The 121,896-nt window shown below is 46.4% G+C and overlaps 1 protein-coding gene across 6 annotated transcripts; it reads left to right on the plus strand.

The window, feature by feature from the left end:
• Nucleotides 1–24,336: 24,336 nt before the first annotated feature.
• On the plus strand, nt 24,337–120,927 carry SLC4A11 (solute carrier family 4 member 11). 6 transcript variants are annotated; one of them, XM_085577460.1, is made up of 21 exons: nt 24,337–24,706; nt 41,872–41,922; nt 52,619–52,762; nt 61,803–61,849; nt 67,419–67,650; nt 68,252–68,314; nt 68,855–68,936; nt 77,982–78,105; nt 81,758–81,964; nt 86,571–86,655; nt 94,019–94,144; nt 94,854–94,967; nt 95,991–96,123; nt 96,418–96,491; nt 101,136–101,361; nt 102,591–102,697; nt 103,809–103,977; nt 107,494–107,667; nt 112,179–112,374; nt 114,080–114,249; nt 117,445–120,927. In XM_085577460.1, exons 1-21 carry the CDS (start codon nt 24,655–24,657, stop codon nt 117,503–117,505), a joined length of 2,637 nt encoding a protein of 878 aa, XP_085433586.1. In that variant the 5' UTR covers nt 24,337–24,654; the 3' UTR covers nt 117,506–120,927. The 6 variants fall into 6 exon arrangements, with proteins under 6 accessions (XP_085433586.1, XP_085433588.1, XP_021382489.1 ...); XM_021526814.4 differs by lacking the exon at nt 24,337–24,706 and adding an exon at nt 28,844–29,210; XM_085577461.1 differs by lacking the exon at nt 24,337–24,706 and adding an exon at nt 29,433–29,580.
• Nucleotides 120,928–121,896: the final 969 nt, after the last annotated feature.

Raw genomic sequence — 121,896 nt, forward strand, 5'->3', positions numbered from 1 at the left:
CATTTAATCGTCCCAGTTGTTCCTGACTCCACCACAACAGCACAAAGGAGGGATGGAAGCCATTCTGTGCCTTTCAGGGGTCATGGGCCATGTGGCCCTGCCTCAGCTCCACAATCAGAGTTTGAGAGAACATTGTCTGCTGGAGAACTTCCTCTGCCACGCCACCCTGCTGAACCAGCACGACAGAGCCCCGGCTCAGCCTCCAAAGCGCTGCCCTCAGCCAACTCTGTAATTAGGACAATGAGGAATACGTATCTCTAAAGCAGCGTGCCTCTTAAAAGTCCATTTATTCTTAATTATGGGTGTGATTCAACAGCTTTTTCAAGACTTCATCCCCTACTGTCTGTATGGTAAGGAATAAGCCTGGTGTTGATCTGGTGGTTCTTTCAGTGTGAGGCCGGAGTTGGCCGAGTTCAGTGTTTGGATGAGGTTTTATCAATGCTGCACCAGTGGCTGGGATCTCAAGACTTGCTCCTTGGCCTCTCTGTCACCAGCAAAGTGTCACCAGCCACTCAAAGTGTCCCTCTGACCCATTGCAGTGAGTGCCTTGCCATGGAGATGTTTCCTGTGAGAGGTTAGTGGTGATTTCCAGTCTGGCCAGGGGCGTGTGAGCTCTGGGACAGCCAGCACAAGTGCTTGAGTGTGAATTAACCTGTTGGAAGACGGCTGTGTTCTCCCAGTTTTGGGGGTTTGGAGCAGAAAAAGAGATGCAGAAAAGATTATTGTTATCCAATTATTATTTTTATTATTTTTTTTTCATTTTTATATATTTTAGTATTATTTATTATTAGTTATGTTATTATTTTATCAAATTTGTTATTTATTATCAGATTATGGGATTTTTTTTTTCTGCCTGGCAGCTCAGGTTATGAACTGTTGCTTGAGGCTCCACAGTGGGTTTTGGTAGTTTTTCAAGGGTTCCACAAGATGTTAGCAGCCTCCGAGAGGGCTGGGGAGAGACTTTTACAATGGCATGGAGTGACAGGATGAGGGGGAATGGCTTGAACTGAAGGAAAATAGGTTTGGATTGGATATGAGGAGAAATTCTTTGCTCTGGGGCCCTGGCACAGGTTGCCCTGAGGGGTTGTGGACTCCCCATCCCTGGAAGTGTTCAAGCCCAGGCTGGATGGGGTGACCTGGGCAGGTGAGAGGTGTCCCTGCCTGTGGCAGGGGGTTGGAACTAGACAGTCTTCAAGGTCCCTTCCCACCCAAACCATCCTGTGACTTGTTTTTTTTTTTGGTTTTTTGGGGGTTTTTTTGCATGGGTTTGGCTGTGATTTGTGTACGGGCTGTAGGATTTTTGTAGTTTCTGCAGTCCAAAAGCCCCACAAGCACTGGAGGATCCTTGCCATCCTTCATCCTGGATGGGAAAGAAGGACAAAATAATAATTGTGATGCTCCACCACGAGTTCATCTTCTTCCCTTGCTCCTTTTTTAATGCTACATCTCTGATATTGGAATATGAGAAGCCCCTGCTCAGGTTTCTCTTCTGTGCCAGGGTTTCTGCCTTCCTGTTTCCGCACTGAAGGTGCTGCCCTGTGAACAATCCTTTCTGAACAACACCTCTGGATAACTTTTCCTGAATTACGCTGGCTGATCATAGAACTACAGAATATTCTGAGTTGGAAGGGCCCCAAAAGGATCATCCAGTGACTCCTGGCCCTGTACAGGGCACCATTAATTATTTTGCCTTCCTCTACTGTCCAAATTCCTCATTCTCTGAGCCTTAAAAAGCAGCTGAGTGTTTAATATTCAGCCTGGGATGAAACCATTTGGCCACCAGCTTCCTTCCCCTCTTTCCACCCCATGAGTGGTCACTTCAAGTTACTCTGGTTGCTGGAAACTTTAAACTGGCATTTTGGGTGGGCTGAATTATCTTCCTGAGAAGTCCTTGAAGGGTCTTGCCTGTAATAATGTTCCTCAGTGCCTGGCGTGGGTGAGCAGCTCTGAACTCCCCGCAGAGCTCCATGGTAACCAGAAATGGTATTAATAAGGAAAAAATCACCAGTTCTGCTCAGTCACTCTTATAAAATAGCCCTGCAGCTGGAGGAGCATGAGCCTGGCTCAGGTGTGACAGGTTCAGGCTGGAGCAGCCACTTCCACCACCTTGGTGTTCCCCAAATCCCAGGGCTTGGTGTTCCCCCAATCCCAGCCCTTGGTCTTCTCCCAGATCCCAACCCTTGGTCTTCTCCCAAATCCCAACCCTTGGTCTTCTCCCAAATCCCAACTCTTGGTGTTCCCCAAATCCCAACTCTTGGTGTTCCCCAAATCCCAACCCTTGGTCTTCTCCCAAATCCCAACTCTTGGTGTTCCCCAAATCCCAACCCTTGGTCTTCTCCCAGATCCCAACCCTTGGTCTTCTCCCAGATCCCAACCCTTGGTCTTCTCCCAAATCCCAACCCTTGGTCTTCTCCCAAATCCCAACCCTTGGTCTTCTCCCAAATCCCAACTCTTGGTGTTCCCCAAATCCCAACCCTCAGTCTTCTCCCAGATCCCAACCCTTGGTCTTCCCCCAGATCCCAACTCTTGGTCTTCCCCAAATCCCAACCCTTGGTCTTCTCCCAATTCCCAGCTCTTGGTGTTCCCCAAATCCCAACCCTCGGTCTTCCCCAAATCCCAATTATTGGTCTTCCCAAATCCCTGCTGAATGAGATCTCCTCTGCAGGGCTTCCAAAGTGAGTTTGGAAAGGCAGGAAGGGCAGGAATGAGCACATCCATGCCGTGGCTGCTCCAGGTATCCCTCACACATTTGGGACTGGAATTTCTTTAAAAAAAAAAAACAAAAAACCCACAAAAAACCCCAAACCCACTCTTTGATTTGGATTTCATCATCAGCATCTCTCAAGGGGCTGCTGTTAGTGTGGGATGGAGGAGCCAGAAGGACAAAAGACAAGAAAATGGTATTTCCTCAAAGCCCCTGTATTTCCATTTATCATTAGAGGCTGGTGATAACTGGCAAGAGTTGGTCAGATTTCTTTTTAATTTATTATTTTTAATCTGCTCTGACTTTTGAAGGCTGACAGAACATCCTGTACTCTTGAAGCTGGTTGGTTTTCCAGGTTTTTTTTTTTCCTGTTACCAGTAAAAACCAAGAAAGGCTTCAACTTCTGTGCTGGAAGAGTTGAGTATTTCCCTTACAGACTCCATATGAAAGGGAGGAGACGAATTCTTGTCTACTGTAAATGCTCTTCAGTGCCTAAAAGCTGACCAGACGGTGCAAGAATTATCTTTAAATCACAGATTTCAGAGACGTTTTGAGCACTGAATTTCTGTCAGCAACAGCAGAATTCAGTTGCTGATTTTTATTTAATAATTTTGTTCATGCAGAGCAGAGAAACAGTGAACCTGAAAGATGGTAACTCTGAAGCAATATATACTTGTTCCTGACTATTTAAGGTATTTTTGGGTTTGTTTCTGGTAATGATGATGATCTAGGTTCCCTGAAGAGCTCTGACAAGCCATAGTAGTGCTCCCCACCATATCTTATTTAAATGTGTGTGTGACTCTCATCTTGATGATGAAAACAACCCAGAGAAGGAATCTCTGCTGGAAAAGCATTTGGAAGTGAGATCCTTTATGAAAAGCTTAAATTATTTTCCCTGCTGAATTATCTTTGATTTTTTTTTTTTTTTTACGCTGGCTTTTTTCCATGAGTACTTTATGATGACACTTAAATAACACTTTATTTCTCAAAAGCACTAAGTGTGCATTAAATCCTGCTGTAACTATTAGGAAATAAGACTTCTGGCTGCTGGCCAAAAAAAAAAATAATGTGATGCTTTTTGGTATTTGAATCATTTATTTACCTAAAATAGTACAAGATGGAGGTCTGGCAGGGAGTTATGCAGCCCAAGTGTGACACAGATATCCAGGAAGGAGACCAATCCAGGCAGGCACAGGAAGGTTGGGATGATGAGCACGAATTCCCCCAGGCACGTTTCTATTAACACCACTGTTCCTTGAGTAATTTTCAGCTGGAGCTTTTGCCTCCCTCATCTCTCTGGGTATATTAAATAGTACATGATGTACCAGAGGCTGAGAGATGTTTTGTAGGGAAGGGATGTGTGGATCCTTTCTCAGCAGATCAGAGTTTGTAGCCAGAATTAGCAAAAATACAAAGATAAATCCAAGTTCTGTGAGGGTGATATCGGTCTTGTTCAAGCTGGTTTTAAATAATCAAAGGGTGATTTTTTTTTTTTTTAAGTAAACCTGCTTTGGTAGAGGGGAAAAAGAGATTTCCTTAAATTCCATCCTCAGCATTGGGCATTTGTGGGTGACAGCTCCTTTCTCTTGAAGGAAGGAAAGTCCGAGTATTAATTCTGTGATTGCACATTTTGAGTTTGTTTTGTCTTCACTGCCATGACTTTACCCTGTTTCCTCAGCTGGCACTGATGACTTGTTAGCTTGGTTAATCCCTTACCCTCTTTGAAAACACTGGATTTTCCAGCTGCTCTACCAAGCTGAGAACCAGGTCCATCATTAATTCTTCCTGTGGATGCTTTACCCATCTCAAGTGCTCCTTATTCCCACAAATTATTTTTGAGGAGGCTCTTTAGTCCTGTGAGTCCTTCTGCTTTTTTCCTCCAGTTGCTATTACCTGGAAGTAGGATTTCAGCTCTTTTCGTGCTGACAGACACATCAGGAAATTGTTACTTCCCTGCAGAGCTAAAAATCTGCCTCTGAAGTGTGGAGCTGACTTTCAACCTGAGCTTGGTGTGGTTTCATCTTGACTCTGCATCACCAAATGCTCCCCAACCTTCCTATTCAGTTCTTCCAGGGTGGCCTGTGGGCCATGAATGTCCCAGATTTTGCTCCCTAAGAGATTCTTTTGCCCTTTCCAGTTTCTACTGTGTAGGGGGTGGATTTATTTATCTAGATTTTTCTTCTTCTTTTTTTTTAATATACAGGCATTTTTTAATGGTGTCTTCTTCTGGCTGTACAAACACCTCACCTGTGAGGGTTTTTAATTATGATGCCCTTGATGTATTCCAGCTGCTTTAGGAGCTGGGATGGTGTTTAACTGCCCCTGAAAACAGAGCAGTTGAAAGCTGAGGCTCTTAGGAAACCCCAATTGATTAGAAATAGGAGTAACTTTGCTTTCACCTGAAAAAATGCAATAGGTGAGGGTTCTGCAAATCCATTACTCTGTGCATGGAGCAGCAGGAAACCAAATCTTATCACAGAACCATGGAATGGCTTGGGTTGGAAAGGACCTTAAAAATCACACAGTGCCATTCCCTTACCATGGATAGGGACATCTTCCACTGTCCCAGGTGGCTCCAAGCCCTGTCCAACCTGGCCTTGGACACTTCCAGGGATCCAGGGCAGCCACAGCTTCTCTGGCACCCTGTGCCAGGGCTCAGCACCCTCACAGGGAAGAATTCCTTCCCCATATCCCATCTAAACCTTTCTTCCTTCAATATGAAGCCACTCCTCCTTGTCCTGTCATTCCAGTTCCTTGTCCCCAGTCCCTCTCCAGCTCTCCTGGAGCCCTTCTAGGTCCTGGAAGGCTGCAGTGAGTTCTCCCTGGAGCCTCTCTAGGTCCTGGAAGGCTGCAGTGAGCTCTCCCTGGAGCCTCCTCAGCGCTGTGGTTGTCATCCCATGCCCCATGAGCAGCTTGGTGTGTGGAATCCTCTGAATCCTTCCCCCTCAGGGAAATTCCCTTGGATTTCTGGAAGGCTGCAGTGAGCTCTCCCTGGAGCCTCCTCAGCGCTGTGGCTGTCATCCCATGCCCCATGAGCAGCTTGGTGTGTGGAATCCTCTGAATCCTTCCCCTTCAGGGAAATTCCCTTGGATTTCTGGAAGGCTGCAGTGAGCTCTCCCTGGAGCCTCCTCCAGTGCTGTGGTTGCCATTCCATGCCCCATGAGCAGCTTGGTGGACCCTGCTGTTGAGGCTGGAGCTCTGCCTCCTGTCCGGGATGCTGGAGCTCTGCCTTTAGGTCCTGGAAGGCTGCAGTGAGTTCTCCCTGGAGCCTCTCTAGGTCCTGGAAGGCTGCAGTGAGCTCTCCCTGGAGCGTGGCTGTCATCCCATGCCCCTTGAGCAGCTTGGTGGACCCTGCTGTTGATGCTGGAGCTCTGCCTCCTGTCAGGGATGGGGGAAGGTGTGATGCAGGCAGTGCCTGGAGCAGAGCAGAGGTGCTTTGAGGAGAAAAGGTCTGCGAGGGCAGCCCTGACCTTGACCCCAAGTTCCCGGGCAGATAAAAGCGAGCTGGAGCGCGCTGCGGCGTCGCGGGCGCGCCCAGGGTCGCCGGGTCCCTGCAGATGAGGGAACGTGCCAGTGACGAGTTCCTGGAGGAGTCTGAAAGGACAAGGCTGGTTGGATATTTCGGGCTGCATCCGGGGAGGCAGCAGAGTTGTGTGTCTTGGAGGAGAGTGTGAGCTTTATTTGCTTGGATGAGTGCTCAGCCGCCCCTTGTAGCATGAAATGTGAATTTGGAGAGCAGCTCTCCGGGGGCAGATGTGGGGTGGGGTTGATGCTTGTTTAATGAGCTTTGAGTTTAAATGTTCAAATATAGGAGCCCAGCTCTGCATGCACACCCCCTGTGATGCCCCCGCAGGGATTTTGGCTGCTGAACTCCTGTTTTGTTGCAGTTTTTGCTTGTACTCACAAGGTTGGTGTGGAAGAACTGGGGGGAATCTTGAAAAAGGCGTCCTGGAGAGCAGCGCTGAGAGTTTGGCCTTGCTTTTCACTTCTGAGGGATAAAGGATCTCACTTCCAAATGCTTTTCTAAAACTGTAACGTCAAAACTGTAACTAAAACCTAAGATCACTGGTTTTTATTTTCCCTCCACACTGTGAGAAGGAGCAACATTGTAGGAGTCACTCAGCAGCGACACAAGGCTGGACAGGGCAGCTTCAAATATATCTGCAACACGATTTTAGATAAAAAATTCTATATACATGTGATTTTTTAGCTGCACCTAAAATCCAACCAAGAGCCAGTCTGGCACTGGGAGCTTCAAAATTAATCTGTAGTGGTTTTGTTTCGTTTTCTGTTTGTGTGTGTGCTGTCTTACTATGAATAAATATAAACAGTCTTCTCCATCCAAGTGTTAGCAAAAGCAGAGCAGGGGATTAAAAAAAGATAACACCCACCCTGTTTTGCCTGAAAACCTCTTGGAAAATATACAGTGCTGCATGAACTATTTACAAGTCTACTTTCACCACTGATGAGAGTGGATGAGAAGGAAAAAAAACATGTTTAATGCCTCTGGTGTCTTGTTGACTTCTGCACAAACTGTGGAGAACTTGAAGCACTCAGGTGCAGGTCTGTGGCCTTAAAAAATGAAAATATTGATGCCTACCAGCTCTTCTGTCTGCCTAAAACAAGCTCTGTGATCCCTGGTGGTCTCTCCAAGCTCTCCATGAGGTTGGGTTTAGGAGTGTGAAGGTAAAATCATTGCTCTGGTCACTCATAGCTGAGGTAATGCTTCCAAAATCTGGAATGAAGTCTGCTCCTGAGGTTCAGTTATTAGGGAAGGGGGTTTAAATAAGGCTCTCCAGGGGGAACCCAGGGGGGTTCCAGTGGTCCCACTTGCCCAGTGTCCCTGTGTCCTTACCCCAGCAGTGCCTGAGGGTCTCTCGTGCCCAGGGTGACAGGATAATGGATATTTTCACTAATAAAGTGAGGGAGCAGAGCAGGCTGAGTGTTGGTTCCTACCACTACAAAAAAAAAACAACAACAACAATTTGGGTTGCCCAAGAGCCTTCTGGTTTCTCTTGGAGGACCACACCAAGAGGAAAACACCCAGCTGGTTCAGGTGGCTCCATCTGGAGAAGTGAAATTCCAGGGCAGCTGGGTGAGGACCCTCCCAGAGCTGAGGCTGTTTTTAGGGGTGCTGCTGTGGCCCTCACTCTTCAGGATAAGAAGGAAAGGCCTGCACTGGGGTTGGGTGATGGTTTTGGGATGGTTGAGGGCTACAGGGGTGGCTTCCATGAGAAACTGCTGGAATTTTCCCCATGTCCCACGGAAGCGATGCCAGCTGGCTCCAAGGTGGGCCCAGCTGAGCGCAGGAAGAAGGGAGAAGGTGTTTCTAAAATTTGGGTTTACTTCTCCTTGCCCTGCTCCGATTTGATTGGCAATGAATGAAACAAACTGTCCTAAAATAAGTCTGGTTTTCTCTTGATTTAACCAGTGAGGGATCTCTGCCTGCCCTGGTCTCGACCTTGAGCCTTTTGTTGTGTTTTCTCTGCCTTGTCCAGCTGGGGGAGGGCGGTGACAGATCTGCTTTGGCACCCAGTCAGGGTCAGCCCCACCACCAGCCCAAATACCTCCTCCAAGGCCAGCTCAGAGCTGGGACCTGGGACTAAAGGCTGCAGAAATTGGGGGAAACGTGGAGAGTGATTGTGAACTGAAGATGAAATAGCTGCAGAGATTTTTCTGCAGAGTGCTTTTTTTTTCTGTCTACACCTGCTTACATTTCTTTGGATCTGGGAAACACTTGGGGGAAATTTGCTCAGATTGCTTTCTTAGGCACCTTAAAGTCTATTCTAGCTAGAGAGTCTTTCTGCAAGAGAACAGAAATTTGAAAAAAAATTGGCTGTGAGGGTGGGGAGGCCCTGGCAGAGGGTGCCCAGAGAAGCTGTGGCTGACCCTGGGAGTGCACAAGGCCAGGTTGGACAGTGCTTGGAGCAACCTGGGATGGTGGAAGGTGTCCCTGGGTGGCAGTGGATGATCTCTAAGGTCCCTTCCAACCCAATTAATTCCATGATCCTGGAATATCTGTGTTTAAAAGCAGCAGATGCATTTATTTTGTGCCTGGGGCTCACCTCAGCCCAAAGCCTCGAGAGCAGGCTCTGAGGACCTGCTGCCTGCTCCCCCTGCCAGCTCCTTGGTTATATCCAAGAATTACACATGAGCAGAATGTGTTTGTGCTGGGGATATTGTGCCACTCCAAACTGACACCCTTAATTGGGATCTGCCTCATAGACAATCTTGCTTTGTGATAAATGACAGCATTTCTTGTGCACGCTTCTTAACTTCTTTTTAGTTTTATTATTCCTCTTTCCCCTCCATCCCCACGAGCCAGGAAGATTAATGGGAATTTGCTGTTCTCAGCTGTAGGTTTCTTCCCTGATGCTCCTGGTAGGGATAGCCCCTGTCTGTGGGCAATAAAGGAATGGGATTGCGGGTTTTTGGGGTTATCCAAGCAAGGAAGGAGCCACAGGCCATTGGGAAGAGGAGGAAGAATCATCCAAATGCATTGGTGGGCATGCAGAGAATTAAGTTTTGCTCCTGTTGTTCTATTTTCTTCTTGAACTTGGCTTTATCTTTGTCTTAATCTCCTCCAACTCTTTTTTTCTTTGATGCTGGGGAGCTGGGGGAAGCCCTGGGGTGTCTCCTCAGGAGATGCAGCAGGGATGAGCTGCTTTTGGGATGCTCCCAGGTGCCCTTTTAGCTTCGTTCCTGCTGCTCACACCTGCTGGGATGTGGGGAACTGCCCCAGGCTGGGATGGAGTGCAGGGGTGTCCCCAGGTGGGGCTGCCAGCACCAGGAAGCTGCTGAGTTCCCCTTGGAGCTCCTTCCAGAGGCTGGAGACCTTCCTGCACAGGGATGGGGGCCCTTTCCTGGATATTTTTTGGAGGATCTCTGCATCACAGCCCTGTCAAACTCCTGGAGATCAACCCAGCCTTGGGCTGCTGTAGTGGAGAAGGGATAAAACACCTCTGGATTAGGATAAGGTGGTGGAATGTCCCATGGCCATGGCCAGGCTCTCCCAGGGGAGGTGGTGAGGGCAGGGCTGGTCACAAGCACCCATTTGGGGTGGTGAGGCTGGAGAATGGGGAATCTGCTCAGCTGGTCCTTCTCTGCTTCCCCTTGGGATGGGAAAGTCTCAGGAGCCGATGGAGGGCTTGTCCCAACTCTTGAAAAATCTTGAAAAGTCATGGCTGATCCCCAAAAGATGGGGATGCATCTCATTTTCTATTTTTCTGAGTGGCGAGTGCCCTGTGGGTCAGGTGCAGGCTGTGGGGTGGGGAGGGCAGCTGGGGTTGAGGTTTCTGCCCTGCAGAGCTCCAGGGTGGCTGAAGGAGGAGGTGGAGGGATTTTGGGGTACTCTGGATAACTCCAGAGCTCCTCCATGCTCCTGGTTCAGGTACACAGGCAAGCTGACCATGCCTGGGATCCCCAGCCCTCAGAAGTTTGGACTGGCTGGGAGCTGTTCATGAAAAGCACTTGGAACCCACCTGTCAGAATCCGAGGTATTGATGATTCCGAGATTGTAGAAAGTCTCTGTCTGTCTGCCCCGCTGCCAAAGCAGAAGCCATAATTGGTCTGTGCTGGTTTCCAGGTTGTTTATTCTGTTGATCTCTCACATGTTCTGCTGCCCTGCCCAGCTCTGTCCTGCAGGGCAGCGTGTGGGGCTCTGCCCTCAGTGGGATGTGACAAACATTAAATACCAGAAACTCCCTGGGCTGGATTTACAATAACGTGCCAATATCTGTCACCTACGTTGGACAGTGTGTCCCCAGCCTGAACCAACAGAAAAATGCCAACACCACAGTGAGACATGGAGGGCATGAAGAAGGAGAAAAAGGACAAGGCACACCCAATTTCCTCCATCTTGTCCCCTTTGGACCCCTTATCCAGAATCCTAAAATTTTACTTTTGCACCTGTGCCACACTTAATTATTGCTTATATCAAACACTCAGAGCTGGTAATTGATCCTGTAAGATTGAAAACTCTTTTCCATCACAGCCAGTGTCTCTGGGGGCTCTGTCCAGGGGGGTTCCTGACCCCTGCCAGGGTCCCAGACCTTCCAGGGCAGCCAGAGGGAAGCCCTGAATTCTCACACTCACCCAAAAAATGCTGGTCTTGAACTTCTGGAGAGTTTCCAGCTCTGAGGGATGTTGCTAGAGGGGGTTTGCTTCCCCCTCTTCCTGTGCCAACAAACCCTGTTCCAGGATTGTAGCATTGCTAAGAGGGGGGTTCTGGCAGCTTTGGGGTCTCTTGGATCTTGGGGGCTGCCTGGTGACCCCAGCTGTGGTGTCCCCATCCCATTCCCAGGACCCCCATCCCATACTGGGAAGGGAAATGCCACCTTGAGGACACTGTCTGCTCAGGGCACATGGAAGTCCTGGCTGGAAAGTGTAGGAATTGTACAGCCTGCAGGAGATTTTTGTTTTTCCTGCCCTGATCCCAGCCCACATCAGCCTGTTCTCAGGGATGGTTTATTGGAATTATGCCTGTGTTTCTCTCCCTTTGACAGGGAAGGCTTCACCTGCTTCAAAGCACCTCAGCTGCTTCCCCCAGAGCTCCCTGTTCTGTTCTTCTGGGCTGCTCTGCTTTGTGCCTCCTGAAAAAACTCTTCCAGATGGTTGAAATCATTGCAAATCACCTCTCTTTGGAGCAGAGGTGCTGTTGCTTCATCGAGCACCAAACTTGGGGAATTTTATTTTATTTTTTTTTTTTGTGCGTGTTAGCCACAAGTATTCTGATGGGATAATGACTGGATAATTATTTAACCTCTTTTGAGTTGTGTGGTGCTAATCAACCCTGTTTTCTTTAATCTGTGCTCCAGTGGTGTGAATGGGGCATGATTTACAGGGAGGAGAGGGGCATAAACTTGTGTTATTGAGCCAAATTTGCTTAACCTCCCTGAAATAGCCTGTGAAGGTTGTGTTGCTCCAGGCCACAGCTGATCCTGTTTGTGCTGCTGGACATCTGAAGGGCTTTGTCTGATCTGATCTCCCTTTGATTTAGGGTTCTCTTGGTTACTGGGAGTGCAGGGAGAAGTTTCTGCCTTACAAATCATGAAATAATAAAAATCTCCAAGGGTACAAGGGAGGAGACTGAAGAGCGTGGTCAAAGGTGGGGAAAAAAAAAAAGAAATATTATGAAGATTTTTCCCTTAAAGATGGAACAGAAGGTAACTGTTCTGGTGACACAATGCAGAGCTGTAGGTCTCCCTGCTGCAGGATTTTTGGAGATGCTGAAATGACCTCGGAGGATGACTGAGCCCTCCTGTGAGGGGCACATGTGCTGTTAGAGACCTTTAACTTGGAATCCAGACTTGGAGGACACCTTAGGAAGCCTCTCCATAGGCTGGGAAGCTGCAAAAGCTCTTTAATATACATTTATTGGTAGTTTATATCCAATTCTGGGCTGGAGCAGTGGAAGGAGCAGTTTTTAGGCTCTGGAGATGCCCTTTTTCCCTCTCCATACCCATCACCAGTAACTCCCACTGTGCTCAAAGGCTGGCAGCAACACTGCTGCAGGCTTTTGCTTTCTCTGTGGAAGCAAAACCTTAATGGGATGTTTGTTTGGGAATTGTGGCCAGGAACACTCACCCTGGGTGGATGTTGCAAGGAGAGGGGCTGAGCCTTTAGCTGTCTGCATCCTGCTCCTGATGGTTTTCACAGGGCTTGCTCAACTCTTCCCTCCCAGTTTCTACTTCTTGTTGCTGATCACGACGGAGGAAACGTGCCAGGTGAACCTTTTTTAGTCTTTCAGAAAGGCAGATAATGAGCTTGAATCCAGCCAGGATGGTGCTGTCAGCACCTCAGGGTGTTTTGTGTGATGGGGACACTGCCACTCAGTGATTTCAACCTTTTTAATGAGAGAGGCTGGATGCAGCCTGGTGTCCCAACCCACACCAGATCCGGGCAGGGATGAGCTGGAGATGGGCTGGAATCAACCACAAATTGGGCCAGACTTTCCTGAGCTGCAGGATGTTCCTTGGGCAAGAAGGAGTAAGAATTTGGAGTTCTCTAGAGCTGTCAGATCTCACCTAACTCAGGGTTGAATTTAAATAATTGAATTGTAGAATATTCTGAGCTGGAAGGATCATCAAAATCCAACTCCTGGCCCAAGAATCCCACCCTGTGCCTGAGAACTTTGTCCAAACACTTCTGGAACTCTGTCAGGCTGTGCCTGAATTGGTTTTGGCCTTGGGACAGAACCAGATTATCTCTGATAGGACAGAATTCCCTTCTCCTTCTTCCTGCTGGGGAAAAGAAACCAGGGGTGTGATGTCTGGGGAGAGCTGCTTGGGGTGAAACCACACAAAGCTGGGTCACAAACTCAGCTCAAACCCTCAGTGAGGATTTCTTGCTAAAACTACCAGGAGCACCTGATTTATCAGTGTGGGCCAGGATGGAATATCCCCATCCCAATGAATGCCTGATCCCAAGGAGGTGAGAGGAGCCCTGGGGGGATTTGTATCACTCCCCCAATATGACCACAACGAACTTTTGGTGCTTAGTGGTGTTTGGAGCATCATTTCAGAGTGCAGGGGACACTCTGACTGTGAGAATTCAGGTGTAGCAAGCATGAAAACAGTCAGGAGTGATAGATTAGTGATGTCTCACAATTAAAAGGTAAATATCATGTATATATGTTAGGAGAAGTTTTATAGACTTATAACTTTGTTTTACCCCCCTTTTATTTGTTATCGGGGGTGGCCTGGGTTTGGGATATTTGGGAGGGTGGGATTGTTACTAGGGCAGCACCTGACCTCCAATCAAGATTTAAGGATGTGATCACCACTGGACAGCAAAGAAGTCGATGGACAGAACTTTGGGAGGAGCTAAAGGGTTAAAAGGCAAAACCTCCATTGTGTGGATGAGCACATGGTGGGAAAAATCCTCTGCTCCTGGCACTGTAAAATTTTCTCTGTTCAGTCTTCTGCTGTATTTTTGATAAGGTTTTAATAAAGCATTTAAATTTTTGAAAGTGAGTAGCATTTCTCACAACCACAGTGAACTTTTGGTGGTGTTTGTAGCATCGTTTCAGAGTTCAGGGGACACTCTGACTGTGAGAATTCAGGTGTAGCAAGCATGAAAACAGCCTGGCTAAGCTGGAGGGGAGTCCTGGAGCCAGAAGGTGGCTGGCAAGGAACTGCTGTGATGTTTAGTCTCTAATCAATAAATACTTGTAATGGCAGGCAAACTCTCTATTAAAAAGCTTGGAGAGTGTCTGCTTTGTGTCTCCAGGCTGAAAACCACCGTGCCAGGGCAGCAGCCTCCCTGATTTGCTCCTTCCAAACGCTGCCTTTGTTTGCTGCCCTGTTTCTGGCAGCAGCTCAGGGGGTGCCTCAGTGGGGTGGGCAGGGAAGGAGCTGAAGGGATGGAGTTCATGTCCCCCCACGAGCTGGGAGAGGAGGGGGTCTCCAACCAGCCTGAAGGGATGTGCATGGACAAGGAGATGAGGTAGATGTGAATGCAGCTTCTCACCTCAGTGTTTTTATGTTTTATTAGGCAAGATCGCTGTAGGTGCTGAATGAAGTTTGGCATAAAGACAAAAATATCATGAGTTCCAGGCTAGCTTGGATGGGACTTGGAGAAATCTGGGATAGTGGGATGAGCTTTACCATCCCTTCCAACCCAAACCACGATTCCCTGATACCTGTAGGGGTTTTTGGCAAGGTGGGTCAGTGTGTTTGGTCCTGGGAGGGGATGAAGGTCAGTTTTGGCTGCTCTGGAAAAGGCATCCTTGAACCTCTCCTTCCCAAAGCTGAGAGCTGTGTGGGGTGACAGCAAACTCAGTCACTTAAGGATCCTCGCATTAATTGGTGGAATAACATCAACTCTGACCCTAATTTTGGCTGCTTATCTGGTTCCCAGCAGGCTTCAGTGCTCAGAGACAAAATCATCTGAGGCTGGTGCTGTCTTGGGGGAAGCAAAAGCTGCAAAGAGAGGAGTTGTTTCTCATCCTGAAACAAAAACATTTCCGAAATCAAACTGCTGCCCAGCTTATCAGGGTGTAAACACCTTCTCCTGTGGGAACAGGAGCTGCAGGCCAGTCTGAGCTGAATCTTGCTGCCTCTCTTCATATCAGCCTGCTGGAGTTTCTCACACGCTGGAGGGCTGCAGAGGGTTTGAATTGCATTCTTTTTCTCATCTGTTTTCTTCATGGGGGAGGCAGCAAAGACCTTGGACTACCAAGGATGTTTGGTTTCATTCAGAGCTGCTCTGTGGTGGGTGTTACACCACTGCTTTTATTCCCTTCCTCAGAAAACCCCTTGTTTTGGTGATTCTGGTGCTGAAAGCTCAGAAATCACACCGAGGCTCAGTCCACAAACCCATCCTTGGGGATATTTCAACCTGGTTGAGCTCTTGGGGGTGTGGGCCACCCCCCAAAAAAAGGAAGGACAGGATGTTGTGATAAAAGAATTGCACTCCTGACGTGTTTTATTCTGTCCTTGGGTGTAATCTCTTGCCACATCCTGGGACTTGAGGCTGGTGAAAGGGCAGGGCATGTGGGAGCTCCCCAGAGGAGGAGATGACTCTCAAGTTACTCTCTGCTTTAATTCCAGTAATTTCTATCTATTTTCTCAGGATTTCCAGCCAGGAGCCAGCCTGTCTGTAAGAGAAGCATCCCAATGGATGAGAAGGTGCCAGCACTGTTGTAGGTGGCTGTTTGAAGTCTGCTCATTCTCTTCAGCCAGGACACCCCAAAATACAGCCTGGAAAAGAAGGACAGGGAGCAGGAGCTGTAATTGCAGCTGAATTCTGCAGAAACAGGAGCTGCAGCCTAGCAGGTGGTGGACAGCTCTGAACTGCAGCTCTCAAAGTGGCAAATAATGGTTGGGGTTGGTCATTTTGGAGTGTAAAAGTTGTTTCTGCTCACTGGGGTAAGAGGCAGCAACAGGATTAAAAGATACTTCCTACAGTTCTGCAGCCTCAGGTGGAGAATGAGGAAAGGGGAGTATGGATGGGCTGTCTACGAAATAAATACAACATAATTATTCTGGAGTCTTGCATTTCTTTGCATGTAGAGATCTTTCCTGTAGTAAGGAAATAATTTTCTATTCTGGCACAGGACTGATAATGAAACACTGAATTCAGAGATAAGAATCACTTGTTTTTCTTCCAGCTCTCCTCTATTAAAAAGGAGTAAAACTCATCAAACCCCCTTTGTTTTTTACATGACAATCTTTGGGGTTTTCTGGTTTGTGCAGGAAGAGAAATCTCCTAGGAGATGATGACCAGACTGGTGTTGAACTGGCTTAATGTTGGAAAACTTCCCTGCTAGTGAGTCAAAATTACCTTGCACTGGTCCTTTCCTGTTCCTCTGCCTCATGGCAGTAAAACACAGCAAAAACTCGCGGTCTGCTTGGAATTTTTTCATGGAATGGTTTTCTTTGTAAACCTGCAGGTGATTTCAGGCTTCTTACTTTGAGTATCAAATGCTTCAAAGTTTTCTTTTCTGCCTTGTAAAGGGTGAAAAGGAAGCTACAAACCTCCGGGTGCCTCTGGGACAGTTTTTCTTGTCCAGAAAGGGTTGCAGAAGGCAGATCTAATCTCTCAGCTGGACTATGTGATCACTGTAGGTCCCTTTTGGCTGGAAATACTCTACCTCAGGAATGGCTTGTCCAGCTGGTTATTCTTTCTTCCCTCCCATGGAAAAGGGAGGTGTTTGGCTGGGGGGAAAAATCCTTTGTTTTCAGACTCTTTTCTTTGTCACTGTTCAGTGGGAGTCACTAAATCCCCGCTGCCATCAATGGTCTGTGGCATTTAATGCAAAAATATCATCATAAAGATATTGAGCTGCTTCCTAAAGGCATCGAGGGCTTCATTTATCCCCTCCTCCAGGTGGTGGGAATGCTGCTGATCCAGATTAATTTGAAGAACATGTGCTGGGCTGTTGGCATTAAAAGAGCTGGGTTTTGGTTAATGTGGCAGTAGGGAGAGTAACTCAGCCCCACTGTTGGGTTGTGCTGCTGCATTGCTTTTCATTAATTGTTGCTTTACTCGTTGCAGAGTAAAAAACTCCTTTAAATTGCTGTTGGTTTGAAGGGATGGGCTCTCAAACCTGAGGCTCTGTGGGGATTCTGTGCTGTTGGTGACCCTGTGGAGGACACGGTGAATTCTCCTTCTCCACAAGGACCTGATGGGGCTGCTGCACGTTTCTCTTCTTGAAATGCCTCTTCTGCCACATCCTCTCACCAAATATCCCATCCTGGTCCAGGCTGTTGTGTGGAAGCTGTAAAGGCTTTATTGGGGTGCTCTGTGCATCCCTGCCACTCATCCCCCTTGTCCCACTGCTGGGGGAGGGTGGCACCTCAAGGAGAGAGAAGCAGGAGGTTTCTTCCTGCAGCCCAACTTGAGTTCCATGAGCACAATGAGCTCTGAATTCCCTTTAGCAGCGAGGAAAACCCCGTTGGGCTTTGAAGCTGCTTGTGGAACTTGAAGGGCTTTTTATTTGTTTTGTTTTTTTTTTTTTTTCTTTTCTCTTTTTATGAGTTTGCTGCCAGCAATTGTATGTGCTCAGGGAGATGAAAGTCACCATGCCCAAGTGTGAAGAATCTTCACAACCACATCCCAGAATCTGATCCATTTTTGTGTTAAAAGTGGGAGTTTTCGCTTGTCTGGAAGCTGTTCCAGTTGCTCATGACTTTTCTGTGCTACAAGTCCTCATGAACCTGCTGCTGAGTCAGTTAAAATCTACATTTTTGCCTGGAAAATGATCTTCGTTAGGCTTGTTTTTGTTTCTGCTGCTTCCTGTGCGTTTTTGGCTGGTGTGAAGCTGCACTGCTGCCTGGTGCCCTCCTCTTCCTCGTCATGAAGGTTTCAGGTAAATATTTATGCCTGTGGATAGGTGTGATTTAACTGGACTAATTAGTCAAGGGGCTCTGCATAGCTGGGATTTAAGGTTATTCCTCATTACATCTCGGGAAGCTGCTGATTGTCCCTGTTTTTTATCTGCTGCTTTCGTTGTGTAATTCTTTATTCACTCTTACATGACATCATCTGGAGCTGCTGCTCTGTGCTTTGGGCTCCAGAACATGTTCAGCTGAGTCTTGGGCAAGGAGCAGAATTTATTACTAAATCCATTAGAGTTCTGGAAATAAATAACCACCATGCTGAATTCCTTATCACCAGCCCGTTGCCTCCAGCGGCAGTGAAAATATTCACATCGAGTCGCCGCTGACTGCCCGAGAGGGGCTGAGGTTGCCAGTGCCTGGAGTCACTGAGGTTTTTTTCCTTTAAATTATGCTCTTACACACACACACACACACACACACAAATAAAAAAAGGTTGGCAAGTGTGTTCTCTACTGGAATCAACAATCTCTTAATGCTCTGAGGCTAAACTAAGGCTGAAGTCAGCTATTCAGCTGTGGCTCTGTGCAAATCTATTGTGTTTATCTCTGCCCAAGATGTAGTAATTAGGCAGCAGGACTCTTTGTGTAGCTGTAACATCATTTTAAGGGGAGGATTTTCCCAAGATTTTTATCCACAAAGAAAGCAGAGCAGTGGAAAACTGTCTTCTGCTGAATGTCCCCTCTTCTTCAGTGGCACAGCTGAGCCTCAGCAATCCCCCTGTGCTGGAGAGGAGGGGCAGCTCTGATCTCTGCTTTGGGACAGGGACAGCACCCAGGGCATGGCTGGAGCTGGGGCAGGGCAGGTTTAGGTTGGAAATTGGGGAAATGTTCCTTATCCAGAGGGTGCTGGGCACTGCCCAGGCTCCCCAGGGAATGGGCACAGCCCCAAATCTGCCAGAGCTCCAGGAGAGTTTGGACAACATTCCCAGGGATGCACAGGGTGGGATTGTTGGGGTGTCTGTGCAGGGCCAGGAGCTGGACTGGATGATCCTGTGGGTCCTTTCCAGCTCAGGATATTCCACATTCTACCAGGGTTTGCTGTAAGGATGTGTTGGGTCTCTGGCAGCAGGGGAGGCAGCCTGGACCTGCAGGGTCCAGGCACGTGTGTGACAGCCCCTGTGTGACACAGAGACCTGAGTGCTGCTGTTAACCAGCCATGAAATGGGGATGTGCTCTGACAAGCTCCATGGAGACATCTCTGATTGCCACAGGAGGCAAAACTCACACCCAGGTACTGAAGGGCCAGAGCAGAGCTCTAGCTGCTGCTTGGGAGGTGGAATTTCAATCCCACACTCCTTAGGAAATAACTTTTTCTTTTATACCAAAATTGACCACAATCATTTCTGGTTCAAATTGTGTCCTGGGATGGACTGGCTGTGTTCAGGAGCCTGAGGACAGACCGTGGCTGTAAGAGCAACCACATCCATGTGCTGCTGCTCCTCTCTCCCCCAGCATCACAAGGACCTGGAGCTGCTGGAGAGTCCAGAGGAGGCCATGGAGCTGCTCCAAGGGCTGGAGCCAGGCTGGGAGAGCTGGGAATGCTCACCTGGAGAAGAGAAGGCTCCAGGAAGAGCTCAGAGCCTCTTGCACTGCCTAAAGGGGCTCCAGGAGAGCTGGAGAGGGACTGGGGACAAGGGATGCAGTGACAGGACACAGGGAATGGCTTCCACTGCCAGAGGACAGGGATGGATGGATGGAAGAGACATTGGGAATGAATTGTTCCCTGTGAGGATGGGAGGCCCTAGAATGGATTTCCCAGGGAAGCTGTGGCTGCCTCTGGATCCCTGGGAGTGCCCAAGGCCAGGCTGGACAGGGCTTGGAGCAACCTGGGCTAGTGAAAAGTGTCCCTGCCCATGGATGGAGGTGGCACTGGATGGGCTTTAAGGTCCTTTCCAGCCCAAACCATTCCATGATCCTCCCCACGCTGCAGGTCCCTCCTGGGGCTCCTTTCTGGGAAGGCGACAGTCAGGTGGGAGCTGCTCTCTTTTGGTCTCCTTAAACACCTCCTGGAGGTGGGAGATCTTTACAGTGAAATGTTTTGGGGCAGGAGAAGGGGCTGTGCTCAGGGCAGAGGCTGTGCAGTGAGCACAGAGGTGATGGCTGAGCTCTCAGTCCTGCTCTCATCCCCCCGTTCTAGCCGGGGGTAGCACGAGTTGGCTGCGGGGTCCGGCCTAATAAGATCTGCATGTTGGCATGGCTTTGGCCAGGGAGTTTCTGCCTCCAGCTCTGGCACAGCCTGCTGGAGCCTGGCTGCCTTCCCCAGCTGCTGCCACTGCCAGGAGGAAATCACCATCTGGGTGCAATCTGCAGCTGAAGGAGCCTGACCTTCCCAGCACCAGCTCTGGCCCTCGCCGGGCTCCTTCCCTTGCTAGGGAAAAAGAATTGTACAGGAGGGAGACAAAGGAATGAGTGTTTATGGACATCTTCATCAAATAGAACTGATGTTTTCTTTTCTTTTTTTTTCTTCACCTTCGAGTTTGGAGCATGAGAAAGGAGTGGCAGAATGTTGCCTTTACCTTGAAGCTTCAGATTTCTGGGTCTGCTCTTGTGCAGCTGCCTCCTAAACTCTCCTCCTAACTCTCCTAATCCCCCTTGTGCTGAAGGGACTGTTGGGCTTTTTCCTGGAGTTGTTTTGGGAATTGCATGGTCTTCTCTCTCTTATTTGGATGAGTTTCTCAGGTGGGAGCAACCTTAAAATATTTGACTCTTAAAGGAGGACTTGACGTGCTCCCTTTCACCTGGGTGAGCTGTTGCTGTTCAGTGTGATATTTATTAGTGCCTTTGTGAGCTGAAAAGGCACCAAATAGGAGATGGAAGTTGCTAAACTCACCTCAAAGTCTCAAAACCTGCTCAAAATGCAGGTCACTGCCTCCCTCGGCCTCTAAACTTCATTTCTGTGATTCCTGAAAGCAAATCTGGTGCCTGAAACCAGCCTGGGTCTCCTCAGAGCAGCCCGAAATGTGTGTCCTGAAATGGGATCCCCAGAGCTGCTCTTGTGGGATTCAGCTCCAGGGCTGAAGCCAGAGAGGGCTGAAGGGAACAGTGGTGGGATGAATACTTAAACCCCATCCCAAATGACAAGGACTCCAAGGCAGGAGTTACCTGGGAGTTCCCAGCAGGTCGCTGCTCCCTCTGCTGTGCTTTTTTTATTGCAGTGTCCTGCAGGTGATGGCACGAACAGGATGTGCAGCAGGAGCTTGGAAGAGAACTGGGGTTTCTCTTGGGCTGCAATCAAAACAGCAGGAGGTAGGGTGGGATTTAAGGAGTTCATGATGCAAACAGAATGAAACAACCCAGACTTCAGGTGTGGTGGTACCTAAGTTTTTAATTCGGATCCCCTAAGCAACTTCTTTGCTTTTGTTTCAAGTCTTGGCTCTGTCACAGCTTTGGGAATCCCAGTGCTGCTTCATGAGGATGGGATAAGGGTTTCTCTGCAATGCTTGGGTCCACCTAGTGTTACTTTCTGTGTCCAGGCTCTTGCAGCCTCCAATGCGAGGCCACCAGAAAGGCAAAAAAAAAAAAAAAAAAAAAAAATCAATCAGGGTCTTGGAAAAGCATCCTGCAAAAAAGCAAATACACCTGGCATCTGTCCCTGGCTTGGAGGGAACCCAAGTATCTTCTGCTGGGATACTTGACTGATCCTGCTGGACCAGGCAAGCAGGTCCTGTATGATCTGGTTGTGAAGCAAAAATCCACTTCCCGCTGGTTTCCAGCCACAAACCAGCCTGGCTACAAAGAGCTGCTTAATGCCAACCAGTCAGTCAATAAGAGAGGAAAATGAACTTCTGCCTGGGAGGGAGGTTGGCTTTGTACATAAAGTTAAGAACCTGCTGGAGGGGAATGTTGGGATGAGGCTCCTCAGCAGCTGATGGGCTCGGGGAAGGGTGTAGCTGCTGCTCCTTGGATCCAGCTGCCCCTGGCTGGCTGTGCTTGGCTGTGACAGTGGAGAATGTCTGCAGAGATCAGGTCTGGAGACGCTGGGATAGACCGGAGAGCGCCAGACACTGAAGTATCTGATGTCCCCTCTGGTGCCTGGCATCCTGTCAGATAAGCTGATACCCTCCAGAATATGTTACTGATGGGGGGGGCTAAGATTTCTAGCATGGGGCAGGCACTGCTTTAATGATAATTTAGCATTATGGGGAAATATGGTTTGAGGTATTAAAAGGGAGTTAATACAGGGCTAAGTTTTCTACCATGAGCTGAGAGCCCATAGGATGTAGGATGGATCTCAAAACTCCTGGAAGAGAATTCGTGGCCCTGAGAAGTTGTCCCTGCATGCTGTCATGTGTTCCATAGTCCTTGCTGGTTATCTTCTTCCAGGAGGAGCTGGCAAGGTGACCCCTGGGGACACTGGGCTCCCACTCACCTGCTGCAGCTCGATGTGGGCACACAGTTAAATGTTGTATTCAACATGTCCAGTTTAAGCTGCTCAAACAAGGATTCACTTCTTCAATAAATGCATCTTCCAAGCCAACATAATTGGATTAAAAAGAAATCCCCCCACTTTTTTTTCCTCTTTTTGGTGATGTCCTTGTTTTGGCTGGGATAGAGGTGGTTTTTTTCCTTCCTCGGGAGCTGTAAAAGTGCTGTGTTTTGGAATTAGTATGAGAATAATGTTGGAATAATAGCTTTAACCTTCAACTTTTGACAGGGAGTTTCCCACCTCAGTTCAAATGATGTCAAATGCTTTCCTGGGTGATTTGGGATTTTTTCCTCTGGATATAGTTTGTTGATTTAGAGGATGGTGAAGTTTCACTCAGGATATGCTGCCTCTACACCAAGATCTGTAGCAATCAAAAGCCAAGATGTCAATAAGATTTCTTTAAACCTTCTTCACCCCTCATATCCAAATACCCAAATTTTGCAGCTGCTCCTGGATCCCTGGAAGTGTCCAAGGCCGGTTGGACACTGGGGCTTGGAGCAACCTGGGCTAGTGGAAGGTGTCCCTGCCCATGTCAGGTGGAGTGGGACTGGATTGTCTTTAAGGACCCTTCCAACCCAAACCATTCCAGGATTCCCAAATTGCTGTAGCTGGATCAGCTGAGACCCTTCTGGAGGAGAGAAAATCAGAAAATGAAGAAACAAAACAGTCCTAGTCCAATCTTTATGGTATAAGAAGTTAAATGTGCCTGTTTTTTCCTACAGCAAAGGCTGCAGGTTGCTTTTTTCTGCACCTGCTTTTCAAACTTTTTTGTTGCTGCTTGGTTTGGTAAAGAACCTCAAGCTCCCTCACTGTGCTGTGCCCCAGGGATTTATTTTTACCCCCCAGCTGGTTGGTTTTGACTCAAAAGTGCCTGTGCCAGGTTATTTCACAGGAATTTTGAAGTGGCAGAGAAAACCAGTCTGGATGATGGCACCCCACGGTGCCCATGAGCACACCTGATGGGAGAAGCAAGATTTGTCAGCGCTGTGCTTTTCCCCCGAAGTTTTGAACATCATCTCCCCTGCTCATGCTTCCAGCAGTCTGCACCCCAGGAAAAGTGAATACAGATTTAATTTTGCATTGAAGGGAAGAGCCTCAATCCGGGGCCTGTTGTGCTGGAACACGGGGAGGTGGTTTTAACCTGAAGGATATGTGTCTGTATAGATATGAATTAGTGTTAGGAAGGATTTTTTCAGTCAGAAAGAAGGTGGTGAGGCCGTGGCAGAAAGAAGGTGGTGAGGTCCTGGCAGAAAGAAGGTGGTGAAACCATGGTAAAAGGAAGGTGGTGAGGCCGTGGCAGAAGGAAGGTGGTGAGGTCCTGACAGAAAGAAGGTGGTGAGGTCCTGGCAGAAAGAAGGTGGTGAGGTCCTGGCAGAAAGAAGGTGGTGAGGTCCTGGCAGAAAGAAGGTGGTGAGGTCCTGGCAGAGAGAAGGTGGTGAGGCCGTGGCAGAGAGAAGGTGGTGAGGTCCTGGCAGAAAGAAGGTGGTGAAACCATGGTAAAAGGAAGGTGGTGAGGCCGTGGCAGAAAGAAGGTGGTGAGGTCCTGACAGAAAGAAGGTGGTGAGGTCCTGGCAGAAAGAAGGTGGTGAGGTCCTGGCAGAAAGAAGGTGGTGAAACCATGGTAGCAGGAAGGTGGGGAGACCCTGGCAGAAAGAAGGTGGTGAGACCCTTCCTGGCAGAAAGAAGGTGGTGAGACCCTTCCTGGCAGAAAGAAGGTGGGGAGGTCCTGGCAGAAAGAAGGTGGTGGGGAGGTCCTGGCAGAAAGAAGGTGGGGAGACCCTGGCAGAAAGAAGGTGGTGAAACCATGGTAGAAGGAAGGTGGGGAGGTCATGGCAGAAAGAAGGTGGTGAAACCATGGTAGAAGGAAGGTGGGGAGGTCATGGCAGAAAGAAGGTGGTGAAACCATGGTAGAAGGAAGGTGGGGAGACCCTGGCAGAAAGAAGGTGGTGAAGACCCTTCCTGGCAGAGAGAAGGTGGTGAGACCCTGGCAGAAAGAAGGTGGTGAGACCCTTCCTGGCAGAAAGAAGGTGGTGAGACCCTTCCTGGCAGAAAGAAGGTGATGAAACCATGGTAGAGGGAAGGTGGTGTAACCATGGTAGAAGGAAGGTGGTGTAACCATGGTAGAGGGAAGGTGGTGTAACCATGGTAGAAGGAAGGTGGTGAAACCATGGTAGAAGGAAGGTGGGGAGGCAGCTGTGGCTGCCCCTGGATCCCTGGAAGTGCCCAAGGCCAGGCTGGATGAGGCTTGGAGCAGCCTGGGATGGTGGAAGGTGTCCCTGGCACGGCAGGGGGTGGCACGGGATGATCCCTGAGGTGCCTTCCAAGGCAATGTCTTCTATAGAAATGCCCACCGCCCTGCAGGCTCCCCGAGGGGGCTGGAGCAGCCTCGGCGCTGTCGCTGTCCCCGGGCGGGCTTTAGGACCCGGCCGGGTGTGACACCGCCTGTCCCTTCCCCTTCCAGCCGCGCTCCTCACTCGGGACTTTCTCCAGCTTATTATTATTATTATTATTATTTTTTATACATTGGCGCGGGGGAGGGTTGAAAGCTCTCTCTCTCTCTTTTTTTTTTTTTTTAATTATTTATTTATTTTCGGCGGGGGAAAATAAATAAAGAACTCTGCCCCCCCAGCCCGGTCGGCGGCGGGCGCGGGGAGGCGAAGGCGCGGCGATGGTGCGGACGGGATGAGCGGCGCGGCCATGGCAGCCCGGCGGCTCTTCCACCTCCAGCCCTGCGGTGAGGGACGAGGGCTCGGGGGGTTCAGGGGCACCGGGGTGTCCCCGTGTCCCCCACTTTGCCACCCCGCCTTTTGCCTGCGGGCAGCAGCGCAGGGGTCGCGGCGGGATGCGGTGGGCTCGGAGGGGGATGTTGTCCTGGTTTTCCCTCTTGGGATCGGGGGAGGGAAATCTCACCTTTGCATCGCTTCTTGAAGCTTTTGTTAGGTTTCTTTTTGTTTTGTTTTGTTTTGTTATTTGCTTTTTTTTTTTTTCTCTCTGTTGGTGACACCCCTAAAGTTGAGCTGCTTGGGCAGAGCGGGATGATGTTCCAGCCCCGGGAATGCGGTGGGAGAAGAGGACCGAGGGGAAAAAGCAATGATGGAAATTTGGGGTCTCGGCTGTTTTGGGGGTGTTTCATGCCCCATTTTTACTTCTGCTTGTTTGCACCAGCGTGGGGCGGAGGGCACGGTGTGGTGCTCAGCTCTGCTGAGCGGATGAGGTTGCCTGACTTGGTGTTGGTGTAAAAACCGCAATAAAAAAGGACGGGGTAGGGAGGAGGGGGGGAAAGAAGTAGAAAAAGCGAAACTTTAATGTGAAGAGTTGGGGCAGCTCTGCGTGCGGAGAAATACCCCCTGCACCGAGTTTATTTGAAACGCGGGGAGGGGTTTCAGTGCACTTGGGAATTCGCTTTCTGCTTTCGGGCGAACTTGGGGAGTTATTTTGTGCCCGCTGCCTTGCAGAGGAAGCGCTTCCTTCACCGGCATGGCCGCGGCAGCGCTGGGCGACCCTGGCTGAAGGGACAGGGACAGCCACTTCTGTGCCGGACCAGAAGTGACTGTAGGTGGCACAGCAGCTTTGTCACCCGTGCTGTGCCCGGACCTCTCCCGTGGATCGGTGCTCCGGTGCCTCCGGAGCTTTTCCCGCTCGGGTTTGATGGGAAAGTTTTCATCTGGGAGCTGATGTTCTGCCTTAGAGCTCGGCTCTGCCGCTTTTTCACGTCCGGGTTGTCATCCTTGAGACCTGGCGGTGCCGCGGGCTGTCCTGCAGGAATAGAAAATCATGGAAAAGTTTGGGTTGGAAAGACCTTAAAGTCCATCTCATCCCACCCCTGCCATGAGCAGGAACACCTTCCACTATCCCAGGTTGCTCCAAGCCCTGTCCAACGTGGCCTTGGGCACTTCCAGGGATCCAGGGGCAGCCACAGGCTTCTCTGTGCAGATTTGCACGTGGAGAATCCAAGGGAATTTTCCCCTTTCCCCCGAGTTGTTTCAGTGTTTGCAGGATTTCTCCTGGATTGTCTCTAGGTGTGAGCACAGCCTTGTCCACCTCTGCCAAATTCCTGCCCCTCAAGTGAAACCGCTTAACCCAGGATGGAGTAAATCCAGCTGTGCCTCACCTGGGTTACTCTTGTTGGGTTTGTGGCTGCTTTTTTGGGTTTTTTTTTGGGAGGCTGGAACAGCGAGGCAATGCTTTGAGTCCTGTCTGCAGAGCAACCTCAGTCGTTGGTACCCCCCTGCGAGCCGCGCGTCGCCGCTTCCCGGCTGTAATCGGGATTTGTTGGCTAATCCATCTCAGCCACAGCCCACCAGTTTTGAAATATCTGTGGCTTTTGTACAGTTGGTGCTCTGTAAGAATGATGGACCGCAGAGGAAGTTCCCCTCCGGCTCTCCTGTTGTTCCTTGGCAATTTGAATGCTTCAGCTTGTTTAAATAAATGCAGATAAAAAGAAGGGTTGGGGTTTTAACTGGAGCCCTCGCTTGACCCACCCGGTGGCATAAGATATCTGTGCGTAAGCTCAGAGTGGCTTGACTTCTAGTAAGGCTGTAGTAAATCATTTGAGGCTGTAAACATTTATTAAAACAAGCTTTATTTTTGTGTTGAGTCAGTGTGAAAACAAAGTTGTCTTGGGTTTCAAAGGGAAAGGCTCCGCAAGGGAAGCTTTCTGCGCTGGCCTAAAGGAAAGTGTCAGTGAGAAGTTGGATATTTCATCAGAAGGGAGCTGAGGTAAGAGTTAAGGTCAGATTTTAGCTTCAGAGTTGGAGTTTAATCCAGAATTATCAGACTTAGCCTGGTGCTGTTCAATTTGTTTGGTTTGATCTTTCTTGCAGGAGGCAGCTGAGGTAAGAGTTAGGCTTAAGGTTGAGCTTTAGTTGCAAAGTTGGATTCTAGTCTGGAGTTACCCAGCTTAGCCTGGTGCTGGTTTATTTGCCTGTGTAAGACTAAAACCTCCAATTCTGTCCTGGCAGAACTGCACTGATGCTCTGCATGCGTACTTATGCTTAAGGACAGGTGTTAAATCACATTAACTGGGGAAAACTGCTTTTTGTTTTTGGTTTTTTTTTTTTTTTAGTAATTCTAATCCTGTGCTGTGATTCAGGTGTCTCTGGGAAGCCACAGGGCTCCAGAACCTTTCTGTTGCAGTAGGCTGGGTGGCACTTGAGTTACCTCCTCCTAACATGAACCCACTGCTGGAGAAGTCCTGGTTCCTTGTGTAGGATTGCCCTGCGAGTAAACAAAGCTCGGGACACTTTAACAACTCCATCATCATTATCATCATCATCATTGCAGAGCTGTTATCTACCCTCTAAATATACAAATCCTCGTCAGGACATCCAGCACAGGTTAAATCCCAGCTACTTTTGCTGTTGCCATCCAAGCTGGGTGAGGAGTCTTCTGGGAAGGATGCAGTGTGGTTAAAAACTGGGAATGCTGAGGCAATTCCTCAAAGTTCATCCTTCCTCGAGTCTGAGCAGTGTTGTGTGATTGTGCAGTTTGCAGAGCAGCTCCTTCAGCAGTTTGTGCTGCGACCTGGCGATGCTGAAAATCTCGTTTGAATTTTTTTTTTTTTCTTCTTTTTTACTGGAAATACAACTTCTTAACTCTGCTCTGGGCTGAGCTCTCCACAAAGGCTCTCTGCAGAGCACGGTGACACGCTGGCCCGGAGCACAGAGCTGTGGGCTCCTGCATCTGTCAGTGCTGGCTGTGCCATCAAAGGGCTTTGCTGTCACTCAGAGCTCCACGGTTTCTCCTACTCCCTCTTTCTAAATTCATCCCTGGCTCTGACTCCCAATTAAAGTCAGCAGGACTGATCTGCACTCTGCTGCTGAAGGAAGTTCTGTGAGCTCTGATGAGCTTGGGTAGGGAATCTGATGAGATTTGGGTAGGGAACAGAGCAGGAGTAGTGTCAATCCTCGGAGATTTGCTGAGAAAGTGCGAGAACATGGGGAGAAAAACATAAAAACCAAGGAATTGGAGTGGGTTACACTTTATGCCGGTGTTGGGTGAGGACTTTTCTTCCCCACGTGTCCTTTGGGGTTCCCCAGGTTTGAAGGAGCTGATGGAAGTGGCAGGAGAAAGGCTGGTGGGGCTGTGGCAGCTGTGCCATGGTGGGATGGATGCCAGCAGTGCTGAATGGGGGCTGTGGTGGGGAAAACCAAGATTTGAAGCTGGTGGAGAGAAGATCTCAGCTGGTCAGTGCTGAGAACTGGGCAACCTTTGCCTCAAGGTGTTCAGCTGGGAGAACAGTGGAGGTGGAGTTGTTGCTGGGTGTTACCTGCTGAGAGGGGCTCAGGAGTGGAAATTAGGAAGACAGGGCAACTTGGGAGGAGGGTGAGGTGACCTTCCTCCCCTCCTGGTGCTGGGGCAGGTGCTGGCACCCTGCAGTGCCCTCCTGAGACAAGCCACCCCACAGGACACGGTGTGAGGCACCAGGTTTATTCTCCTTTTCCTCTTGCCTGCTGCCATCTCCTTTTCCAGGAGTTAAACGCCTCTTCCCCCTGCTCCGAGCCTAATTGCGTCCCCAGGGTTTAACACGCGTGTGTTTGTTTTATTCAACGTGTTGGCTGTTCCCACCGGAACAGGCTGATTTTTCTATTTTTTTTTTTTTTTTTTTTTTAGGGATTGGGCTTTTTTTTTTTTTTTTTTTTGCTTATTGTGCACAACAAGCTCCTGCACAAGATATTCGTTGTGGGAGGAGGTGGGGAAGGGGGGGAGGAACTGTAGTAATGCCAATACTTCTTGAATATTATAAACCTGGCTTATCAGCCCGACGCAGAGCTGGAATTTGTCTCTTCCTGTGCTGCATCTCTGCTTTCTGAGAGGGGCGTTTAAATACAGGCTGGAGACGCTGCCTTGCCAGTGTGCTCTGCTGGGCTCTGACAGCAGCAGCGGGGCTGCTCCGGCGCCTTTGGGGTTTCTTTTATTACTCTTTATTTTTCTTTTTTTTTTTTTTTTTTTTGCTGCACTAAATCCTTTGGGGGGAAAAAGGAACTTCTCTGGGAGAAGGCTGTGAGACTGCATGTCCCAACAGTACGCGCTGCAGGAGGCGAAGGGAGACGCGGTTTGCTTCGTACCTGGCTCTCCTCTCTTCTCTGTCCTGATGGAGCCGGCGTCCTTCTGCTACCCCCGGCTCACCTTCCTGCGCTCGCCCTACGGCCAGTTCGGGGCCAGCGCCGGCTCTTCCCAGGATTTGGCCCCGTGGCCGCAGCGTTTGGTGTCCCAGAGGTGGAGCAGGCCGGTGGACGGTGCGTGAGCAGGGCTTGGAAGGGTTGGGACAGGGCGGCAGAGCGGCCCGGTGGGGTTTGAGGAGGTTTCGGAGGTGGCAACAGCGCAGGTGGGACTTGGAGGATGGGTTGGTGTGGTTGGTGGTGATGCTCTCCTGGTTCCACAGCTTGGCGTCTCCACCAAGGGGCAGCTGTGGTCCCTGCTACACCCGGGGAGAGCTGATAAACAACCTCAGCGTGGAAAAAATTAAAAATAGAAACTGATCTGAGCCAGTCTTTTGTTTCCTGAGCTTGTTCACTCGCTGAAATGGATCTGGCACCACATGAAACCTGAAATACCCGCTGGAGGCTCAGCGGGCTCGGTTCACCTTGAGGGCTGTGATGCTGTCAGGTATCCTCTAAACTGTTAGTGAAGGTATCAGGTGTGGGGATAGAGGAAGGTCTGAAGATTTTCTGTGCAGGTTTGTCTCACTATGTGGAATTGCCTTAAAAATTCCAGCTTGGTTCAAATCTTGATTTAATGTAATATGGGGAACTTGGTGAATCCTGCTGGTTTAGGAGCTGAGCCCTGTAAGTGCTGATCCTAAGGATGGGAGTCTCAGCTTCTTATAAAACTTTTGCTGGGGAAGATGTCTGGCTCACTGATTTATCTTTAAAGGTAGAGCAAGGAGAGGGACTGGAGACTTCCAGGGGTCTCTTCCACCCTCAAACACCTTCTGAACCACGCTCTACCTCCTTAGCATCTTATTGCCAGTCTGCGATGTGCTTTACCTGGAAAAGCTCGTCAGGTGGCATGGCAAGAAAAAAAAAAGAAATGGAGGAGACTGGCTGAGCAGTCTCGGCAGAGAAAACGCGTGGGAGGTGTTTAAAAACACGCTTTGCTTGTGGTTCTGTGCAGCAGAAACGAGCTGGTGGCAGGGCCTGGGGATGGGGGCTTGTGGATGCCCCTTCCCCAGCCAGGTGCTGCCTCCCCTTGCCCTGCTCTAGGAAGTGTTTTCTGCCTCCTGGTAAATATCATCACCGGGAATTATTTTTTTCCTGAAGTCACAGCAATTGTCAGAGTTACTGTAGTAGGGGAGTGACCCAGCCTTGCCAGCATTTGGATAATTTGCTGTTTATTTCTGTCTTATTCTTTTAGGGTTCTGCCTTTTCTAAGGCTGAGTTGATGTTGCTTTGGGGAGGTTTGTTGTTGTTGTTTTTAGTTGTTTGTTTGTTTGGCCAGCTTAGACCATTCCTCTGGGGTTTAAGTCTCCGGGGGGAGACTTGGCTTATTGTGCTGAAAATGTGGAATTGTAAGGAAAGTGAAGCAGTGTAGAATAGGTTGGAGCAGGAGGAGAGGATGTGGCATCCTCCTAAAAAGCTTTTTGGGCACCTCATGGTCCACCTGGGCACAGAGGCTGGGATTTAAGTCCCCTCGGATGAGGTGAGCTCTTTCAGCTCTAAATTCTGCAACTTGCTGCTGGAGCACAGACTTGCTGCCCTGTTTCTCATTCCACTGCATGCATGCATTAACCCTTGCACTGCTGCTGCCGTGCAGCTGAGCTGGATGAAACACCAGAGCTCGGCAGGCACGGCAGCTGTATCTTTAAGGAATTTGCTCTATCTCCCTCTCAGCAGCAGGTTTTTTTTTCCCCTCTCCTCCTTTTTTTTTTTTTTTTTTTCATCCTCTGGCTTTCCCTGTACTTCTCTCTGTAAGGTACAGCATCTTTTCACTTCAGCTAAGCCTGGTTGGCACGGAGCTTTTTTTTTTTATTTTTAAGGAGGCACAGGAGCTTTTCTCCATCCTGCATCCAGCACAACTCTCCAGCTCCGGAGCGCTGGGTCGCTTTAACAACTCTATTTTTGCTCTTGGAGGCAAACAGCTCTGAGAAGTGGTGGGATCCGGGTGGCTGCAGGAGGAGACAGCCCAAATCCTTGGCTGGGGCAGTGGTGGCATGTGCAGAGGTGCTGCCCAGGTGTGGGGTTGGCAGAGCTGGGCTGGAGGTGTCCATCTGGGAGCTAATGGGTCGCGCTCTCACTCCACCCATCCGCCGCTCGCCAATTGGAAGTGAGGGACAAAGATGCTCTGGATGGATTCATATTGGAGCCACTGAAAAAGCAGGAGCCAGCTCTGCCTCGGCCACCTGAGCGAGTGGCCTTTGGGGACAAGTGCTGGTGGCTCAGGGGGAGCAGCCCTGAGGGGAGCAGAGGCATCTCTCTCTTGAAGAAGTAGTGCAGGTAAGTTGTGGTCTTAAAATCCCCCCCCACCCCAAACTGAAGTGCTGCTGTTGCTGGGTGATGCATTTGGTCAGGAAATCTGAAAAAGCAGCTCTGCCAGCTCTTGAATTATTTAATTCACTAAAGTAAGGCAGTGCTTGATGTATTTTCTATGGGCTTTGCTCTGCTTAGTGATGATATCTATTGCCTGTGCTGGGTGTCTCTGTGTTTAAGGATGGAGAATGCCTTTTGAATTCCATTTAAATTAACCAGAGCGCTGGCTGTCGGGGTTTGAATTTAGTTTCAAGGTATGCATGGGGAGATGAGTACTGAAGAGCTTCTCTATTCTGGTTTTTCTCTTAATTAATGGCAAAACATCCTCCCAACCTGTCAGTGAGCTTTACATAGAGCTGTTTCACTTGGGGGAAGTGCAGTGCTGAGTGGAGGCAAAATCATGTATGTAGTGTGTCTAAAATGCTCCCAAACATCATCCCTGGTGCTGTAGCCGTGGAAGCCTTGAAAATGAACCATAAACAACATCCTAATGAACAACATTATCTCACAGCTTGTCAGTCTGCAGTTATTTCATCACTGGACTGGGGCATTTTAATTTTGGATCGATGATGGACTGGAAAATGGGATCTGGTGCTGCTGCCTCTCCCCCCACCTGTGTTGTTGTTGTTGTCACTGATGTTGTTTTATGGCTCCTAAACATGGGCAACTGCATGGGGGGATTTGTGTTACCCTGCTGAAGCTGGTGGGAATTGCAGACCCTGTTTCTGGGGGATGGATGAGGCTGCAGAGTGCAGCTCTGTGGCCATTTGGGGGTCCATTGGGCTGTTCCTGCTTTTCGTGGCAGAGGGAGGGTTTTCTTTCTGAGTCTTGATGAGGAGCACAACTGAAAATGTGTTTGGTGATCAGGTGGCTGGGTTCAGTGCTCTGTTTCCAGTACAGACCTTGGGTTTGGCCTAACTTCTGGTTTTCTGTGGCTTAGATCTGTTCCAGCCAGTGCTTTTTTGGGGGTGGTGGTGGGAAAGGGAGCAGGAACAACTTTGCTGTAAAACCTTGGCTCAACCACTGCTGCCTTTCAGCAGCTGTTTTCATTTCTGGTGGCGATAAGATAGCAGAGGGGAAAAACTTTCTAGAAATTCACTTTGTTCCAAAACATGACCCTGGTACCCTGGAGGAGGGAGGGATGCTCCAGGGTGAGACTGGTGGTGCTGCAGCATCTCTTCCACTTAACCCCCAAGAAAGGCTCATGCCCACCAGTTTACTCCTCCCTGCTGCTTGATTTTTACAGTATTTACACATTTAAACCCCTACAGGGAGCAGCTCCCAGCCTCTGAATAGCCCCAAGTCAGTGAAATAATGTTAGGCTGTCTCTTAACAATTTCTGCATGGTTTACACATGGTTTACACAGTGCCACTGCAGATAAGTGGCAGGTGGTGGCCTCTGGAAGACCTGCCTGTAAAAAGAAGGCATTTCAACAGAGAAAAAATATCTTAGGCATCTTTTAAAATCCATTTTCAACCCTAACCAAGGTTTGGGGCTGTTGCAGTATCTCTTTTTCTTTTGGATTAAGAGTGATGAGGCTTCTGATAGGGCTCTGCAAGGGAAAGAGCTGCCTTAGAAGCTGTCAGTAAGAGTTAATGCTTTCTAAATTATTTAAATGTTTCAGGAAAAGTCTACTGAAGCGCCTCAGCTGGCCTGATCTTGGGCCTTTGCCAGCTTGTGGTGTCTCTGGAGGTGTTTGCTGTCTCTCCTCTCCATGTAGCGCTTAAGCAAGAAATCCTTGCAAGACTTACATCACTTTTAAGAGGATCCAACGAAACAAAACCTTCCCCAACGAAACCAAACCTCTCAAAACCCATTAAAAAAACCCAAAAAAAAAAAAACCAAAAAAAAAAACCCACACAACAAATTCAAAAAGGGAGAGAATAGCCAAAATAGTCCAACAGCCAAATCCCAACGTGTTGTTGGTGCCTTGCTGCTGCAATTGTCCTGCTCACCTGTGAAATGCTGGCCAAGAAATCCCAGTGGATGAGGAGTGGATGTCCTGCATGGCTCTGGATGTGCAGGGTGGCTTCCTCTTGCAGCTCACCTCTGGGAGGCAGCCTCGGATATTAATTGTTTGGGTGGGCTAAATTGTGATGAGTCAACCTGGAGAACGTGGTGCTCCTGCTAAATCCAAACAGCCTTTTTCTTTTTGATTTTTTAAAATTAATTTTATTTTTTTTTTTTTTTGACTGAGGGGGGAGGTCTTTGGGAGCTGTCACTGCTGCACCCAGTGACTCTTTATTAGGTGGTTTTATTGCAGTGGGTGAACTGGAGGAAGCCGAGGAGGGGAATTGTTCAATGCAGTGAGGAAAGGCTTTGAAAACAGCCACGTCTGATCCCTGAGCCTGTGTGTGGGTGGGTGTTTGCCTGGCAGGGAGCAGGCAGGAGGATGCTTCCTGCTTTATCCCTTCAATATGATGTTTTATTTTCCCAGCCAGCCACTGTGAAAATTAGTTCTGGGGTTTCATTTACCACGATTGCCCTGTGGCATAACTTAAAACCTTCCCCACACCATTTCCATCCTTAGAAGAATATCCAGCTCCCTGCATATAATCTATGATTTGAGCCTTGAGTGCCTGCTGAGCCTCAAAGCCATGGAGTTGTGTTTTGTGCCTGGACCAGGACTGGGATGTCCTCACACTCTGATGGAGGACACTGTTTAGATAAATCCATGGAGCAGAACTTTATATCCAAGTGACTCAGGATAGCCCTGGAAATGGCAGAGGACTGGTTTGTGTTGTTGTGATGTCCAAAAATCACAGAAATGGGACATTTCCAAGGGGTGTGATGTTTAGTTTAGATAATCCAGACCTCTGAGTCCTAAAAACAGGGATCTGGGGGAATGAAACCCTTCTGGGAAGCAAAGAAATAGTGAAAATCCTTTGGGGATGCTTCTGGTAGGGGGGTAGGGGAATAAGCAACACATCAATGCAACCCTGTGGCAACAGGAGCACGTTAAACATAAAGGGAGTTCTAAAGAATTCTTTAACAGAACCATTCTCTCCTGTAAGGTTTTCTAGAGGATGTGTTTGTTCATCAGGAGGGCAAAGCCTGTGTCCCTGCAGGTCTGAGTCTCTGGGCTGGAGCAATAATTTGCCATCAAATTGGGTCTACTTAAAAACACCTTCCTCCTCAGTGTCTGCTCTGAGCAGTACTTCATCTTGGAAAAGTTTACTGGAGTGGAGAGCTTTGGAGTAGATTTAAATCTTTCTGGGGCATGGCTATCTCCTAAACTGTTTTCAGGGCCTCCTGAGTTGATTTCTTGTAGGTATTTGCATGCAGACGATGTTTTAGTCAAGCCATTTAGGTAAAAATCTGCAGTGAATATCCCTGTGTTGTCACCCAGTGATGCCAGGCGCCCTTCTGCTGCCTGTGTTAAATCTCCAGGTGTGCTGTGCTTGCTTTTTTTCCCTTCAGGGGCTGTGTTTTTCCTCCCACAGGAGGAGGATGAGCTGAGGAAGGTGAGGGGCAGCAGATGCAGGCAGAGGGAAGCTGCCCTCCCTGTGGGTACCAGCACTGTGGGGCATTGCCCACTCTTTGCTCTGCTCCTGGTGGTTTTGGGAGCTGTGTTGGGAAGATATTTGGACGCCGAAAAAACTCCCTGTGCAGATATTCCCCATTTAATGACTTACAAAAGGTCTTTTTGCCCCTCTTGGATTTTGTCTTTGTTGTTTTCCTTTGCCTTTATCCATGCTTTTTAGGGAATGGTCTGTGTTTTGGCATCGGGCACCATTTACCAGGCACTTTCCTTACCAAGCATCCCTTACTGATCTTACACTTCCTTGAATTACAGTGATTAGTTTGGAAGCCCTGACTCCTGTGATTATTTTTGTCTTTTATTTTTTTGGTCACACCTCTCTAGGCACAGAGAAAAGTCAAATCTCCAGCTCTTGTCCTGTCAGTCAGTTGTGACTGACCAGCAGCACAGGGGCATATTCCAATCTCTGTGCCAGCAGGAGCTTTGCTTTCACCACCCTTTTCCAGCTGAATTTGGTGGAGCTGTGGGAAGGAATCAGCTGCTGAAGGTGTAGATAGAAATGAGAAGTGGCAACTTGAGCCAGGATAGCTTTTTGCTTGCTGCTGTCCATGAATTCTTGCTGACTTGGGTGGTTTTAAATGATTTGCAGGGAATGTCTCCACCAAGAGCCTGTGCTGGTTGGTTCTTCTTGAGAACTTCCAGAATCTCTTTGTTTTAAGAGCACAAGAGAGGGTCTGTTGGAGAAAAACTGTATTATTGACATATTTGGAGCTGATCATCTTGTCTGTGATCAGATTTCTGCCTGTCAAGCTCCTGTCCTGTTCTACTGTGATGCAGTTTTGTTACCAAAGGAGTTGGAGGCTTCCTCTTCCTCCTTCAGTTGCTGCACATTGAGATTTTTTAAACTCCATTTCAGTTAATGCTCCACATAATTAAAAAATTGCTTCTCTCCTACAGGTTTTCCCTGAGGTATTATTTCCTCTGTGTGTGATTTTTCTCTTAAGTCTGGGTTTCTGCTGACTTTGGGTGGAGAAGGGGAGCAGCACCATTTGGTTACTGGGTATTTAAAGCACATAAATTGTGATTCTCCCCTTGCTCTCAATTGCAGGAACCTGAATGCAGCTTCCAGATCCCTTGTGCAGGAGTCCTTTGTCCTGGGATGTTAATTGATGTTGGGGTGGGGAAAGCAAAGAGTAAGAATTTATTAAGCATTTAATATTGAACACCAGAGCTTTGGATGGGGGAAGCTGCACCATCTTCCACCAGCTTGAAGCCTTGGATGAGACCATACATTTTTCCAAGCTGGAATTACCTCTGGATCAGTTTGAGGGGGTGCAGCTTATCTGTAACATTCCTCATTTTGAAATCAGTGAACTCCTGGAGTCAGCTGGAAGTGGCCAAAACCTTGCTGCAAAGCTGAAGTCCTGCATGTCTTCTGGGAATTGGTTTTCTTTCCAGTTACCCATCCCATTTCTGCCCAGTTATCTGACTGGGTAGTTCAGTATGATGCAATAATTGGTAATTCTTTGTGAGGAATGAGCAAAGTCTAAAGGCTTTTTCAGCACAAAGAAGGGATTTTTTTTGGTAACTTCTCACTCGCAGACTGACGTGTTTTGCTTTATCAGCTTTGAGGCAGGACATTGCGTGTGCAATGAATCTGAGAAATGTCCTCAGAGCTCCAGGAAATATGGTGGAAATTGAGGCTGTTGAAGAAGCTGTGGCTGTCCCATCCCTGGAAGTGTCCAAGGCCAGGCTGGATGGGGTTGGAAGAGCCAGGTCTGGTGGAAGGTTCTGGAATAAGGGGTTGAAACTGGATGGTCTTTAAGGACCCTTCTGACCCAAGGTACTGGAGCACGCCCTGAGTAAAGGATAATGAAGACACATGATGTTTTCTAATCAGAACTTCCGGGCTAACTAAATTTTACCAGATGGATGAGCTGCCCATGTTCAGAGGCAACCCAAGTGCTGCCAATATTAAAGGGCCTGTAAATAAAATAGTTCTTCCCCAGTACCTCTTTCAAACTGGTGTTGTCTCAAAATAAACTCCAATTACCTATCAAGGCACTAGAATTTTTAGAGATTTAAGCCAAAAAAAGCCATAAATGCCAAAGGCTGTGGCAGTACTTGTAGAAAGCTTTTGCAGAGCTGTGCTTCACTTCAATATAAGGCTTGTGCTGCAGAGGGATGTTTATTTGGAAGATGCCAGCACCAGAACATTGTAATTGAGTTACCCAAGTATCCCGAGAATGTGTTTTTATTCATAATCCTCCAGTATTGCAAGGCTCAAGGGAACTTATTGCTAACTTTAAAACAAGAGAGTCAAAATGGGTTATTAGTTGGAGATGCAGTGCACACAGGAATTTAATAATGGAGGACGGCATGGCAGGGGTTTGCTGTTAAATATAAAAATGATAAGAATGTAAGAAATCAGGAAATATACCTACTTCTTATCTGGTGCTTCCCATGGCAGATCAGTTGTTCCATCCGTGTCCTAAAGCCAAGCATCTTAAACAACAGCAACCCTGACTCTGCTACCAGTTAAAAAATAAATGTTATACCAGGTCTGGTGGAAGGTGTCCCTGCCCATGGCAGAGTTTTGGATGGTCTTTTAGCTCCCAGCTCCAACCATTCTGTGATTCTCGGATATTCCTCTGCCTTGGTGGCCTTTGGGGTCACTGCTGTTGTCTCAGCTCAAAGGGTAGTGGCTTAGCCATGAGATCTTCAGCTGTATCCTTGCCATCTAAAAAAAGCAGCTTTGTTTTCACTTTTGCAGTACTTCAGTTCATCACCTCTGAGTTCAGCACTCGGAAAGCTCAGAAATTTTCATTTTGAGAAAGGAAAGAAGTGGTAACACTGTGTGCCTCTCCAATTTACTCTCATGCAACGGGCGTCTCTGCAGGGAATAAGGTTGGGGTGGCAGTAGGAAGTTATTTTCTGGAGTAAATTAATGTTTGGAAAAGAAGAGCACAATTTAAATTTGAAAAGAGGAGCTGCACCACGTGCTTTTGGGCAGACAGTGGAAGGTGGCACCTTGTTCTGCCTTTGGATGGGGAGAGCAATTGGAGAGTCTTGTTGTCCTTGGAGGTGAAGGGTGAGAAGAGTCTGAAGAGGGGCAGGACCTCTCTGAGAGATGCCAGAGGCACAGGAATGAGTTGTTGTGCTGTGCATCTTTGCTCCTTGGGGTAGTGCTTTCCAGCTTTGTCCCTAGAAGCATTTGTCTTGCTGAAATGTCTTTGCTTGGAATTTTTTTTTTTTTCTTTAATTGTTGGAGCCTTTGAAAAAAAAAAAAAAAGCCTGAGTGAAAGAATTGGCAGCGTGGGATTGGTGGATCTGAGGGTGTGGAGAGGGGGAGCCCCTGCACTTTGCAGGCTGGAGGAAGATTTATCCTTCATGGAAACACTTCTGCAACTTCAGGCAGATGCTGGAGTATTCATGTTGAATTTGGAGACTTGTACTCCTGCCCAGGCTTCCCTAAGCCCAGCAGTTGCATCGATCACCGCCGTGTTTCATAACTGGCCCTTGGTTGAACTCTTTTTAATTTCAGGAGTGGAGGTGAGGCGGGGAGAGGAAATGCAAGGTTGGTGTGTGCATCAGGCTGCTGGAGCAGGGTGTGCTCAGCTTTGCTGTCAGCTCTGCACAACCCAAACCCAGCGCAGCAAAACCCGGCCAAGGAGCCGAAATCTTGGATGTGAAATCCTGTAAGTGCCAGGAGAGGGGAGCAGGTGGAGCTGCTGATGTGTTTGTCGTGCTGGCTGCTCCTGAGCCTGCACTTCAGCACCAGCCAGCCCTTAGGTAGCATCCCTCAGCATAAGGAATGTGTGAGGAATACAGGGAGAAAGAGATTGGGGTGTAAAAGGAAGGAAATTAATTGGGCACTCCTCAAGATCTGTCTGGTTTGTTCTGCTCGGTTCAAAACTTGGGGCTTTTCAACCTGGAGATGTCCTCTGTTAGGGGACACTTGGGTTTCAAGATGTTTCCTCCTAATTTATCCAAAGCTGGGACAGAAGGTTCTAGGGTGAACTTACTGTGGTATTTTAGTGCTTTAAGGGGGCCTTTAGAAAAGGTGGGGATAGACTTTTAGAAAAACTTCTCGGGATAAAACAAGAGGTGATTTTAAACAAAAATAGGTTTAGATTAGACATAAAGAATTATTTCTTTGCATTGATGGTGGTGAAATACTCTGGACCATGATGCCCAGAGATTTGGTGGAAATTTCCCATTCCAGGAAATGTTCAAGATCCAGCTGGATGGTGTGCTGAGCAGCCTGATCTAGTTACAGCTATCCCTTCCCATGGCAGGGAAGGTGGAATAGACCTTTAGAAATCCCTTCCAACCCAAATTTTTGTATGAAAAAGTCAGGTGAATGTTGCATTCTGTAGTGCATCAGAGGTGCAGATGCTGTAGCCCCCAGTTGACCCTTCCCACCTCCACTCGTGCTAATCCCTGACCTTTCGGCTGCTCCCATGGCTCCCTGCCTGTGTCTGGGCTTGTATAAACACCCATCACCTTTTACCTCCTGGGCACAACACGCACAGGTTCCTGATGTTAATGTGCCCCTTCCGTGGGGGATGTAACAGCTTTTCCAAAGGCGCCAACAAGGCTGTTTGGAAGTCTGCATTGGGTTGGTGCTGTGGGACAGCATTACGTTGGGAGAAGACAAATTATCAGGGCTGGGTTTTTGCCAGGACATAGTAGGGTGGTGAATGCCTGATTTTTTTTCTTTTTTTTTTTTTTCCTCTCCCCCAAACGTGCCATTGCATCTTTAATTACAAGGTTAAGACCTCTGTTTTATGACTCATCTGAAAAAAACAGCACCTCCACCATAATTACCCGAGCATGTTGCCGGGGGGACTGTGGCTCATTAGTGACTCAGAGGAACCAGTGGCACCTAATGAAATGGCACTGCTTGCTGTAACACCCCAGCCTTACCCTTTTCATGCCTGGTCCAAGCAGGGACCAAACCAGTCTCCCGTAAAGGTGTGCTGCCAACCCGGACGATGCTGAAGCTGGAAGGAATTTTCTGAGGAAGAAACCAACTAATTCCTGATCATCAGACAGCATCAATCCACAGAAATAGCTGTGTTCAGTTGAAGGGAAAGCAGAGGGTCTTACTTTGCCCAGTGGAGGATGAACATGTTGCTTCAGGCTCCTTCAGAAGCCATAACAGGAGTGAGAAATGGATAAACCATCCTGCTGGGAATGTGGGTTCCTTGGGTAATCTGCCCACGGAGGCATATTTTGTTTGTTTCCCTGAAATACGTAAATGCAATCATTGCACAATAAGGACCTCTTTAAAAACTTTCCTTTGATCATTAACATGCTAATCAGTCTGGATGGATCTTCTCCTTCCCTTCCAGGTGGAGGGAAACAATTGACTCGTGTAATGGGTGCCCCTTGGCCACAGTTCGGTGCCGTTTGTTCCTCCAGCCCATTGTTCTGGGATGAACTTTGGAACATTGTGTTTCTCCCTTGGACCAGACACTGGAATTGCCCTCTGGTTTATGTGCTGGCTCTTTTTTTTGTTTGTTTTTTAACATAGCCATCATGGTATCCCTTCAGGAACCTGTTGGCACTGGAAGGTCTGGGTGGTGACAAGTGACAGGGCTGGGAGGTGCTGCCGTCAGTGGCAAGTGACTTTGCATCCCTCATGTGCACAGGGGCTCCCGGGGGACCAGCAGGAATTGTGAGGTCTGGAAATGTGGCACATTGCACGAGGGAATAACGAGCCTGCAACCCAGGAGCCAGAAGTTATGGGGCAGAGAAAGGGTCTTTGGGAAACAGTGTCATACCTCAAAGGAAAAGCAGGAAGCCTAATCTGTAGAACAATAAGGCAGGCGAAACCTCTTTCCTTGTTGGCCCAAATTCATCCCAGGCTTGCGTAGGTAATGTTTGATTAGCCTAATGAGGTGGGGAGAGACAGAGCAAACCTATTCCTCTTTCTAATTGCATTTTGGCTGGGAAGAAGTGTGTGAAGAAGCAGCATCAAGCCTCATTTTTCCAAGGGGCTGCTTGGGTGACTCTTGCTCAGGGCTTAAAATCAACAGCTCTGTTATTCACGTAAAATGGGCCATGCACCTGTCCAGGGGAGCTGCTGGCTGTGCCCACGCAGGCTGAGCTGTCACATCTTGTCAGCCTTCAGAACAGCCAGGCTGTGTTTGGACACCAGGCTTTGATCACACCTGAGAGCAGGTGCTCCTGTGCTCTGTTATTATGCCAAGAAATGTTCAGTAGCTGCTCTGCCAGCAGTGGATAGTGACTCAGTAGCAAAACCCCTGTTCCCTAATAAATGCTGGGGATGCATCCCTGCTGCTGCTGGGTTTGTAGATTTGTTCTTGCTCAGCATCATTTCCCATTTGTGGCTTCCTCACCAGACCCTGTGGGTGCAGATGGTGTTGGCTGCAGGACCCCAGCTCAGGAAGTGAGCCAAGGAAGGCTGGAGAGTTCTGGGGCTTATCTTCGAGTGCCAAGCCCTGTTTGGGGGATATCCCAATGATTAGGAGCAGCAGGATGGGAAGTGAATTCCCATTTTCATCGAAATGGAGTTGTTTTCTCTAAATTAAACTTGTTCTTTTTATCTGAGCACAAGGTACAACCTGGGCTTCATTATGGCTTGTATTTTTATAAAAACCTTTCAGATGTTTAGTGTGTATTTTTGCTGATATACTTGGTCAGGTTTGGTAAATCCCTGAAATGATCAGACTCGTCCTGATCTTTAGCCTTGCTCTTTTGTGGTCCCAGCCCAGGTTGTCTGAGACTTTTTTCCAAGTACTGCCTGTGGCTATAAAGGAAAGTTCTGGTAAATACTATACCATCAATAAGCAAAAAGTTACATTTACCACATTCAGAAAAATCTGATGCCTCCAGTATTTTGGGACTGGCTTTGTGCTGTAAAGTGAAGACATTCAGCATCTTGATGATTCTCATGTTTCATTTTTTTCTGTCTCCTCCAGAGTCTCCACCAGCAGCGATGTCAAGAAATGGATACTTCTTTGAAGAGAGTGGCAAGTATTATTTGACTTTTTTGCATGCACGCCTTATTGGAGGGAGAGCTGCACTGCAGGGGCTGCTGCAAACCTGACATGGGTGATACAGAATCCATTTAGCTGAAGTGTGAGGTGAAAACAGTCTGGTGTGGTGGTTGTGTAATCTTGTACTGGGAGCAGGCTCCGTGTTTTTAAATCCCGTAGATGTTTGAGATAGTCAGGCAGTAAATAATCAACTCCACATTGTCATCAGTGACTGTTCTGGGTGGCTCCTTGTTTTTCAAGTTCTTTCGTGATGTTTTCCTGTCACACAGCCTGGCAGGTGTATTTGCTTGTCTTTTTCTGGAGTGGGGATCATGTGTGGGTGTTGGATCCCTTTGGAGGCATCCTGTCAAAGAGCATCAAGCAAAAGTTGGATGGCTTTGGCAGACACATCTCTTACTGCAAAGATTTTTTTTCTTCTTTCTTTGAAGCAAGATTAAATGGTGGCATTTGAAAACTTGGATCATCTGCCTCAACTTGGATCATCTGCCTCAAAGATGACTGAGATCTTGGAGATACTGTACTGATAAAGAAACAGCTGAAGTGCAGTGAAATCCCATCTTTTCTGCTGATTTTGGAGAAATAGAATAATGGAATAATTTTGGTTGGAAAAGACCTTAAAGATAATCTTGTTCCAATCCCCTGCTCTGTCTTTTCCCCCAAAACAGCATGTATTTAATGTATAAGGGAGAGATCTTCTTGAGATCTTCAGGAATTAGTCCCTGAGGGCTTGGGGCTTCCTGCCCTTGGAAGTGCTGGAAATATTCAGGGTTTCCAAATGGTGAGAGGAAAAGACTAAAATTCTCTGGTTATTCAGGCTTTTAGATGCTTGTAGCTGTCACAAGGCTCATCTTTCTTGTTCCAGGGGGCCAAGCCTTATGTTGACATCTGGAAGGGGAAGCTGAATGTCTGCCAGATGTCAGCTGATGCAGCACCACTGGTGACAGCACTTCCTTTGGCACTGGCTCTCCCCTTCTCATGCAAAGAACAAATTTTGGGCAGTCAAAGGACAGAACTGGAAGCCAGTCCTCTCTGGAGAAGACAGAAAAAAATGAAACATGAGAACCATCTCTAGCCAGAGATGAGAGATTCTCTGGAGGCTGGGTTGAGTTGCAGGAGGGCAGAAAATAATGCCTGACCTCAGGGAGGTTTTCTGAGGGTGTGCAGGGCATGAGGCTGGGGTAACCCTGCTCAATCCCTCCTTCCCACCTTGCCTGCTGGCTCTTAGGATGTGGCTGGTGCTTTCCTGAGGACTGGGAATGTGAGACGGTGACCCATGTTGGGACCTGGGGAGGTGACTGAGCCCCCAGAATGTGTCTGAGAGCAGTGTAAGGGCTTGGGGAGAAACGCTGCAGGTTTTGGAGGCAGGACAGGCCCCTGGTTCTTCCCAAACTCTTCTGCCACAGGGAACACAAGCCCAGCTGTCTGTCCTGGCATCTTAGGTGGCTTTACATGTCACCTTCCAGAACTCAGTCTTGCCTTCCTGAAACTATCCCCACAAACAACAACAACAACAACAAAAATAACCCAAAAGCAGATCTCTGAATGTTTTTTTTTGTTGTTGTTGTGGCATCCTCTGTGTGAATCTCTGAGAGAGGCTTCTTCTTTTGTCGACCTGGTGCCATGGCAGTGGGCATTTCTGCTCTATATTTGTGTTATTACTCATCTTCCTCCTTTGTCTTAAGGAAGACAGCTCCTTGGAGCTGCCTCTGAGGGCTCCGAGCAGCTCTGTGGTGCTTTCCTGTTGTGCTTCTGTGGTTTGGGGAAGGAGGGGACGTTGCCGACGGGTTCCTCCTGGGCCCGCACGCAGCGCTGAGCGTTGCGATTGGAGGTACGGTGGATTTCTTGGTTGTTTCGCTCTCAGAGCTGCTGTCGCTCTTTACTCCTCATTGCAAACTGACCTTTTGGAGGAGCTCAGCTGCTGTGGAGGGATGAATCACCTTCTGCTGCTTGACTGCAGCGAGGCCTTGGCGCGTACGGACAGCGCATCCCGGAGGGTGCCGGCGCGGGCGCTGCCCACCCTGCTGCGCTGCTTCGGTGATCTCTCCGCGGGAGTTTTGTGCTCTCAGATTCTCCGAGCCTTCACCCCAAAACGTCATCGTGACTGGAGGAAACCGCAGAGGAAGATGTCACCTTTTCACAGGGTTTCAAAGCAGCTTGTTTTGAAACGGAGCTACGAAATCGCCGAAGCTGCTTCGTGGCGCCGCTTGTGGGGATGCTCTTGCCCCACCTATGAAACAATACAGATCCTCAGTCCCCCAATTCTGTGTTGGAAGAGGGCAAAGAAAAAAAGAAATCTCTTTAATTCTATTTTTTGGACGCTTTTCTCAGCAGGGCAACATCTTTTGATATTCTTTTTCTGTGTAGAGTGGAGCTTTTTTTTCCTTATCTCCTCCTGGGATCTTGCATATACATATGGTTTTCTGTATTCTCAGTAATTAGGATGTTTTTGTTTCTGAGCATATCTGAGGCTCTCTTTGGAGCCTGGGTCTGTCTTTTGCCAGCTAACTTTTCTTCACCCTTCTTGTGTTCTCAACAATGTTAAAATTTAAAAGTTGAAACCTTATTTTCACTTGAAGGGACTGTAGCAAGCGTGATTGTGGCTGCAGAGCTTTGTAAGAACCTCCTGGATGTTTACAGCCATAAAAACTTCAAGTGTTTAATAATTTGTAGCTCTGTTAATTACTGAGGAGCTGGGGAAAGCCCTGGAAGGATTTTCTAGTAAATTAATATGTGACTATTTGGGAAGTTCAGAGGTTGTTATGATCCCAATCATCTCCCAACCTAACTAGCTAAAAATCTGGAAAGTTCATCAAGGAGATCAGCTTTGAGTTCAAGTTCTTCCTTTTTTCTGGAAGAACTTGAAAGCCACTTTTGTGGCTTTTAGTGCCTTGCATGAGGTAAATACTTAAAATGTAGCTGGAAAAAAAAATCTGGTGAGGAGTTTGTTCTGTACAGGCAATATTAAGAGGGAAAAAAAAGGAAATAAATTCGTGCTTGCCCAGTTGGACATTTCTGATTGAGGGTGGTGACAGCAGATTTGATGGCATCTGATGGCCACAGTCTGGTTTTCAACCCATGTGTACTGTCAGTTTAAAGGTTATCCTTTTTACTCATTTTTTTGAGTCTCTGGAAGAAGCCTTTTGCACAAACAAACCTGGCAGGGCCTGGTGGTAATTGGTGTCCCCTCCTTGTATGTTCAAGTCACTTAAATCCTCTGTAAGGTTGTTTTGACAAATGAGTTTTCTTTCTGGCAAATGTGAGTAATGAGATGATTTTAGCCCCAGTCCAAACCTGGGGATAATTGGAGTCCTGATAAAATGCAGCTCAGCAATCAGGGCTCAAAATTAACTCATCAAGTCCCCCATTGTCTCTTTTGAGCATCCTGCACCCTCCTCATGGAGATGGATGAGCTCTAAAGGCACTGGAATTACCTGCAAGTCATTAAATTTTGTCTAAATTGTGATGAGGTTTTAAACTTTCCCTGATAAGACAAAAACCCAGAAGTTTTCTGGTTCCTCTTGCAAAATCCTAGGGAAGGAATCCCAGTGCAGTGATGGGGATATCTGAATTGTTGCATTGTTTTAAAGCTGGCTCAACAGATCCTGCAGCATAAATTTATTTTTTTTTCTGGTCTTCCAGAGCAAATCCCTCACTGCTCCGTCTCCTCTGACTTATTAATTGGTTTTGCTGGCACAATAAATCACAGTTGTGTTGAAGGGCCCCAAGGCCCCAGTCTGGCCTGGGATGTTTGGATATATTTTATCTGCTTGTTTTTGTTTTTCAGTTTGCAGTTCAGCTTGGTATGTGTTCTGGGGGAGCTTTCTTTCTTTTTTTCTTTTTTTTTATTTCTTTTACATATTTGACTTTATCTATCTTGGATTTGTTTGCTTAAGTAGGGGATTAATTTAAATGTTTTTGTGAAACGAGTCCTTTCACAATGGGTTTTCTCCCATGGGATGCCCAGTTTGCCAGCAGGAGATGAACTGCTGCTACCTGTGGGAGAGCACGAGGAGATGGCTCACATTTTTATTTCTAGAATTATCAGGAGGCCTGTAATAAAACAGTAACAGGAGCAGGAACACCCCTGATTTCTGAGGGTTCTGCTGCAAAACTGAAACTCCACATGCTCCCGTGTTCTGTAAAAACAAAACCAAAAAACCCAACAACACTCCACTGAATTACTTGGATTATTCACAACATTTCCTAGAAATCTGGCTGCAAAATACAATACTGGAATTAATTCAAAAGTGCCTGGGTGTTGTTTGTTTTGTTTTTATGTTTTGTTTTGGAGGGGTGTTCTTTTTGCAGCAGCAGCAGCAGCAGATCAGCTCTTGGAGTTCTGTTATGAATTATCACTGAAGTGACAGGGGAAGCTTGATGTTTTCATCTGGCTCTTCATGACAAAAGGCTGGAGTAGGGTTGGGAGGATGCAGCTGAGGTTATGGTCAGCCAGTGGTGCAGGGATCTGGGAGAGCTCTGCTCTTGGTGACTCACCTTTCTACCTCTGTTTTGGGTTTTTTTTGTGTTTTTTTTTTGCTTTTCCAAGAGGAGGTTGTGGTTTAATCTGTGCTCTTGAGCTTAAGTGATGGATTGACATCATCATAGGAGGTAGTCATTGCTCCAGAAAATCCATATTTTATAGGGAGTGCTGGAGAGCCAAGAATCATCACCCAACACTTCCCTGGCTCTTAAGGTACCTGTGACAGGTCTGGCATTGGGGAACACTTCTCTAAATCCCATTTACATGATCTGAAGATCTGCCTGTGCCAACCCAAATTATTTGGCTTAAACCTGGAGTGATTTATTTGAGTTGGGACCCTAAAGACCATCTTTTCCACTCTTGCCATGGGCAGGAAACCCTTCCACTTGACCAGGATGCTCCAAGCTCTGTCCAGCCCGGCCATGGACACTTCCAGGGATGAGGCAACCACAACTTCTCTGTGAATCTTAATAAAGGAGTTTTTCTAACCAGGGTATTCAAGATAAGCTCTGGGTCCTGCTGGCTGATTAATTTTCAGCAGCAAACCCTCAGCAGTCCAGCCATGAGATCTGGGGACACCCCCAGCCCCCCAGCTGCCTCCTGAGTGTCCCTGTGGCTGCCAGGGCTAAATCTCCTGTGAGCCTTGCCAGGGACTGTCTCAGCTGTGAACCAGAGAAAAAGCTTTAAATCCTAGCAAGCCTCCAGCTTTATTTCATCATTGTGGCTCACAGTTCTAGAAGGGTGGGAGACAACTTTGGGTGCTGCTGGCTGACTGCAGCCTTGCAGTTGTTCTTGTCTCTGAAATGCAATAATTTGTTAGGAAGGAAGATGTTTCTCATGACTTTTGTCATGCAAAACAAACCTCAGACTTTGCAGTTTAACCTCAGCAGGGATGTGTAAAATTTAGATGTGTATTTAACTAAAGTATGTGGTTACATCAATGCAATTGCTCTCATTTTATCTGAAAAAAAAAAAAAAAGATAATTATTTTGATAAGTAGGTGATTATGCTAGAATCAGCCTGTAAGATGTGCCCACAAACTTGCTTTGGTTCATGTGGGAGTAGGGTGCTGTTTAAAACCCTTTTTATTCTGGAATGCTCTGGAGATTGGAGAACTTTAACACTTGCACAAAATTCTTCTAGGTCTCTCCTGAATCCTCCAGCTGCTCTCTCCCTGCCTGAGTTAACTGACTGGAAGGTTACCTAACCTATGGAGGCACCAGGAGTCTGTGTTTTCTGTGCAGAGTGTAAAGTTCACTTTGGAGGTGGATGCACCATTAATATTTGAGTTTCCTTTTGCACCCAAAGTTGGAGATTTGGGTGTTTTTTAAGTGCAGCAAATTGGAGCCTGCAGGGAGCAGAGCAAACCCTCTGAGAGCTGAGAGCTCAGGTTAATTAAAACTTAATCCTTTCTTGAAAATTAGTATCTGTTGTTGGCTAGAGCAAGTTAAAAATCCGCGAGAAGAAAAATTAGGTGACGATGTCTTTCTTTTTTTTAACCTAATGCCATTATGATCACCAGTTTTTAGGCTTAAATCTCTCTTGAGTTCCTTAATACTCTATTATAGCCAGGCACTGGGATGTTCAAAAGAGCCAGGCTGGATTTTAGGGTAATGCCCATGTCCCAGTTGATTCTCCTTTACCTTTAAAAGCTACTGAATATACATTATTATCATTGATTCCTTTGACCTTCTGTACTTGACCTGTAATTCCTTTGAGAAAATGAGAAAATGGATGCAAAAATGGTTCTTGGACTCTTCCAAAACAATTTGCTCCCTTCTGGGCCTAAAAACTCACTTGAGAAATCCGAAATGGCTTTTAACGTGACAAGCTGATAGCGTTGGATTGCCAATCATCTCTCAAAAAGCCTCTTTGAATGTAGTTTGAGGTTCCTGGCTTTTCTGAGGAGAGTTTTTGGAGGGGTGAAGAGGAGGAGAAGCAATTCCATGATTCTGGAAGCTTGGGCTTGGGTCTGACAGAGGGCATAGGCACTGCTGTAAATGAGAATAGTTTTCCAGGCTTGGAGAGGAGATTGCCTTGGAAATTGAGGGTAAAAATCAGTTGCTTCCAGAAAACTGCTCTGAGTTAGTGGCTTGTGCCTGCAGATGTTGGTTAAAGCTCTATAATTGGCTTTGTCACCTGAGACACCTCGGGAGGTTGTGGAGGGTTTGTGGCTGGGATAATTCCCATCACCTGCAGTGTGAGAGGATGTTTTTAATAATAAAGCTGCTTTTCTCCCAGGAAATTGAGCTTGATTAAGGTTTTTGGCTTTCCTGGAGAAGCCTGCAGCCTTTGGGCTGGGAGTGCTCTCCCAGTGCAGCTTTTCCAGGGAATCTAGCTGACGTGGCTGAGGCTGAGCTTCCTGCTCACTTCAACTCTGCTGATGTTATTGCCCCAGCTGCAGCTGCCAGGTGCCACCAAAGCAGCAGTGGGACACTCAATGCCACCTCTGATGGCAGCAGCTGCAGTCACTGCTGCTCTCTACAGAGCCCTGGGCACTAAAACCCAGCTCCAAAGGAAAATAGCTGCAGGGCAGGCACCTTGTCAGAGCTGTGAGAGGGCTGAGAGCAGCAGGAGCCGGGAGATGAAGTGGAGCTGAGAATGTGAGGAAAGAGAGAAGGCTGGGGATGGAATCATGGAATCCTGGAATGATTTGGGTTGGAAGGGACCTGAAAGATCATCCAGTTCCACCCTCTTGCCATGGGCAGGAACAGCTTCCATTAGAGCAGGCTGTTCCCGGCCCCATCCAGCCTGATCTTGGGTGGATATTGGGATATTACAGCATGACAAGTCTGGAATGAGCTACAGAGGAAGGGCTGATATTTTGGAAACGAATTGCCAGAGAAATCCTAATTATTCTTTTTTATTTCTTCCCAGCACCTTCATAAACTTGAGTTTATTTTCTAGTTTTTCTGGTTTATTTTCATGTTGCATAGTGGGCTGAGGGAAGCGCTTAAGGTAAATGAGGATTTAAGGTGAAAGCGTCTGCTGCTTCTGGCTGCAGAAGGTGAGGAGGAGGTTTTGTTCCTGCACCACTGAAGGATGCTGCTTGCTCTCCATTGTCTCATGCACTTCCCATATTTTTCCATTTCTTTGCCATGAGCTGAGTCCTGCAGGGTGGACTGAAGGGGATTATCCTGACCACAGTGTGTCCTTCATGGTGCAGGAGGGCTGCATTGATCTGAGCCAGCTTTAACTGTATTCCAGCTCATCCTCAGCCAAACCTCTCTTCTCCCTCTTCTCTTGTTCTTTTAGACCATATTTTGGGCTGGATTGGCACTTTCTGTGCTCAGAGCTCTGACTGGCCCTGTCACATAGCTTGTGGCACTTCAGCAAATGCTGCCTTCATTTGAAGGTGCCAACTTGCAGTGATAAAGATGGGGGGGACACCACTTTGGAGATCTTAAACTCTCCCCCAGGAGATCTGATGCTAATAAAAAGTGCCAAAACCTCTACCCTCTGTCTCTGAAACAACTGCTCCTGACAAAGCCTGTGACGTGTTCCTGGGACTTCCATATGGAAACTCGATTGGTATCTGCACTGCAATAGCCACATCAGATCCTGCTCTGAACTTCTGCAAAACACCATCAAACTTCCAGAGGAGCTGAACAGCTTCTGCTGTCGCTCGTGGCATCTGCTGCCCTTCAAGCAGCGGGGGTGGCACTCGCTGAGCATCAGGGAATGGGGAGGGAAGCAGCTGCCAGGGCTGGAGCTCAGAGGGAAGGTGCATCTGCCACCACAGAGCCTGTGTCACCTCGAGGTCACCCTGCATTTGACAGGCATGGATTGCTCATGGTTTCAAACTCCTGGCAGATGAAATAGGCTGAAGGATTCCAAACAGGAGTGGTCTGAAGCCTGGAGATGGTTCAGTGACAAAGCAGACACCTGTCTGGGAGTTCAGTTCCTGTCCAGCCCAGGTTGGGGATTATTTGCAAGCTGAGTGTTTTGTCCTTGCCTTGCCCAAGGGACACGAGGCTCGGCTGCCTTTTGTTCTGCTCTTTCCTCCCCTAAAGAGGGAGGAACAGAGGATGCTTCCCTTGCCAGAGTCCTCGCTGACCTCTGCCCAACCCTCTGATCCTACTCCACCCTTGCCCTTCTTCCAGCTCCTGGGCTGCTTCTCTCCTGTCTCCAGCCCTGTCTGTTTTCAGAGGCCACCACTGCCACCCTCTTATGAAACCAGTTTCAGTGGCTGGGGAGGGGAATAAATCGTTTTTCCTGCTTGGCTTTTCCCTATTTACCCATCTAATTTCATCAGGACGGGGAGGAAAAGCTCAGTCATATTCTCAGAGCTGGGTGCTCAGACCATCCTTATGTGTCTCCAGTCTGACCCAGTGAGTGGAAAGGTTGGAGATGAAGCTCAAAACTTCCCTGAGGCTGCAATTCTGGATGTGGTTGAGGAAGAAAAAGCCTTCCCCAGGGTGACTTTTTTTCCTTTGCAGGGCTGCCTAAAATCTCCTGGCACTGAGCGGAGTGTCTGCACTGTGGGTGCTCCCCTTTGAGGAGAGATTATGGTGTCCACAATGCATTTTGGAGGAACCAAATCCCAATTTTGGGACTTCATTTGGGATTGAGATACTTGTGAGGGACTTTGTAGTACTTCTCATGGCAGCAGGCACCTTGTCTGGCTGTTGTTGCCCATCCCTTCAGGACATCCCTGCCAGACCTGCAAGCAGAGATTCCACAGCTGGTGGTGTCCTCAGCATTCAGGTGTTTATGTACTTTCCTTACCTCTCTTTTTTCTGTCTGGACAAGTTTCCATCGTGCAGGGATGCAAACACCCTGAGCTCTGCCAGCAGCAGAGGGTGATACCCTTGGTGTGCTTTGCTGGATGGGGCCAGCAGCACCCTGGGTGCTTTTTGAAGCCTTCAGAGCACTTCTGGCAAGGCTTATTCCCATTTATTCCTGTCAAGCTGTAAGGTGAAGGAGGCAGAGATCCGGAGTGGGGTTAATCTGAGGGGCTTTATCAGATTTGCCACACCTTTGATGAGCAGTTTAGGAGTCAATCTGGAGGCTTGAAGCTTCTGCAGCCCCTTTGCACCCTCTGGACCCTCTGGGGGGATGCTGAGCTCCATCAGCTCGTGGCAGGAAATGCTGCAGCCCCTGTCCTGTGTCACCGAGTTCCTGTTTGTGGCCTCACTCCTCTGGGTTTGTGTTTTGTGGTGGCTCTATCCCTCAGAGGCAGCATGTGCTGCTTTCAACTGCTGCCTCCACATTTGCTTATACGAGGCTTTAAAAAAAGCCATCAATATTTTAGTTTCAATTCAAGCCTCTGCCTTGAAGCTCCCCCTTTTCATTTCACTGTAGTGCCTAGAGCCAGCTAATGAAATATCTCCCTCCTGCTTCAAATTAGGCATAAAAGACTTGTTAGAAGATGAGGAGAAGCTGCTGAATAATCCCGGTAATGTAAAAATCGACATTCTATAATGTCCCTAATTCTCCTAATTAAACATGATACATGAGTGTGCTACAAGAGTCCTCCAGCTGCTCCATAATGAGATGTTGCAGGGACCACTTTGCTGTTGGATGAGGCTGGTTTAAACTCTAATTAAAGCCTTGCAAAAGGCTAAGGAGTTGTCTGGTGTAATTAAGAAACTTGTCTCGCATTCTCAGTCCTGCCACCCCCAGTGACCTGCTCCTCTGCCCCGTGGGGGTCTCTGTCCATATCAAGTGTCTCCTTGGAAACTTCTTTTATTTTTTATTTATTTTTTTTCAGTTTTTCCACCTGTAGCTTCAAATTGCCGCGTCGCAGAGCAGCGGCCTCATGTCGGTGGAGGTGTTGGGCTCGGGGTGGGCTGGGGCACGACTCTTGCTTTTTTTTGGCGGTGTTTTTATGCCGCTTTTTCATCCTGTGGTGGCTTTTACCTGAAGGGGAGCAAGGTTTTGGGGCCGGGCCTTGCTGCTGTATTAATGGCATGAGGGAAGAGCGCTTGAGGCCACCCCAAAACATGCTGGGCGCCGTTCCCTGAACGCCCCGCGCCTCAGGGGCCTCAGAGCCGCCCCTCAGGAGGCGCCGGCGGCCGGACCCGGACTGGGCACCCACGGGCGCCGCCGCCATGGACGCTCGGAGTCCGTGGAGGGAGGCTCGAGAATCCACGGACACGGACTCGGAATCCACGGGCGCGGCCTCCCTGCCGGCGGCGCGCCGGGAGCGGCTGCCGGCCTCTCACGGCACCCCCATCTCCTTGTCAGGGTACCTCAAGTGCGACACGGACGATGCGAAGGAGGAAGGGGCGAGCGAGGAGCTCTTCGACGGCGTCAACTCCACCATCGTGTCCGGGGACAGCATCCGCTTCTTCGTCAACGTCAACCTCGAGGGCCCTCCCAGCGCCGCCGGTGAGTGTCCCCCAAAAAAAAATATATCAGGGTTGTTCCTGGTGGTGGGGTTTTGTGGGGTCGCGGTGGGTCGGGTTGGAAGGGACCTTAAATTTAATTTCTTTAAGGGTGGGGATGCCTTCTACTAGGCCAGGTTGCTCCAGGCCTTGTCCAACCCATCCTCAAACCTTTGCTTCAGACACAGTGTTTTGGTATCCTTATCCTTTATGCCTGTGATAAATGGTGAGGAAGAAAAATAGCCAAGCCCTTCACCAAGAACTTCTGTCATTTTGTTTCAGTTCATAGGTGATTTTTAACTTTTCTTCTTCTGCACAAAATCGTGCTAAATCCCCGTTTGCTTTATTTCCCATCAAAACCAGTGCTGATGCTTAATGAATCCTTTGAAAAGTAAAACTGGAAGAGGTAGGGAATACAGATCTAAACTGAGATCCTACATAGTGCCGAGCCAGCTCTGAGAAACAGAGGTTTTTAGGAGAAGACAGAAATCAAGTCATACAGCTAAACAGGTTTTTTTTTTTTTTTTGTGGTTGGTGGCTGTGACAGTCTTGCTTAGATGTAACAACCATTATATTTTTCTAGAAGATGTTTTCAGTTTTAGTAAGATAAGTAGTTCTGAAGTTAGACAAAACTTAACCTTCTTTATTCCCTGCAAGTGTCCAAGGCCAGGTTGGATGGGGCTTGGAGCAACCTGGTCTGTTGGAAGGTGTCCCTGCCCATGGAGGGGGGGTGGAACTGGATTATCTTTAAGGTCCTTTCCCACCCATTTTGTGAAAGTGGGATTTTGTGGGATGTGCCTGGGAAAATGCAGCTCTCGGACACAGAGCAGCTTGGATTTCTCCCAGCAGCTAGAGCTGGCCTATGTGGGCTATTTTTGAGGTTAAATGCACAGGCTCTGTTTTATTCTTGATGTCACTGTGTCAGAGAGTTCTTTAAGTTTGTTAAAAGTTATTTTTGGGTTACATGCAAATGCCAATTGATCTGCAGCGAGCAGTTCCTGGGAATGGTGATGCAGATTAGGCACGGCCTGGACCCCTGTTTGACTATCCTGGAGTCTGCTTTTTGACTCTTCAGCGATGACTTGAACTTAGGAATAATATCCAGCAATTTCCAAGCCTGCAATTTTACAAATGCCATCTTAATTGAAAGATTTAAGGGAGCTGTGCTCTGCTATGACAAGTCAGGACTTAATGCCATGGGGTGCATTGTTTGGGGATGAGGAATGCAAGTGCTGTGGATTCTTCTGCATCTGAAGAAGTTCACTTTCCTTGTGTGTCCTCCTGGGCTTTTTTTTGTTTTCTCTTCCATTCAAAACAGGACAGAAAAGGCTTCCATATTTCCCTGAAGCACTGCTGTTTCTGCTGGTACTATTAGTTGTAGCCTTTTTTTTTTTTTTTTCAGCTGAGATTATTAGAATTTTTAAGGAAAAATGGATTTCTGGTGTGCTGGGGTCCTGTTTCAAGTGGAAGGCTGGAGATTTTTAAAATGAGCATCAGGCAGAACAAAAGCCCAAACTTTCAATAAGGGCATATGTGAAGAAAGAGATTTTTTTTTTCCCCCATTACAACGTCAAAGTGATCCAGGTAGACAAAATCCAACTTTTTCACTGTTAGGCAAAGAATTCATAAGAGTCCAGGTGCTGGAGTCATCTGGGCTATCAGTTCCTTTACAGAGATGGTTTTACTGGAGTTTCTTCCAGGCTGGATTTTATGCACATCAATTCAGTCTGTGGCTGCACAGGGCACAGCTGATTCTCCTGGAGGGGTGACTTTTTGGGGGGCTGAGATGAGCCTCTTAAAGCCTTTCCAAGAAAAATACCCTGAACTTGTGAAAAAAATACCCAATTCCCAAACTGAGATTTAATTATGCCAAGGTGTGTCTGAGAGTGAATTGTTCCCTGCACAGAAATTCCCTTCCATCGCTGCCGCTCTTTGGAAGCTTTGGGAGGTTTGTTTTTATACTCAGGTTTTGATTTCCTAGAACAAAGCTGGAGCTGAACCTTTGCATGGATTGCCCAGAGCGAGACAAGCTGGAAAGGAGGGGGAAATAAAAGTAGGGTTTCTTTAGGCAATACCAGACACCCCAAGACCTCATTTCCTACCTCTGGGGAGCTGGTGCACCAGGACCTTACAAATTCCTCTGCTGCTCTGAAAACAGAGGAAAACCAAGCATGGGAATGGAATCTTTGCATCCTCACTTAATTTTCTTGTGTTCTCCAAGTTGAAATGTTTGAGTCAAAATGTGGTCTCTTGGTGGAATGTGGTGCCCAAACTCTCTCCTGCTGGAGACTTTTTTGGGTCAGCTGCTGTGAGGTTGCTGCCCACCTTAATATAGGGCTAAAAGATCCAAAATTCCCATTTAGGGAGGGGATGAGTTGGAACCCTGGGATGCAGGTGCTGGCAGGCAGTGAAGGTGGAATTACAGATGCAGTGACAGCTCTGCATCATCCTGTTGAGCTGTTCCTCTCTGTGTGATGTGTGTGCAGCTCTCCATGAGCATAATTGGATGCTCTCCACTGTAATTCTGTTTTAAAAAGATCACTGTGTGAGATGAAGCTTCGAGCCAGCAAAACACAGCACGACCCACCAAACTCCACCGATTGACCACTGACATAAAATACTGGGCTTTGTGCACAGGTGTGTGTAAAACAGGAGGGCTTGAAGAAATCTGGGGTTCAAGGTACAGCCTGTCTTATTTTTAATTAATACTGGCTGCTTTTGCAGGGAATACTGAGCCCAAAGCAGTGCAGATGCCTGAGCACTAAAATGCTGCTCAGTGGTGACATTTGGGTCATTTCTCCTGGGTGTTTCAGTGCCTCCTTACGTTAACTGATGAAACGTTTTTTTAATTCTCTTCTGCTTTTCATCCTTGTAACTTGGATTTTGGTGGTAACATTTGTTTTCAGCAAATGTTTGTAGCTCTGACAGGAAGGTGGGTGTTTATCTGAAGCTGGAGGCTTTTGGACCTGGGATCTGCATTTTTGGGGGAAGATCAGGGTGGTTTTTAGGCTGAGGCCTTTTCTGAAGTCACAATAAATGTTTGCAAGTAAAATCACGGAATTGTTTGGGTGGGAAGTGACCTTTAAAGGTCATCTAGTCCAACCCCCCTGCAGTAAGCAGGAATGTTTTCCACTAGACCTGTTTGCTCCAAGCCCCATCCAGCCTGGCCTTGAACGCTTCCAGGGATCCAGGGGCAGCCACAGCTTTTTTGGGCAACTGGGCCTCTCCACCCTTATTGTAAAAATTTTTTTTTTTTTCCAAGTTTAATCTAAATGTCCTCTCTAGCAGTGGGAAGCCATTTCCCCATTGTCCTGGCACTCCAGGCTTTTGTGCAGGAAAGCTTTATCTGCAGCACACCTGGAATGCAATCCCTGCAAAAAAGGACAGCAATTTGGTTTAGGCTGGGTCTTAAATTTAATGGGCAGGTCATGCAAGTGAGTTTTGGGAATATGTGGAGACACATCTTTGCCATCAGTCACAGCGTTCTTATCTCCTTGGCAGCTCCCTTAAATCAGCCAGGCACATATTTTCATCATTTGGATCTTGGTTTTCTTTCAGTTTTATGTTTTAAACAATCGCTTGGATCTTGTTCTTGTAGTTTGGGGTTTTAAAACCAAACTACATCCAAAGTTATTTGGATGGTTTTTTTTGGGTTTTTTTTGGTTTTTTTTTTTTGGGTTTTTTTTTTTTTTTGTAGTTTGAGGTTCTGAATGTTGTTTTTGTAGTTTGAGGCTCTGAAAAAATTTCAACTTCTCCTTTACCCACGCTGCAAGAGGTTTTGCACAGCATTTCCTTAAATTTAGGCACAGTTTCTCCAGGATTTGTGGCGCTGCAGCTGCCTAACTTTTCCCACTTGCAGCTGATGCTCAGACTGGTGATTTTAGAGGCGCCTCCAACAATTTTGGGGAGAAGAAGGCAAACTGCTGCCGGCAGTGAGAAGCCAATTGGAAAGCAGGATATGGCTCTGCTGGGGTGTGGGGGGGGAAGCAGCGGAACACGAATTACGCTTCAGGAGAAATTAAAGGCCGTTCCACCCTGCTCACAATTGATCATTCCTAGATACAGAGAATCAACAGTTTCCTGTATCCCGCTCCAGAGGCACACACGTGCACGCCCGCCGCCACAAACCACGGCATCCAAGTCCTGGCCCAGCCCCTGCCCAGATGACTTTTTTTCTTCAAGGGGACGAGGAGAAAAGCTGGATGCTGGCGCCAAGGATATTCCAGGGAGAGTAGCGTCCAGAGACAAGTGGTCTGGGCTTGAATGGGTATCACTCTGCACACAATAGTCACATTTCCTCACATTAATACCAAGGTCCTTTTTATGTCTCGAGGCACAATGCTGACCCACGTGTTCCATCTGATAACTCCTGTTTTAGCAGTTTGATGTCAGAGTGGGATGTTGGGCTCCTGAGGCTTCCTACCCTCTAATGGAAAGTGGATATTCCGATTGTGTGCCGGGGAGGGGACGGCCTCCCTCCGAATTTCCTGACGAGGGTGTTTTCAAAGCGCTGCTTAGGAAGCCGAGGGAGGTGTGGGGGGAGCACGGGTGGTTCTGCACGGAGGCAGCGGCCTCCCTTCTCCGTGCTTCACCTTGGTGCTTGGGAGCAGCTAAATTCCCCCCGTGGGATTTAGAGCGCATGAAAAAAAATGCACATTTTCCCCCTGCCCCAAATTGATCGACAGAACCTACCACAGGTGGGTTTTTTCAGTAAATATTCAGCTTTTATAGCACATGGGTGTGACAAGTGACACCTTGCCCCTCATCAGTCTCTGTGCTGTCCCCTGTCTTCCCAGTTCTCCACCCAGGAGTGTGAGGGATGGTTGTTCACCTGTCCTGCTGTTTTTGCTGTTCCAGAACCTTTATTCCCACCTGCCTTTGGCCTGAGGATTTGTGAGATGAACCCAGCTGACTTCAGGCTCTTTGCCTCAGCTCAGCCCATCACCTGTTGTAGGAATGGAGGATAATGAAGGCACAGTTATTTATCTAACAATATTTAACCAAAATTACTCAAACCTGATGGTGATTAGTCCAGGCTGAGGACAGCAAAGCAAAGAATGCCTCTGAGATCCTGTTTGTGCAATCCCTCACTGCCACTGGTGTGTTAGAGGTGTCACCACTGCTCCTGACAAGCTCCTGTCATGCCATGTGGTGATGGGGTTTTATTTAAATATTTTTAAGGCAGATTTGAAAAGCAGAACAGTTTTTTTTTCTGCTCATGGTATGGTTTGACACAAGTGGCTGAGTCTCAGATTTGGGCAGACCCCTGATAAAAAAACAAAGATAAAATAGACTTCATTTTTTTTTAAGTAATAAACTCTCAAAACCTTAAATGCTTCTGCTCTCACCATGTCCTTGATATTTTTCAGGGAAAAACATGGAAGTGCTAATACAGTATTCTGCTCTGATTTATTTTACTGTGCTTATATGTATTTACTGTGAAGATGGACCAGGGAATGTTTGTAGATCTAAAGAAATGTGCACAGCCAAAAAGCTCTTTTTCTCTAATTTCCACTCCCTTTATCTCCAAATAAAACACTGTCTTAAGATGCTGCAGGCATCCAGTGGTGGCTTTGCTCCAAATGCTTTTGGATCTTCTCAGGTGTTAAGGGCAGCACTGGGGACCTGGATGAGGAAAGGGATCCTAGGTGAAAGGAGATCTCTTAAGGCAAAAGGTGAAAACTTTGGTATTTGACTTTCAGGGTTTTGTTTTCAGGCTTGCATGGCAGATGTTACCTAAGCAGGGGGTGGAGGGGATTTTGTTTCTCTGGGTTGCTCTCAGGGATATTATTAGGGCAGCTTGGATGAAACTGAGCAAATAAACTTCCAAGCATTCAATCTCCTCGTTTATGTTGAAGTTGGATGGAGCATGTTTGGAGAATGGTGGGAAAGAAAAAAAAAAGGAGAGACAGGGCCCTGAGAGTGCCACGAGCTCTGATGGTGACAATTCCTCGGCGTTGTCAGAGCTGAGCTCCCTGGGAGCCGCTCGTGGCGTTCCCAGTAACGCTCCGTGCCTGTGTGCATGCATCCCAGAAATTCGGGATGCGAGTGGCTCCTTGATGTGCCTGCCAGGGGATGTCGGGGATGCATTGCTGACTTTTTGGCTTTTCCCCTGGGCAGGACCTGGAGCAGAGCCCAACAGATAAGCTCAGCCACCCCTGGCAGCTCTCCCTCGGCTGTGTGTGAGGACACACAATAATGCCCCTTGCTCGCTCGCTTGCCTAAAATAGGCTTTTGCTGCCTGCTCTGTCCAGCAAGGAGGGCCACAAAAATAGACATGAAAATTTCACGTGGCCCCAACCTCCTCGTAGAATTTCATTGTGCTTAATTGTGATGTTCAGGTGTGAAATCTCAAATTACTGAGGTTTTCAAGTTGCTGCTCTTGGTAGCAAGATTTGGCTGAGGAGATTGATGGGGAGTTTATTGTAGGGTGAATCCAGGGTTTTCTGTATCCATGTCGGGTTCCTCTTTGGAGGTGCAAGGGCCAAGGGTGTTGACTCTTTTTACCCCCTCCTTGGCTGGAGGGAGGCAGGGATGGTGCTGTGCAGGAGGAAAAAATGAGTGGCAGGCTGGTGGTGGTTGGACTTGAGCTTGGGATGTGCCGTGGGCAACCTCCTGCAGGGTCTGATCCTGCACTGCCCAGCAGGAAATAAATGGATATTTAATGTGAGCAAGGCAGAAGAGTGCTTGAGCAGTGTCTGTGTATTTTTCCCTTCCCTTTGTCATGTTCCAGTGGATTTGCTGCTGTCCCTGAGTGATGTTGTAGCACTCCAGTGAACATTTAAGGTACCAGCCCAGAGCTGGGATGGCCATATCCATCCATCTCCCTGCCTGGATTAAATCCGGGCTGTGTGTTGTTGGGATGAATGATGAATGAGACTCTGGGCTTTCCAAAGCACCACTTTTGTACCCAGAACAGCTTTTTTTGAGAAGTTTGAAAGATCCTGCTCCAGCAGATGCAATGAGATGTTTTTGCTTGTGTTGATAAAGCAACACTTGGTGCTCCTCCAGCTGGGTACATGACAGAACTGTCAGCAAAGATTGACACACCTTGAAAATGATAAGAGGAACCAAGAGCTGCTGCCTGATAAAAGCACAAGGAGAATTTCTGTTCCATTTCCATGTATCCATGAGGACAGGCTGCAGCTCTCTCTTCAGCATGTGCCTGCTATTGTTCAGGATTGTGAGTGTTTTTTGTCTCTCCAGAACTATTTCTTGCAAAAGCAGATAAACCAAAACATGTTTCCTCCTCAATGAATATTTATGGACTTCCAAATCTCCCTGCATACTTCTGCATGTGTAATTAGGCTGGAAGTTGGGCAAGTGAGCATTGGAGAACTACAGATGTGAGAGCCTGGGGAAAACGCTTGATGTTTCTGGTTTATTTGGGTGCTTGCTTTTTAATAATAAATTGCACTTTTTAGATGAAACAGCTTGTGTTTTCCAAAAGACGCATCAAAAGCAGGAATAATTGGGGCTGTTGCAGACTTGCAGCAGACTTGTCTGCTTAAGTGATGCTTTTAATCACATGTGCAGCATCCAAGTGAAATCTGAGAGAAGTTGGGTGATGTAACCAAAGCCTCTGAACCACCTCATTTTGTTTAGGGGGATATGAAGTCAATCCTTTCCCTCTTTTCTACAGCTCTGCTCCCACCTTGAGTTGGGAGACTTTGAACCCCATTGAGGGCAAAACTCAAATTTCTGTTTGATCAGCAATGATTTTGTTTAAAGCAGCTTTCTGCATGCAAAAGATAATTGCTTTTTTTTGAGAGTTCTGGAGTTTTAAAATGAGTTGCACCCTGAGCTTACTGTTTTGAGAGTAGCAGGGCTTGGCTTGGAGGTGTGTGGCCAAGTCATGGGGTTGCAGCAGCTCTTACAGGTTAGGATTTGGAAGTAGAGATCTGGAAAGGAAGCAAAACCCTCATCTGAATAATTGTAACTCAGTGTTACGTCTCTGTAGTTTTCCACAGCTTGGCCTCTGGAAAAATTTTGGTCTTTTGGTTTTAGTGGGTTTTTTCCATGCTGCCGCTTTGCTCATTCGAAATAAAGCCGTTCATGTGTTTCATTTTGATAGCAGCTCAAGCTTTTGGGGGGGTTTTTGGAGAACTTAAGGAGAAGGATGCCAGGCTGGAAGTGTTCAAGGCCAGGTTGGATGGGGCTTGGAGCAGCCTGGTCAAGTGAAAGGTGACCTCAACGGTTTTAAAGGTCCCTTCCAACCCAAACCATTCTGTGATTCTCTGCACAAAAAGTACCTGTGGGACAAATCATGCCACAGAGAGGCTGCCTTGGCTGCAAGGAGTGGGCTGTAGGCAAATACAGCTTGGTTTGGTTTTGTTTTGTTTTGTAGCTGATACCCAAAAAATGCTTCATAGCTACTCTAAGAAAATGTTATTGTTGACGCTTGGAAGTTTGAAGTGGGAATTTCCCGGGTTCCCCCATCCTGTGTATTCAATGACATTTACTAGTCCCTAAACAGCAGTTTTCTTTCCCAAGAGCTGTGTTGCTTTCTCCTCAGATTTATGGAGGCAGTGTGGTGAGTTGACAGGACATTAATGTGCTCATCTTGGAATCACTGCCTGCAATCCCTTGGAAGTGCCTGGCTGTTATTGTTGACTCCTTAACGAGGACAAGGAGGGTTTCCAAACGAGGGTGACTCATGAAATCGTAGCCTCAATCTATCAAACAACGATGCACTGGATTAAATGATTACTTCAAGGATTAGGAGTTAGATTTTTGGGGAGGTGGAGAGGGAGGGAGAGAAGGGAAGAGTAAAAATACATCAGAGTTAGAAAAAACAGGCCAAAAAAAGCTGCAAGACACAGTCCCTTAGTGATCAGATAATGCCAATCCAAGCGTGCTTGGTTCACGCTTCCAAAATGGGAGATGTTGTAAAAACTGAATCTCTGCTTTTCTCTAGAGATCATCCCCTGCCAAGAGAGTGATGCTTCACCTCCTCCTGAGCCTCCTGCTCAGCTCCTGCTGCCTGTCAGGTACCTCTGATAGTAGCACTCTTCTGATGTGGGCTTTTTTTTCCTTCTTTCCAGCTGAAAGTGAAGGTGCTGGCTGCGTGTTACTGCACACATCAAGGAAGGTAAGTAGAGGTGCTGTGTGACCAATTTGGTTTTTTCATCATCCAGAAGTACAGAAGAGGATCTCAAAAGACACTGAGGGGCTGCTTGTCACTGGCCTGTCACAAGCAAAAGCATTTAAATGCTTCTTCTCTTGAATTCCTCTCCCTTTCTTTAAACCTAAAAAGCCACATGCTGCTCATTCTCAGAACAATTTCTCTGTAATTCTGATTGTTCCACTGCTTTTTGTCCCAGACAATTGCTTGACATGTTAATTCATTACTTTCTCTTCTGCAGCTGCCTCCACAGGGATCCAAGCATGTGCTGTAGAGGTCCTGGCTGCCGAGCTCCTCTGGAGCTGGAAGCAGAGACACCCAGCAGACATGGCTGGGATTTGGTTCCCTCTTTATTCCAGCAAATCAGTCATCCTTCACGAGGTTCAGCAGGAGTGAAATCCTTGGAAACAAGCAGGCTAGCAGGAGGATTAGAAGCCCACACTTAGTTTACACTTGCTCCTGAGACTGTAACTCACTAATGATTAGGTGAAAGTGCAAAAAAAAAAAACCAAAAAAACTCTATAGGCTTTGTTATTCCAAACCTTCAGCTATGGAAGGGCACAGAAAGTACTCGGGGAGGAATTGGGTGATATTTTAATGACTTCCCTGTGAGGTGGTGAGGCCCTGGCACAGGCTGCCCAGAGAAGCTGTGGCTGCCCCTGGATCCCTGGAAGTGTCCAAGGCCAGGCTGGACAGGGTTTGGAGCAATCTGGGATGGTGGAAGGTGTCCCTGCCCATGGCACGGGGTGGCACTGGGTGATCTTTGAGGTCCCTTCTAACCCAACCCATTCTTTGATTCTGTATTTAGTACTGAGTGAAGTTTTGTCTTTAGGGTTGTGAGGCTCATGGTGCATTAAGTTGTCTTAACTTCCCTGAGGGCTGGAAGGAGTGGCTGTTGTCATGGGAACTTGTAGCATCACTGATCCTGGTAAATCACAGAATCATTTAGGTTGGAAAAACCCTCCAAGGTCACCAAATCCAACCATTCCCCCAGCACTGCCAAGGCCACCACTGACCCATGTCCCCAAGTGCCACATCCACACGGTTTTTAAATCCCTCCAGGGATGGGGACTCCACCACAGCCCTGGGCAGCTGTGCCAGTGCTTGAGATCTTGGATTTCAGGCTTTGTTCCAGGTTGTAACTTGAGGTTTTAGTTTGTGTAGCCTTGTAAGCTTTGGGAGCTTTTTAGGGAATCCCAGAGAGCTCTTTAATTCTGCTTTGCTTTAGGACTCTAAGACAGCTCAAATCTTGAAAAGATATTTCAGAAGACTGAATTAGTGGGAGGAAATGTGTGTGATAGCTTTAGAAACCTTTTCCCCAAGTTAAAAAAACAAAAGCAAGTAAATACCAAAGAAAACACTACCCAAAACACAGCCACTACCAAAAAAAAAAAAAATGAAACGTTGATTGGTATAGAATCATGGAAAGTTAAAATAAGCAATTCCATACTCAGGAATGAAAATATCTTTATCCCTAATTTGTCTTGTCTAATCCCAGTGCCAGGGTTCTCAGTCATACACACTTGACTGAAAGTAACCTGAGAACTTAATCACTTAAAAGTGCAAATTCTAAACCCAAATGCAGGATCTGCCTTTGATAAGAAATAGTTGGAAACTGCTTACTCATAAGTGTCTCTTCTATTTTGTTTTTTTCTTTTCAGAGCTGTAGGATTCTTGCTTTTTCTGGCCCACAGTTCATGCTTGAGCATTTTAGTGTGCTGTGGAGCCACAAATTCCAGAGAGCTTTAGCAGGGCTCGAGAAAAAGACACTTTTGCCAGTTTTTTCCTCTGGGGAGGATGAGTGGAAATTTTGTGCTTCAAATGCAAAGGAAAGTGGGACCTGATTCATGGAGGAGATGGCTCCAAGTGTCTGGGAAGGGGGAATCACCAGCAGAGAAGTGAGGAGCTTTGTCTGGAGAGGTTTCCCTGTCTCTGGTGGAAGCCTGTGGTTCTGGAAGGGCAGTTTGTGTCTCAGGCAGTTTGCTATCTAGGAGGACACTTGGTGGGCAGGAATAAAGGTTCTTCACATGGATTGAGCATTTCATCACCATCACAGAGTGGTTCTGAGGGAATTGACCCAAAGGACCATGGCAGCAGCCCAGGCAGAGCTCTGCTCAGGAGGAAGGGATTTTTTGGACACCACAAAAAATTTGCTGGTGGCTCTAAGTGAAGGTGTCTCTGAGCAGCCAGCCAGGAGAGAGCTTGCATTTTGAGCCTTGTCAACAAGTTAGAATGTGTGATTTTGGCCTGCCTGAAGTCAGGAGAGACTGTTTCAGTGTTTTCCCCTTTTTTTTGGCACAACAGGCTCTGTTCCTGTCACGATGCAACGTGGAGCTTTGCAATCAAGGATGCCCAGAGCTGTTCAAATGGCTCTTGGGTAGCTGACTTGGGTTTCTTCCTAAGAAGTTTCCAGCATCGAGTTTCCAGCATCAAGTTTCCTGGTGTGACTTGACTATCTAGCTAAAAATATTAGTGAGGGAGCATTCATTAATCTCCCCTGAACCCAGCAGGGGTCCTGGCTGGAACAGTTGTGCCTGAGCTGTCGCTGAGGCTTTGCTGTGCCAGTGCTTCCAGTAATTTGATTTTGGTGTGTCTCAGGGAGTGATGGATTTCTCTCCTTTCATGGTGGCTGCTTGCCTTGTGATGTTTAATGTGCATAAAACCCCTTTAAGCTCAGAGAGTAGATTTAGATTGGATGTAAAGGATGCTCCCTTGTGAGGGTGGTGAGGCCCTGGCACAGGCTGCCCAGAGGAGTGGTGGCTGCCCCTGGCTCCCTGGAGTGCAAGGCCAGGCTGGATGGGCCTTGGAGCAACCTGGGTTAGTGGAAAGTGTCCTTGCCCATGGCAAGGGTTGCAACTGGATGAGTTTTGAGTTATCTTTGAGCCCAAACTATTCCATGACTCTATAATGCCTTCCCTAACCTTAGGGAGTGATAATAATGATAAATGGATGATAAATATGAGTCTTCCCCCTATTTCCTATAAAGGACCAACAGCAGGGAAATGAAACAGCTGTGGTGCATGGAAAGTTATTTTCCCAAGGTATTGCTTGAAGCCTGTGGCTCAACTGGAGCTTTATCCTCCTGCCTTGCAGTGAGCTGTCAAGCACAGCTCAGTGCAGGATCAATGTTGATTGCAGTGAACTGGGGCCTTCCAGCACCTGAAGGCAGCTACAAGAAAGATAGGAAGAGATAATTTAAAATAGTCTGGAGTGACAGGACAAGGGCAAATGGCTTCAGACTGAAAGAGAATAGGTTTAGACTGGATATTAGGAAAAAATTCTTTATCATGAAGATGGTGAGGCCCTGGTACAGCTTGCCCAGAGAAGCTGTGGCTGCCCCACCCTGGAAGTGTCCAAGGTCGGGCTGGATAGTGCTCTGAGCAACCTGTGCTAGTGAAAGGTGTCCCTGCCCATGGCAGGGCATTGGAACTGGATAATCTTTAAGGTCCCTTCAACCCAAACCATTCTGTGATTCTGTGATCTGGGCAGATAACCCACATGAATGCCTTTGATGAATTTTTTGCTGTTCCTCATCTTTTTCCTTCTGCTGTTCTGCTTCTCTCGTGTAGAAGTTGGTGACACAAAGCCACCTTTGCTATTTTGAGAACTCTTGTTACAGGTGTGTGTTAATCTGCTCTCAGTTTGAGACAGACTCACTGCTTGCACTTCTGAGGTGGAGTTGTAGCTGTGTCACTGTCTCCTCTCCTACGAGCAGATGGTTCCAAAGCCTTGGGGGTGGGAGCTGAAACGCTTCAGAGAATCCTCCCTCTCAAGGATGCTGTGGAAAGAGTGATTGATGCAAAGTAAAACAGTGCTAATTGCAATGGATGTGTACTGACAACTTGATAGTTGCTGTGATAATTACAGTAATTAGGGAGATGTTAGCATTTTTTTTTTTTTTTTTTTTTTGCCTGTGTCTATAAATGGAAAAGGTAAGAGGGAGTGTGCATGGAAGGAGAGGACCCATGAGTAAGGCTCTGGGATGGCCCTGTACCCGAGGGGGGGAGTGTGGCATGGGGGATCAGATTTATAAAAGCAATTTAGAGCTTGGTTCTTCCTGAGCTTGAGGGGAACTGAGGGTTTCAATGTCTCTTGACAGTCTGGTTCTCAGCATCACAAATTGAACCTGGCAGCCTTCCCATGGGAAGGAAGATCCATAGAACAGCTCAGCTCCCATTTCCTCACTCAGGCTGTTGAAGGAGAGGGCCAGGACTGCCAGCCCTCCCTGTCCAGTGCTTGTGTGTGGATTTCTAAGGACTGTGCAATGGGAATGAGGCATTTGTAGTTTGATCACTCAATTAATCACCTTCCCAGCTGGCAGGTACAGAAAGGAGTTGAGGTTCTGGAGCACGTATCGCAGACAGGTAGAAAAATTATAAAAGAAAAACCTCATAAAATGAGGCCTGCTCTGCTAAATTAATAGCTGGCCTATCACTTCTTCTAAGTGCAGCTAGTACTTTGCAAGTAAAACATCCTGAAAATGAGAGTTTGTTAACACAACAATCAATTTCTAGAGTTAAAAACAAGTGCACCTATATAAACAATAGGACCACTCCCATAAGAATCCCTGAAGAAAATATGTAAACAATTCAAGAATAGAGAGATCTGACAGACAAGTAAAATACCTTTTACTAATCAATAGAGTAATTAGCAAGAAAGCTATTAACCAATTAAAGTTGCTCATGAGGGCTGTAAAAACGGTGTAAAATGAGCTGCATGAATAAAGAATGACTTTACCTGCATGAAGAAGCTGAGTCCCAACTGTTAAAACAAACACATTGGGGCTGTCTCTTCATCTCAAGGCCACTAAGTCTGGGACAGCAGAAGGAACCAGCAGAGAGCTGGGATAGTTTCAGCCTCTGCTGTTTTTTATTCATTACTGCTTTAAAGCTAAATCTACAAAGGAAGAAAACTTCCATGGAAGTGGAAAGAACAGAAAATGCCAGAAAAGTTGATGGGCTGGATGGCATTTTGCACCTCCCACTTCAGGCTCCCTAACTGGGAGCACTGGGGACAGATGGTCCCCAGTTTGAGAACAACTGGCTTGACTTGGCACTGAGGTTCATACTGGTAATTTTTCATGCTGCTGAGCTCAGCGTCCATTTCACCCAAATAACTTTCCCACATTTTTTCAAACTTCCTGAATTACTTGAACCTAAAGAAGATTTTAAATGCTACCTTAAGTATTTTTGCTTCTAGACCAATTTATCAGACTTTATTCTAGGCTAAAAAAACAAAAACAAAACAAAAAAAAAAAAAAAACCAAAAAAAAAACCAAAAAAAAAAAACTGACCACAAAACAATATTTCTTTTTTTTAAATTCTGCTTTCTGTGTCAGGGTATAAGTGGTACCTGTGGGCACACTGTTAGGATAAGCCTTGAAAATGCAAACCTTCAATGCATTAATGCATAAAATGCCTTTTCTCCTGTGATCTGAACGGCCAGGAGAATCTTTGGTTGGGTGGTAACCTCAGCAAAGCTGCTCGTGAAGGACCCAGATTCTGCTGTCTCATGCTCTGACGTTTTCTCAACACAGTACCTGAAATTAAAGAATTTTGAGGAGGAGGTCAGAGCCCAGCGAGACCTGGATGGTTTCTTGGCCAGAGCCAGCATCATCCTGGATGAAACAGCCACGTCCTTGGACGATGTTCTCCGGGAGATGCTGAAACACTTTGCCGAGGATCCTGAGAACATGGAGCCCAGCTGCAACTTTGAAAAAATCATGAACACTTTATTCACAGATTCAGGGACCCCACGGGAAGGGAACGGTAATCAGCTCTTGGTTTGCTTTAGCTGGTGGGCTGCTGTTCATTTGCCATCCTTGCCGTGGTGGGGTGCTGGGCATTCACTGTATGGTCCCCAGGCTTGCATGTTGCATGTGATCCCATGGGTTGATTTTTTTTTTTTTCTGTGTCACTCAGACTGAAGGGCTTCATTTATCCAGGGTTTTTGTGTTTTGGTGGAGTTTTGCCCCATTTTATTAAGATCACCTGTTGTGGTGCTCTCTGGGGTGAGGAGTCAGCAGCATTGGGGTGTCTGGTCTGCGTGGACCCTTTTGGTTTGCTTGTCCTCGTCAGCAGTGGCTCCTTTGCCTTGTGATTCTCCACCTGAATTCACACAGGCTGGGGAATTTTGCCTGCTATGGATGAGTAATTGGGGAGGGTTGATTCTTTGTGTCACTCCCATCCCATTGGAGGAGATTGGACACACTTGATTTTCCTCCAGAAGCTCAACTGGGGCAACCCTAGCCGAGGTTGTTGCCTCTGGTGTCACCTTAAGCTATCAAGAAATGTTGTAGTTTAGTCTAAAAAAACGCTGCCTTTTAGCCCAAGATGTGAAGAAGCTTAACTGAGCATTGTTTCTCTGTAGGCACCCCTGATGTTTCAGAGTCAACAGGAATGAATGTACAATCATGTCCATCGCACCTCAAATGTAACTGTCACAGCCTGAGTGAATTTGTTTAACAGATATGTCAAGTCCTGAGCATGTAGTAAGCATGTTCATGCTTTGGTTACTTCTTGCTACCTGTCTTAGAGCTTCGCATTTGTAATCCTTTTAATTTAGGCTTTCTGCCAATAAAGAACAAAAAGTAAGTAGTGCCATAAAATAGTGTGAGAGCAGTAGCTGGGAAGAGGGGGAGAGAGGGCAGGGGACTGGGGAGGTGACACTCCTCCCAGTCCTGTCTGTGTGTGTGTGGTGGATAATGCTAATCTAATAACCCAGTATTGCAGTAGGATGATGTTGGGAGGAGAAAGCAGCTGCCTTTCTAAGCTGTGAATAGTTTAAGGACACAGTTCAAAAGCAGCAGGACAAATGTTTCCATCTCTTTCTGTCAGCCCCCACCCCTGCATCAGTCCACTGGGCAGATAGGAATGCTTGGGATTAGTAGTCAGCTTCCATTTAGAAATGTTATTTACAGCTGCAGAATAAACGAGGACAGCCTGTTGATATTTCCCTCTCTTCTCTTCCCAGTTCACCTCTTATCAGACACAATTCAAGGGGTCACAGCCACAGTCACGGGGGTGCAGTATCAGCAGTCCTGGCTCTGTATCATGTAAGTATCTGGGTTAGATGAGCAAAATCACTGACATCCAAACCTTTTTCTGCTGCTGGGAGGAGCAGAGGTTCAGAATGTGCCCTTCTGGGTTAAGATGGTGGTGCTTGTTCCATCCATCCTGTGGGATCTGTCTCTCTCTGGGCTGCTTCTCTTTGCAAACACATGCAGTAGGTGACCACAGCCCCTCCAGGGCATTCAGCTCTTGGATGTTATAGAAATCTGCTGTTAACAAGCTAAGAATGCTGAAAAAATGAGCCAGAAAATGCTAATTACTGAGAAATGCTAATAAAGGAACTTCTCAAAGGGACAGCAAACTACTTCATGGACTGCTTTGCCTGCCAAAGTCTGGGAGCCTGGACCAAAAGATTTCTTAGGTCCTTTGATGGAACCATCCAAACTTTGTAGCTGAAAATTGAAGTCAGACATTCCACGCTATTTAGACACTGATTACTTTGTCTGACAATTAATTTGGACGCTGATTAATTGTCAACACTGTTAAACACTGGAGGAGCAGGCCCTTAAGAACTCTGTCACCTGGGATTTATGAGATGTGGTGGCTTCACCCCAGCTTGCACTTGACCAGAACTGGGGTTTGAAGTTATTGTCTCCAAGTCAGGCCTGTGGGGTGAGCCAGGCTGTCCCTTCACAAGAGAAGGCCAGAACCTGAGTCCCTGAGCCAACCAAAGCAGTGCCTTTTTGACTCTGTTGCTTTATTCCTGAGCAGTCTTGAAGTCGAGTTGTCAAGAAATATGGTAATTCCCAGAGAAATGGCTGGGATATGTGGGATAGGTGCCTAAAGGCATGCACATATTTTAGCCTTCACAGCCAGTTTGCTGAGACAACTGTCACAATAGTTTTCCTTCTGCTTGTACTTCTTCTCCTGCCCTCTGCTTATGGCTGGGGAAAATGGAGAGAAATAGAGGATTAAAAAAAAAAAAAAACAATCAAAAAGGAGACAATACCATCAACAAACAAGGAAAAATACCCCCCTTGTTTGAATCTCTTATGAAAGAAAAGGATGTGATCTCCATAAGTGATGGCATATCAGGGCTGTGTCCTGAGAGAGAAGAGAGCTGGATGATATTTTTTGCTTTGTGTGCTGCCTTTTTACATCTGGCACATACAGAGCAGGACCACGAAGAAGAAAATGAGTTTATAAAGTAAAATGGTGTCAACCAAGAGGACTTTTGGGCAGTTTTCTCCTCTTTGGATGCCATAGGAAGGGTAACAGCAGTAAGGATATGTAGGTGCTGCTGATGCAGAGGATGGAAATTTCTCCCGTGGGGTGAGACAAGCTCTGTGGAGGGTTTTGGGAAGGGTTGCCTTAATAACCAAAACATTTTAAAAGTCAGGATACAAATGCTATGATTACATACATGAGACTGAAAAGGGTGGGTTCAGCCTGTTAGGAAAGTGAGCCAGAGCTTTAAATGCATCCATGTGAGTAATGCTGGCTTCCATGACAAGAGATGATTTAAAAAATAAGCTCACAGCCTGAAGGTGTCTTGTGCAAAACTTTCCTTGTTTCTTCCTTTTGTTGCTCTGAAGAGGGAGAAGAAAGTGGTGGGAAAGCAATGATGAGTTATTAACTATAATTATCTAATTATTGCACTGTATTTCTGCTGGAGTTATTGTGCAACAGATTGTGCACCATATTTTTAGATCTTACATTTTTCTTGAAGTCAGATTGCAAAACAGCTTCCAAACCTCTGAAGTAAAAGGAATTTGTTGATGAAAAAATTTTCCATATGAGTGGGAAGAACCTTTAAGATATCTTCTCTCCTTTATCCTTGCATTTGGTCTATACTCTGCTAAATTTTAAATAAGCATTGCTGGGTTGGTGCACCTTAATCAACTTTTAATCCCTTGATTGAATTGATAAAATAAGATTATATTAATGAGGAAGAACAGCTGAGAGATAAAGTTTTGGTGGTGTTGCTTCTGCATAGATGATGAGGGGAAATAGTAACAGCTGAAATTAGTTTGGGGTGAGAAAGGAAGGAATTTTGTAGGATATTCACTGAGTTGTGCAGAGCCTGGCTGCAGAAGAACATTCCTAATGGAGGCAGAAACGTGTTTCCCTCTCCTTTGTGCTGGAAAGAAGGCTCTTATTTCTTATCTGATTTATCCTCTGTGAGAAGAGCAGTGGGGAAAACCTGGGGTTGAAATAATTGTTCTGCTTCTGTTGGATTTGGTGCTTTCCTGACGGTTTCAAGTCTAGGGAAGCTCCAGCAAGGTCAGACATCCCATATGGATCTGGGCTTCACCCACAGGGCAGAACAAACCCTTGAGGAGCTGAAGATTTCAAGATTTCAATGTCCCAGTGAAGTCCAGGAAAACAGCTGAATTCTGATTCACTGCAGGCTTTAGGGGTGCTTTTGTCAGGAATGACCAAAAGCTGATCTTGCTGAGGCCACACCACGATATATCAGCTTATGGAAAACTTGGAATTCTTCTGTTAAAATGAGAGCTGAGAAGTATCAAAGCTTTTCATGCCCCAGTGGCCAGCAGGGTCCAGCTCTGGAAGAATGAAGGTTTCTACTTGTGCACGTGGTCATTTCCTAACTAGACAACAAATATTGAGAGTTACAGATGAGCTTCATCAGCCCAGGACAAGATCTCATACCTTTGAAACCATGGACAAAACTAGTTTTTCTTCCTATCCCAGCATTTGACAGATCATGAAGACACAAACTGGCCCAGAGATCTCCTGCTGCTGGTTGTTTCCTTGGAGAACCTGGTTTGAGGGATGGTCCTGTCCCAGAGTGGGGAGTTCTGGACTGTTTTCCTCAGTTATTTAAGTGAGAAAACTCAGCTGCTGGTAGGACCTGCAGCATGGAATGACTGAAGCAGGCAGAGGTGCTGCCAGGAGGGCGCTTGGAGCTCTCCCTAAAGCACCCAGACCTGCCATGATCCCAGCACAGATGGGTAAACTGGATGTTTTCATTGTCTTGACTGGGAAAAATGAGCAAGGAGCTCCAGTGGGAGCTGCTGGTTTTGGTGTTGCAGTTTTCTGCCTCAAAAAGGCCAAGAAACCCCTCCCTATCCCATGAAGAAGTGACTCTATCACAAGCCAAGTTCTGTCACACCCCACTCCTTCTTTAACTGCCTGACAAATTGAGATGAAAATGCCTGATTTTTAGTTTTTTCCTCTTGGAGTGAAGCATATATGATTTAAAAACTGCTTAACTGGGTGCTGGTGGATTTTTCCCCCTCATGTCCTGCTAGGAGAAACATCAGCTTAGTGGGTTATGGAACAAATGTCCCTGAGCTGATGGAACACCCCCAGGCATCCCAGCTTCCAGGCTGTATTCTCTCTGCCAGCAGATTGATAAAACTGCTGATTTCCAGAGCTGAATCCTTAGAAAAACATGAAATGAAGCTGCTCCATAGTCTGGATGGAGTAGTTGTAGAGTCATCTCTTCTGGCTGGATTGCTAAGGCACATGCACTGGGCATTAAACTGCTTTCCTAAAGCTCTTTTAACAGGCAGGGCAGAGGGCAAAAAAAGCCTCCCTGCAAGCAAAGAGTGGTTCAGTGGTTTGTGTGCTCTGTGTTGCTATAGAATTTCTGCCTTTGATGTAGCCTGTCGTGGCAGTGACTCCTGTGGAGGAATTCAACTCAGAAAAATCCAGGTAGCCTCTCAAAAATAGGTATTGTGAGGTGATACTGGATAACCAGCAAGGCTGCTGTTGAGGTAATCAAACTTTGAGGAGTGAGATGCCAAATTTAATGTATTACTGTGAAAGATGTGACTGGTGTCTCTCTCCAACAGAAGTAATGCAAGTCCATTTTGTGTGTTTAAGGATTTTTCCAGACCCAGAGGTCTGTGGGTTTCTAGAAAAGTCACCTTGTCTCTGATTTAGCTGCTGAATAGATTGCAAATAGAGATGCTTCAGTTGCTGTCTCTTCCTCAGATTATTCTTTTAAAGGGCAAAATGAGAAATTAAAACAGTTGGACTGCTTAAAACAAATATTTTCATTTAGAGGAATGATGACAAGATTTGGAGCCTTGTAAGCAAGAGCCTCTTCTCCAGAATTTACAACCATCATCTCTCAAGTGTTCTTTAGGCTTAGAGAACCATATAATTTTTTAAGGGCCTCTCCACCCTTTTTGGGTTTTCCCAGATTATGCTAGAGAGCTGAAAATTTTGCAGGTGCTGTTTCATGAAAAGAAAACCTCAAATTCAGCCTCTGTATTAGGAATTTGGGTCCTGAAGAAGAAAGATAGCTTGTTTTTCTGCTTTGTTTTACAGACCTGCAGGGTCTGTAGAGGGATGAGATGTCTCCTTATGGAATGAAGGCTGGAAAAGTCCAACCATTAACACCACACCACCGTGTTCACCTCTAAACCATGGCCCAAGTGCCACAGCCAACATCTGGCAAGTGTCCTTTGAATTCGGAGAACCAGTTAATTTTCTTTTAAGGGCCTCTCCCCCATGCTGGGCCATTTCAGGTCGTGCTGGAGAGCTCCTACAGGTGCTGTGTGATGGAAAGGTATTCTCAATACACACTGACCTGGAGGAAATCCTCCCCCCTGGAGAGGATGAGTCTTCCTGGAGCCCAGCAAGGTGCATTTCCCAGGCCAGAAGGACTTGCAGCCTGCAGTGGGGGTGTTGTGGCTGAGCCCAGCCTGTGCCAAGCTGTGGGTGAGCTGCCTGGCCTGGCCACAGTTTCATTCCTCACTTGCAGATCCTGGTTTCTCAAAGCTGGTGCCTGGAGCTGCTCAGCAAAGGAAGATTTATTGGCAGTGGTTGAGAAAAGAAGTGTCATTGTTGTTCTGTGTGGGGACAGGAAAAGGCTGGTTGGCTGATTACCTCTGCTGGGCACTTTTTCATACTGCAAGGGATAATTTGTTACTGAATTAATTTCCTTTCTTGCTCTTTTAAAAGAGGGTTTCTGTTTCTCTTAGGTCTCCATAATGTGACCCTTTTTATGATTTGGTTGAGCAATGTGTTATTACTCTGATATCATCTTGGGTGTGGGCAGACCTGGGGCACAGGGGCCTCGGTGGATCTGGGATTTTGGTGGAGCACTGCCAGTTCTCACCATCCCAGTGCCACCCTCAGCACCACCAGAGGCAAAGAGGAGCACAGGGAAGCAGAATTTGTGCTATAATTTAAATGCCCTTTTTACAAGCTCAATTACTGGGGGATCAAGATAAAACTGCTGAGAACAGAACCTGGCATCTCATTAAATCATAGTCCAGCATTTCCTGGGGTGACTAATACTGGGTGGAAATAGATTTTTCAGCTTTCTGGCCAAACCAAGGGAGAATCAAATGTAGCTCAACTCAAACCAAAAAGGAACTTGGAGGCTTTGACCAAACCAGGCTTGATTTAGAGTTAGCTGAAAATGTCTTGCTAGTTCTCAGCTTTTTGGGGCTATTTACCCTCCAGCTTTTTTTTTTTTTTCTTAGTGGGAATTTTTTTAAGTGCTACTTAAAAAAAAAAAAAAAGAAAGTTGTTTCATTTTGAAAGTGATTTTCTTCTTGGCCTGAGCTGTGCTGACTTTTACCTGCGGTCTTGCTTGACTTGGGATTTCTCCATGTGAACCAAGGAACATTTTTTTTCATGTCTTTTACAAATATTTGCACAATTCTAGTTGGGACTGCAGTTTTGGCTTGTATTGTATTTGTATCTGGATTCTGGAATTAAAACAAAAGTGGGAGCTGTAAGTGCTACACTAGGGAATAGGATTTGAGTCAGCTAAATAATAGCTTAAAATTAAAGAAAAGCTTGATCTGCTGAATGATGCATGGGCAGGAGTGACTTGGCCTTGCACTGGAAGTCTTAAAACATCATTTTTTTCCCCCAAATAAATGAATATAACAGAGGGAGAGCAGACTGAGATGAGGCTGCATTCTGCACTGCTCCTCCCCTCCATGCAGCCAGGCTCAGGAACATCCCATCTTCTCTATAGCACCTGTTTAAATCTGGTTTTAATCAGGTTTATCCTCACTAAATCAACTCCAGCTCGATTTGTAAAGGTGTTACTGATTGAAATTATTTGTACATTGACCTAAGTGTTGGAAGCTCTCAATTTTACTGGTGTGACACTGAGATTTAGATCCATGTGTCCGTATCCATGGAGTTCTTTACTGAGGAGCTGGAGGAGACTCTCAGAAGTGTGAGAAACCTCAAACTCCAGCACTCTGGATAAAATTATTCCAGATAAAAAGGGTTGATAATGACAGTGAATTTCTTGGTGTCTTCTAAATGTGCTCTGTGTGAAATCTTTCAATACTGTGGGATCCTCTTCTTGCCCAATCCCTCAGCTTAAGGAAACAGTGAACTCCTGAGTAAGAGAATCAAATTTTTGATGGCTACCATGAAAATGATGTTGTAAAATAGAGAGCCCAATAGCAAAGCTCAGTTTTGAACAGTCCAGTTTTCCTCTCTGTACCCAAGAAGCTCTTGAGCTGAAGTGGGATTGTGGCACTGCTGGCAGGACTCCTGTCTCTGGAAAACACAGTCCTGGAGACAATTCACGGAGCTGAAACGTAACCCTGTCACTCCAGGGAGAAAGAAAACTCCAGAACATGTAGCTTCCTTCATTAGATTGCACTTTATAATAGGCTTTTCCAAATTGCTTTTTACTTCTGTAGTTTCTTGCTTGGTCAGGTCCTGCCTGGTGCACGTGGTAGGGCAGGAAAGGTGTCTGGGAAGAGTTGGTACAGCTCTGTGAGCCACAGGTGCTGATACCTGCTTCTGCCATGTCTGGGATAGAAATGATGTCCAAAATGCCCCTTTTCAAAACAGATTAATCAATGAGCTTGATGCCTCAGGTTTTAGCTTTTCTATTTTTCACATTCTGTGCTGCTTTAGTGTGTGGGTCTGAGCTTCATGTTAAAGGATGGTGAGCTCTGTGTACAGAGCAGGGAGACAAAACAATTCCTTCTCCAGCTGGGGACCAAGGACAAATGATCCAAATCTCAGCCCAAGAGCATAAACATGGACTGGAGAGAGAAAAACAAGCATGATGGGACTGCATGGGCTAAAGCTGGAATTGGACAATGAACTCCAAGATGAAAATGGAGCAGAACTGATCCCAGTGAGAGCCCCCAGGAGCGCTCTTTTGTGACCATTTTGGTTCACCTTGTGTGCAGCCCTGGCTGGGCTCTGGTGCTGCCCAAGGTAGATCTGTTGAGGCCTTCTAATAAATCCCTACTTCATTTTTTAGCTCTGTCCAACCTCTGTTGTAGGTCAGCATTCACAAGGCATCAAGCTGAGCAGCTGAGGTATGCACGTGCTGAGAACTGAGCTCAGAGTTGATGCTAATGGTGCAGTAATCAGTCACTGCTGGTCACCAGGTGGGTGAAGGTGAGAGAACTGAAGGTGTTGGGCCACTTGAAGGTTCTCCAGTTGGTCCAAAGCCTGGAGTTCATGTCCCCTCTGGCTTGTTGAGCTGTAACACAAGGAGGCTTGTCTGCTGTTCAGCCACAGTTGGATTGCAAGCAGGGGCTTGGCTTTGGTTGTGAAAACAAGTGTAGCTTGCACTCTATTTTCAATTACTTCAAAAGATATTTATTCCTCACCTTAGGACCTGCCTTGATCTTTCTCTCTTCCAAAGCTGATTCAAGTACATAAAGAACAAGAGGCTGTGGTGAAGGAAAGTTAGGAAATAAATGAAACAGTGTCATCTTTCTCATGCCCTGTATTGTTCTAATTAAGCTGTTTGGTTGCTCTCAGACAAGTGTCTCTGTGAGATTAATTTATAGAAGCAGGCTGCTTCCAGTCTGAGATCAAGAAGTCAAACTCAGTAAGAAAATACTTGATGGTGTGATTTTTTTTTTTATGCAAATAGTGGAGAACTTGGTAGAAAATATGTGTTCCAGACTAGGACATCTCCAGCCAAATATCTTGTTAATGTAACAGCCCTCAGGGTGCATGGGCGTGAGAATACATCTTAAAAGGAAAGAAATAAGATGGGATTATGGAAGAGAAATGACAGAAATAGATCCTCCTGTTGGAAGATTGTGATAGGTGCTTGTTAGATGAACAAAAGAGAGCAAGCAGCTGAAATAACTTTGAACCAGGTAAAGGGAAGGGAAAATAACTCTGAGGTAGGAAAACACTTCCATACCTCTTCCAGGTGTCTGTAGGCACACACTGTGTGCATTTTTCATCAGTGGTTTACAGAAGGGTTGGGAAGTGGTTGGTGGCTTCAAAGGGAACAGGAGAGCTGCATGCCAGGCTGCCATTGCCCTGCTGCCCCTGCAGCAAACCCCAAAGTTTCCCAGCAGGAAAAGTGGCAGCTAAGCAGGTCCCAGCTCTGGTTAAATATCCCAGGGTGGAGACAGATGTGGTCTTTCACAGCCTCTGGAGATGATCCCTGTGTTTATTCCACACAACTTTTTTTTTTTTTGCTAATCTTGGTTCTGGTAGTCAAACATGCATCCCATCCCCTGGATCACAGCCAAGGATTTCCCTCCAAGCACTTATCCCCTCCCTGTGGATCTTGAGCAGGGAGGTCAGCCTGGTTTCTTTAACACTTGGGAACCAGAAAGGGGAAAACAACAGCTGGGAGCAAATGGGAAAAGCCATTACAACACAGAGGTCTGCCTGAGGCAGAAGTGGGAGTATATTGGCTTGGCATTTTGCCTTAGTGTTTCCAGAAGCACCTTGGGAGAACAGGTGAAATGAAGTGTAATCTGCTTTCCAATAATGCAGGTGTTCTCTAATAAGAGGTTTTGGGGTTTTTTTGGTATGTGTGTTTAGAAGCTTCTATAGCTCTGCAAGTACTTGGTGTCTTGTACTCTCTGTCATTTGTTTTCTTGGCTTGAAAAAAAAAAAAGCTGCTGGAAGAAAAGGCAGAATACACCTTGAAATCTTGAAAGGTATTTCCCATAAAGACAATGGATGTGAAATTGTACAAAAGGGAAAATTGGGCTGATAGTAACTAAAAATTCAAGACTTCAGAAGTCTTCAACCAACAACATCATGTGTTTCTCAAAGGTGAAATGTGTTTTTATTCCTTGTGCACCGGAGGAGATTGTGCCTGGTATTGTGGCCCAGTCTGACAATCCCATTTTCCCCAACAGTTGCACTATAAAGTCCCTTCAGCGACGTCACGTTTGCATCAGCCGCCTGGAGAGGCCTCAGAACTGGGGTGAGAACTCCTGTGAAGTCAGATTTGTGATACTGGTCCTGGCTCCTCCCAAGATGGTGAGTTTTGTCTTCTTGCTCCACAACTTCAGGAGGTTCTCCTGAGTTTGCTTTTCCTCGGGCTCCTCCAAGGGTTAATAAATGTTGTTTTTAAAACACCAGGGGATGTGAAAAGGCCTGAGATCTTCTCAGCAGCTGTCAAGATGATTTATCCTGTTGGTGAGGGGTGGATTAGTGGGCTGTGTCCTTGTCTCATGGCCTGTATCCTGATGGGGAGGAGAACACCATGTAGTCCCCATAAACACCTGGGGTGCCCTAAACACTCCATGGATTCTCCTCTCCAGCTGGAGCTGCTATTTTTAGAAGTAAGAAACGCAGCTCCTTGCTAAAGCCAAGCTTTTGAAAAGCCCTTGTGAGCCTACAGCTGCTGCCCCAGGGCAAAGGTCTGGTGGGTTGCTTCCCAACAAACTTCCCTGATGGGGCTGACATTTTCCCTGCACATGTGGCTGCAGCAGCTGGAGGTGATGTAGCCAAGAGGAAGATGATTCTTTTTTGAGCTCTGTTGCAGTGAGGGTGAGACTTTGTGGGAGCTGCGGTGCTTTTAAGGTCAGCCTATTCCTGAGGCCCTTTGGATCTTTCAAAGCTTTTAGCACATGAAACAGCAAGGTTAAAGCTTGCTCAGGTTCTGGTGCTTTGGTGTAGACAAGGATGGCACAGTAGAACACTTTTACTGTAATCAGAATATCCTGAGTTGGAAGGGACCCACAAGGATCATTCAGGTCTGACTCTGATATCATGGGGTGCCTCAAGGTTAATTGGGGATCACCATCCTGTCTTCCTAGAAAGCACTGGCCTGACCAAGGTGCTTCTTCCAGCTGATGGCTGAATGGTTCAAAGCTCAAGACCTTTTCACACTCCAGCTGGCTGTTTACACCTTGGGGCTGCTGGGTCTGTGCTCCTGAGAGGTGCTGGAGAGGTTGGGGACCTTTCCTGGGACAGGATATGTCCTGATTCAGTTTCCTGCTCTTCAATGCTATCTGTGTGACCTTGGGACCTGCTGGTCTGGCCTGTCTCCTCCCCCCTTCACCACCACCCACGTTTAAATGGGAATACTGGTGTTTCCTTCTTTCCCAGGATTTCTGGCAGGTCTTTCCCAGTTGAGCCACTCGATGCTTTTGGCATCGACCTCGAAGCCAACAGGCTGAAAACATATTGATGTTCCTTGTTCAAAGCAGGAGGGAGAACACCTGGAGCTGTGTGCAGTTCCATGGATCTCTCCCTCATTGTTATCTCGGGCCAGCTACGTGCAAAGCACCCGGCGAACGGCTCCGCATCCGCTCGGATCCCGAGAGTTTGCAATTCCAGTGGTCAGCATCAAATTAAGGGAAGGGAGTGGAGGCCAACAGAGCTTGCACTTGCCAATGTGCTTTTTTCCTTTAAATGGGTTGGTGGAGCCAGCCCCAAGTGCGCATTTCTGGTGCAGCAGTTAAAATAATTAACCTGCTGACAGCAACACATTCAACGGAGGGGGAGGAAAGTCCACAAAATGGGCATTTGTTATGCTGGGAATCCAGATTCTTGGCCTTGCTAGTATGGAATAAGGAAGAAAAAAAGAGTCTTCCTGCAAATATCTGTCCTCTCTAAACTGTTCAGCTCATTGGTAAAGATAAAATGGGAAGAGCATTGGGAATGCTGAAGCAATCCTTGCAGCATCCAGCCCGAGGATTGTTGCTTCTTAGGGGTGAAAGGTGGAGCTTCCTCTGTGATGGCAAATCCAGGCTGGTTCACAGCCTCTAAAAGCAAGTCCCAGGCAAAATCCTTCACTTATATCCAAAGCTCTCCCTAGAAACTTAAATTGAATGTGCCCTAGTGAGTGTTTGAAGGGACATTTTTGGTGATGGAATCCCAGAAAGGTTTGGGTTAAGAAAATCTCATTCCAACGTCTGCCATGTTCAGGGACACCTTCCACTGGCCCAGGTTTCTCCAAGTCCCATCCAACCTGGCCTTGAACACTTGAGGGATGGGGCAGCCACAATTTTTTGGGGCAAAGGGAAGATGGGGCAGCCACAATTTTTCTGAGCAAGTGGAAGAGAGGAGGAGGGTGATGTGAGTGATGGAGGAAGGCCAATATTAGCAATGACTCTGGGACCAGCTCAGTGCCACCCACGCCTGCGCTTCTGCGTCACCCACACTGAATTATTTGGTTGTGTCCATGGAGAAATTGTTCATCTGTTCGGTTGTGAATCATGAGAAGCAATTGGGATCAATCACAGATGCTCACTCTTCTTTTCACAGCAGAGTGAGGAGCTTGGAGATTCTCCAGGCCTGGGGAATGTTTGGGTGTCTCTGGTAGCTGCTGCATGATGAGTGTGTGGAGTGTCGATGAGGTGGGTGGATTAAAACTTGGCGTCAGAAGGAGCTTTTAATGAGCTGTGGTTCTGTGTAATTTAGTCTTGGCAAGTATCTTACCTGTCCTGGCCACAGCAGGAGCGAGTGAGCAGGTCACTTGGAGAGCTTGGATTTGGTGGGTTTGTGCAGGGGTGGGGACCTCAGCCTCCTTCACTCTTCCCTTTGCATTTAATTTCCTGCAGTAGGAAAGCAGCTTGGATTCTGTTGGAAGCTGAACCCCCCACAGATCAGGCCTGTGTCTCACAGTAATATTAAATCCTGAAAATAACCACTTTTTTTTTCACGTCTGCAAGACTCCTGTCCCTTCTAGGCATTTAGTGAGGACAGACAAGAGCAACTTGTGTGTTCCCACCTTTTTTTTTCCCATCCTTTCCTCTGTGCCAGTGGTTACTTGAGCTGAGAGCTCTCAATCTCCACTTGTGTAGCCAAAATCATCCCAGAGTGACCAAGTGAATTGAGTTTTAATGCCCAGAAAGTAGTAATCAGACGAGCACAGTAATCTCAGTCTTTCAGGTAAGACATCAGTACCTGCAGCACCACCCCAGGAGCAGCAGTGCTGAGGTGCTGTTAAGTACAAAGATTTTTGTCTTGTCCTGAAGGGAAATCAGGGATAAAATGCACACTCAGCATGATTCAGCTTTGGATTGATTTCTGGGAAGTTGATCAAGTAAAGATCAATCAGGGCTTCAGGACCTGTGTTGGTGGCTCCAGAGGATCCTGCTGTGGATGTGTGTTCATCTGCTACAGGGATTGGATATCTTATTGGGAGTGGAAAGAGCAATGCCTAAAACTATAAACTGGTCAGCTTTGTATGCTATTAAACAGGAACCCTTGAAATCCCCCACAGAGTTCCTAGACTGCCTGAGAAATGCAATATACCCCACTGGACCCTGCATCTGAAGTGAGGATACAACAACTAATCAATTTTTTTTGGGACAGTCCACTGGAGACATTAGGCACAAACTCCAAAAAATCCGAGAAGATGCACGGAATTGAAAATTCTGTGTGTGCTGATAGCTTTAATCCTGTATTTTTCCCTTTCCCCCCAATGGTAAACATTGTAGTAATAATTACAGAAGCAGAGTGGATATTAGTCTTTTCTTCAAAAGCTTAAAGTACTGAAAAATATACCTGAGATGTTAGGAAGTAAAAGAGGGTGTGCCCTTCTCCCTCAGGTCTCTCTGGGATCCTGGGAGCTGGGCAGGTTCCTCTTCAGAAGGATAAATTACAGGGTTTATCTTTTAGAAGTAAAATTAAATGGTTTTACAAGCACTTTTTTTGTAATTTTTTTTCCCCTGCTTAGAAAAGCACCAAAACAGCCACAGAGGTGGGCAGGACCTTTGCCACGATGTTTTCAGACATCACCTTCCGGCAGAAGCTTCTGGAAACCAAAACTGAGGAGGAGTTCAAGGAGGCCCTGGTGCACCAACGCCACTTGCTGACGGTGGCAAATCAGAGACCCTCGGGAATGAAAGATGGGCACAAGTCACACGGTAACAAACAGCTCAAGGTAAGGCTTGGCCAGCACCTCTGCCATGCCCTGGTGTCCAAATCCATCCATCCAAGGAGATTTGGGCTGAGGAGGTGAACACTTGAGGCCAGTGCGTGCAGCAGCATTCCCAGCAAGCTCCCAACACCAAGGCTTCCCCAAATTTCTGCTGTGTGCACATCCACCTTCCTCAGATTCTGCTGTAAATCTCCAAAAAGCCACTTTAAAGAGGCAGGTGCTGAAGGGATGCAGAGCATTTGGGGGTTGAAATGGTTACAGGATTTTGATTCCAGATGCTTAGTCGAGGGTGGGATTAATGGATCCCTGCTCCTTGTCAGTCCAAGGTACTTAATCCTTACAATCAGAAGGCTCTGAAGGAAGCTGCTGCTTGGCTTTCCTGCAGCCAAAAGGCTTCTTGGCCATCTCTGCACGGTAATTTCACTTAAAAGTTGCCTGTCAGTATTTGGCCTGAATTCTCCCTGTTTGATCTGTAGCTCTGTAAAACATTACTTGCTTTGTACTTTAAAGTTCGAGGGAAATGCTGTAACTCAGCTTTCTTTTCTGGAATTTCCTGTGTGTTGGTCATTGCTTTGTTTTTCCGTTCAGAAATCCATTCTTTAGGCAGACAGCATACCTGAAAAACAAACTGTGCCATCTCCAACATGCTGCTCCTGTCTCTGCAGTACAAATAACCCCAAAGCTTTGGGTTGCTTACAATGCAGGAGCTGCTTCACTTATCACTCTTTTTTCCCCCTGGAATAGATTTAAAGGGTTTGATCTGCACATCTGGAAATGAGCAAAGCTCATGTTTTTCCTGTGGAATCCCCTTGCTTATAGGTAGTGCTTTGAACTTTGCTAGACCCCATATCTGCTCTTAACTTTGCAGAACAAGTCCTGAAACCCTCTTTAAACCCAGGTCATGCAAGGCAGGGATATTTGGAGTAATAATTTACCTAAAGTAGGTTTAACCCTCTACACCTGGCCTTTCAAATGGGTTTTTCTTAGAGCAGTTAAAGTGTCTGACTTTGTCTTTTGCTAAAAATAGTAAAAAAAAATGTCTCCAGAGGGTTTTCTGCTCTGTGGTTTGGTGAGGAGAGCTGGATGAGACACTGAGCTTGTAGATTTTGGCCCTGAGACTGGTGATTCCTGCTGGCCTGCTTGGAAAAGCAGCCTTGGCCAGGCAGAATCCTGATTTCTCCAAGCCAGTGCTGTAGAGGGTGACACTTTTTCCTTCAGCTCTTGCTTTTGGCACTGACAGCTGTGGGCCTGGATTTGCTGAAGTGTTGTTTTTTCAAAACCATTTTATCCTTGAGCTCTTGGGAGATGCAGCCTCTGTATCCTCACCTTGCCCTGCCAGCACAAAGAGCTGCGAAAGGAGATTTCCTGGCAAGCCAAAGTTTGCCTGGAGAGGTGAAGTTGATTTGAGCTCCTAGGCTGGTTTCCTCAGCTCCTGAGAGCCATCTCTATCATCTCCTCCCTTGTGGAGAGGAGGCATTTAATATGAGCACAAGCCCATGTGAGACCAGGAGTGTTATTTCAACCTGTCAGCCACCCCCAGAGAAATAAAAACCCTCCCTGGAGCCCCTGGACTATGACAAGTGAGCTCTCAGGAAAGTGTTAAAGTCTCTGGGTGACATGAAAATCTGGCCTCTTGGGTCCTGCAGTGATGGGAGAGGAAACAGTCCTTAAATTCTGGGTGTGAGTGGGATTTTTGCAAGTGCTTGTTTTTACCTCTGCTGAAATACTGAGGGGGATGTGACAGTCACATTCCCTGCTGTGCCTACAGCACTGTCACTTTGCCTTGGCTCATCTCAGAGGATTATTTAGGCTATGTACTCAATCATAATTAAGTCAGCCTGAAATCCTCTTGTTTACTGAGGCATCTAATTGTGATTTTGTTCATGGAGGAGCCCCTACCAGCTGTGATGTTTTTCTGGCTCTGATTTTGTGTCCTGTGTGGATTTGCTGAGGGGTCTGTGTGTGCTCAGCATCAGCAGGAGGGGGATATGGAGGATGTAGTGGTTTTGCACAGGCTCATGTCCCTGATCTCTGTAAAATACTCCTGCAGCCCCCCAGCACTGTTGGGGAGGGCTGAGGAAGAGTCAGAGTTGTTGGAGCAGATTTTTTCTGTTTGGCTTTGTAGCTGCTAAGTGCTGGCTTAGCCTCTTCATCTAACCCAAATAATGGCGAGAAGCTGGGAGAGATTTGTAGAATGCAAAGTGGAAACATTCATGAACTTAATCTGTTTGGCTAGGTTGGGGGATAAAAGTGAAACCAAAAAGGGCTGTAACTTTGAATGCCAGTAAACTTAGCCTTTTGCATTTTGTATTTTCTTATCTTTTGTACTCAGTCTTTTAGCAGCCTCCTAGTGGAAGGAGACCTGCAGGAGGGCTGGAGAGGGACTTCTTCAAAGGCGTGGAGTGACAGGAGAGGGGGGAATGGCATTAAGAGGTAGATTTAGATGGGATATTAGGAAGAAATCCTTCCCTGTGAGACCCTGGCACAGATTGCCCAGAGGAGCTGGATCCCTGCAAGTGTCCCAGGCCAGGCTGGACGGGGCTTGGAACAACCTGGGCTAGTGGAAGGTGTCCCTGCCCGTGGCAGAGTGGACCTGGGTGGGCTTTAAGGTCCCTTCCAGCCCAAACCATTCTGTGATATCTCTGGTGCAGCCCAGGTTGAGTCTGAGGGTAGAGAGCAGAGAGGAAAGCTCACAGGAGGATCAGCCCAACAGAAGGAACAGCTTTTCCTACTGGTGAGGTTCCACTGACACCCCCTACCCTCGTTTCTCACAAGAAATGAGTGCATGAAGAAATCAGGGCGAGTCTTAAGCATAACCCTGGTGCCTTGTGGGATGAGTTAGGCAGTGCTTTCCTCCTCAGCACACTTCCAGCTGCCTGGAACAGGCTTTGTTCCCCAGAACCCCCTCCCTGCTGCCCCAGGCCAGCAGCAGCCACACTCCTCCTTCCCTGGAAGATGAGACACCCTGAGCATCCTTTTCCCCGTGCTCATTGCAGCATGATAAGTAAACATCCCAGTCTGAGGCCATTGTGATTCTCTGGCTGACTCATGCCTTCAGGAATCTCTTACTGGGGGGAAAAATTAAATTGCTTTTCGAGTGCATCTGGCTTTGATGTCCAACTCTGCCACCAAATATGGTTGAAGCACAGGGATTTTTCGGAAATGCTTAAAATGCAGATGGTGTCTGCTGGCAACACATCTGTCTCCTCATCCTGGTTGTTCAGGTTAGAGTTGAAACTGTCCTAAAGTTCGAAAAGTCCTACAGGTGCATTGGAAAATTGCAACAGAAATGACTGAAATAACTGAAATCTGAGATGATATGGTCACTGATAAAGGGGTTGGTCCTCTTTTGCACCCCAAACCCAGTGATTGCTGTGCCCTTTCCTTCTAAAGGAAAAGATTCCCTTCTTTATTTTGTTCGTGGTTCTGATTTTCCAGGTGCTGCAAACAGGTGAGTCCCAGGAGGGAAGGCAAAGCTGTGTGTAGTCCATTAAATGAGCACTGTACTTTTCTAAAGCAGTCATTTTTATCAGTTCCTACAATGAAGCAGCCAAAGGAAGAGCTCCCTGCTGCTTTGAGATGATCTGTCGGTGTAAATTTTGTGTCTGTGATTTTTATTTCCCCCCTTACACTCCCTAGCAGAGGTTATAATTCTTCTGTGCCTGGTTCTGCAGCAAATACATGAAATGTTTTAGCTGAGGCACCTGGGGTTGTTATCACTGCATAAAGGTGCATTTGATTTTCAGAGTGGTTTGTGTGCTCTGAGAATAACAGGAAAAAATCTGACAGGTGCCTCATTTGTAAGTGTTGCCTACCCTGATGCTTTCCATGTGCTTTCCATAAGGAAGGAGTTGTGAGGATTGGGAGGCTGAGAGTCAACAGCAGCTGTCACGTATTCCTGACAAGCTCCTCATTGCCTGTGCTGAGCAGCAGATCCTATCAGCAATCCCACTGCACCTTGCAGGCCCCCAAATCAGGAATAAAAGGGAACATGTTGGATTTTTGGAACCCTTCCCCAGTGTTTTTATTGTGTTTTAATGAGCAGAAATTATGGCTTGGTTGTATGGATTTATTCAAGCTTTTCCCTGCTGGTGGAGTTTGAGGTGTAGACAGCCTGAATTCCCTCACATCTCTTTGAGGTCTTCCTTTGCCACAGCAATGCCAAGGAAAAAGCACTTGTTGGGGATTCTCTTTTAGAGGTTTCAGGTGGATTTAGGGGAATTTTTTGCTGGCATCTAAAAGAAAAGTTGTATGGAGGGATGGGGAAGGCACCTCAGACGTGTTTAACCCCAGGGCACCCAATGTCTGATCCATCCAGTGGTTCCTCAGCTCCCTCACCTGCAAAACAGGGATGCAGAGAGGAATGGGAGGGGGGAAAAGGGAAGGAAGGGAAGAAAACAGGGTGGTCAGGGGGATTTTCTCTTTTACAATGCTATGAGGATATCAATTGAATCCCGTCGAGTTTATTTTTATTATCATGACAAGATGGGATTTGAATGCCCTATTCATAAGGAGCCCTCTCGCTCCTATCAGGGTTGAATAAGGAGCTTAATCTCTTAAACAATGCACGAGCCTTTACACTGACACAGCACTTCCTTCCTTTCTTCAGCTGCACGACTTTCTCAATATTGGCAAGGGGATTTCTGATGACATTGCACGAAGATTCCCAGTGTACGCGCTGGACTTCACCGATGGTACGTTGGCCAATGTTTATGGAAGCGCTGCCCCGATTGGGGATTTTGTTTTTTGTGATGTGATGTCCTGTTTACAGTGTGCATTCAATGTGTGCTTTGATACGTGTAACAGCTCTCCTGGCCCTTGTTTTAAAGGGTGTTTTGGCAAAAACCTGTGAATGGGCAGCGTGGAGCACTAGAGGTGAGGCTCCTGCAGCGTTTCCTTAATGAAGGTGCTGGCTGTGCGTAGATGAGGATTTTAATTTTTATTAAGCAGTGATTAAATGGATCAAATATTGCCGTGCGTAGACTCAGATCAACTCCTTGCAATCTAATTACTCAGCGCCGGCCTGATAGGCCCTTTCTGCTGCCTCTGCAAGTTAGCTCCACACTAATTATAATGATGCTGTGGGAGTTGAGAATGCTTAAACACAATGTGAGCTGCAGTAAGTTCAGCCCGGTGTTGTGAAAAACAGGATACGGCTCGTCCGCTGCCGCCAGATCACAGGAGCAGCACACAGTGTTTATAGTGAGCCTCAGCTTGATGCAGCTCCCACCGTGGCCTTGGGGTTTTTAAGAGTTCTTTTCTGCCTTTTCACTCACAGACTTTCACTTTCTTGAAGGCTGGGCGGAATCTTCAGGGCGAAGCGGGATTACACAGCCCCAGCCTGACATCGTAACGTGTTTCTTGCAGCTTGTTGGGGAGTTGGGTAATATATTCAATCTCATACCCAGAAAGTTCAAATAAAACAGAGAATTAAAGTGTAGGCGGGGAGAGCCTTGGAGATTTATCAGATAAATCAGGAATTTATCCCATCCTGCTGTTAAATCCACTTTAGCTCAAGTGTGTGTCCCTGCCTTCCTCAGTGCATAGGTGCTGTGAGGGCTCATGAGATGAGGGTGATCTTACTTGGGTTAGGCATGAAAAAAACAAGATGCCCACCCAAACCCAAATTTTTAGAGTCTTCTCTTGCAAAGCCACCTTCCACAGGCAGCTTAAGCTTCAGAGAAGCCTGGCCAAGGCTGTGGATGTGTGTCCTCACTCCCTTCCAACCAGCAGAGGAACGTCAATGAGATGTTGGCTGAGCACAGGGGCTGAGTGCTGAGTACTTTCTCCAAATGCTTTGGCACTGCTGGGATGAAACTTATTTTCAGAAGACTTGGTATGATAGGAAAGCTAATGCTGATTTCTCTGGGGATTTGAGGGTGTTTTGAAGAGGACAGAGGATGTAAAATAATTTTCAGGGAGCAGCAAGGATTTGGATAAAACTGAAACATTAATTTTTTGGCATGTGCATCACTGGCATCAGGTCTGGCAGGGGACTTCAGCTCCCAATCTGGACACTTCATCCCTTTGGCTGTTGCTTTCTAGAGCTGTCAAAGGCTCATTTTTCATTATAATAGGATATTGAGAAGTGCTGCAGAAGAGCCTTGTGGGGACCCATGTTCACCTCAAGACAAAGCAGTGTCTGCTGTGCCTGTCTGAGCCCAGCAGGCACAAAAACATCAGATTTTGGTCCTGCAGCCAATTCTGGCTATGAGCAGACTTGGAAGCCCCTTTCAGGGTCCTTATTGTGGCTCTGACTGGATCCAAATGACCCTGTGGGTGCTGCCTCAGCCCTGGGCTCTTGGCTGTGAGCTCTGCAGGCTTTGCACACATTGATGTACAGAAAGGGCATAAAATTGGGATAAAATGTCAGTGTTTTGTAATACAGCTTCTGGAGAGTGGAAAAGAGCCCAGTGAAACTCCAGAACTACTTCAGCTCAAATGGGGTATTCTCAGTGTAGGAGCAGTTGTGCCCTTTCATGGGGAGAAAGGGGTTTTCTAAAAAAGCACTGTGTGTTACTATGGCCATTTCTTCCCAGAAACCAGAAATTAGGACGAATTTTTTAAGGAACTGCTTGAAATGAAAAGCAGATGGAGCATGAAGCATCTGCCATAAACCACTGAGACTGAAGGTGATCAGGAATGTGGAATTCCTGGAGCATCTCAAAGCAGTGGTGCATCAGAACACGAGGGATTTGAACTATCCCAGTATCTGCACTCCAGACAGCCACATGTGCACCATCAAAGAGCTCTGAATTACAAAGATGCTGTGTTTTGGATGGTTGGAGTCTCTAAATCCTTAATCTGAGAAGCATCCCGGGGTTTGGGGTTAGACAGATAAACCCATCAGGAGCAGGGTGATAAATAATGAGGCTTTTTGTAGGACCAGCAAATCTTTGGCCTGTTGGAGTTTTGTGGGATTGGTCCTCTTCACACACTGCACAAATTATCCTTAAAGGAAAAGTATTTATCTTTTTTTTTTCCCCCCTTTTACTCCAGATTAGGAACTTGTCAACTTTGTTTTGTGGCAAAGTCTTGTGCATGTTACTGAATGGGTCAAAGGATCAAGGAAGAGTTTTCTAAACTTTTTTTCCAGGATTTTGGTGATAAAGATGGCTTTTAATAGATGTCTTCGAGCAGGAGCATCTGAAGATGAACAGTTGGGTTATACTGAGCCTGAGAACTCCTGTAGTTTTCCTTTAAACTGGAAATTTACTCCATTTGGCTGTGATCTTTGTGTGTAGAATTCAGTCTTAAAAAAAAACAGTGTGGCTGAACTTTATCCTGATCCTGTCAAATTGGCTTAAAGCACTTGTGTGTCAATTGTATTACTCTAAGCCTCAAACTGGAGCTTCCAGAAATTTCTTTTGTGTTGAGGCTGGTTTGAGTGAAAGGGGATTCTGCCTGGACTCAGATTCGAGATTTCTGAAACTCCTGAAAGCTGCTGTCCTCATTCTTCAGTGTTATTTTCTGGTACAACACAGAGGAACAAACACAATTGCAGTGCCTGAAGTGCCCAGTGGGAAATGTGAGGTGCCTGAGACTTTTGTGGTGAGCTTTGATGCTTTTTTTTTTACATATCTGTATTCCTTCACCTCCTGGGGAGGGAAGATGAAGGAAAAAGAGGAGAACTGAGGTTTATTATCTTTCTCCTTGTTTTTTCTGGGGCTGTGTCTTTGATACCTGGCTGTGCTGGGTGGATAGTCCTGCTGGAAGTGTGGATTTCTCCCTGTCCTTGGTCCTGCAGAGGGTCTCTAATCACCTCCTGAGGTCTGCTGGCAGCATCCTTGGGATTTGCTGTGGTGTTTTGGAGGAGGGAGATCTCCTAAGCTCCGTGCAATTTGGGCATGCTTAAATGGAAGGCTTGAAAACGTTGGAGAAATGGGATTTGAAAGAGAACTTTTGTTTTGCTGGCTAAGGTAGCTCAGAATTTAAACCTTGATCTGAACCCAGAACTGAAATGTTGACCATGGGCTGGCTTTGGTGTGTGCCAAAACCTCATCAGCTTTCCTGCCTGGTTGCCTTGGCCACCTTGTGTGTCAGGATTCCATTCCTGGGGAAATAAAGGGATTGCAGACTCCTTCTCTTCCATGCCTCTCTTGCCCTAAATCAGATATGAGGGAGCTCCTGCATCACTCTGCAGCCCTCCATCCCTAAATACCATTGAGTACAAAGTTTAACATCCTGAACTTGTCATCATGATTCCCCAAAACATCCAGCCTGGGTTGCTTTGGGGTCTCTTTGTGTCCGTGGTGGATGGGAATGTTCTAAAGCTGCATCATGTTTTGTCAATGGATGTTTCCTTCCAAGAGGCCCAGGATCTTTTGGGAGATGGATTGAGGAAGTGAGATGGAAAGGGAGAGGACTGAGTTTTGATCTGATTTTTCATGCCTCTCTGCTCTCAGCATATGCTTGGCTTCTGCTCCAAACTCCCTGAGTGGATTTCTTTTTCCAGTTGAGTTCTTAGTCCCACTTGTTCTGTGACTTACTCTTCACAGGACTTCAGGGAAGATTCATCTTCACAACATTGGGCAGAGTCCAGCAACCATCACATAAATGAAAGCCCAGCTTGAGGACATTAGAAGTTTGTATTCTGAGTTCTACAATGTTTTTAATATGATTTTTTCTTTTAATTAGGGCTTTAATGACCTTGCTGCTGTGCTGCAGGTCAGTGTAATTAAACTTTCTTTGCATAGGATATTTCAGAGAATTGGGAAAAACATTAACAGGCAGTTCAGAGACTGTCCACGAGCTATGATTTTGATTTAGTAAATATACAATTAATAGACCTCAGGAGCTGTAAACCAAATTTTTAGGGCTGCTGGTCATTAACTTACTGCTGTGGAATCCCAAGCAAAGTGAGATCAGAATTGCTGCAGTTTCCCCTGAAACTGTAACCTTGTCTCTACAAATTGTGACATTTCAGAAATCCAGGCAGGTAAAATGGAACTGCCACGTTGATGAACATAATTGCTCCCCATTCCAGTGTGTAGCTATACCTTAATTTCAGGGGAATGCTCCTGTAATAATCAGCTACTCAAATTCCACAGCTGGACCAAGAGTTGATTTTTATGCCGTAAATTTCCATGGTGCAGGTGGAGTGACACATTTTTCAGTGGCTTTGTGAGCCTGTCACAGATGAAATGCCATCATAATGCAGCTCACCACCTTCTGAATGAAGCCACAGCAGTCCATGGGCTGCAGAACATCCTGAAAATGTCTGGCTTTAAAAAGGCAGAAAGGTAAATTGTGGTTTGTTGTTATTGGACACAAAATGAGTACACAGAAGCTTGGTGAGTTCAAGAGATAAAAAGAGCTAATTTTATTTCTGACTTCGTTATATATAGAATTCTAAAAGTGACAGTGAATTGGAGGATGAAATTGCCACCTCTCTAACCACACTGGTTAAACTAACAGCTTCTTTAGTTCTCTTTTCCCACAAAGAAGAATGTAAACCAATCATTATTTACATGAACAGTGCGTGAGAATTCCAGTAGAAATATGTAAACATTATTAGAAGGTTAAAGAAGTTTTATGAGAATTTTAAAACTTTCAAAAGAACTAAAAAAAAACAACACTTCTAAAAATCAGGGCAACAGTTGTTAATGCTGGCTTTTAGTGCCTGTGGCTGTACAGGTGGATCTGTACAAGGAGAGGCAATGTTTGGTCGTGACTGTAATAAAGGAGTGAGCAATCAGCTTTGGGAAGGAGTGTGCTTAATCTGGTGTAATTATTGTCTCCATTACAAAGTAAATTTTGCTGCCCACCAGAAGGATTCTTGATCCTAGAATCTTATCTGGCTGATTTTGGATTAAAGGAAGTGCTGGGAGTCTCGGACCCAGCCAGGATGAATCACAGAATTACTGAAGATGGAAAAAAAAACTCCAAGATTGAGTCCAAGCTGTGCCCAATCCCCACCTTGTCACCAGCCTGGAGCACTGAGTGCCACCTCCAGTCCTTCCTTGGACAGCTCCAGGGGTGGGCACTCACTGCCTCCCTGGACAGCCCATTCCAGTGTTTAACAGCCCTTTCCATGAGGAAATTCCTCCTGATGTTCAACTGAACCTCCCTTGGTGCAGATTGAGGCCATGTCCTTATGCATAAGGACCTCCACGGCCAGCAAGGGCTCCTTTGCCAGGATGGAAACTGAAAATGAGCTTTTGTGATGCTCTTCAAGGTTTTTTCCTTCTGCCCTCTCATACTATGGCTTAACTACCTGAACCTTTTTTAAGAAAAGATATTATTTGCTTCTCTGGACCTGGTTGTCCTTTCAGAAATTATTTCAAAGCTTGCAGGCATCATTGCCCCTGACCTTTCATATTGGAAAGACTCCCTTGTCCAAAAAGCAATATTTTGGAGTGACAGAGAATCCTCTGAACCACAATGTGACCGTGTCTCCTCATGGAACCACCCCTCAGCCCTGTTTCTCTTGCTAAATTTTTCCTTTTCTCTAAAGGCTTTGAGCTGTGTGGAGTGTGAGGTAGGAGCCTGCAGCTGTTGGACCCAGCATCATGGGATGTCCTCATCTGTGAGAATTAAATTCCAGGCCCTTTGGGTTGCCAGGAATGGTCAGGAATGTGACCTATGGTTTCTGAATCTTCCCAATAAATGCAAAGGAATTTGCCTGGGAACAGCTGGTCTGATGACTCTCAAAATGTCAAGCTCATATTTGCATGCTTGAGGTGTCTCTTGTCAGGTTTTAGCCTGGAGTTTGGGGATGGCTGAGCGTCAGAAGTGCTGTTTGTGTCTATCCCTCTCCTGCCTGCAAGCAGGCACCTCACAAGGTGTCCTTTATTCATGTGGCTGCCTGTTCATTACACATCACCTTTGATTTTTGGGTTTTTACATCCTCTTCCCATCCTTATCTCTGCCCTGCAAATGGTGCAGAAAGCAGATGTTAGATAAGATCCCAAAGTCATGGAGAGATTTTTGTTCTTTTCATTCTGGTGATAAAGATTTCCAGTGTGGCACTGATAACCTCAAAAGCCAAGCCCTCCTTTATCTGATCCAACTCATTGGGTTTTACCTCTCTCAGCAAGGCACTGATGCTGCAAAAGCTCAGATGGGCATTTGGGAGCTCAGAGCAGATTCCTGTGGGGGAATTCTCTGCTCTAGAGCCTTCCAGAAAGGGAAATTGGGCAGCTCCAAGCTCTCCCAGCTTTTCTCAGAGGAACAGCACCATCAAGGATGGTGGCACAGGCAGGCTGGAGGCTGAGGAGACTTTTTCCAGTGCATCCTCTCTGTTCTGTGGAAAAACTTGTGTTCTCCTGGAGCAACATCAGCTGCTGTCATCTCATCCTTTCTCCTGTGCATCCCCAGTGAGCTCATATCAACATCAGCCTGAAAACAGGAAGGGGAAGGGAAGCTACTTCAGAGGCTCTTAAATTCATATTCTGACACTTTAATTCTCTTTCTGGCTGCTTTGTGTTTTGGCCTGGTGTGTTTTTTCCGATGGAGATGAGAGGGGTGAGTGGATGTTCTTTCAGCAGGACTTTTTAAAGAAAACCTCATGTAGCCATTCCTGACCTCTGGGGCTGTTTGTTTTTGTGTCCTACTGCCATTTTTTGGCTTGGGGTAGCATATTATTGACTCAAACCTACAGCCTTAGACTTCTGTCTAGGGAAAAATGAAGTGCTTCATGTTTTCCTGCCCAAGACAAGAGTAGGGAAGACAAGAGATTGTCATGAAGCTCATTAGGGACAAAGTCCAGAATGCCTGAAAAATTGGTATTAAAAAGGCAGGGTGGGGGTTTATGAACCCTAAACACAGAGTTTCTGCCTTGATCTTCTTCCAAGCTCTGAGGAGTGACAAAACTGAGCAAAAAGCTTCTTGTATTTCCTGTTTTGATGATGTCAGAAATGTCTGGTGGCAATTTTGGTGCTACTTCTGGTCCCAGATGAACAGAAGAGTGTGGGTTGTGCAGAATAATATGCTAACAGTTCAGTTACATGTTTAAAGTGTGGACTGAATTTCTGAGATGAACTAACGGTGCCTATGGCTGATGTGAGAAGGTTTTCAGTGCTTTACCAGCATTATTTTTGTTGTGGTTTTCCCCAGGTATTATTGGGAACAACAAAGCTATAGGGAAATACATCACAACCATGATCTTTCTGTACTTTGCCTGCCTCCTTCCATCCATTGCCTTTGGGTCCCTCAATGATGAAAATACCCGTGGAGCTATCGGTGAGTTCATCAGTTTTGTGCTTCTTCAACTTACCACTTTTGTGCATTTGATTCCATGTATTTAAAGTGTCATTCTGGTCACAGAAAGTTCTGAAAGTTTTTATTTACAGGAGGAAAACAAACCCAAAACCATGACTGAAGGATTTTTTTGTAATTAAGTTCATTGCTTTTGTTGAAAACCATAAAAATTTGAACACTGCTTTGGATGTTATCATCTGACTTGGACTGGTACAGATGTATGCTACTGTATTTTTGAAATATGCTGACTTAATGTAATTATTTGCACATTTTTCTGGGTACAAGCTCCTGTGCTTTTGACCTAGATTTGATTGCCAGTATTGAAATCCCTGGGACAGAGCTAAACATAATCCTTTATCCCAGTTGTAGAAGCAGCTTGTCCTGCAGTCACAGTTCAGACAAGCATTGGTTAGGTCTTATAGGTGTTAAAATAAAATAAATACATTTAAAATGTATATATCTATAATATAACAATACACAGGACAAAATCCCACAGTCCATCAATTAGCTGAATATCTGGAAGCCTTAGTTATGGATACGAATTAAGAATCACTTTTTGATTTATGAGTGTGTTATGTCTGCACTCTTTAAACATTTCATCTCCTCATTAGTGGTTGGTTTCTCTGCCCTCTTGGATGAGGCAGGGATTAACCCAAATCCCTGTTTTTGTTTCCATCCTCCCCAATTCCAGATGTGAGGAAGACAATTTTCGGGCAGTGCATTGGAGGGCTGCTCTACGCCCTCTTCTCGGGGCAGCCCCTGGTGGTGCTGCTGACCACAGCTCCCTTGGCCCTCTACATCAATGGTGAGTCTGCAGCAGGGGATTGAGGGATTGGGACTTTGGGTGAGAGCTTTGTAGAGCTTGACTTGGGTTTGGTTGATAAATTGATGTCCCAGTGAGAGGAGAACTTTTATTTTATGGTGGGGCGTGGGAACAAGCTCCCCTGGGGAGTTACAGGGCACAAAGTCAAGGAGTGCTTGGACTGGCACATCAAGCACATCATGGGATTGATTGTTGGAGTGTCCTGTGTGGGGCCAGGAGTTGGCTCAATGATCCTGGGGCATCCCTTCCAGCTCAGGATGTTCTGGGATTCTGCAAAACCTGATCAAATTCCTCCCCTTTCCATCACCATCAGAATATCCCAAGTTGGAAGAGACCCACAGGGATCATCGAGATCAGCTCCTGGTTTAGTTCAAATTTTTGCAGAGAAATTTTGTTTTATTTTAATGAAAATAAGCATTTCTTCAGTTTTAATGAAGAAATCTCTTTAAGTACTGGTTTTCTGATGTGGCTGTGTTTAACCAGCTTGAGACAAAGTTTTTTGGGTTTGTTGAGTTTTAGATTTTTTTTTAATCAATGTTTTAAAGTATCAGCAGCAGCTTTCCAGGTGCTGCAAGATGATCTCAATGAACCAGAGATCAGCAAAAGGAACAAGCTCAGGATGTGTGGGGATAATCAGAGGATGGGCTATGACCAGCTGGAAACAGCAGCTGTGACACCCCTTGCTCAAGAGCATCCCAAAATGTCAGTGAGAGCAAATTCCAAGTGCTTTTGTGGCCTCAATCCCTAGGAAAAATGCTTTGAGCAGTATGGGGGGGAATATTTTTCCGAGTGTCTCTCCCCATTTCTCATGATGGAAGGAGAGAACAGATTGTGTTGATCCAGGATCCCTCTGGAAGTGCAGGAATATGGATTTTTAATGATGTTTGGAATAAATGCATTGGAGTGAAGTCTTGAAATTGGTTCTTTTTGGCCTGGAGCAGATGGGAATCACTGGGTGCCAGTGACAGGAGTTGACTGTGACACATGAATGCTTCACTTTTGCAGTCATCCAAGGAATCTGTGACGACTACAACTTGGATTTCAGTGCTTTCTATGCCTGGATTGGACTCTGGAACAGCTTTTTCCTTGTGATCTACTCTCTTTTTAATTTCAGCCTTCTGATGAAGCTCTTTAAAAGGTAGCTATTCTCAAGAAGTCATATTTTGATCAGATTATTCTTCAAATGGAAAAATTACACATTCCACAAGCTCCTTAATTATGAACTTGCTGCAAAATAGATTTTGTGAGATGAGGAAAGTATCATTTTGACTTATTGTTCCAGCTTGAAAGAAGTTCTCTGATTTACTGGGTTTTGTTTCTAAGTTGGAGCCTAACTCAAATTGGTATATTTTCATGTAAATTGATGAATATGCTGATTTTTCTTTGAACAGAGTTGAATGCAGCTCCATTAATTCCTGGGCTTTTTCCACAGGTCAACAGAAGAAATAATTGCACTTTTTATATCCATCACATTTGTGCTTGATGCCATCAAGGGCATTGTTAAAGGTAAGTCTTGCAACAGTGTTTTTCAGAGCCAAGCTCTGCTTTGCTGCCTCGTCAAAGGCAAGCAGAAGGCTGCAAAAATGTGTGATGTTTTCTTGTTCTGTGTTCAAAGTCTTCAGGGAAAAAAAGAAAATCAGTGTGTGTGTGAGATGGAGGCAGCCCTCTGTCAGCAGTTTACCTGGGTGTGCAGAATTTTTAGCAGCTCTAATTTCTGTTGATTGAGACAGAATTGGTTTCTAAACTTTCACCAAATGGAGAAACTGTTATGTTATTGATGTGAGAGCCTTCTCCTGATTCCAGTTTGGTTTTGAATGGTCCTGGCAAAAAAAAAAAAAAAACAAAAAACATTATTCAGACTCTGTGGAGGGGAATTGAAAGATGGGTTGAGATTTCCTGGTTTTCCCTGAGCTCTGAGACCCTTCTTTGATGTCACTACAAGGACTGCAGTGCCTCCAGCACCTTCCTGAAGCTCCTCTGCCCTTTCCAACCACTTGATTTTCCCATTTCTGGGTTAAATTCTAAGTCTCTGTGGAGAGCCTTGGGGTTTCACAGATCCCTCTGACACTTCTCTCCCTCCCCACAGGGATTGGCAGGAGGTATTTGAGAAGGTGAATCACGGTAGCAGAAATACCTTGTGAGTGGCAGCATTTCTGTTCATCCCAGTGAGGAGTTGGACAATGCCCCCCCATTCCTTGATTTTTTTGACCTGTTGTCCAACATCCCAAAATTTGGGCTAGCCTTTGAAATCCTTCAGGATACACCCAAGCACACTCCTTGCTTTTAAGATACTCAGGCTTGCAAGGGAATGCTTTCCAAGAGACTTGACACTGCAGAGCAATTTGAAGCGAGATACTTTCTCGCTTCACTGGGAATCCTTAATTGCCTTGTGTGCTTTGATTGTGCAATCAGAGGGTGTTTTTTTCTCTGTAGAACACCTGCATCTTTTAAATATCCTGCTTAGAGCTTGGTGAGGGAGAGGTTTTCCTGGGATAGCTGTTGACTTTGTGAGCTTTGCTGAGTGTGTGCTGTCAGTGCCCTGTCCTGGAGGCATGGGACAGTCTCCAGGTGGTCCTCAGGAGAATGTTCAGCTGCTCTGTAAAAGTTAGCAAATGCTCACAAAGTTTCTGTGGCCCAGAGCTGATCTCCTATAGCAGAGGTTAAAAGTGCAGGAAGCATCCACTGGTCTTTTCTGCCAGACTTTCAGGAATATGCAAGTAAATCCTCCGAGTATTGCAGTGGGAACAGGAGAAGATGATGTAAGACAAGGGGCAGTGGCCTTACTGACAGAAACCAGGTCTAGATTGGAAATTAGGGAGAAATTCTTCCTTGTGAGGGTGGGGAGGCCCTGGCACAGAGTGCCCAGAGAAGCTGTGGCTGCCCCTGGATCCCTGGAAGTGTCCAAGGCCAGGTTGGTTGGGGCTTGGAGCCCATGGGGGAGGTGGGAGCTGTCCCTGAACATGGGAGGAGGTGGAACAAGATGATCTTAAAGATCCCTTCCAAACCAGCACATTCTGTGATTTTATGCGTGATTTATGAACCAGTTGAGTTCTCTTTGTACTTGTGAAGAGATGAATTTGTAAGGAATGATGGTAATAAGTCAGCACTCCTTTGCCAACTCATGTTGGCTTCAGCTGCACCTGGGGGTGTTCAGGGCATCCACAGGTGGGACCAAAGCTCTTTCCAGACACAGGAGGCCACTGGTGCTGGCAGGCACAGATCCTTAACCCTCTTAGAGCCCATATTTAAAAACATGACACCAGTGCAACTCATGGCCACGGGCTCATCTTTGTCCTTCCCTGCCTGTTTTTGAGGAGGTGATGGTTCACTGCTGCCACCTCCTCCTCCCACTCAGAATTTTGGTTGAGCAGTTCAGTAGGAAGTGAAAGCTGATATTTTCCCTGTGCTGTTTAAATGTGTCCTGTTAATGCCTTATCATGCTGGCACCAACTCTGGGCTTCCTGAGTGCCAGGGGACAATGGCACCTCTTCCCAGATGTTTTCCCAGCCCGTTCATAGCCTTGATTTTGTGCAAGGTACAGATGCAGGAAAGGAGGGGAGGGGAACCAAAGCCATGAGCGTTCACGCGGTCCCGGTAACAATTTGTTTTCGCTGCCTGGCTTGGCCACCGAGGCTGTGTTTGTTTGATCTTGACATCTGCACTGAGCAGGAAATGGTGGTGAGCAGGCAGAGGAAAACAAAGCCAGCTCATGTTGTTGGAGGTTGGAGAAAGGCTTGGCCTCATCCAGGGCACCCCTGGCTCTGCTGCTCTCTCTGGATGATGGCAGCAAGGTTCACTGAGCTCTGGTGTCTAAACAAACCAGAAGTGTTCAGGAATCAAATCCTTCCCAGCAAGGTGGTACAGGATGAAGGCCTCCACTCTCTGTCTTGGTGTGTTCTTGTTGCTTGAATTAAAATACAAGAGTAAAGCATGTTTTTTTTCCTCTATCCAGGAGGAACTGGAGCAATCCTGCCTGGTTTGGTGTATATCAATAAAATTGCAGCCTCAGAGATGGAGCATGGAGTGACGTAGTCAAGCTGAGCACCAAAGATCATCCCCAAATATCTTACTGCAATATCTCCCAACCCTAAATATATTATTGCAATATAGCCATCTGTGGGAGGTTGAGAACATCTACAAGACCCAAAACAAAGTCACTTGTTTGGTACTCATTCCAGTCCAAATCTTATCCAGAGGAATGCAAATACATTCTCTGTAGTTCCTGGGTTGTTTGTGCTGCTGGTTTCTCTGATGCTCAGATGTGTCTCTAGGAGTCAGTAGCATTTAGTGTGAGCAGGATTTTCTCCCTGGCCAGCTGTGAATTCCCAGGAAATGCTGCCAGAATCATTTTTGTCAGGACAAAAGCATCCTTTGGCGTTCAGAGAGCCGGAAAGTGCAAATCATCTCACGACCCACTCTGTGCCAGGCTGTGGGTCATGGCAGTGCCCTGGGCCCCAGTTTTACCTGTTTGCAGAGCAGGTGTGTGTGTCCTGCCAGGGCTGGGGCAGCTGGAGCACACAGGGAGGAAATAAAGGAGAGCAGAGCCTCTTCCATTGCACACGATGGGGAACCTTTCTGCACCAGGGTCAGGATGGGATTGCTCCTCACTGGTGGAACCTTTCTAGGGCTTTGGGGTGATGTCCTCACTCCTGGCTGCTCTTAGTGCAGTCTGAGAGGTTAAATTCTGAACTGTAAACCTTCTGTGATGTTTAAATTTATGTACAGATGTATCGAATGGGAGGCAGTCTTGTCTCTTACAGCCTCCGTGCCACACTGACCTCATCCACTTGTGGAATGCCCAGACTCCTTTTAAAGCACTTTAAATCCTTCCAAAGATGGTGCAAGAAAGATCATTACTGCATTTCAAATGGCTTCTTGGCTGATCTCGGGCCATTTTACACTGGGGTGAGCTCCAAAGCAGCAGTAACACAACCTGGGCTTCAGCCAGACTCAAGGCGGTTGCAAATATTGGTTGTGCTGCACAAGAACATTCAAAGCTTCTTTTCAAATATTCAGAATTTAGTTTGTCTTCTCTGCTTTCCCTGTGGCCACTGCAGATGGAAAAGCTGAAGTGTTTGGGGCTTTCAGAACCCAGATTATTATTTGAGAGTGAGGGAAATGTTAGAAGGTGCATTTTAGCCTAAGCTTCAGGTAGTTGTGTTTTTCCTAGAGAGGATGGTCTTGCCCTGAAGTTCTCTGTGCAAAGTTTGCAGGGGTATTTTGACCAAAATGAACAAAGGTAGTGAGACTGCAAAGCTCTGGTGTGGTGGTTTCCATGCTCCTGTATTTCCCATGGGTACAGGGGAGGGTGGATGCTGCATGTTGCTATTGGAGCAGATCTTGTGGGAACACTGAGGCTGCAAAGCCCAACTCCCATCTTTTGGTTTTACTTGCTCCTTCAGGCTATTCTTCCCCAGAGAGGTTAAACGATCCCAAAACCGTATTTATACACTTGGATCCAGCCAGTGACATAGAAATGGGAACACAGCAAATGCTCAAGAGCAAGAGGGTCTTCACAGCTGTCCATTCCTTATATAAATGCCTTTGAGCTGATCTAAAACATTTATGGACAGTTCCAGGAGCTTTACTGGGTCTTTTGCTTGTGCAGTTTACTTCAGCCCCGTAACTCTCATTTGCATTGTAAATTTAAATGTTCTGCCAGGTTTTGCATATCATCAACGCTTACCTCTAAATTCTGGACTAGCCTTGGAAAGAAAATAATTAGTGTACACTGTGTAATCCACTTAAGGATCTGTGCAGCCTGGCTGCTCCTAGTGTTTTCAGAGAATCCTGATGGAATTTGTTTACCAGGCTGCCGAAAGCAGGTGTCTAGATAGAAATATTTATATGTATATATAACAGCAGTGCTTCCAGTGTTGGGAACAAAACCACATTATTAGCACTGGAAATCCTTGCAGTGTTGCTTTTTAGATTAATTTAACTCTTACCTGTTAAAATAAGTGAAAAATCAATTCGTGAAGCACTGGCTTCCTAAGAGCAACAGCTCTGATTTCTCTCTGCAGGCTTGAGAGGCAGAGCTGGTGATGCATAACGTTAATACTTTGTGATCAAGCAAGAAACCCACTTTATTTTACTTGCTTTGATTGTCACACTCCTCTCCTAACGCTTGCCTGTTGGTTGTTTGTGCAGTTTTTAAGAAATATTACCACCACGGGCACACAGGAGATGGAAAACCACAGGCTGATGCTATCCCAGGCCTCGGCATCAACACCACCTTCCTGATGAACTCCTCAGTGAGCGAGAACCAGACTTGCACCCACGATGGGCACTACGGGCGTGAGACCGCCGTCCTCAGCCTCATGTTGATGTTGGGAACCCTTTGGCTTGGCCACACCCTCTATCAGTTCAAAAAAAGGTTTGTTTAGAGCTCAGACTGCTGGTTATTTCATGTTCTCTCTGAGGGAGTCATTAACAGCTTAGATCTTAATGCACAGATTGACCAGGTTGGAAGAGACCTTCAAATCATTGAGTCCAAACCATCCTCCACACCTCACCTAAACCCTGGCACCCAGTGCCACATCCAGGCCTTTGTTAAACACACCCAGGGATGGGGACTCCACCACCTCCCTGGGCAGAAAATTCCAGTACTTTATCACTCTTCCAGTGAAAAACTTTTTCCTAATATCCAACCTGTATTTCCCTTAGTGCAGCTCGAGACTGTGTCCTCTGGTTCTGTCAGTGCTGCCTGGAGAAAGAGCCCAACCCCAGCTGAGCACAGCCACCTTTCAGGAGCTGTAGAGAGTGACAAGGTCACCCCTGAGTCTCCTTTTCTCCAGACTGAGCACCCCCAGCTCCCTCAGCCATTCCTCACAGGGTTTGTGTTCCCAGCCCCTCACCAGCCTCGTCCCCTCTGGATGTGCTCAATTATCTCAACGCCTTTCCCAAACTGAGGGGCCCAGAACTGGACACAGCACTCAAGATGGAGCCTCACCAATTCTGCAACCCAAGAAAATCAGGTGGAAGCCAAAGACAGGGATGAACTTCCAGGGCCACCTGGAAAATATTCCCAGCAGAGCAAAATGTTTGCTCAGTGAACGATGCCCTTCTGTCTTTGGTTTGGCCTCACAAGTGACTTTCTAAAAAAGCTTTGGGTTCCCAATGCACATTGGGATCCCTGTATCTCCCTCCAAACAGGCATTGAACCATTTTGCTGGGCAAAAATTCCTGATGGTGCAGGCAGGTCTACTGGGAATGCACCTTCAGTGTGCTCCTGGGAGTCAAACACAGGCTCTAATTTGGGGTTTGCTCCTATTGCTCTTAAAACTCTTCATTTGAGATGCAGGAAGCAATTACAGTAAAGTGGAAATGAGACACAAATTGGTGCTTGAAGGTCTTTTTTTTTTTCTAGCTTGCATCTTATTTTGTTGTTTCTTTATGTTTTGCTTCTGCATTCATCAACCTTCAAAGGCTGTAGGTTCCAGAAGATTTAGGGCTGAGTGAAAGACTAATTTGTCACTCCAAGTATCTCTTCAGAATTGCAAAATGGGACTGAATTTTCACTTCTAAAGCATTAAATGTTGTCTGGATTGAGTGATTGTCCTGATAGTAGGGTGCTGATGGTAGAATTTCTTGTCTCTTTTGCAGCCCATATTTGCACGCGAGGGTACGTGAAATTCTGTCCGACTGTGCCTTACCCATTTCAGTCCTGACCTTCTCTGTTGTGGGTTCCTATATCTTCAAGGAAATTGAAAGTAAGTTCTAATTTTGTTCTCTTGGATGCTGGGGTTTATGAAAGAGAGAAGTGAAATCCTAGAAGAGTTTTGCTAATAAATAAAGTTCTTCCATATAATTTCACAAATACTGCGTGTACTTCCCTCCAAGAGCTCAGATTTCCTCACCATTAGATTTCTGTCATTCAAAACCCTGATTAAATGAGACTGGGGCAAGAAAAATTATCCAGATGTGCCTTTTCAATGAGTTTGAGGTGTGTGTCACAATAAGGGAGATGAACAATTTCTGGCAAAGAACAAAGGGCAGAGTAATCAGCAGGCAGGAAGGGTTGTTGCCAGTCATATCAACATGGAGTTGGTCATCCCAGTTTGTCCTCTTTGTCTCCAGTTTGTTTTCCTAATTTAGGTGAAATGGTGCAGAGCATCTGGGCAGCTCTAAGTTACACAAGGAAATCTAAAAATGAGACACCATTCATTGGCCAGATAGATCAACTTTTCCATATCAGGAAGCGATAATGGGGACAGGAATTGCATTGTCCTGCAGTGACGTGAGTGGGTGATGTGAGGAAATGTATGGAAACAAATAAGAAATGGCTTTTTTTTTTTTTTTATTGTGATGGCCATTCCATCCAGTTGGATTGCAAAATGTTGCGTGGCCATGTGTGATTTATCCCTAGCCATGGATTGCTTCCAATGGCAGTAGTTTTGATTTAGATTTTATACTAAAATGCCTTGCACAGCTTGTTGGAGATGAGGAAGTTCTCAAATGCCTCTGTGGGTTGATGAGCTGAGCCTTATGGTGCTGGTTAGAAATAAGGCTTCCTCATCCAAAAACATGTTGCATCTGTGGAAAACAAGTTTCTCTCCTTTGTTTTGCTCCAATATCTGTAAATGCCTTGCTAGGACGAGCAGTGGTCTGTCCCATCAGGATGGCAGCCAAGTCGTGAGTGGATGGAGGAAAAAAATAAACCAAACCAGCCAGATGGACCCATCTTCCATGGCCTCCAGGCTTCCACATGCCAGAGCATCACGCCTGCTTTCCTGCTTGCTTCCCAGTACTTCGTGGTGTGGGTAAAACATTGATGGTTGGATAAGAAGGTGCCTCCTAACATCCTTCCCCTCCTCTTTGCAGTGTCCAAATTTAACTACAACGCCTCTGACAGCTTGTTTGTGCTGGCCCCTGTGCAGTCCCTGTCCATTGGGTCGGTGATGAGTGCCATGGGACTGGGGTTTCTCCTCTCCATGCTCTTCTTCATCGAGCAGAACATCGTCGCGTCCCTCACCAACGCTCCGGAGAACAGGTAACGCCTCTGGTGCTGCTTTTCCCTCTGTGGAGGGATGTTCTGGGTCTGTCACCACCACTGCTAGCCCAAAGCTTGTCTGAGCATCAGAAATGTTTTTAAGAATGTGTTTTTAAGAATTCCTGTTGTCACAGGTGGAGGTAACTCTGCTGCTTAACTCCTCACCATCCCCAAAGCCTGGTGTTGTGGCAGTGAGCCAAATCCATGAATCCTCAATGAGCTCATCACCTCAACCTGTTTCTTCTTTACTCTCTGCCCAACACCATTGTTTGTCACCTAAAACTCTCAAGGCATTTTGCAGGAAGAGTTTGGGAGACAAGAGATGGCGTAGTGAATGTGAAGTGGGTATTTTGTACAGTTTGAGGTAACACCTAAAGAGTTTTGTCACCTAAAACTCTCAAGGCATTTTTCAGGAAGAGTTTGGGAGACAAGAGGTGGCGTAGTGAATGTGTAGTGGGTATTTTGTACAGTTTGAGGTCTTTGGATGCACCTCAGGGTACTTAGGGAGTGTGACATGTGTGGACACTTGCACTGCTCTTGCAATGCAATTTGTTGAAAAGTGAGAAGTCAATGACCTACATAAATGTTGGAGCACAACGTGCTGCAGCTGAGCATCAGGAGAGCTTGGAGTTGGTAAATTCCAACTGAAAACAAGGTGGAAGTGCAACAAAACAATATGTCCAAGTCTCACTTATGTGCAAACTTGAGGTGTTGCACTATTAAAATATTCCCTCTGATGTGTTTGTGCCAACTGCAATCAGATGTAATGTCAAGAATGACTGTGGATGACTTTTTTCCAGGGAAACTACCATGTCTCTGAGGATTTTTTGCTAATGTGATGCGTGGGAGGGTTCTCTCCTTGCATAATATCCATTAGCATTCTCCATGTTGTAGCTGGAGTGACACAGTATTAGGAGAGAGGAGACAAGCTCAAATTCAGCTACACTAATTTAGTTTCCTTTGACCACCTCTTATCTCTATTATATCCCTTTAAGTGCTGCATAAATCTGTATGTAAGTGGGTCATCTCTTGGCTAATACACGTTTGGTATTTTCCACTAGAATGTCTTTAAGGAATATAAAATATTCTTTGGTGTTTTTCAGAGTGTTTTTCCGAGCACCTCGGTACAGGGCTGAGCTGATCAGGTGTTGGGGCAGGGATTTTTAGAGATGTAAAAACTAGGACTTGACACCATCTGTTTGTGGTGCCATCACAGACACCTTGCACTATCCCAGGTTGCTCCAACCCCCAGTGTGGCCTTGGACTCTTCCAGGGGTGGGGCAGCCACAGCTTCTCTGGGCAGTCTGTGCCAGGGCCTCCCAACCCATACAGGGAAGGATTATTTTCTAATATCTTATCTAAACCTACTCTTTGTCTGTTTGAGTCCATTCCTATTGTAAATGCAGGTGAACCCAATGGGAGAAATGACAATGTCTGACTCAATTCAGAAGGCTGAATGATTTCTTTATTATAACTATGCTAAAATACATTAATATACTATATAAAAGGAGGATACTAAAACTACATACTACTTTCTCTGACTCTAAGACAACTTGTGACCCTCTCTCGAGAGCCCAGCCCCAGGTGGGTTGGATTGGCCACCAGGCTCAAACAATCCTCACCAGAATCCAACCAAGCACTCACTCCAGGTAAACAATTCTCCAAACACATTCCACATAGGAAAAACAAGGAGCAGAAATAGAAATTGTTCTCTCTTTCATTTCTCTCTGTGCACCTCTATGGAAAATCCTGAGAGGGAGAGAAATGTGCTTGCCACACATTCCCCCTTGTCCTGTCACTCCAGGCACTTGTAAAATCTTTTCCCAATCATTCTTGTAGCTCCCTTCAAGTCCTGGAAAGCTGCAATTAAGTCACCCCAAAACCTTTTCTTCTCCAGGCTGAACAATCCCAATTCTCTCAGCCTTTCCTCACAGCAGAGGTGCTCCATCCCTCTGATAATCTCAGTGGCCTCCTGGATTAATTCCAACAGGCTGATGTCCTTAAAGCCTTCTGAAAAGAATGGGGAGGACAACAAACAATGACCCTGAGGGTGCTGAAGGTGCCTTTGCTCAGAGAAATCAGCACGTGAGCAGGGGCTGTGTTTCCAAAGCACGAGCCAACGCAGGAAACGCGTTTGCAATCCCACCCTTCCTGGCAGCACCTTCCAGAGGCATTGCAGGGTAGACACCTACCTGACCCACTCACCCCACAGCCTCCTCAGTCAGTGGAGGGGGACACTCCCAGTGGGAGCAGGCTTTTGTCCCAAAACAAGCCCCACCCAAGATTTCTGCTGCCCAAACAATGGCTTTGATCTTCGTGTGCTGGGTCAGCTCTACCAGCTCCATCTGCCTCGTGTCCAGGAGTATCGTGGATGGCTCCAAGTCTGTGCTGAGGTCTTCAGTTGGGTGGCATTGACACATCTAAATGATGTTCCCTTTCCAGCTGGTGGTGCCCAGAGAGAATTCAGCTGATCCATTGAGGATGTTACGTGCTCCAGTGGCAGAGATAGAGCCGTAGACCTTTCAGTGAGGGTTTAAAATCTGAGAGATGAATCCTTCCCCAGATTTTTTCTAAACTTTTCTCATAATATCTCAGCAGTTGGTACAAGATAGGAGTATTCAGGAAAGGGGCAGACCTTGGAAAAAATGGCAAGGTTAAAGTAGATGTGAGTTCAGTCTTGATGCTGCTTTCTGCACAGTCCTGGCAAAGTGGATGTGCTCAGATTCTTCAGTGAAGGCTGTCAGATTCCCAGAAGTAAAACAGGGAGGCTCTGCAGCATTTGATGAACTTAGGAGCAAATCTCCTTAGTTGGCTACCAACCTTTTGGAATGTGTTGCCCAGAGACACAGTGGCTGTCCTCTCTAGAGGTGTCCAAGGAGAGGTAGGATGGGATTTGGAGCAACCTAGGGTAGTGAAAGGTGTCCCTGCCCATGGCAGGGGGTTGGAACTGGATGATCTTTAGGTTTTCTTCCAACCCAAACCATTCTGCGATCCATTCCATGATTCTGTGACTACCAAGGAGGAGCTGAAGTTTAATGAATTCTTGTCCCATTTTCTTATCATGCAGTAGCAATTACATAATTAGGGGATTACTGCAGCATACCAAGCACGTGTTCTGCTCATGGGGAAGGAGAGAGATCAGGGATACAAACAAGAAACTTCAGTGTCAGAACTTTGACAACAAATGCTCAGGATTTTATCCACTCCCTCTGTGGACTCTGTGAGCAAACACACACATGGATTTTGTGCAGACTCTGCAATAAATGTAGGAGAAAAACACTGATGAAATTTTCATGGGCTGTTAGTTTAGTGGGCTTCCTTTCTGCTCAGAGCTGTTCTTTCCAGATGACAGCAGCTTTGGGGAGCAAACCATCGTATTTCACTCCTTGGTGTTGACACCATGCACACGGTAGATCCAGAGGTGTGAAATCCCTGTGTGTGTTCAACAAAGGCAGCCTGTAGGGGTTGCACCAGGTGTAACCAGGTGTAACTGCTGTCACCAACCCCTCGTTGCAGGTTGGTGAAGGGCACAGCCTATCACTGGGACCTGCTGCTGGTGGCACTGATCAACACGGGGCTGTCGGTCTTCGGCCTGCCCTGGATCCACGCGGCCTTCCCGCATTCCCCCATGCACGTCCGGGCCCTGGCCTACGTGGAGGAGAGGGTGGAGAGTGGACACATCTATGAGACGTAAGTAGATCTCTTTGGATTCATTGGTGGCTTCCCAGTCCTTTGGGAACAGTGGGTTTGCATGGTTGGGGTGTCGGGTGTTGTATTCCAGATGTGAAAGTGATGGAAAGGTGCACCCAGTGAACCTTGATTTGGCTTCATCCCCTTCACTCAGGCACTCAAATTCATGCTCTGGCCAGTGGCAGCATCCTGCAGGGATCCCACCCACTCCATTGCACCCGTGGGTGGGTGACTTTTCCTCGGGAAAAGTCAGCCAAGGCCATTTTCAGTTTCAGCCCTGTGGAAAGCTGAGGAGATGCTTTGGCCGGATCTCTCCGGATGCTTTCCCCAGAAAGAATCCAGAGCTGATTCACTGCCTGAAACCTGTCTGGTGGTTATTACAAAGTGGAGGAAAAATGCACCATTATTTCAGAGCTCCCATAACATCTCACACCACATTTTGGGAAGATGCTTAAATTCTCTGGGTTTTTAAATAAAAACAAGTGTGAAGCCATGGCTGGGTCATGGATTTCTATTTAAGACCAACTCTTCTGCTGCTCTGAGTTGAGCAACACATTCTTATCACAGACCTAAAATTAAAAACCTTTTTCTCATGAAACAATCTCTGCTCTGGAGCAGATCTGGCCCATTTGATCTCAGGCTGTTGCAGTTGAGTGCTTTTACCACAGGAGTGGTAATTTCCACTCACATACCATTAGTTTTAATTATCCTGCTTTGGTTTCCATTTTCTGCATTGCCATTTATCAAAAGTGAGGCTAAGTGATCATTGACTTTGGGGGATGGAGTGGGTCTGTCTTAATCTCAGTCTTGCCTTCATGCTTGTTTTGGTGCCAAATGGCCCAGCCCAGCCAGGCACAGCTGATTTTGGGTCAGGGATGGACAGATTTCACCTTCCATGTGTGGAAATTGCTGAGTTCTGCTGCTCCCTGTAACTCCTCTACAGATCTTTTCCTGGGAGATCAGTCCCTTGGGTTTGTATTCCCATTAGCATGCTTTGCTATTGGTTGTTTCTACAACTGTATCTCTCTTGAATAAACATTAAACCCTATTTAAAGAAAAAATCAACTTTGAAATTTGCTTTCTGTACAGTTTTAATCAGTGCCCTTGCTCCTCATGTCCATGATCTGCTCTGGGATACCTCCACTCCCTGTTTCTTTGAGAGATGCAGAACTCCCACTTTGAAACCCATGTACCAAACCTCCCTCCTGTGGCTCCTGTTGTCACTTTTAATATCCAAGTGCCTCTTTTTCCTGTTTTTCCACTGTCTTGATTCTGTATTTTGGTTTTGCTTTGACAAAGTCAAGTTCCCTGCCTGAACTAAGGACTAATTCCTGCACTTCTCATCTCCTCCTTCACCCAGCTGTCCCAAAAAAAAAAAACAACAAACAAACAAACAAAAAAAAAAAGGTACCAGAGAGGCCTTTTTGGCCACTCTAAGCCAAATTCAGCTCCAGGGTTTATCCTGGAAGGGCTGAGGGCTGCCCTGATCTCCTTGAGGGTGTTCTCTCATGGCACAGCTTTGCTCTGCTGGAGGCAGATCGGTGCTGGGAACTGGATATTGGGAGTGAAAAACAGAATGAGCTTTTCCTAGTGCTTTGAACTCCCTTTGAGACCAAAGCTTTTTGTTCTCTGCAAAGCACTGGGGCTTGAACAGGAGGCTCCAAGCAATGTAGTCATCTTTTTTTTTTTTATTTTTTTTTCCCTCTTTGGCCAGCTCTGCTGAAAAAGAAATGAAGCTCAATTAGAAAATCAGCTCTGTCTCCCTTGGCAGGCTCCTTCCCTGCACTCAAATCAAAACTCCCACAGGATGATGATATAAACAAGGATAAAGATCTGTCACAGCAAAAGCAAAATTTTCTTCTCTCCTGTAGAGAAGCGATTTAAGTTTCCTGTGGCAATCTGCAAACAGGCTCTTGTTGCTTACTTGGAGAAATTCAGGAATGGCTAATCCCATGCTAGCCATATTTAGAGGATTTTGGGGAAATGAGCCTGGATTATGCTCTTTAATCTCCATTAATTAGTTTATTTCCATCACAGCACAGACTTTCTGGAGCTGTTTCCTCAAGGGCCAAACCAGATTCTGAACACACGGAAATCAAGAATTCCTCTGTTGACTCAATGTCCTCTGTGACTGTGATGTTCTTATTCTGGAAATGAGGTGCTAGAATTAGCAGAAGACCAATCTAAGGCTGGGAACATCAGTTTTTAAAATATCGTGTTTGGCCAATTATGAGCAATTTTAGCTATGTTCTGATAAAATATTCCAAACTAATAAGTGGCATTAGCAGGAGCTGGCAACGATTGCAGTACATTTTGCCTGTGATCAAACGTAGTTCTGTGATTGCTGCATCCCTGAGAGATGGCTGCAGAAAATTCCATGAACTTCAGAAATGTCTTACCTAAGGGCTGCCACTCTGAGCTTGTTCTTGCAGCCTTGCATCTGATTTAAATGTGGTTTTGCAGCTCATTTTGTTCCTGAGCTCTTCCGCTTGCATGACTTCCCTTGCAGACTTGTGTGTGCTTGCAGGGCAGGAGCCTCCCCCAGCAGGAGGAGAGATCTCTGTGTGAAATAGCAGAAATTCTTCCTCTGTGGCTGACCTGGGGCTGGAGGAGCTCCTGCTGTACCTGGATGAGGTTAAATCAGTGCATCCTCAAACTCCTCCTTCTCTGAGCCACCACGGAGATTCATCATGGTTCTGGCAGCTCTGGAGTGGCCAGACTGGAATTGCTCTGGCACAGCACTTCCAGCTGCACTTTGAGCTGCTTGGCTCTATTCATCTCCAGCACTTCTGTGGTGTTCCAGACCTTGAGCCAGTGGGAAAGATGCCAAAGATCCCCTCTGTCCATTTAGGTGATGTCCCAGTTCCACCAGAGCTGGCCAGAGTGAAGCACTCTGCTCTCCATCAGCTTCTCTAGGCACTGGCTGGGACCCCTTGGATGTAGGAGACTTGTAAGAGGATCCAAGAAAATCTGCTTGGAAGGAAAAAAAAAGTTATGGTTTAAACCTGTTGGAAGGTTACTTAAAGGTTAAAACCTCTGTGCATCTTGTCCTGGTAATCTGGATTATTTGTAGGACCTGCCCCACTACTGACAGAAGAATTCTGGTGTTGTTGTCAGGATTTTGTGTGCTGTTTGTGGTACCTGTTGTTCCTTAGGTCTCATGACTGCTGGTGTTAATTCAGACTTGTCCAAATCCTCAGAGCAAGCTTTGGGCTGTCACCTTTTCCCTCCCTCTCCAAATACAGGTGTGGAGGGCTCCTTCATCCCCTCAGCTTCCTTTTTTTTCTCGAAGGTATAAACAGATTTGAAGTTCAACCTGACCTTATTCCTAAGCAAAACTCTCCAACTTAATATTGCAATAATCCAATCTTCTTCAGAACAGAAGGGATTAAGAAGTCCCAGCAGTGCATGTGCAAAGGAGGGAAGTGTGTTTTGATAGATCTTTGGTGTTAATCCTCAGAGAAATTTGTGTATAAGGTTAATTCAGAATTTGAGGGGTCTCATCCAGGGAATGAGGTCACTAAATTACACCAAAACAGCCTATGGCCAAAAATTTTCCCTCATAATAGGGGGATTTATTCACTGGCTTATCCACTGAATTGTTGGATTTATCTTAAAAAAAAAAAAATTAGGAATCCTCTTTTTCTCTCCTTGTAAGTAGTCTCGACAGATGTGGGTTTTCTTCCCTCCTGTTGTTTCTGATAATTTTTTTCAGACTGGGAGGAGATGCTCACAGGTTTAGCTGCACTGCACAGAAAGCACAGCAGCCTCCCCTCAAGCAGGTTGCTAAAGCTGCTGCCTGCTTCCCTGTCAGTCTTCCCCTCAAAAAAGCTCAATTTGTGGCCTGTCAGCTCTGGGAAATTTGCATTAATTAATGACATGTTTTGCATGGTAATAGGCAATTGCCCACAGCAGGACTGAATCCCTGTGTGGTGCTCTCAGCATTCCCTTCCATGTAAACAGGGAGATCCTTGTATCCATCAAAAATGCTGACTCGCTGTCAGGAGACTGCTGACTTTCTGTTTGTTTTTTATTTTTTTTTTTCCTCCAAGACGTTCCTTATTTCCTGGAGAAGTCAGTGAGTTTTCTTTGGGAAAGAAGCCAGTTGCATGTGCCCAGGGTAAAGCAAGGGAAGGATTACTGACCACCAGAAAGAGGATTCTTGGCTGGTTTGTTTTTTGTTGTTTTTTTTTTCCTTTTCTGCATTGTGCTAAACAGAATCAGTTTCGAGGGCAATTTAGTTCAGGATAGGATCTGTAGAGCTTTACAGAAGGGGAGTTTGGCACTTCTCCAGCTGCTCTGTTTGAGCTGTGGATTAAGTGCCTGGCCTGGCTCCAGCCAGGCTCTGCATCCTCAATGTCAGCACGGGGCCAGAAGTGCTGATTTCAGTGGTGGGGATGAGTTTCCCTTTCCCCCACGTGTCCTGCTCCTCCACGGAGCAACCACTGGGATAAACACTGAATCTTGGGCTGTTACCCTATCTCCTCACCCCTTTTTTTCCCTGCTGCCAGGATCGTGAGTGTGAAGGAGACCCGGCTGACAAGTCTGACTGCAAATTTCCTGGTGGGGCTGTCGCTGCTGCTGCTCCCGTTCCCCCTGCAGTGGATCCCAAAGCCGGTTCTCTTCGGCCTCTTCCTCTACATCGCCCTCACCTCCATCGATGGCAACCAGCTCTTTGAAAGGGTGGCTCTGCTGCTCAAGGAACAGGTACCTGGAGTTGTGTTTGCAACCCAGATGTTCACACTGTTGTTTTCTCTGTGTGGGATTTTTTTTTTTTTTTTTTTTGTGGGGGGGAGTTTTAAACCCCCCCCCCATGCTGTCGTCTGCAGGGTACATGCATTTAAAGAAGTAATATAAAATATAATAGGCACAACATCAGGAAAGAGGTTAGGTTGGATATTAGGAAAAAAAATTTTACTGAAAGAATAATAAAATACTGCAATTGGCTTCCTAGGGAGGTGGTGGAATCACCATCTCTGGATATGTTTAAAAAAAGACTGGACTTGGCACCTGGTGCTATGGTCTAGTTGTGGTGTTAGGGCACAGGTTGGACTTGATGATCTTAGAGGTCTCTTCCAACCTCATTATTCTGTGATTCTGTGAAATTATGATCTTTGATTTCCCCAACAAAGCTTCAGGCAAGTTTGGGGGGGTTTTTTTTGTCGTTTTTTTTTTTTTTTTTTTTGGTGCTGTTTTGCACTTTCATTTTGTGTGAAATACAGCAAGATGGGATTTTAAACTCAAAATTGAATTACTTATGTTATTGAAACCTCTGTGATGTGGGCTGAAAACAAACCTGGGAGATGTTTTCTTAAATCTGTCTCTGTTACAGGTGCTAAAAATGTGTTGTTTGGGAGTGTAGGTGGTACCTGGAGCAATCTCCAGCTCACCTTCTCTTATGTAAGAAGGGTCAAGGGCTTAATAAGCCAAACATTTGGCTCTGCATCTTTGCTAATCTGTCTTGATCTCCAATATTACATCCCAGAGGTTAAAACTGTGAAATTCGGGTAAAGATCACATTTGTCATGTCATGTCAATTTTTGAACAGCTACTGATGTATGTGACTTATTACTTCTGGTTTTAGTAGGAATTATGCGTGGAATTTTCCAGGTTTTGGTGTAAAAAATTAAAAAGTATTCTCAAATATGGAAAATTCCCTTTTGTGGAAACCTTTTAATGAGTCATGGCACAATCTGAAAGCCACTGAGGCTGTGCTGGTGCCAGCAGACAGTCGCTCATCCTCTTCATTGATGTATAGACAGTGAGTCAAAGCCTGTGCTCAGACATGAGCAAGGAACTGTCAAAAGAAACCACCATATTTAGCCTATTAATGTAATTTTTTCCCCCCCTTATTTCTCAAAAATGGCTGGCTTATGGGAGCTGAGAAAATCCCTGCGGTGTGAGCACTTTCCTCATCTCCTGGTTTTCTCCTAAAGGGGTTCAGCCAAGAGATGGGAGCACCAGGGGCAAGCCTGGAGCCTTGCAAGGCTGTAAAATAATGAGGAGCTGGGTGCCAGGTGGAGGAGCCATCGACAGGAACAACACCTGGATGCATCTGCTCTCCTTCCCCCTGCACACCCCACAGGCACCTCTGCCTGAAAATCCCCAATCCTCCTCAGGGAATCTCGTTACTGCACTTCCCAAGATAATTACATTGCACTCCAGATGTTCCCAGAGGCAATCCTGGCCCTGAGGGGTGCCCAGTCATCCTCTGGGTCTTGCTGTGCTTTCAGGCACTGGAATTAACCCTACAAATCCCATGTGCACCTGCTGAACCTTTTAAGGACCATGATGGTGATGCATTGCTTGTACAAATGGATGACCTCCCTCAAACCCTGGTGTCCCAAAGCCCCATTCTGCTGTCACAAATCCAGGTCCCTGCATGTCTAAAATGTGGTTCTTCTCTTGCCAGACTGCTTATCCTCCAACCCACTACATCCGCAGAGTTCCCCAGAGGAAGATCCACTATTTCACAGGCCTGCAGGTCCTGCAGCTCCTCATCCTCTGTGGCTTTGGAATGTCACCCCTGCCTTACATGAAGATGATCTTCCCCCTCATCATGATAGGGATGATTCCCATCAGGTAGGAAGCTTGGCTGTCTTCCTTCCCTGTCTGCTATGCCTTGTGTCTTCAGGCTTGGATTGCTGGAAGTCTGAGGAGAGGAGAAACTGGGAGCTGAGCTTGTTCAGTCTGGAGAAGGGAAGAGTGAGGGGGATTTCACCAATCCATATAAATATTTCAGGATGCTGCCAGACTCTTTCCAGTGGTGCCCAGCAGCAGGACAAGGACTAAAGGCAACAAACTAAACCACAAGTTCCACCTCAACACGAGGAAGAACTTCTTTATGTTGAGGATGGCAGAGCACTGAAACAGCTGCCCAGGGATCTCCCTCTCTGGAGACATTCCAAATCCACATTCCTGTATCACCTGCCTCAGGGGGATTGGGCTGGGTGATCTCCAGAGGTCCCTTCCAGTCCCAACTACTGCATGAAGTGTGAGTGGCTCAGGAGGGTTTTCTGCATTTTCCAGACTATCCAGCTCCTGGAAGTGGGTAATGAGGAGGGCTTTTTTACCAGCTGCTCATGAGGAATCAGGATTTCACTGCTGCTGGGAGTTGTGCAGAGGGTTCTAGGCTGGCAAGTGCTCTTCTTCCTGTTTCCCAGGAGGCAAAAACTCCCCTTTTTAGTGCTTGTGAGATGCCTGATCTTCCTGAGAAGCCATAGTCCAAACCTCTAGATGGTATTTGATAATGTTCCTTATCACTTTGCATTTTGATTTTCCAGCAGAGCTGGAAACTTTTCCTAAGAGGAATCCTTATCTCCTACCCAGTGCTGTGGTGACCTCCCAGACCTCCTGCACTGCTGTCAATGATCAGTTGGATGACACTGGCCACATTTAGACTTAAAATATATGTTTAAAGCTGGGAGGACCCCACAATATCCTACAGACAGAGAGAACTGAGAGAGAATTGTTAAGAAATTAAATTAATTTCTTCCTTAGAGTTCATTAGCAGCCACTGCCCATCATTCTCCAGTTAAATCATTCATGCTCTCAGTCCTTTGGATATAATGAGAGGCCATAAAAAGCTCTTGGAAGGAGCAGATCAAGTTTGCAGTCCACTTGATTATTTTTAGGCCATCATGGCACCAGAGATATCTGTTAGACTTTGAGCTTGCAGTCCCAGAGATTTTGCCTCTGATCCTAAAGTTCAGGGCTGCCAATTTGTTAATCTGCACCACCTGCAGTGATGTTTTCCTTGGCTAATAAAGATGGGTCCAGTCCTTTCTGAAACAAAAGCAAATGTTAGATCTACCATGACTTTCAACAGGATCATGTCAGAGCCATTTGGCCTGGATTTTACAAGATAAACAAGCTTGGAAAACACTGAAATTACTGTTCCTCTGGTCGTAATGCCCTTCACACTGGTGGCACTTGGGGTGCCTGGATGAGTGGCTGGTAAATATTCCAACTGTGAGTCGCTCTTGTGGGAATTGCAGCTCAGTGCAGGACAGAAAACGTGGGGCACACCAGCCAAATTCAGCTATTGGACATGGTATAAAAAACTCAATTAGTGTGGCGAGAATGGAGTCAAAAAAACTGATTTTGTACTCAGAGCTAGATACTAATATGCAAATATATCTTCTTTTCAGTAAATGAGATGCTGTCAGTTTATACCCTGTGTGGTGCTAACTCATTTCTCTTTCCAGGGTAGTTTTTTTCCCAGCAGCTGGATAATCAGCCCTGCTGCCAAGGGGAGGATGCTGCTGCCTGGCACAAGATGGAAATCTGCCCTTGGCTTTCCTTCCTCTGCTTTCTTTTGCCTTCATGTAGTTTCTGTGGCCTCCAGCCAAGAAGGCAGCACCATGATCCATGAGCTCTGTAGTTAATGACTTTTTTCCCAAAGATTTGGCACTCTAAGTAGATGAGGCAATTGAAGAAATTTAATATATTTTCTCCTTTTTTTTTTTTTTTTTTTTTTTAAGAAGTGGAGGGAGAAAGCAGAGGTGGGACAGTAGCCAGGGGGCAAATTCAAGAATCAAACACAAATGAGTGAGGCATGGCTTGGTGTCCTATCCTGAACTCGGCCACATTTCCACATTTCAGTCCCAAAGCCACATTTCCATCCATCCAACAGCTTTAAAACATGATTTGTGTTGTCCTTAGTGAGGGATCACTGCTGTGGTCTCAGACAGATACTGAGAAGTCACTGAAATCCATTATTGCAGTGGAAAACAGCCTGCTGGAGGAAAACTTGATCTCTCTGGATATTCCCAGTTCCTGGCTTAGATCCAGAACTTTGGGATGATGAGTTTTTGGTTGCCCACAGAAGAAAATTCTCTCCAGGTTCTCTCTTATCTGAGCTTCTGTGGCTCTCAAGCATTTTATTCTATGATGGGTCTGATTAAGGAGATCCTGGTATTTCTCATTAATTGGTGATGTTTGGGATCTCTTGCACAGCTGTCCTTGTTAAACAAGGGAAAATGCCACATAAATGTGCATCTTTTTTTGTTGTTGAGTTGTAGTTTGTATTTTATTTATAAAATATGTAATTAGTTAAAATTATTATTTTAAAGTATTTTTTAAATTAATTTAGATTTTACCTTAATGTGTGAAGGTAGTATGAAAGTAGTGTTCTTATTTTAAAAATCATGTATGTAATTTAAGGTAGTATATATGTATTATGTATGTAATTAATAAGGTAATATAAAAGTAGTGTTAATTCTTATTTTAATAATTACGTATATAATATTATTTATTTATGTAAATATATCATTTGGTTTTTATTTAAAAGTTATGTGAATATATTAATAGTTTTATTTATTTATAAGATTTACAAGAGTGACTTCACAGTGCCTTCTGAACCCAAATATATTAATTTGGGAGGATGTTGTTGCAAAAAAATCAAATTTAAAAAAAAATTTAAAGTAAGGGAATCCCTGTCTCCACATGGAGAAGCCAGGATGGTCTTGTTTGGAGTCTTGGCTCTTCACCTGTGTATTTTTGTCACCCTGAGGACTTGGTGGTGACAGAGCTCTAGGAAAGTGACTTCCTCCTGTGAGGATGAGGATTCTCTGTCCAGCTGGAAGGAGGAGGCTCTTGCAGAGGGAGCCTGGCACTGCAGTTCCTGTGTTTGCTTTTTTGGGGGGGGTTTTGCTGTCCCCACGTTGTGTCCCCCTCAGTGGGTGAATGTCACGGCCAAACTCACCCGGGGGCTTTGGGACAGGGAGAGAAATGCTGCCCAAAGAGGGGCTGACCCCGTTCTCTGCTCTGCCTTAGGTACAACCTGCTCCCGAGGATCATCGAGGCCAAGTACCTGGATGCCATGGATGCAGAGTAGTGAGGGTCCCCACAGAGCAGCAGGGACACCTTCTGGGGCCGGCCAAGGCGTGGCACCATCTCCTGCAGTTCTCCTTCACCACTTCCTTCGTGCTCTGACGTTGGCCATGCACTCCTGTCACAGCTCCACGGGGCCTGTGCCAGACCAAGGGAGCCTTGGGCTTGAGAGGACGCTGCTCTCTGGAGCTGTGAGGCGAACAAGCTTTATGGAAAATGCTACTTTTCCACATCCCCAACCACACCAACCCCAAAGATCAGCCTGGCTGCACGGTTGGAGCATCCAGAGTTGTCCTGTGTTCCCTTGTTTGAGGGTGGGGGTGGCTTTTTTAATGCACCACATCCTTTTTCTTCCCCAACACTAAGAACAGCAACTGACCCTTGTTTTATAGAATATGACAGCCCTGGCCTGGCCTTTGAATCCAATTCCCTGTGCACCCAGTATTCCCATATTGGTGTTCTGGGTGGGATGGCCTCGTGCTGAACCACTGATGTCAAGAGAGATGGAGGCTGTTTCCTCACATTAATGGGTTTGGAAACAGTTGCAATGTGTACTGCTTCAACCCACAGATTTTGGAGGAATTTTTAATCCCAGCAAATGAGCTGGGAACATTCAGAGGCTGGGCTCTCATGGCCCTGTGGATGAAACCCCTGCTGGGTTTGAGCTGTTTGGGCATTAGTTTGGATCTTTCTCCCATTTCTCCTGGGTAATCAAACACAGAATTGTAGGTTTTGCACAACTGCAGCATTTTTTGCTTGCCCCCCGAGGGCAGTTGTGTCGAGGTTGCCTATACATATGTACAGTAGTGCCTATGTGTACATATATACATATGGAGTTGTGTATATATTTTGCATAGATATACAAATAGGCCTGGTTCTTTCCAAATTCACAAGTGTTTTGTGCAGTCAGTGTTACCCACCACGTCCTGACCATATACTTGTTCTCTGCTTCAGTGCTGCTTTTTCTCATTTGAGAGATGGTCACTTTTATTCCTTTAGAAGCTGCTCAGTTACTGGTTTTGTTCATGTGTCGCTTTCTTCAAGGTGTTTTCTTTGCTTTCTCCTTCCTGTGGCTTGAGACCTTCATCATTCTGTCTCGAGGCTCCAACATGTGAATTTTTCATTTAATTTTGATGTACAGAATGCAATGAAAGTTTTCTTCTTTTCACCTAATCAATACTTGTTGGTCATTTCATTGTTTCTGTTGTGTAGCTGATTTCCATCCCCCCCTCCCCCCCCCACCCCCAGATGTTATATTATATTTCTGGATGAATCTTAACTTCTGCTGTCTTTTCTATTTCAGTTTATTTAATTTTGCTTGTACTATGGTCAGTTTTCTTATTTGGAGTACTGTGAAACAAGCTGCCCTTTAGTTCAGTGCTTGGCACATCACAGGTTACAGCTAAAAATGTTCAGAAAATCGTGGAGCTCGGTGATGAGCTTTCAAAAGAGTAGAAATGAGGGAAAAAGACAAATGTAAAATATGAATTTATCAGCACAGAGAAGTGTTTCTTACCAGTTGCTTACCCAGTAAATGATGCAGAGTTTTTTCCTCCCACTTCAGCATGGTGAGGGATTCCAACCCAGCCATGAGGGAGGAAGGCTTTGGGTGCAAAGCTCCTGTGCTGATGCTAAGCCAGGCTCAAGCCACTGCAGATTTGGTGTATTTGCACTAAAGATCAGAAAGTATTTAATCTTCGTGGAGCTGCCCATGGCTCTCAAACACGTGTGCAGAACTAATTTTTTCATTTTCTCACCAAACCCTTTGTATTGAGACTCGGTGGAGGAGAGCAGTGAGAGTTCCTGTATGGTTTTATGATGGTTTATTCCATGGTTTTATTTCCCTGAGGGAATTGCAGGGGAAACCCCTCAGCCTAGGAAGCAAAACAATGTCACAGATAGCAAAAACATGACCTTCATGTGGCACCAAGCTGGTCTGAGAAGTCTCAGGGTCAGGGTGACCACCCCAGTGCATCAAAGCAGGGAATTTGGTTTCCAGCAGCCTCGGGGGCAGCAGGGGCAGCTCCTGCCATGTCTGACAAGAGCAGCTACAAACCCAAACGTGGTTTCTGAAGTTTACCCCAAAATTCCCTGGCTTTTGAGTCATTTCTGTGCCAGGATCACTCAGAGCTGTGTAGCAAGGGCTGCGTGTAGGAACAGGGGCAGACAAGATTTCAGAGGAGGCAGAATCTGTCTGATCTTCAGTGAACAGCAAAAGGGCAGGTGACAGGCAGCAGTTCAGGACCTGCTGGAAGCCAGGGAGTGCAGAGGGCTGCTGAGGCTGAAATAACATGTTTTTCCCACAGATGTCAAAAGATTTTAAGCAAAGCTGCAATCAGAGGTGTCATCCTCTGGCTGAGTAAAGCTGTAACACACACGTGTCCTGTGGGTGAATTGCTGGGTGGTTTAAGTGATGTTTCGGGTGCTGTGGCTGGAGGAAGGACAGGATGTGCCCAAGGGAATGTGGCTCTGGGTGGGATTTCCTCGTGCACAGAGCTGTAGTGGGGTGGACTGGCCTGCAGGTGAAATAGTTTTGAGATGCACCCTCCATCCCCCACTTGGAAGAGCCACAAATGTCCCCATTTAAAGCCTTTTTGAAAGATCCATTTCAGATAGCGTCAAATGTTGCAGAGAGAATTGCAAATCCAGGCAGCAGAGAGGGTTAAATAACCACCACAACTCTTGCTTGTATCTTTTCTTTAACTTCACTGGTGTGACTTCAGTGTTTGTATTTCCTTTGTAGCATCAGTAGGATTCTGTTCTGCAGGGTTTTTGTTCTTACAGAAGTCAGGGGCCAAAGAATCAGCTGATGGGAAATCAGCACAGCTTGAGGGGGGGAAAAAAAGCTGTGCTGGCTTGGCCTGGTGGAACATTTGGACCTATGTCTCAATATTTGGGTGGAAGGGAGATGTGAGACTCGAGGCCTCTTGTCTCAGAAGGGGTTTTCATGATCCTGCAGAGGATTTATTTTATTTTTCCATGCCTTTTCTCTTCTTGTTTGCTTCTGGTTTTGCTGACTTAAGTGCAGGCGTTTCCAGGAAGTAGCTGACTAGGGAAGGAGGGTTTGTTCAGAGTTGATTGAGCACTTTAATACTTCTGTGAAGGTTTAAGACAATTAGAATGTAAAAGAAGTTTTATTATAAGCTCTTTATATACGCACAATGCTCTGTATAACTGTTGCCAAAGAACTGAGACTGAAAGGTATCAAGAGCTGTTGGGAGAGTCCGTGGGGTTCACCTGGCATTGCAAGGCAGGGAAAAGCTTCTGAAACGAGTGGATTTTGGAAGTTGGCATTTGACAGCTGCCAAAACAAGCAGAAACTGGAGATAGAATAAAATTCTACTCTCAAACTTGTAGTTTTTGATCCTTGCATTGAATGTAGGAGCTAGAAGTGAGCTTGACAATTAAAACTGGATTTGTACCTGACTGGTTTTGTTGGTCTGAGACTTTATTTTGTTGCTTTTGAAGACGTCCTTGACGTGCTGTGTGTGGGATTTGATGTGTTTGTCCATGTAAATGAAGGGAAGCAGATGAAAAGGTGGAACTTGCTGAACAAGCAGTGCAGCATTTTTGGGATTGCTTAGGAAGCACGGCTGACAACTGCACTGCAACAAACTCCCTGGCACCAACACTGGAAGTTGTTCCATAAATGTCAAGCTCCACTTGGACATGCTGCAGAAGGATGGGGATGATGGGGTAAAGGGATTCAGCTGGTTTGGCTCAGAGCTGCTGCTGGTGGAGTGGTCCAAGGTGAGTCCCAGCACTGTGAGACACAACACGAGCTTCCTGATGATCCAGGGAGCTGGGATGCTCTGGAAAGAAGCAGCGTGGATGGCCACACTTCATTACAGTTGTAGGTTCTTCCCCAAAATTCCACATCCCCAGCTGCACCCAGAGACTGAGACTTCACAAATTTTTGCTCATGAGGAGCAGGAATTCCCCCAAAGTTGGATGGAGCTGGAGAATGTTCAGAGGTGGGAGGGAAGGGCTTGGTTTGGGAAGGTTTTTGTGGAGTTCTCAGCAACAAGAAAGGGACCTGAGATGTCGCATCACCAGAAGCAGCTCCTGTTTTCCAGTGTGTCCCACCAGGCATCTGCACTATTGTCACACATTCATGTTACTCTTTTCCACCCTTTTTTTATTGTTTGTTGCATTCTGAATCTGCCCTTTTTGGGGGTTTTTAGCCTGATGGGCAGAGCCAGGGGTGGCTCAAGCACCTCTGTTGTGTCTATTCCCCCAAAACTCAGTGCAAGCTGTTTGCTGTCATCTCCTGACCCAGCTCTCTGCTTCCCCAGCCCGTTCTAGAAGCTGGCTCTGGAATTCCCACTGGGGAAATGCTGAGTGGGAATTTTTCCTGGAAAACCTGAGCCTGTGCCTGGCAGTGGCTGCTCCCTG

This window comes from Lonchura striata, chromosome 4, assembly GCF_050655825.1.
Source record: "Lonchura striata isolate lonStrDom1 chromosome 4, ASM5065582v1, whole genome shotgun sequence".
NCBI lineage: Eukaryota > Metazoa > Chordata > Aves > Passeriformes > Estrildidae > Lonchura > Lonchura striata.

Bases quoted from the DNA above. Each gene is read 5' to 3' on its own strand.
- SLC4A11 (XM_021526814.4), top strand. From the start codon at position 28,985: ATGTCCCAACAGTACGCGCTGCAGGAGGCGAAGGGAGACGCGGTTTGC. The intron at 81,965-86,570 runs GTAAGGCTTGGC...TCCTTTCTTCAG, and splicing joins ACGGTAACAAACAGCTCAAG to CTGCACGACTTTCTCAATAT. The intron at 102,698-103,808 runs GTAAGTTCTAAT...TCCTCTTTGCAG, and splicing joins TATCTTCAAGGAAATTGAAA to TGTCCAAATTTAACTACAAC.